The following is a 144179-nucleotide window of genomic DNA, read 5'->3' on the forward strand; positions in this document are numbered from 1 at the left end:
GTCAGCAGAAATATTCCAGTTACCTTTGAGAGGCAGACATCAGATGATCAGATGTCTGCTTAGAAAGATCCTCCATGAAATTAAACTGTGTATTGGAGCTTACTAGGAGGAGGAAGTTTTCCCATCACTATTTGAGATTCAGCTGAAAGGAATTTCTTGTGTTTGTTCAAGATGGTTCATATTTTTGCCATGTTTTTTTAACATGTTCTTTTAAACCAATTTGGTTACAGCTTGGTACCACGTGCTGACTTCAGTTTCCTGACGATACAAAAGACATACTGTAGAAGCCAGGACCTAAATGTGCCCCGACAGTCAAAAGGCACACTGTGCTCTGAAAATGTGCAAAGACAAAGTAACACAAAGTCTACAGGGAGGGCAGGCAATGTGTGTGCATAAAAGAAATAAGACATTTGTAAATGGTCAAGATCTTTAGTAAAGAAAGGAAAAATATATTTTTTAAACATTCTGGGTTTCTTTCACTTGCTGTTTTATTCCAGTTGTTTGCAGCACCATGAGCTATACAATCCTATATCTTGTTACCTGGATATCAACCTGAAAGCATACCAAGAAGATAAAACATTTTCCTTTTTAAGTTTTGGGGAGACACTCTTGCTTTGTGTGTTGTTGTTTTTTCTGTAGGTTTAACACTTCTATGAGTAATTGAGTCTTACTGAAATTCCGGCAAGACTGGATATTCTTTGTTCAGGGCGAAGAAAGAAACGCAGGTGCCAATTTCGGCCGAATTATTTTTTTAAAGAAAATGTATAGGTTGTTATTCCAGTTCTTTATGTAAAAGAATCAGACACTTCCTTGGAGCTAGGCACAATTTTGTGTGCATAAAAATAAAACTATAAAACTTAACACATTTTGCCCTTTACGGAAACTAGACAATTTTGAGTGCTCTTTAGGATAAGTGATCTTTCTGTAACACAGCCACCGGACCTTAGCTACTTTGTGGTTTCTGCGGATGTTTTTTCTTAATTTGTACTGTAAATTGACAAATGCTAAAAGACCTTTTCTTTAGAGCTTCCACGGGATACTGTTATTTCATGTTTTAGACAACAAACTGTCTAAACCAGAGTTACATTATGCAGCGTTTACGGTCTTTAAATAGGTGCTTGGTCTAGGAAAAAATATCATTAGCCAATAATTGAAGAGCGTGCAACTATCAACCGCTGTCAGAGCCATAAACACTTCAATGAAAACCTACATTACAAAGACCGGGAGGGGGAGGGGGCCGGCTGTGCGTAGTGAGTAAACAGTAGGTACTTTCGCAACGAATGGTGTAATTTTTAAAAATACTCGAATACTCCTGTAGTGACCTGAGAGGCTGATAGCGTTTTAACGTCTGTATGATTTTTCCTGGTGAAGGATACAGTGCTAAACTCTGAATATCCAATTTCAAGACAATAGCCCCTTTTTTAATACATATCAGGCTAACACAACTAATATAATCACTTTCCTGTAAGGAATAATTTTAACAGTCGCAAGAACAGAGAAGAAAGGTGGGGGGGGGAGGAGGCCGCGTTTTTCAACCGTCACAGCCTCGCTGGTTCACTCAGCGAACAGATCCTTGCGAGTGAACGTTTTTACAGGAACAAAAAATAAAACGAAAAATAAACACCAAAAAAAAAAACCCCGACAACAACACAAGTTACTGTAATCTTCTTCGGCAGTTGTCGGGGTTTTTTTTTTTAATCCCCCGAAAAATAAAAACGCAAAGCCCGATGACGCTCCCTGCGTGTGTCAGCCAATCCACAGGGCGATGGCGAGGGGGGTGTTCGTTTCTCCTACCCAGCAGGCTCGTCTGCTGTAGAGGAAGTTGTGCTCGGTTACATTAAAGAGGAGGGCAGCCCATGTTGGGGAGAATAACAGAGCGAGCAGAGGCAGGGAGAAGGACGGACGTAACAGGCAGGCTCACATACACACACCCATAGCACAAAATGGCAGGGAGGCGAAGATCTGGCAGGGACAGGAGCAGACATGACCCCCCAAACCGGTAGACCCAGCGGGGCGAAAATCACCGCAGAGCACAGAGGGAGCCGGGAGAAAATGTTTCAGCCGAGTTAGGGTAAGGAATTTAAAAAAATAACCGGCGGTTTGGGCGCAACCAGACGAGCGTTCAGAGATGTGACAATATGGTGGAAAACAGAGATGGTGCCACGGTCTAGGGTAAAAATGGCTATGGTGGGGCTCCAGCCAAGACCAGGAAAGCAGGAATTAAAGGCGTCTTTTTCGGGGTGTAACGGCACTTTTTTGAGTGCCGAATGACGGGGAAGAAAAGGCAGTGAGTTTTTTTTCGAAGCTCCGAAACCTGGAAGACCTCTAGTCTGTCGTTGAGAATGGAAATTGTGCAGTTTTTAGGACCTACGCATTTTTAATGTGCTTTGTCCTTGAGACAACAAAATGTCCTTGTCAGGCGTGAATTTCGAAAAACAAAGCATAAAACGTTCCGAATCGAAGCCAAAAAGCTTGGTTTGCACGAACTTTTAGTGATCTTTGAGTTAGAGTTATAATCATTGTGGTTTGTAGGAATTTTTTTTCTTGTTAACATTTTCTCCATATATTATGTGTTAAAACTGTCCTTTCTTTTTTAAAAAAACGCAGTTCGATTTACATACAGGAGTAGTCGTTCTATGAAATGTGTCCAGAAAACATTGCTTTTAAAAGGGTCTCCAAGGTTTTATTTTATTAAATATTGGAAGTTGCAAATTTGGATTTTTTAAATATCTGTAATAAATATCTGTAAAATCTCTTACTTAGGAGTTATGTTTTAGTATTCTCGTCTTAGTTATGAGATTTGGACGACACGTTTTCTGTCAAGTCATGTATGTTTAAAGTACATTTATTTCTTATTTAAGTGAGAAATTGTGGGTGTTGGCTTTTAACTCTTGATGGCACAGTGTGGTGTATTTACTGTATATAGAAAAAAACTGCTAAGTTCGTCCGATGTCAAATTTGGTTTTACAAAAAAAGGTGATAGAGAAGGGTACACATGGTAATAAACTTAAATTAGATTATCACGAAGTTTGCTGCGTACTTTAAAATCTTATTATGACAAAATTAAATGCTTTTGTTATCGAATAGCCAATTTAGGCTGCCATTATTAAACTGTAAAGTAGAAGTCAAAAGTGCTTTATGAAATATGATTTTAAGCTACTTGATGGAATTTGCTATTTTTTCTGCAGTTTAGTATTTGGAATTTCAAAAACACTCTTTGCTTAGTACATGGGGAATTCCTTCAATAAGCACTATTAAGACTAAAAATATGTTTTGAAAGGATCGTCGTGTTTCATAGGCAGACACTATTTTGACTATATGTCGTTTCAGCCAACTATAAGGAGTTAAAACTTGTTTGGATTTAAAACCCAAGGTACAGTTATAGCCTCTGGGCAGGTTAGGTTCTAAAGCAGTCTTGTGCTCCTCCAGTTTCTCTCCAGTTAATGTTTGTGAGAATATGCCCAATTATATTTAAAGCAGCAGTGCCTAAATACAAATAGAATAGTTATAGCCTAGGTTTCCCATAGTTTACACCTTTTAAGGACCCATGTGTTCAATGGATGACCCAGCGTTTTTTTTAATGTATTTCCATTTTAATATTGATAATTTGGCATAGGGTTAAAAAATGTTGGTACAGAAACTAGAGTCTCATCTATGGGCCCCCTACTGCTAATGTAAAATACACAATTGTTTTTCTGTAGACAGTTTTAATATTTTGTTATTGAATCTTGTCTCAAAGCATCCAGGGTATCACTTTGTTCCCATTTTCCTTTTTGTTTTTGCCAAATTTCATTTCCAGAGCTGTGGGGGTACCTGCAGTGTAAGTTTGGGGTGTTGGTCTCGGATATTAATCCCAAGGTGGAAACCAACCTGTTTGGGGAATCTTGTTCTGCCTACTGGAGCTGCTTGCTAATATAAAATGTAGCTGAACCATAAAGGGGGATGTTGCTAGGCGTTTCTTATTTGTTGGTGGAGGTTTCTCCAAATGAGTTGAATGGCTCCTCTTTTTTATAACCTTGCTTGTGATTATTTGTCAGTGGGGAAAATTCAACCTTTGGTGATCATTTAATATCTCCCTTTTTAAAATGTGCTGTAGTAGGTAAGACACCAGGTTAATTTGTGAAATTTGTGTTGGGACAGATGCAGAAACAGATTCTTCAGTATTTTGCTGGGTGTGCATCGTCATGTGTCACAAGCGTGACGTGTAATACAATCATTTTTTTTTTCTAGGTTGAAGCTGATCTTCATGGACGAGACTGAACCAGATGAAGATGATGGTTGTGATGTAGGTAAGCTTATACATCTGAAACTACATTGTTTTCAATCTTGCTAATGGCAAGAGACATTTTGGTATTTGTTTCCCCGTCTTTAGTAAATTAGACCTGCTCATACCTTGAAAGGACTACATTTGTTTTAACATGGAGTTACCAGTAGGATGTGCTGTAAAGCATTTTTAGTCTTGTTTTTAATGGTTTCCTACAGTTGATTGAAATGTCCTTCACAATTTTAGAATTTTAATGGGATTGCTTCTGAATGTTTCTTTACTTTTTCAGGACCATCAGCTGAGGCACACCAGATCTCATGTTATGAAGGAACATAAAAATAATGTCCATAATGTAAGTATTCTGTCTCTAAGGAATATATAGGATGATACAAATTCATTCTTACTTAGTCCATAACATCACTTAGAGGTACACATGTATACATAAACAAGCTTATGCTTTACATCACCGGAAGTAATTTTTTTTTGTCATTATAAGAGTGAATGCAAGTCATTTAAGGGGATCAGTTACTTTAGCCAGTACTCCAACTCTGAATTTTCTCTATGACAGAAAAATCACAATAAGGTGTTCTGGAGAGACAGATCTTTTCCTACGTAAGCCTTAATTTCTATTTTAAGCGGCTCTGATTCTGTAGGAGGAGAAAAATTTAAATATTTGAAGGGGGTATAGATTTTAATTTGTACTTTTTCTTAAAGCAATTCACATTTTCAGAACACGGAATGTTTATTATATGATATCTAGCAAGGAATTTACTTAATTGGTTGAGATGCATTTCTAACAGTAACAAATAGACATGTTTGTGATCTGATTAAAAAAAGGCACATACTGGCAAAATAGAAGTGAGCCAGCTGAGATTTTAAATTTCATTGAGGGTACAACACTAACTCTTTTTAGAAATCATTTAAAAATTAGAAAGGATGACTCTTTAAAAAAATCACTGCTGTAAAAGTCATTTAAGCTTTGGTTAAATATGTATACATATACTGTTAAATTTTATCCCATTATACTAGTGAGCTTTTAGCTTGAAATTCTTCTTAATATAAAATCCCAGAATTGTTTCAACTTCTGAATACAGAATTGTTAATTCAGTGTCAAGATCTTTACCACTGCTTTAGGAGCATTCTAATAACCACATCTTGGTAAGACTTAATATGGTGCCTTGTATTTGGTACAAAACATTGAAAAGTTACTTTGAAGACACCAGAATTAAGTCTGAAATCAAGGTAAAAAAAAATATAGTTGATCTTCTCATTGGAAACTATAAACCCAGAATACTATGGCTGATTTACCATAGTTGGGTGGAAGCAGAAGCTCTTTAGGGAACAAAAAGCTACTGTCTGTTGCTGGCTGTGAGATTTACTATGGGGGGAAAATTGGTTTATCTTTTTGTTTAACCTAGGTCTTACCATCAGTTTCAGTACATTTCTGATGATCTGTTCTGCTATGATCTCATTTTCTTCATGACAACATAGAAGCAGTGGACAAAAACATAGGTCTTGGGCCACTATGTGAGGCCAGGAAGACATTTGCGTGCCATGGTGTGGAGACTTGTTAGCTTCAGGAATAAAGCAGAAGGGATGTGGCACCATTCTTACATGAGAAATCAGCTCATGCCTGGTAGATGAAAGTGGAAAAATACTGTCTCAAGTGTCATTCTGGAGTTTCCCACAAATGCTTGATTGGGTTCATATCTCATGACTGAGAAGGCCATAACATTGGTAATATCAATGCCATGCTCATCAAACCATTGGGTGGCCATATGTTGTCCTGGATGATATCCCTTCCAGCAGGAAGTAAATGCTACAACATGGAGTGAAGATGATCTCTTGGTAGCAATTATCATTGACCTTGTCTTCTAAGAGAATAAGTGTACCAAATCATGACAGGAAAATGCACCTCACAACATTATGGAACCACCAGTACCCTTCACTATTGGAACCAAGCACTCATGACTCCGGAGTTCTTTAAGGTTGGAGCCACATGCTCTTGTCCACTTGTAGAGAACAGTGCTAGCCATAATTATAGTTAGCCAGAACTGACCAGCATTTTTCTACATGACTAAGCATACTGAGTTATTTGTTTATCATATAAATCACAGCTATGTGGAGGTCCTTGCTTTCAGTCTACTTGGTGTCCTTCATTTACTCTGGTGTTTCTATTTTGTCCACTCTGTATGCCAAAGGTATCTTGCTTCAGTGCACTTAATCAAGGACATATACGTTTTCAATACAACTGAACATAATAAGGCCATACTGTGCATTTCTGTTTGTAAATGTAAAATGCTTATTATCTCAGACAGAACATAAAATAGAATTTAAGGTGATCTTTCCACATTTCTAATCTTGGAAATTTAAAGACGTTGGTTGTGTTTTTCTGTAAATGTGAACTGAATGCATCGTTCACTCTGAAAGAGCTTCCGCTTTGTCTAAATATTGCAGAGGTATACATTTGAACTTAACAAATATGACAAACATTAGTGACCTGTTCCCTTTTTATTAGCTGTGATAAGACCCAGTAGATCTGACTGCTGCTTTCACTGAGTCAGAGGTTGGGGGAGCTGTTCTGAGTTGGAGATTTAATGAAGCAGCAGTCTGAATATGGAAATATAGGTCATGTGACCAGATTTGGGTGGGACCAAGGGGAACAAATTATCTGAAGACCTTTTTGTAAAATAAGTGGAATAAAATGTTTAGCGTTCCAAATGTGGTTACTTTGTGTATAAGGGAAATGAACTGCAGTATGAATGTACTGCTTTGTTCTCTATTTAGAATTGGCTGAAAATGAAACTTTGTTTTAGAAATTAGAAAGTTTACAACATGTATGGTTAAACTTGTTGAACTGGTCCTTGCCTATTCATCTATGGGACTGAGTAAAGTTTCCCTTTATTAGCCTTAAACATTCTTGTTTAAAATTACATATTAATTAAATCTCTGTATTTACAGAGTTCAGCACTACATCTATGAAGTAATTTCTATCAGAAAACGTGAACATGAGATTCTCAAGACACCCTGGTAAGTTTTTTTTTCTGAAATTTGTGTTAAAGATTATTATGAAAGATAGAATCTCAATTCAGATGCCTGTCATTTCCCTTCAGATGAAATGTACTTTTAAATGATGGGATTTAAATGATGGAAGACATTTATTCTCTATCCACCAACACACCTGCAGTGTAAACCATATTTAAGTGTATCACTCAAGCTTGAAAGACCTCTGAATTTTCAACAAAGGAGTTTTTTAAAAGGATTCATCAGTATAAAGCTTAACATGGAAAGTTATGCATAGTAACTTGGAATGTCTACATATAAGTTAGATTCATAGCAGCATAAATTAATGGTTGTGACTTTTCATGAGCATGATTTTATGGAGTAATTTTGTGATAGCACATGGTGGATAAGCCTGGCATGTGTGCCAGGAGACATGGTGACAGTTTCAAGAGGAGTTCTTAATTGCACGAAGCAAATGCCTTGTGTGTTGCCCGTTTTAGAGGGAGAGTGACCTGGATCTCCTGCATTGTCATTAGTTGCAATTATTGGACTTTTGTCATCCTCTGTGATATGAAGATTGTGTTTGTGACACCCGGTACAAAAAATAAGTACTGATGGTCCTTGAATGCTTCAAGTTGGACAACATTGCCATCACATACAATGAAGATTGGTTTGGGATCATCTTATGTTCTTGCTGGTGTACAGAAGATCTCTCCTTCATTCTTAACAGCATTGAGAATAGAGTTACTTTACAGCAACTGCTCTATGTTACATGGATGTCTGTTATAAGCCATGTAATGATAGATCCTGCACATTATCTATGGTGTTGTACATTGATGCATTCACCAAATGACTTATTGTACAGAACCTGATGGATTCATCATTTGGGAAGTGATGTTCCACCATTGCTGTTTCTTCCCAAGTTGACCCACTGCTCATCTCTGGCATTCCAGGATGGGTTGGAATGGCAGATATACAAATACTGAGGGTCCCTGGACCTCTTAGGTGCTGCATTGTCAGAAGGCTGCTGTGCCAGTACTAAGGTTATGCCTGATTGGCATAACACTAAGGAACATGGAGTGGTATCTCACCATACACTGGTGACTACACATTGAGACATTCAATCACAGAGCTACATGCATGTTTCCCCGTGCCTTTGGCACCCTAAAGATCATATTTATATCCTCGGTACTGACAATGTCAGTGTGACAATAGACATTTGTCTATACACTTAAAAAGTTGAGAAGCAGTTCATTGAACACATTTAGTAAGTTGTCCACGCATAAATAGCATACGGCACAATTTGATATGAACTGTAATGCATAAGTGGACAATATTTAAACAAGAATTTGACTGAACTCTATGATCAATAGGAAAAACAAATCTATTTTTTCAGTATTATTGCTTGTGCAAGTGTCTTAAATTAATTGATTTGACCAGATTAAATATGTATCAATTTCATATTGAGCTATTTTTAACTTGACTAAAGCGTTTTGAGAAGCCACCTTTAAATGTGCTATATAAAACAGTTTATTTTATTATTATAACTTGACCACGAACATGAACACCTCATACTTTTAAGTCATACCTGAGTATTTTGAGGGCTTTCCAATAGTCAGAAAGCCACCCCCACACACACACACTATTTGTTTGACCTCAAGTGAACCCACAACCATCTGCTTTGTAATTGAATTCTTCCATTAGTCAGACTTATTAAATTAATTATTTTGACATTTAGCCTTTGAAGGAAACTCCCATCCTTTAGTTGTGTATCCCACTCTCACCACCACCACTTGACAGTAAAGGTCTTGGCTGAAGAGCTGTACCTTTGCTCTGGTTATTTCTCATCTTGATCAGGTTTCAGGGTTGCTATGCAAGTGTAAGGATTTAAACCTTATATAAAATGGTACAACAGCAACATTTTGTGTATCTATTTCCTTAATCCTTTAAGGAATATTTAACTAAATCTTGTAGATTTAATTAGTCCCATGTCCTCAATACACATGAGGGGTGGGTTATGCAATACTGGGTTAAAAACACTTCTCAAATTCATGTTTACTTCTGAAAACGTAATTCTATAATCTTTGCATTCTACCAATTTGTAGTTTTAGATCTGGACAACTAAAATTCTTTGATTCAAAAATGTAGGTTAGGAAAGCCTAAACCTGCATTCTCTCAATTAGAGGTGTAGTCAATTTAAATGAGACCCAGAAAGATCCATGAAGGAGCTTGATATTGCTTTATAGAGGTGTGTGGAAAATGACAGCATCTTGAATTGAGTTTGAATTGAATTTTTAAAATGTTTTGAGTGATAAACCATGGATTTCAAAGGATTTTAGGATTGCCTTGAGGATTGCTACACTTTTGTGTGCATTTTGCATTTATAAAATGTTTAAAATGTATTAATAATACATGGAACTTGCAGAGAAAAAAAATGCTCTACCTTTACAGGTTTTTTATGCTTTCTACATCTGTACAAATTATGTATTGATATTAAGTGTTGTAGCAGTCCTCAATTAGAGGTTCATCTTGGTTTGAAATAGGTAATTGATTTACATTTTGTGATTACAAAACATACCTTTTTTTGTTGATGCTGGGAAAACTGAGTGGGATTGTGTGTTTTTAGCTTCACTTAGAATGTTAAATTATAACTTAACTAATTGCTTATCTAAAGGTAACATTTTTTGTGACTGTATTGCTAATGTGTCCATTTAGCTTATAATGGTGGAAAAGATTGCTTCACAATTCTTTAGAATTCTGGTTAATTTGGTATTAAGGATTATTCTGTTTTGTAAATCTTAGTCTGTAGCTGGTTATATTCAAAGTGCTTTTCCTGTGGGATAAGTTCAGAAATGGGTACCATTGCCAAGGGTTTGACTCATTGATGGTCCTAGATGACACCCATGATGTATAAAAAATAAAATAAAATTATGATCTACCTAGTTTTGGGGATTTGTTAGTTCTTCACAATACTTGGTTTTGGATTTGAAGAGTGCAGTTGTCTTTCAACTAAGTTGCAAACATTAAAAATTGATATTTTGTAAGTTATGTGGAAAGATTTTCAGGGCTCACATGTTTGTGTTATTTTGTCATAGAATTGACTTAAAGGTCTCTGGAATATTTTAGGATGTTTGCTGCATATCTATTATTAAGTCCTTTTATGTGAAGGGTCTGCAAACACAAATTATATATGAACAGAACTGCTTTCTCACCTTTGGACTTCATACAGTTTTATGTTTTTTGATTTTGTTTTAATGTGGAGACTTCCAAGGTAAGGGTGCTACATTTGTTACTGCCATTTATGCCAGATTGTATAGGCTGTTTACATTTATTTCTTTCTAATTCCATTAAGACCCCATACAACTGAAGAGATTCAAGTGGAGACAGCTGGTTTGTCACCAAGATGGCGCCTCCTTTCTGTGATTTGGGATTACTGTGTCATTTGGGAAGGCTGATTCCTTGAACTAAAATGGACTTTATCCTTTCCTTTGCTTGGACTTTTTTTGAAAGAAAATGGACTTAATTGGAAACCAGTTTGAAAATACTTTGCATATGTTTTACCTTGACCTCAAATGTCTGCCCTGGAATAAATGTGCATGGCTATGATTGTACTACCTCAGATTTTCCCAAATTTGAACTGTGTAATTTTTAAGTTGTCAGTTATATATTTGGAGTGCTTATGGAGTTAAATAAAATTTTCAATTAATACTTGCATTTCTTTTGGCATTTTTTTGTGGTGCTCAGGTTGCTGATTATACATAAATGGGCATGTGTTACTTTTTAAAAGTTCTGTTTTTGCTTTTGATGTGCCTTATTTGAACGTGGTATATCAAGATCTATCCAAGATTGGGATACATTTGTGCGGTCTTTGGTTTAATTGGATATTGCAAAAATGGTGGGTTTTCATGAAGCACAATGGAAATGATCCTTTGGGTTTTCTCCCACCCTCCATGACATCTTGGGGGGTGGGGGGAATGGGTGTTGACTTCTGTTATTTAAAGGGTGTGGAAGACCTGGATGTCCCCAAGCCAGGACCTGGTTTAGAACATGAAACAATTAACTGGTCACCAAGCTGACCCTTGGCTTTGCTCAATTTTATTCTTGAATGGCAACACCCATTATGTACTATACAAAAGCCTTGTGTGCTGAAAGTCTCCATTGACTCATGTAAAATTAACTTTATATATTTAGTTGTGATTTATTAAATCGGATGATTATCATATCCACTCCATTAAGTTATTAAGCACCCTGTGCATTAGTAAGATGATACGAAGTGTGTAGTATTTGCAGAAGAATGCTAAATCCAATGGTGTTGAGTGGTCTGGTTAGAGTGCCATGGGGTCTCAGGGTTGTGAATGGACCCTGAATGTGTCCCCAAGACCCCCTTGGGTGTCTTTGTGTGTTGACCACCTACTGTTGCCCCAGTATTGGTTGGGGGTGTCCTTTTATTCCAAACGGGGATAATGTCCTTCAGAAACCACCCCTATTTAAGGGAATTCCATGCACAAAATATCCAGTTTCCCAAATGGTTAACCAAGCCTTTTTGTTATTATTTTGCTCATTTGAATATGGCTCAAAAAGAATCCATAAAAATTACAAAGCAATCAAATGCAAAGAGTTAAACCAGTTTTGAAGGTGATTATAATGGTGTCCAAGCTCTTTTGTGTTGCTTTTATAAAATGGCTCCAGTTGGCTCATTTCCTGTCTGAACAGGAAGTTATGGCTGCCCCCGAGATTAAAATTTACCCAAATTAGTCTTATTTAAAAAGTACCACTTCTTTTTGCCTTCAAGGCATCTTGGTTTTCAGTGACCAGATGCTGGTGTAGGGTAAAAGTGGTAGTTGTGAGGAAAGACTTGTTTAAATTGGGTGTTTTTTGTATAAAATGAAAGGGGTGGGTCTTTGGTACATCACCTGAGTCCTGGGGTAAATGGAAAGAGCGTCAATCAAAGGCAGAGCTCTCAGAGCTGGGAAGGAGATCTAGATGGCGGCTGAGCCTTGGAGAGGAGAGCGCATTGAGAATCGCCGAGCCTCTCCAACACTTTGTGTAACTTTTAGCAACTTTTAGGCCGCCGCAGGGGCCAGTGGGAGACTTTATTAGCGAATCTAGATCGCTTTCGAGTTGTTACATTTGTGATTTAGCAAAGCTTTTTTGTTTAATTTGTGTGGCTTTATCGAGAGGAGAATTACAGTACACTATGTGCGAGTCGTTGTTTTCCAGCTTAAGCACAGGCAGCCATGACGCACCACCATTTTTAGTGCGCTCTGCCTAGGGTGCTTCTACGCCTCTTTATTTAATTAATTTTCTTTTCCGATAGCATGTAATTCTTATTTTTGTTTAAAAAAAACATCCGTTTAGCGATATATGCTGAAAACTAAATATTTGCGTTTGGGGACCCCAGTTACGGAATAAAGAACTTCATTGACGAGTGGGAAGCAACACTGCAATCTACCTGTCTGTACATGGAATAGGTATGTATAGAATCACGCTTTTCATCTATTATTTTTTGGTTTGTTTTTTAAAATGCATTTTTGAAACGTCTTCCCTTTTGTCTGATGACGCAGTTGTAATACATTGTGTAGACGTGCACGGCTTTTTTGGTTAAAGAAATGGGGGGGTGTTTTATATGGTGCCTAGTTGAGCAGGTGTCGTTTATTTACCTTTTCTTTTAACGTTTTAAAGGTTTTGTAGTTGTTTTTCGATATGCGATATGTTTTTCGAGACAGTGGTGTTCTTTTTCAGTCATGTCGTCGCAGCGTCAAGACTGCTGTCCTGCTGGCGAATGCACGCAAATGGAACTTAACAAGGGATCCTTACCCTTCTTTTAACTTTTGACAGTAAAATACCAGGACACGAGAGCATCAAAAACAAGTGTACAGGATATATAAAATGATGAAGAATAAGAACAGCAAGCGAGAAGACGACGGTTCGACCCAAAGTAATGCATCAAGGTACGATCTTTCATTTTTTTTTCTCCATTTCTTTTGACATCTGCCTTGATTGTTTACGTTGTCAAGCCTGGATGCTCACCTGTGCCAATATATAGTGTTCGGTTTCTGTGATTAATTTAGGTTTTAGATAAATGACCTTGGGATTGTTAAATTGCCACACCCTAATTTTTGCTAGCAATTTCTTAAAGTTAAGACCTGATTTTAGGGCCCATTTAAAGCATCGGGTACCCAAATGTATACTAACCCGATGAAGTCGTGTGGTTTTTTTGAAGCAGATGTGCGATTTCTTTCAGTATTTTTTCCGTTTGTGACAGCACAAAATGACCTTGTCTGTTTTGTCGTTGCTGCATTGCACCATTTTACATACAATGCAGTTTCCCATTTAAAACATTTTATTGGGACTTCATTTGTTTGTGTGTCGTAGAAAATATCCATTTTAGTATTTGATTGGGCTTTTATTTAACGACACGTAATACCGAATACCTAATAGTACTTGTTCATGTGTTTGACTGGCTCGCTTTGAAGCACGTTAAAGCACTGTTGTGTATATTTTTTTGGATGACAGATGGAAGAATAATCTGTATTAGTTTAAATAATTTGGCAATTTACACTTAAATAATCGGTTAATGGTAAAAATATATAGCGTTGAAGATTGTTTGTAATGGACTAAAGTAAAAGTATTAAAAGTAAATAAAATGAATTTAAAACGATGTTTGTTCACATTTTTTATTCTCTTTGCTCTGAGCCATTGTTTCACTTTCAACATGTGCACAGTTGATTGAGATGGTTTTAAAACGTGTGAAACAATGTTGATCTGTCTCTCTCTTTCAAAAACATTGCTTCCCAACCAAGCACTCAGCTCTTATAATTCTGTGACCAAAAAGTACATGATTGCTTATTGTCAAAATGTCGTGAAATGCTGCAACAAAAATATCAACAGTTTACGAATCTTAATGATTTTACTTCATGCAACTAGTCTGATTTTCTCAACCATACCATAATGATTTATAATCAAAATGTTTTGTTTTCTAATTATATATGTGTACTTATGTAAGATTGCATCTACAGTGCACCTATACAGTTCTCCTATATTATGGATACATATAGTAGTTTGTTGTGACATGCTTTGCAAAAGTTGTTCTTGTGAAAGTGCAAGGTAGGTGCGTCTAGGTGTTTTTTCCCCTGATCACAGTATTGTCCCTTCAAGATGTATTTCCACTTGAAAGTTTTGACATTCTGGTATTTATGCTAGGTTACTCGAGGCTTCAGTTCTCAAATCACAAGCAGAGTTTAGTGTAACACCTAGTACTAAATCAGGTTTCATAGCTTTTATTTTCATGTAAATGAAATGCACAACTACTTTACCTGCACACATTTGTCTTTGTAACTATCAAAAGTGATTTTTTGTTTGGCAGGCTTTGTGTAATTTCAACTCATTTAACTTCAATTTAAGAGACCTAAGGAATTCATTGTTTTCTGTTTACTTTGACACTTGTAGTACAATGAAATTAATTCTAAACACATTTCTCACTATCCAGTTATTTTGTTTCATATTGGTGTAGGAGAGAACCCACTTTGAAGTCAGAGATATTTGGTGTTGAATGCATGTTTTTTTTAGAAAATTTAGGCAAAAGTTTTGAAACTACAATTGTTTTGAAGCTGTATTATTCTCCTAACTCAATGATACAAGAACCTCCTCTGCATTCACTGCTTTTAAAAACTACAGTGATCAGCTTGTACAATGTGAACCATGCATCACTGCAAGGTATAGGAATTATTTCTGTCACTTGGTTGCATGTTAATATACAGCTTCTGTGAACATGTTTAGTGAAGTATTTAAAATGCTGGTTTTTAGTATTTGCATTTTTAACAGGCACTACCTTAAGTTTGGAGAAAGCTGAGGTTTCAGAAGTCAAGAAGTCAAGTGAAGGGTTAAGGTTTCATTTTTATATGGTCCAATTCTATTGTGGCAGCCATTTTATAGGTGCTGACTGTTTAAAATAAAATAATGCCAGTTGTTCAATGCTTTTCCAACCACACACAGATCTCCCTTCACATAAGAGGTAAGGATGACCTCCCTCCTGGCAACAACAAACTGTTTTTTTGGTTGCCGGAGAAAGTAAGTGTTCGGTTTTGGTCCAAATGTGCATCTTTTTTCGCAATAGATTGCTGCACGTCCACTTCAAAGTCACAAAATGGCTCTTGCTTTGTGCCGCATAGCTAGGCAGACATGCTGCATTACACAGAGTGTACTTAGAACTACAGGAAGCTTGAACAGGATGTGGTTCAAAGGTCAGAAGTGTATGTTTTGAACAGAGATTGGTTAGCTGTGGGCATAGCAACACAACGGCCTATAGCAAATTCGAATCGCAGGGATGTGCCCACCCTCCTGTTACGTCACTCATCCCATTGTGTGTAGCCTTTCCTGCTTTGTCAGCTAACGCAGCTACCCCTGCTGGTTGAAATGCCTTGCAAGAAATTAGAAATCCTTTGATGTTTTTCTTTTTTTTTATTTTATAATGTTATTATTGTCTTTTAGATTTTTTCCAACAAATGCACTATAAATGAACACAATTTTTAAAACAGCTTAATCTTTAGAGGCAACATTAAAGGCCTTGCTTTTCCTGCTAGTGTTTATTAAAACTATTCACAGACACTAGCACAAATATGTACTAGCGACCCTGGCTTTTATAATAATTTTTTCATTTCTTTTATGTACATTTTTCATGGTTAAGAAACTCAACATTATTTTAAATCCCATTTACCAGTTTTTACTAAATTACTCAATGCGGAGTAGGAAATTGGGTGAACTGTTTAGGCAGTATCATGGTTATAATTTAGGTTTTTTTTATATAAAGAGGTTTTGAACACTTTTAAATTCCTTATGATCTAGTTTAATAAAATTAATATTGAATCCAGAATATGTAATTAAGTTTAGTTAAAATAATTTTAAAAAGTAAATATATTTTGTAAAAATACTGTGACAACTGGTTTGCAAAACCTGTTACACAGCTGGTAATGTTAGATTCCTCAGGAGATATGTCATGTTTAGTCAGCTGTTCCCTGTTTGACCATTTAAGGCCTTGAAAATGGAGAAGCAATTTGGTGGGATTGAGGGGCACTGTTTCAGAAAGGGTAAACAGAATAGCAGTGCCTGTCTTTAGAAACATGCAAATACATCACAGAAACACCACAGCTGTTAAAAAAAGATAAATGTTCTGGTTTTGGAGGGTGCGTTTTATTTAGAAAAGTAGTTTCCTGATGCACTGAAAATGCAAATATCTAAAATCACTACCTATAGTCCTAAATGTCAACAGTGCCCCTTAATGGAAGATATCAGGTGAGTATTGAGAAATTGTATTGCCGCATTTGTGGACGAGGAGAGCAGTGTTTTGAAAATATTTTTTGAAGTAATACAACAAACGACGTGGTGTGTGGAAACATGAACGTCCCTGATTATGTGTGGCAGCAGAACTACGTGCTCACTTCCTGTTTCCAAAAAAAATCCCAAGACGGACACCTGTAGAGTATGGTAGTGCACACTGTGTCACTCCCTGGAAAGAGGCTTTGTACATGCTGCTATTTCTTTGTGAGGAAGAAAGCGTAACAGTGTGCCTTTGCTCTAGATGGTGAGTAATGTGAGGGATGAGGACTTTACCTGACAGTGGTACTTGCTTTTTTGCAGAGACAGTGCACCGTCTGTCCCACATTTGAAACATTATCCTACATTTGTTCTGGTGCCATTCGTTGTTAATAAAGAGCGAAGCCTCAAATCAAGGACTGCTAGAATATATAATAATATATTGAAAATGTATTTAATAATATATTCGCTTCTTTAGCACATCACTTCTCAAACATATGGGGTGGTGGGGTTGTGCGATGGCTCTGTGGCTAAGGATCTGCACCTGTGGCTGGAAGGTTGCCGGTTCGTATCCTGCAGCCGGCAGAGGAATCCTACTCCGTTCGGCGCCTGAGCAAGGCCCTTAACCCTAACTGCTCCAGGAGTGCTGTATAAATGGCTGACTCTGCGCTCTGACCCCAAGCTTCTCTCCCTGTCTGTGTGTCTCATGGAGGGCAAGCTGGGGTATGCGAAAAGACAAATTCCTACTACAAGAAATTGTATATGGCCAATAAAGTGTGATCTTATCTTGTATACCTCTGACAAAGCTGATTGATTTTTGCAGATATAAGGAGACATGACTGTTTCAAGTGGCAGATTAAATGTGATCAGATTTAACATTAAATACCAGACGTAAATGGTCAGCAGTCTGCCTTATAATTGATCCTATCTTAAAACTGAAACTGTTAAGTATCATGGTTAAGCAACTGTTCACCTTTTGGTGATAAATACCATGCAATACATTGCTCTTCACAAAGTTCTTCAGTTAATGGAATTTGTAGCATCTTCTTAAAGCTGACATTATTTAGTAATTTGTAAAACCAGTCTGCCGAAGACCACAAACAGCATTTAGAATGTCAGATGTTTTTTTAATTCTCAACCACAATGAGTAATCAAAAAGAAATGTCTTGTTTTCGACAAGTCATCTTTAAGGAATACTTGCCTGTTGTTTTACCCTTGATAAGGTATTTTTCTGAAATGTTATAGGAACCTGTTTAATCCCTGGAACCACTCTGGAACTCAGTGTTGTTTTGCATGTTAAGTGGATAAATTAACAGGATTTTCCACATGCCTGCTGTTGTTTGTAGCTTAAATGATTACTTTTATATTAATATGTATGTAGTCTTAACTTTTTTCAAGCCTCTATTGTTACTACCACAGCGCATAAGAACAAAAAGGTTTATAAATGACAGGAGGCCTTTCAGTCTATTTGTTTTGTTTGCTCATAGTTAATTGATCCTAGAATCTCACCCAGCTGTGTTTTGAAGAAAGGCATGCTGTTGGCTTGTTCCACTCTCAGTACCCTTTGTGTAAGTGCCTCCTGGTCTCGGTTTATAATGCACCTCCCCTTCCTTTCCCTTCGTGTCCCTGAGTTTGTGCTTTACTGCAGATGGATGTATCTTTTTTTCACAAAGCATCATAGGTCATCACACACATTTGAGGTCAAACCAGTCCTACTGGGTGAATATTTTCCACATTGTGCAAATAAACTACACCTCGAGGGTATATTGTCCACATTGTGCGAATTAACTGTACCTTGGGGGTATGGGTAACCTGCCCATCTCACTTTAAAATGATTTCAAGTAAAGTTAATGTCCATTTTGAGTGAAAAAGTATTGCAGTCTTAGCTCTGCTATGCTCACTAATCATGGATTTGATAGCACAATGTAGATGGGAGAGCTAAATAATTAAGCCATGTTACGGTTGGTGTCTATCAATTTATAGATCATGAACCTGTAACTTGAAGTGCACTTGTAAGACCTCTTTTAGTATTCAGAATGTAAAAACGTTTTTTAGACATTAAATTTAAAAGTGCATTACAGACGTTGCCTGCAGGACATTTTTCTGTGACCTTGTTAGTTTGAATGCCAAGGTTTTGCGATCTTTGCTGTTTATAATATTGGTTCACAAAACAATTCAGGAACTTCAGATAGTCTTTTTTAATATAATAAAAATACCAGGATTTTTCTTAAAAACGGGGACCTGTAGATCTAGTTAATTAGGTTAAACATTTACTATTTGTGTAGTGAATTGATCTCTTGAGAGGTTAACTGGGAAAAATAACGGTTTTCTCTCCTAGGAGTCTTCTACTGCTCCAACAAGACCAGTCAAAAAATAAATTTCAGATCTAAAACATGCCATGAGAAGACATGAATAATTTATTTGACCATTTAATGGAGATAAGCTGATTACTTATTGAGCATAGTTAGATATAATAGTGTCCTGTTTCATTAACTGTGTAAGCAAATTTTAGATTCAATTTCTAAGTATGTAAATTTTACAGACTGCCCTATGATATTAACAGTTCACCAGTTATGCTATTAAGATTGGGTCGCTTGTTTTCACTTTATGAACCTAAAGAAGAATTATATGTTTCATGATTATCCCAGAAGTCATGCACTGTAATACTCCACTGGGACTATTTAGTGGTTGGAGTAAATGGGGTCACTGTAAGAGCTTAATTTTGTAAACTTTTGTAGAACACTTGCTTTTGGAGAAGAAAAAAATGTGTAAAATAGGCTGTTTTTCTTTTGAAAGACTTGCCAGGTCTTCAGAAAGTGTTTAGAAAATATCAACAGTTGTTTGTGAGGTGGATATGGAGGCCAGCATCTGACGTCATCACCCCCATGTGTTGCTCTGTCATTGTTTTTGCTAAAGGTGGAGATGTGCTTTGGCACTGTGGTTTTGTGGATGGTGCAAGGCATTTTAAGATGGTGGAGTAAAGAGGCCTAAAATGGTTGACAAATGTGGCAGATTCCCAAGTATAAGGAAAATCCTGGAAGGCTTTTCGACTCCCAGATGAGCGGTGTTGCTGCCCCCTGTCTGCAGAAAACATAACATATAAACAGGGAGAGACAGTGCTTGTGCATTTTTATTTGTAAAAGTTTCTTAAGAATGATTGGAAATGGAATTAAGGTTTAGGTAGTCTTTTAATATATTCTTAGTTAAAAGACCCGCAATAACGTTATTTTTGGATGGTGAAGATGCTAAATATGTTTGTAGACTTACCCCTTTGTGCACTGACTTTCGATCTGAATGGGCTCAGGCTTGGAAAGGCCTCACAGATAGAGAACCTGTGCTCACATTAAAGATACTGAAGATTTTGAAGCAGTAATTATAGTTAAACTTTTTTTTTCCTGATTTTGGAAACATTTCCTGCTCTCCAACTAAGAATGGAGAAAGTCTCGGCAAATACAGTCAGGTGGTTCCTGCAGATGTGTTGCGCAGTAAGGGCAAGACCCCCTTCAGCAGCAGCTGTCTTTGCCTTCATCCTTTCCCACCACGCTCCCTGTTCCTTCTGATACCCCCTTCCCCTTGCCTCTTTGTCATCTGAGCAATACAAGTGCTTTAAAAATGGAGAATGTCTAAAATGCAGGTCGATTCCAGGAGGATTCACTTTTCTATTTGGGACAGACCACCTCAACAAAGCCCAGCTTGAGTACATCAGCTACTAAAGGCTTTTAAACAAGGCTTTTGAAATAGAGAAGACGCTGGGGACGCATTAGGGTGTCTGCCTGAAGTAAGCAAGCAAGAGTGTGAACATTGTGGACAAATCGTACTGGGGGGAAGAGTACAGTAAAACTATTGTAGTGCTCACATCTAGGTTTTCCGTGCCTTTGTTGATTTTCAGTCATGTGCTTGTGATAAGGATTCCCCAGACTATCAGCCATACTTGCCTCACGCACCAGTGAAGCCAGTGAAAAAAGAATTGAAATGTGATGCACATTTGTGCGATTCTGGTTCTCCTTGCAGGATAAAGAGCTGCCAAAAACACTCAGCGCAGCTTGAAGGCGTATGTTTTTTTTTCACCCCACAAGAAAAGTGTATCCATCTTGCTCATGACAGTTAGAATCGTATGAGGGTTTAACATCACGTTCATTTGACCTTGTAGCAACTCCGCTTCCGAGGAATCGAACCACTCGGCCTCAGAGTCGGGCAGTCAGTCCGAGAGCGAGCGGGGCAGCGAGCGCGGCAGCGACTCCAACAGCAGCTCCGAGTCCGAGAGCCAGTCCGAGTCGGAGAGCGAATCGACGGGATCCAAATCCCAGCAGGCCACCTCCGAGGTCAAGGATAAGCCTGTCAGCAGGAAGGACAGATTAGCCGATGTCAAGAAGGTACCTGGTTATTGTAGCCCTGCTCAAACGCCAGCCGTCCTGTGAGCTGCCAGTTAAAAGCACATGAGCCATCCCGAGCACTTCTGTTCCACACAGAGGCAGTGGGGTGTGTAAACCCCCTCCCCCCACCCCCCCGTTACCTGAACAGAGCTGTTTTAGTGCGGAAAAACACATCTTCAGGAGAGTTTCCAAAACGGTCATTTTGAGTGAGTTGCGTGCTCTGAAAAGAGTGGTCGAGTAGCACATCCCTGCATCTCTTCCAAAATATTTAACGGACAGAATATTGCAAATACTTTGAAGACATTTCAACGTAGAACTTTGTGCTATGTACCCTCCCTCCTTTATAGTACAAAAATCCAAATGAATGTTGGATACAAAAAGTTATCCCTTTTGCCACAAATTTTAATCTTTTTAATTGAAAATGTATAGGATACAAATGGAGAGAATAAATTAGTGGGAGGGCAGCAGGCCATCTTATGGTCTGTTTATGTTTACAGATGTGGGAAGAACATCCAGATGTTTATGGGGTCAGGAGATCGAACCGGAGCAGACAAGAGCCTGCTCGACTTAATTTTGGAGCTGAGGTAAGCTGGGAGAAACTGCACTCAGGGCAGCCAGAAATTAGCCCCATATGACAAAAGAAAAGGCTTAAAAAATGACCCAGGTTATTGTGGCTGTTTGGCTTCTAATTTGTAGCATTAAAGAAGTATTAAACGTGACGCACATATGAAAACATAAACAAATCAGTAATAAAGTTCTACCTTGAAATCCCAGTATGAACTGATTAATTGACACCTAAGGTATGACATTTTGATCATGTTTATAATTGCACATTTCTCACTTGATTTTATTTTTTACCCCATACCTTTTTGTGGTATTCCAAGATATGGTGTTTTGTCGTGCTGGATGGAAGTTAATAAAGGATGAAATACACGCACAGGTTGCAAAAGAAAATGATGCATTCTCTTGTGGTCTTTGAAAGGCATTGCAGTGGGGAAAGACGATGGTCATTAGAGAATATTTGGAGTTCTTTCCAAGTTTGTTCTCGGGAGGTGATAGAGGAAACTGTTTTATTTGTTTTGTTATTGAATAATGTAAGGAACATCTGACATGTTTTGCACACTGACACATTGATAAGAAAGATTACAAATGGGAGGAAGCCATTGGGCTCTTGTGGTAGTAGGAGATTGATCCAAAGATCTCTTCTGACAGCAGCCAGGCACTTGGCTTGAACATTATGGGAGAGGAGCTTGTCCATATTCCTAAACCCATCGGGGAAAAAAGTGCCTTCTGTTTTTTCATTCCTAGTCTATTTGGACCAAATGGTGTGCCTTTTTTATCACCATACAGTATATTTATAATGGATGGATTACAAGAATGCCTGTTTGAAGGTTCAGATGTACAGTATGTGTGTTATTATGCTTGTACCTATTTTTGCAGCTATTTTTGTCCTTAAGAAGGGGTATTTTACAGGTGGCTTTTGTTTGGATTTTTCCAGCTTTTAATGATCGTGCATTTGAAAAAAAATTTGTACGTTTTTTCTTAAATAGTGCATTTTCTGTTTAATGGTTCTGCAGGGTAGCAGTGAATCTGAAAATGAAAGTGGTAAAAGAAAAGGACTGCGGCAGAAGAAGAAAGAGTGAGTATGCTAGGAGTAAAGAACAAGATGTCATAAAAAATCACATATTTGTGAGCACTTTTCAGAAACAGTGCTGGATTAAAACTTGCACCCCTTTTTGAAGTTTTGATTTATGTGATGAATTACAAAAATTCAAAACCACTTTTATTTATTTGCTGGACAGATAGCTGTCCATAAAAGACGTTGTAATGGAAAATTATCCTGTTTTCACTAAACAAGTTTGAAATCATTACAATTATTTGAGAACATGCCAGAGAATTCTTAGTGCTTCTCGTTAGAAGCCGGAGCCTGCTTTTGTTACATTAAAGTACATTCCAAAAGTATCACATTTTTCTTAATCCATCCACCTAGCATACATTAGTAAAATCGACCATCCTTAAACAGGATTTTATAATTGTACTTTGTGAATCCAGTAACATTTCATTTTTTGTTGTTTCCTTTGAAGAATAAATGAGGCCGTTCACAGAGTTGGGATCTTATCAGGTGCCATTAGTTTTAGTTTGATGGATGGTTTGTAGCTGTAAGCCCTTAAAAGAATTCCTGCAGTAATATATTTATATAGAGAGTGGAGCAATATGCATTGTTACTTCATTTTTGTTCTAGAATAAATGTATACGTTGAACTGCCATATCTCACGTCTTGTACACAGCTGATAAAAGTGCAGTATGGAAGATCCATCATTGCAAGTGGGAGAATAGGAGATGCTTTATTATGAAAGAAAGATTGTAGATTCTTCAAAACAAAGTCGAAAGGCTGATTTATGTAGGCACAGGCAACACAGACAGTGCAGAAGAGCTCTCTCCAGCTCTGCCTTTGCCAGAGATGCAGTTCTGTTGTGTGTCTCTGACACCGTCTTGCTCCGAATGTTTGCATGAACTCTCTTGTTAAGGAGGAGGAAGAGATGTCAAGGAAGCAAGTCCAGCAAGTGGTTGAGAGTGATAAATGGAGTAGCTTCCCTCCTCTGATCTGAGTCATTATAAATGCTGGAGTCAAAGAGACAGTGTGGGGCAAGTGATGGTGTCGACCCTGAAATGTCCGCACTGTGCCCTGGAACGGGCAGGTTAGAGTGATCAGGCTTTTTTAAAGGGTGAAACTGTGGTATTTCTTTGTTGAAAGAAATACCTGGAAAGATGATGACTCTAATGACGAAGAAGATGATGATGATGGTGGTGATGATGATGATGAGGAGGAGGAGGAGGAGGTGGATTCCAGCAGTTCAGAGAGTGAGCAGGAAGAGAAAAAAGTTAGATCCAGACGCCCACCAGCCAGAAGGTAAGGGTGTAGCGAGGCCTGGCCTTTAGACAGCTCGGCACATTTCACACTCTGAAGGAGCAAGCGTGAGAGGATGTTTCATTCCTTTCCAAAAACAAGAGCTACTAAGGTGATATAATTCACCCATTGCAAAATAAACAGTAGTCAATAAAGGTCTCAAACATTACCTTGGTTTTTTGCAGTACACCTGATGCTTTGTGAAACACTTTCAGTTAGTATTTATGGTATTAAAATTTGTTGTAAAATGTAACAACAGCGCAGAATCCCAAGGTAAGCAATAAAGTAGTTTTCTCGATTTTTAACATTTGTTAAGACTTTAAATTAATATCATGTAGAAGATTTCTGATTAATCTTTTATCATAAAATATTTGCAGGCTTAACTCTGCAATGGACATTGGTTCAGTATATAAGTACTAAATTACAACTAGAAGAAGCTAAAAGCTGTCTTAAGGCCACTTACTATCAGGCAGGAAGTTTAGAACGTGGTCATAATGTATTGTCTTGCGTGATTTAGAACTCAGAAAATGAGACATTACTGAACCATACAGAATACCTGAAGGGTGGAAATGTTTTTTTGCCTGCCTTTCTTTCTTTAGATCACAGACCAGGACCTCAGCCAAAAAGCAACAGTCCCAGCGGGGCAAGAAACGAAAGAAACAGGAGTCGTCCGATGAAGATGAGGAGGAGGAGGACGACGACACCCCCAAGAGACAAACACGACGGCAGGCAGCCAAAAACGTCAGGTATTTCTGATGAGCTGTTGTGGGGCTTTGTGTCTTCGCAGTCCCAGGTGTGCAGTAGACCCTGAGGGGACGTTATCAAGCTGTGCTATGAGAATTGTTAGAAGGACGTGATGCTTCTCAAGGAGCTTGTGTCACTCGGTCTCCAGTACAGCATCAGGATGTTTCTTCTCACAGCTACAAGGAGGACGAGGATGACTTTGAGACCGACTCCGATGACCTGATTGAAATGGCTGGGGAGGGAGCAGAAGAGCAGCCGGATGACAGCGAGACCATTGAAAAAGTCATGGATGTCAGAACTGGAAAAAAAGGAGGTATTGATACCTGTAACAAACAGCATCCCGGTTATTTTGGAAGGTACTGATGGCTGATAGGCCATTTATGAATGTATGTTGTATTTTTTTTAGAACATACAATTAAGGGTTAGGTGTATGATTTTTTCTGGTAGGTAACCTTGTGAGGATCAGTGGCACGAAATGTAGTGTTTTCTCATAATTAGTAGTGAAACACTTTGAACTCAGGCCCGGTTAAGAGGAAAGATATCTATTTGTAATATTGAATCTATAAACCTGGCCATGATTTCTTTGACATAGGAAGGTAAATTTGATATAAGCAACTGCTTATGTGTTCTAATAGTGTAGATATCATCAAAGTGCAACAACTCAGTAAGATGGTGTTTTTCGCCTGTTAACCCCTTCATGCAGTCACGGGTGCCTCAACGACAGTATATGCTGTGGAGGCGAACGGAGATCCATGTGCAGACTTCGACCCGGAGAAGGATGAGGGCGAAACTCAGTATCTCATTAAGTGGAAAGGCTGGTCCTACATCCACAACACCTGGGAGAGCATAGACTCGCTCACACAGCAGAAAGTTAAGGGCCTGAAGAAACTGGAAAACTTCAAAAAAAAGAATGAAGAAATAAACTATTGGTATGTTGTTATTCTAGGTCTTTGGACCATTTGCACACCATGTGCACACAGAAAAATGAAATGGCTGTGCTGGTCAGAAATTGTGGTTGACAAGTGCAAAGTATAGGCACTACCAGGGTTACATAACAGTTAAAAACACATTTGACTTCATCTGAAAACATGGTAAATTAAACAATTCCAGTTTGCCTAAATGTATATGGTGGCATTTACTTAAGTAGAAACTACTTACAGCCACGCAATGGTTCCTTCGATAACTACCACTGTTTATAATCCTTTGAGTTTTTATTTATAGGGTCTTATTTCATCAATATCTTTTTCAGTTTATTGCAGAATACAGTGTATTCATTATAGGAAAATATGATGTTCATGTTAGATGAGCAGAGGGGCATAGAATAGGGTAGGAGTATAAAATGGTAAACATTGACATGGCTTAAAAGTGAAATGTGGCGTCTGTAAAATTTGACTTGGAAAACAGTCTCCAGAGCCAAACTCTTAGGTAAGAAGAAGACTGTGTTGTGACATGGTGGATATTCTGCTTTAGCAAAAAGTCTATTAGAACGGTTCCCTCCTCTGGTTTAGAAATGGAAATTACATCTCTTTTAGTCCAATACAAATATTGCTCTTGACTTCCAGACAATTCTTCTGACAAATACTAGTTCCTTCTTAACTCTGCGTGCAGATCACATTGGCACATTTCTAAGGTGGAATGTCCCCCGCACAACCTGTACTTATTCGCTCGTACGTCCCATTACATTACTACAGTGACTAGTGAGCAGGAAGGTCTGCATCATGTCACAATTCTCGCAAACCTTTGACAACATATCAACTATGCAGTGCTTTCACAAAGTTCACGGTTTTGTGTTTGATTCTGAATTTGTAAAATTTTGAAATACCTATTATTAATTTAGTTACCGAGATTTAATAACCCATCTGAGAATTGGGTCTGAAATTCCCACTTTAATTGTTTGAAGACTTTAATTTGCAGTTGCTTGTTGTTCTCACTCATTTTGGACCGACAAAACAACGGAGTTGGACATGAGCCCGTACCCCACTCTTCACCCCTATGAAGGCTGACAGCTTGGGAGATTTGCTTTTCATTATTCATACAAACATCCTTAACATAAAACACTGGATGTGTTACCGCAGTACCCTGTTTTTTATTATAAGTGGCTGAGATCTCCCTGATATCCGTTTGTATTATGATTCTTTTTCAGGTTGTCCAAAGCTAGCCCAGAAGATGTGGAGTATTATAACTGCCAGCAGGAGCTGACTACAGACTTGAATAAGCAGTTCCAAATAGTGGAGCGAGTAATCGGTAAGGGGTGGAAGAAGCGTGAAGGGGTCTATAGTCTTAATGTATGGGAACAAGTAATAGGTTTATTCCATGCTGAAAAAAAGAAGAAAGAGAACACAACGTTTCGGCCGTGGAGCCTTCTTCAGGTGTGAGAGAGACAGGGCAGTAGGCAAAGGTAAAGTAGCGGGAGAACAAAGGTTGGGAGGGAGGAGGAGTGAGAGGCGGGAGCAGGGGACAGAAAGAGAGGCCAATCAAGAGGTGTGAAGTCAGAATGGGTGCAGAGAGGTGTGAAATGAAACTTCCAATGAATGGAGAAAATTTAAAAGAACACTAGTCTGTCGTTAAGGGAAGGGAGAAGGTGTGATCCTAGCTGCAGAATAATTTTAGTTTCGGTGGTCTTTCTGATGTATGAGTTTGGAAAACCGTCTTTGAGAACACAGACGGAGAGATTAGAGTGGTCGTGGCCGTCAGAGGTGAAATGAGAAACAATGGGCTTGGAGAGATCTTTAATCTTTACAGCCCTGACGTGTTCTCTGAAACGGTCTCCGAGTCTCCTTCCTGTTTCTCCAATGTAGATGGCTGGGCATTTACTGCAAGAGATACAGTAAACAAGGTTGCTGGAGGTACAAGATGCTGTCTGGGTGATCCGGAATTGTCCTGAGGGGCCTTGAATGAGTGTGGTGGTGGCTGTGTATTTGCAGGTGATACAGCGAGCTCTGTTGCAAGGGAAAGTGCCTGGTGTGGATGGTTGTTGAGGGCGGTCAAGGGAGCTGTGAACAAGGAGGTTACGCAGATTAGGTGGTCGGCGATATGAGATAATAGGGCGATCAGAAAAGAGGGCCCCAATGGAGGGATCATCCTGTAGGATGGAAAAGTTGTGGTTAATGGTCCTGGGGATAGGAAGTGTGTTAGGGTGGTAAGGAAGCACCAGAGGAATGCGGTTGTTACGGCGGGAGTTCCTGATCGGGTTGATGGTCCGGGGGGTGTTTTTGGCTCGGGCAAGGGCCCTGTCAATCACACTGCTGGGGTATCCTCTGTTGATGAAAAATGAGTACATTTCGAGGGCTTGGAGTCTTGGAGTCTATAGTCTTAATGTATGGCACCTAACAGAAGGTCACTAGTTGTGTTGCTTACATGTGAGAACTTCCCATAGTGGGGTGTGTAACAGCAGCGCCCTTTGTGAGTGTTAAGATTTTAGGGTACTGTTTTAAAAACATATCCTTTGTGTCTCGTTTTCTGGGTTAGAAAGGCATGTCAATGGTAGCTCCTGCCAAGCAATCGTCTTAATTTGTTGTTTTTATCAATACACTATAGTTACATATCTGAACTGTCTGTAAAAAGCTTGACATTACAATTCTGTTTCAAGTTTTGAAAAGTACATTAAAACTGTTTTTTAATGCTAGTTAGTAGTCCCTTTCAGAGATGTTACTGCAGTGCATGGCTGTATGTTTTTTTTTTAAAGGTTAAGCTCTATCTTCTTTTCTCTCAAGCAGCAGTGAAGACTGGGAAATCATCACAGTGCCACTCAGATTTCCCATGTAAGCTCTCTTTCAGATCAGTTGACATTTTGATACCCATCTGTTCATGTAAGACTTGAGTAAGACAGACTGTGATTAGAACTGCAGTTAAACACTAACACATGCTCAGTTAAAGATAATGCATGTTGTGAAGTACATTACATCTAGCTTTTTTTTTATTTGTATGAGCTTAACATGCAGAAGTTACATAGTTATATTGACACAGTCAGGTGCCTCAGCCAGCCATGGCTGGCATCATCCAAATCGGTGAAGTTGCCGGGGCACCTGAAGTGAGGGCAGGAGTATAGAATGTGGTCGGCCGTCTATGTCCAGCACATAAGAAGTTTATAATATATCAAGTCCTTATTTAAAGAAAGTAAATCTGTGTGTTGTTGCTTTGCATAATAATGTGAAATACTCTTTCCTAAATGGTGTAAAAGGCTCAAAACAAAGCGGACAGTTACATTTTTTTAGTTCTTAAAAAGGCATAAAACCTTAGGTATTAGAAATACTCTTTGGAAGAACAGTAGCATTTACTGACAGCAGCCATTTGCAGCAAAAAAATTGCACTTCCTTTTCTGAAAGGAAAATTATTTTTTCACAGCCCACAGCCACAAGACCTCCTCCTCCTCCAATGAGCCAGAATACTTGTGCAAATGGATGGGGCTTCCTTATGTGGAGTGTAGCTGGGAAGATGGAGCCCTTATTGGAAAAAAGTTCCAGCATTGTATAGACAGCTTTAACAGCAGGAACAGCTGCAAAACTATCCCTTCTAAAGACTGCAAAGTGAGTGAAAGGTCCTGAATATATAGTTTAAGGTTGGTTGCTTTTCAGACTTGTTATATCCAATCCCAGTCACTGAATTACTAGGGTTGGTGTCATGTCCATAATGGCGTGCTGGTATTCCAGTACACTGGCATCCATTTAAGCTTGAATGCTTAATGACCATTTTTTGCCACATTGTCTAACAATTTCCAATCATAATCTGTGTGCTGCTTAAAGATTAACCCAGGGCAGGGGAGAGACAGAGCAAGACTAGGTACAGACCAAATGAAAACTCTAGAGCCACGTGTGTGTTGCAAATAGCAATCCAGTTGCTTTTGTTGGCAAGGGTTCTCTTCCTTGTGCCAGAGGATGCTAACCATCAAGAAAGGAGTTTTGAATTTTTGATTGGCTGGCCCAAGCCAAAGTGACCTTGTCTTATGTTTTGCTCACCAGATGGAGGAAGCATCATTTGAACTTGCTATATAATATTTTTATCTTCCTTCAACACTACCTTTGCAAAAAATCATCCTTATTATATAACTCCCATGCATAATACCATCTCACTTTATGCAGTTAATACAAAGGGCTTACATTTCTAATCCAGGTGTTGAAACAGAGGCCACGTTTTGTTACGTTGAAGAAGCAGCCATCCTACATCGGAGGAGAGAACCTGGAGCTTAGAGATTACCAGTTAGATGGGTTGAACTGGCTGGCTCACTCGTGGTGCAGGTAAAAAAAAAACAATAAGGCTTAAGTTTGCTTACTATCATGGCTCTTCGGATTGCTTTATAAATGTGAGAGCATTGTCACAGTCGTTCGCTGATACCCTATAAGTTGTCAGTGGGCAGTTCTGGTGTTAAACAGGCTTTATGAAGTAAGGCCTTATGCTGTACATTCCAGGGCACAGAATAAAGAGGGACAGCTGTGTTTGCTTTTCAGTGCCTTGGGTTATGTTGCTTTCACTCTGTATTCTTTTTGTGAAGCATTGTACATTACACTTGTAATCCCTGCCTTGTGTAAAGAAATCTGATAAATGCACACATGATATATTTTGACTGATTTCCTCATTTTTATGTTGTTTTGGAGGCTTTGTTTTAAATGTTTTTTTCACCATTTTCTTTGATTGCTTAGATTCACATCTGGGTAAAAGATAGTCGCGAGTATCAGTAATTGTGTAAGGACACAGTCGTGTGCCTGAGAGGAACTAAAACATTTCTATGCTAATCTGAAAGGGCTCGGACCACGATTTGATTTTTTTCTCTGATTTCCAGGTGCAACAGTGTGATCCTGGCTGATGAGATGGGGCTGGGGAAAACGATTCAGACCATCTCCTTCCTGTCCTACCTGTTCCACCAGCACCAGCTGTATGGTCCCTTCCTGCTGGTGGTGCCTCTGTCCACCCTGACCTCCTGGCAGAGGGAGTTTGACATCTGGGCGCCGGACATGAATGTAGTGGTGTACCTCGGGGACGTCATGAGCAGGAAAACGGTACGACTCTGTCTGGGCTTGTTCTTCCAGTACGCCGGCTGCAGTCTTCTGCTGTTTTCGTTTCCGTTTTAGAACACAACCAATATTTTCTGGCCTCACTGGTGACAGTGTGACTTAGACTTGCAATATCTCAGCCATGCCTAAGAATTTACTGCACCCTTTTGACAGGCGTAAACAGGTAAAAGGTTTCTTTATATATCTCTATAAATCTCTTGATTTTTTTCTATTCAGATCCGTGACTATGAATGGATACACCCGCAGACAAAGAGACTGAGGTTCAATGCACTTTTAACCACATATGAAATTCTACTGAAGGACAAGGTATGTCACGACACCTGGTAGATCGCCACTGAAATCGGCTAAGCGCAGTGCTGCCTGGCACTGTATGTTGTGCTCTTTTCCCACAGCTTTTGGTGAATTCCTGTGTATTTTTACAGCCTGCTTTGATATAGAAGGGACAGTGTAAACCATCCCACAAAACAACTTTAAATTTCCATTGAGAGATTAACTATGTGAAGAAAACAGACCTGGTGGTATTCCTCCGCAGGCTGTGCTGGGTAGCATAAACTGGGCCTTCCTGGGAGTTGATGAAGCCCACAGACTGAAGAATGACGACTCCCTGCTGTACAAAACCTTGATCGACTTCCGGTCCAACCATCGGCTACTCATCACAGGGACGCCCCTGCAGAACTCGTTAAAGGAGCTCTGGTCACTGCTGCACTTTCTCATGCCTGAAAAGTAAGTCTTCATTAGCTGATGGAGCCTGTTGCTCCCCTGTACTGAGTTTGCCAGTGAGAAACCGGAGCCCAGTTCCTTAAATAAGAAATGAAGAGAAGTCTGGGAAGAGGTGAGGTAAAAGCTTAGGATATAATGTCAACTGAAAGCTGGCGTTTTCAGAAATAAAACATCCTATTGAGGCAAAGTGTTTTTCCTGAAGCTCCCTTCAAGGTTACTTTTCTTTGCGTTTCACAAGGATTTAAAGGATTTCAGCTGGAAATGGAAACGCGGTGCTCTGTAACTTAAACGGGCTTCTGTCCTGAAAGAATGGATCGCTCAGAAACTCGGTTAGGAGGTGGGTCGGGATGGCAAGCTCAAGGTTTTCCCCAGCTGATCTTTGCTTATTTTGCTGCCAGGTTTGATTCGTGGGAGGACTTTGAGGATGAACATGGAAAAGGGAGGGATAATGGCTACCAGAGTCTCCACAAAGTCCTGGAGCCTTTCCTCTTGCGCCGGGTCAAGAAGGACGTGGAGAAGTCCTTACCGGCGAAGGTGGAGCAGATCCTGAGGGTGGAGATGTCAGCCCAGCAGAAGCAGTATTACAAGTATGGCTTGCTCTGGCCGAAGAGCGGTTTTCGTGTCTGCCACTGCCCATAATGCTACGTGGAGTTAATGATCTTTTTACCCCCCCCCCCTCCTTTGTGTCATTGGCTTTAACAGGTGGATCCTGACCAGGAATTACAGGGCTCTCTCCAAAGGCGCGAGGGGCAGCACGTCGGGTTTCCTGAACATCGTCATGGAGCTGAAGAAGTGCTGTAACCACTGCTACCTGATCAAGCAGCAGGAAGACGAATATACATCTCAACAGGAACGTCTGCAGGTAGGGTTGTCGCCTTCTTTTTCTCCCCTTAGTGATTCTAGGAGTTTTTAATATCTTGAATAGCCTGTGCCTAAGTTTGGAGCCGGATCGCCCTGACCTCGAGTTTTTTTCTCTCTGCCGCTCAGAGCCTGGTCCGCTGCAGCGGGAAGCTGGTGCTCCTTGACAAGCTCCTGACGAGGCTGCGGGAGAGAGGCAACCGTGTCCTCATCTTCTCCCAGATGGTTCGGATGCTGGACATCTTGGCAGAGTACCTGGCCATCAAGCACTACCCCTTCCAGGTACGAAGAGTTCCTGCCCCCAGGGGGCAGGCGTTGTGAGAGGACGGGGATCAGACACCTTCAGGAAGGGAGGCTTGGGGACACGATGATCAATGAATGCACACGAGAGTTAAAAGTGGTGTGCTTGTTTTGGGTATTTTAGAAATCAATTTCTTTATTGTTAGATATGTCTGGAGCTAGGTCAGGTAGTATCAAGCTTCAAGTTAGGTGGATAAATGTTTTTTGCAGCGTGTTATGGAAATCATTTCCTTTCAGGACTTTGGTGTTTATATATATATAAACTATTTTATTGTCATATAATGTATGTATGTACGTTTCACTTTGTTAGAAGCAGGATATGGATATTTTCAAAGCAGCAGTGGATTTGTCATGTAATTTCTATTAGATCAATTCTTCAGATGTTCCCTGAAGTACCAAAGCTATCACATGTCAGAGTTGGTTGCTGTACAAGCATGCTTGTTGGAGTTAGAGTGATAGTCTCTGTGGTTATTTTTACTCTGAGGTTATTTTTAATAGGAACTGGCTGGGTACTAGAAGACTGCAGCTTGTTATTTCAGAAAATTGAATAACAGGAGTTAGGAACCTGTTGTTGCAAAAGCTTTGAAAATAATTAGCCAATGTAAAAAAAAAGCTTTCAGGGGGTATACGTTAAACGCAAGTTTAGAGATGTATTGTTTTGTGCATTAGCGGGTGATTTAAAAACAGAAAAGCTGCCACAGGTCAAATGTAAGGAAGCAGAGAAGTGAGTGCTAATCCTGGCTTGTTTTGTTTCAGCGCCTAGATGGGTCTATAAAAGGAGAAATCCGAAAACAAGCACTTGATCACTTTAATGCTGAAGGCTCGGAGGTATGTATGCAGTTTGCTGGGGTAGATCTTTCAGCTGTCTAAGAGGGGTTACAGTGACTTGCATTTTATAACTACTCTGGGCAGACAAGACGTGATTTACTAAATGCAAGAAGAAAATCACTGTAAAGTTTAAATATTAAATTTCTTTTCAGGGTGTACATTGCCTTGAATGCTGTAATGCAAGGCTAATGTAACATTCCAGTAGAAATCCTCAGAAGCTAATACAAATTGTGCATTAAATGCAGAGTAGGGTCAACTCGGAAAAACAACGCTTAATATATATGGTTATATAAATTCATGTTGACAATCACATATTTCTAATATTTCTAATTAATAACGTGATACGACATTATTTTAAGAATTAATGTATGCATTTGGTTGCATGAGTACAAAATAAATGTAAACATTTTCATTATTGCATATGTTTTGTGAAAATTCATATGAAACAGAGAGAGAAACCAACATTTTTAGTGCAAGGTATTGCAGATTTTAAAGAGTGAATCCGTAGGGCAGAGTCTCTTGTATTCAGCGCTCAAGAGCATGCCACAGAATAGTTCATTCACTCAGAGGAGCTGCTCTGTCGATAGGAAGAATGCAGTGTTAGGGAAAGTGTGCCATTTGTAATTTAGTTTTGAAAGGTGGGTTGAATCAGTGTCTTGGATAATAAACTTGCGGTATGGAATTAGCAGACATCCCTTTCTTCCACAGGACTTCTGCTTCCTGTTGTCCACTCGAGCTGGGGGCCTGGGCATTAACCTGGCCTCTGCTGACACCGTGGTCATCTTTGACTCTGACTGGAACCCCCAGAACGACCTGCAGGCTCAGGCCCGGGCACACAGGATCGGTCAGAAGAAACAGGTACCGCCTGGCTTCCTTTCCCTTCCGCTTTGACTGGTGATGCCCATTGAACACAGCTGCGTGTGGCTGCTGCAGCCCAGCTTCACCAGGTGCTGTTGCCCCCTGGTCGGTACTGAAGGAGATGTGAATGCTCAGAACTGTATCTATTTCTAGGTAAATATTTATCGGCTGGTAACAAAGGGGACAGTAGAGGAAGACATCATTGAACGAGCCAAGAAAAAGATGGTTTTAGACCATCTGGTCATCCAAAGAATGGACACTACTGGACGCACGGTGTTGGACAACAACTCGGGAAATTCGAAGTAAGAGAAGGATCCATCTGTGTAGTTAATATTCATTGCTATCAAAAGCTTGCCTCCTACTTTTGTAGATAAATGTAATTAGAAATGTGCTAATATTTATGCTTCTTATTGTTTATATGCATTGCATTGGTTGAAAGCATAAATTAATATAAATTAAAGAGTAATTTAATTGCAATAATATCACAGATGATTTAGATACAAGTTATTGCTGTCACATCCCAGTAGTACAATTTGAATTAGCATTGTAATACAAGGAAGAGCAGCAGTTCAGTATTGCGGTTAAAAAACACATTGAATGTGATGAAAATAAGGTAATGGAAATATCCCAGACTTTAACTGTTGGATTCATTAAAACAGTGACTTACTGCCCTGGTTCGGACACATGCTGTAGTATTTGTATTTACTTAATGCTCCAAATTTAATCTCTGATCAGAGATTTTTTTTGTGAACCTGCTTTCGGGTTGTAGAATGTTGTTGTGCTGGGTTAGTAATGAGCGACTTATCAATCCTGTACCATTTGCTGGTTGTCGGACCTCGTACAACAGCCCTGTTTTCAGACTGCACTCACTGCAGTGGTTTGTTATACAGACGCACCTTTCTTTAAGGAAGCACTCCACGTTTAAACAGGCAGCTGAACTTGGACCTCCAATACTTATGCTTGTACTGCACAGCATACTGTAGAACTGCTTGGGTGTCTTATTCTGGGGATGAGCGATGAAACAGCAGTCCCACCTCTGTCTCGGCTGCATTCATTGAACTAATGTGTTCAGACAGGTGTGAGAGCAGTTCAGACAGCTGTAGGAAGCAGCAGGCTAAGAAGCAAGTATGGGGAGAGATCTGGTTGTGTTAGCTAAATGTCTTGGCAGTGGTTAGATCTGGTATCCTTAAAAGGACTGAGGGCATGAAACCAGTTTTAGCAAGGTAAAATCACGTGGATAGAGCAATTAAAAAATATAATTAGTCTGAGTAAGTGAGCTATGCCAAAATGAAAGAGATGGCACAGGACCTTCGTTGAAAACTGTTATCTTAATGGACTTCCTAACTATCAGTTAGAACTGTTTTTATGATCAGAAATTCCAGAAAATCTAAAGGTTTGTCATGTCTGCTTTTTACAGTTCAAATCCATTTAACAAGGAAGAGCTGAATGCCATTTTGAAATTTGGAGCACAGGATCTTTTCAAGGAACCAGAGGGGGAAGAGTCTGAGCCACAGGTGTGTTTGTCACTATATGCTACTACAGCCACCATGCTGAACCACATATGGAGGCTTACTGAAGGCCACACAGGAAATTCGGGTGCCATGTGCCACTATGAGTTTTAACCGATCAGCTAGTATTGAAATGTGTATTATTATTATTATTATTATTATTATTATTATTATTATTATTATTTTAAATTTCTGAACAATTCTTAACAATCTGACTTACAGGAAATGGACATAGAGGAGATCTTGCGCTTGGCTGAGACCAGAGAGAGTGACCAAGCAGTGAATGCCACAGATGAGCTGCTCTCACAGTTTAAGGTATTAAAGAAATAAGGTGGATAAGCTTCTGTGCAGTTGATTTTTCCCAACAAATCATAACCAGGCACGATTCATGGAAATCGGCTACGTAGCTGCGTTATACTATACCGTTTGAGAATGTTAATTTTGCATCAGTGTCTTAAGGCTAAGCTAATTTTCTTTCGAATTTCCAATTAAATCTCAACCACAGTATAAAGCTTAATAAAGATTACAGTGTGGCATATTTTAGAGGTATTATGTCACAATTAAATTTTTCTGCCACCTGAAGAAGACTCAAGAGCTGAAGCATTGTTTCTTCTTTTTTCTTTTCAGCGTGGATTTAGTAGTTGCTAGATTGTATGTGCAAAGCTCTGGTTGTTAAAGCTCTGTTTTTCTTTTTTTTTTACTTGGCCCTGGTCTGCCATCTTTTCATCAGGTGGCCAATTTTTCCACAATGGAAGAGACAGCCCCTGAGCTGGAGGAGAAGCCCTCCACAGACTGGGACGACATCATCCCCGAGGACCAGAGGCGGAAGATGGAGGAGGAGCAGAAGCAGAAGGAAATAGACATGTACATGCTGCCCAGGAGCCGGAGCTCCACTAAGAAGGTGAGCAGGAAGTGCCAGATGCTGCCGCTGCTGACTGTGGTCAGTAGGATTCCACACAGGTGGCATTGCCAGCCGGTGCTTAAGGCTAGGCCCTTACAGTCCTACTGGCTTGGACAGCCAGAGTTTATGGGAGTTTCTGTGGCCTTAAGTGAATAGGGAGTCAAACACTGTAACCCTCGAACCCAGCTGGTTTGCTAGTCCATTGCAGGTTAGCCTTCAGCTGGTGGATTAAAGCAGTCAGTAGTTTGCTGAAGGACACTACAGAAGTGTTATGGGGTCCTGAACCCATAGTCTTTCAGCAATGCCTGTAGAGCCATAACCACTGCTTAGGTACTGTTGGGAGGGTCTTTGTAAATTTTGTACTAAGTATTTTATAAGGTGGACATACAGAACTGGTTTGAACTGGAGTGGAAGAATGCTGGACTCAAGGGCTACTATATAATTATATACTGTGTTATATTGGAACACATGCTATAAGTAACCAGTTGTGTTAAAAGAAGTTATCTCTGGCAAATAGGGAAGGGGAAGATAAGCGTGATGCCAGTCTGATCAGCAGAGATAACCGAAAATTATTTAAGGACTGTTTAATTGCTTTGAGAAAAATGCCCCGGAATCTCTGTGTGTTTCTCTCCCATGCACGTGAAATAGATAGTTCTTTTAACTTCTGAGACACTGACTGTCTTTTAAGGGAAGCGGAAATATTTCTCCAACAGTACCTACCCAACTCCTGCCAGTAGCAGTATTAAATGGAGGCATACACAATAATTTTCTAAATTACAAGTATGTTAATGAAGACGGGCTGTGACAGTTACCTCTAATTTTTTTTAAAGTTTCATGTGACACATAGGACAAGTATGGGTCTTGTCTTCTCAGACTGTTGTTTATCATCACATGACGGTGAGGCTCTTAGTGTGCTTGATTACTTCACCCTGTGTCTGGGATGGAGTTTAAAAGTCGTACATTTATCATCATTAAACTTGCCCACTGCTGTGATTTGTGTTAGGCTCAAGCGAATGACAGCGATTCTGACATCGGTACCAAGCTGAAACAAAGGTCTTCTGGATCAGAAAGCGAAACGGACGACAGCGACGATGACAAACGGCCGAAGAGGAGGGGAAGACCCCGGGCCCGGAAGAACAACGTGGAGGGGTTCACGGACACCGAGATCCGCAGGTGCGAGCCGTGCGCCTCGCTTCTTTCGCACTGCGAAAGGCGGAGTGAAAATCGAGATAGAAGTAAATGAAGATGAAGTGTTTTACTTTTGCTTTTTCTTTGTCAGGTTCATCAAGGCTTACAAGAAATTCGGAGCTCCTCTTGAAAGGCGAGTATGGGAAATGTACAAAGCTATTTTTTGGGGGGTAATTTAACAGCTAGAATGTCATTACGTCTGGCTTTGCTTTGACATTTAGAGTAGTAGGCCCAGTTCAGCATGGAATTCTGTTTTAATTAGCATGTACATTTAAATCCTAATGGGAAATACAATTTTGCCATTATTATATTTTAGCTTTTGTTTGTGTTTAATAAAAGCGATTCTCTTTCTAGACTGGAGGCCATTGCTCGTGATGCTGAGTTGGTGGACAAGTCTATTGCTGACCTGAAGCGTTTGGGGGAGCTTATTCATAACAGCTGTGCAGCAGCTGTACAGGAGCACGAAGAGCAGCTGAAGGAAAACCCTAGCGAGGGTAAGAGCCAGTCTCACTAACGAACCCTTGTCATCAAATCACATCTCGCTTTCCAGGGTTAAAGCAATCTGGAACCTTCTGTGCTCTGCGTTGGCCAGTGTTGTCACACCTTCTATCAAAGTGCTTCACTTAAGGAGGCAGCACTTCCTCTCTGGTAGGCCAGGACTACTCACCTGTAGAGAGCAGTGTGGAATAATGGTCAGGATTCTGGACTCATAACTGATTGTGGGTTCGAATCCCAGGGGAAACACTGCTGCTGTACTTTCGAGCCAATTAAAGAGCAGTTACTAGGTAATTAGCTTTGGAATATACAGTACTGAAGAATATTTTGATCATTTACCAGGCTTTCCTGACTGAAGATATTTTTTTAAATGTACATAACTATCATTCTAGTTTTTTTTAAATTTATTTCTTTGGAACAGATTAACGTCTAAAGATTTTTCATCCTCTTTTGACTTAGCATTATATTTTAACAGCATGTATTTCCATCTTTCCGTAGCTAAAGGCCCAGGGAAGCGGAGGGGTATTACCATTAAAATTTCAGGAGTCCAGGTCAATGCCAAATCCATCATTCAGCACGAGGAGGAGTTTGAGCCATTGCACAAAGCCATACCTGCTGAACCCGAGGAAAGGAAAAAGTAAGACATTCATCTTTCATTTAAGATTAATTCCTTTGTAATCTTTCTGAAGAATCTCTGATGACCTGTTGGTGACCCATAATTTACAGAAAATGTGTTGGTTCATCTTGGCGGTAGGTTTTTTAAACTTCATGGCATTCGAGAAATAATATTGCAATGTTTGATCTTTGCTTTCCCACATCTTTTCCCACTGGTAACTGAATAGAAGTGAATAGAAAATAGGCTTTGGGAGTGTACCTGCAGGATATGAGGCACACAAGGACACAAGAAGAAAACCTTTGAGCCATCTTGTTTGTTTGGTTACTAGTGGTATAATGATCCAGGACTTCCATCAACCTGTTCCTTAAAGAATCACAACCACAGTCTCCTGCTTTCTGTCCATGATGTTTCATTGTCTCCTGTATTTGCATTGCTGCCGGTCTTGATGTGGTTCGATTCAGTGCGTTTGGGGATTTTGATAGCACGGGGATTGTTCCTGCTCTAGGTTTCAGCTGACGTGTCGTGTCAAGGCGTCCCACTTTGATGTGGAGTGGGGTGTGGAGGAGGACACTCAGCTTTTACTGGGCATTTATGAGCACGGCTACAGCAACTGGGATCTCATCAAGACCGACCCAGATCTCAAGCTGTCCAGTAAGGTATGTGAGGCTTTTCATTACAAAATAAATTATTTTTTACTCCATTTCCAATTGGCTAACAAGTAATGGAAGATAATTAAGGGAGTCAAAGGACTCTGTTATGATAGTTAAGCAAGAATTGTGCCAAGGATATCTACTTGATTTTCTTAAATGTCCAGGAGATGTATTGTACATGGATTTTTTTTTTAATATACATTAAGTGTATTACACCTACGTGCTGTCATATTTTTAAGTTCTAGAAAACAGTTTGAATTTCAGATACAGCATAGCAATCAGAATTTCTTTCTGGACTACATTGGCGGCCTTATATTTTTCAGTGATGTTTCTTTTTCAATGTTTAGATTCTTCCAGATGATCCTGAAAAGAAGCCACAAGGAAAGCAGCTGCAGTCAAGGGCCGATTACCTCCTCAAGCTGCTGAAGAAGGAGCTGGAGAACAAGGATGCTTCCAAAGCAGGGGAGGAGGTGAGGAATGACCGGTCTGACCTCCTTCGGTCTTGACGGACGGGGCCGCCCCAGTTCCCTTCCCTGGGAGGCCCCGCGATTCCGACGTCACAGGTTTGGGCCTCGGGTGTCATGGGTTCGAGCCTGGGCCCTGGCACTAGCTGTGGGTTTCTCAAGTGGCAGTGCGCAGCTGGCTCACTGCGGCCGAGAGTAGGGTAGGGACAGCTCTCATTGACATGGGGGGGGCCCTTTGGCCCCCCTGGGCGCTGGTGGTGAGGGCGCAGCGAGCGGCTCGAGCGTGGTGGGTCAGAGGAGTCCGTCTGCGCTTTCCCATTCTTCCCCTTGTGAGGGTGCCGGGTTCGAGTGAAAAACACACGTCGGTGATTCCACCATCAGGAGGCTATAACATAATAATAATGGGTAATTTCCATTAATAAACTTGACATTTTAACTTCCTTCAGGTATACAGTGTGTGAAACAATTTAAAGACTTGTTTAAAATTGTTAGTAAAAGAAGTAGCATTATTTCTGGTATCAATTCCTGCTGAAGAGTAAAAAAAATCCCTAATATCTTGGAAGGATCTACAGCTGAAACAATCTCCGTTTTTTTTTGCTTTTCACCACGAAATTGCCTTCTGCTTTGCTTTGCACCTTGCAGGCTCTAACTTCTTCCACCTTATTTGGAATAATCCTTTTATTTGTCTCATAAACGGAACCAGATGAAAAAAATAGAAAAAGTTATATTTGGAAAGGGTCAAGCTGTCAGACCAGCAGAAATGCCGTAGGTGTTCATGAATACCAGGGGTGTTCAGTACTGGTCCTGGAGGGCCGCTGTGTCTGCACGCTGCCATTCCAGCTCCAAAAGTTACTGATTTAACCGCTTAACTGAGCAATAAAACCTGCTGGGCTATAGTGTTGCTGGGAGTTAGGTCATGTTAATGATGGGTAGCGTTATTAGTGCTGCGTGAACTGGTTTGTTACAGTACTCCTGAGCCTAGATTTTCTGTGTTAATCTCAATAACAGGCCTGACTAGCTGCCGTCGTGGTAAAAGACTCAATAATCGGTTTCTGCCTCAGATGTCACTACCCTGACTGAATGCATCTCACAAGATAAAGTCTGAAGGAGTTTTGTATATATTTTTTATGTGCTTTAGACCAATACAAATTTCAGAAACGGAACTTTTGTATGTACTAAGACTAATGGAAAGTTTTTTTTTTCCCCTCTAGACTGTCACTAACGGCCGCTAACATGCTTTTCCCACCAGGCCAAAGTAAAGAAGAGGAAGCCAAGGGTGAAGAAGGAGAACAAGGCCCCCAAAGATGAGCATGGAAACGAAATCTCCTCACCTCGGCTCTCTGACAACCCGTCTGAGGAGGGGGAGGTCAAGGTGCGTCAGAGCAGACAGTGGTGGGGTTACAGCTCATCGTGGCTCATGGGGACAGTGATAACTTTGGGGACGCACAGTTAGATGGAAGTCTAGAGCTGTACAGCAGAGATGAATAAACAGTGTTGCGCTCTCCTCTGGCCTCTCAGTGGGTCGTGTTTCGGGACCTAAGCTGTACTGTGTGCGTGTAGTGATGTCGTTTTCATTCTGCTAGGATGATGGCACTGAAAAGACCGCTTCAAAGAAGAAGCAGAAGAAGAAAGATAATAAAGAAAACAAAGAAAAACAGGGAACTCCCAAAAAAGAAAAGGATGGGGACAAAGACAAAAAACGCTCAAAGCCGAAAAAAGAAAAGGTAGTTTTTTGGTGATTTTTTCTTGCACGCTGTCAATAGGCACGTATCAAACACAGGCGCATCATCATACTTAATGAAGAATATATTGCTGCCAGCCTTCAGTTATTTTTCAGCCAGCAGTGAATTGTTGTGTGACCTCCCCCCATTTCCTCCATTCAGACCAAGTCAGGAGTGAAAGGGAAGAAGTCTCAGGGGCCTGTGCACATCACTGCGGGCAACGAGCCTGTGCCCATTGGGGAGGAGGATGACGAGCTGGACCAGGAGACCTTCAGCATTGTGAGTACCTCTCCTCTCGGCCAGCATAGTCTCAGTGCTTGGGTGGAGGTTCACAAGACAGCAAGCCACATGGCTAATGCAGAGGATGTCCTGGACAATTCTGCTGCACTAAGACTGTTTCTTACTACTGCAGGGAGAAATGGAGCAGTTTGATCAAATGAGTTAAGAGGCACACTTACAGCAAACAGGCTAAAGGCGATGATGAGAGAAACATGACCAGCCTTGCCCTTTGCAGCTGGATTGTTCTTACCATAGGGTAGCTTCTAGTTCCCTGCCCAGTGTGTTCGTGTTCGGGGTGACTTGCAGTGCAAACCATTTAGGATGCGCTGTGCCTCTGCCTGCCTCTTCGCAGTGTAAGGAGCGAATGCGGCCGGTGAAGAAGGCCCTGAAACAGCTGGACAAGCCTGACGAGGGCCTGTCTGTTCAGGAGCAGCTCCAGCACACGCGCACCTGCCTGCTGAAGATCGGAGACCGCATCACAGAATGCCTTAAAGCTTACACTGACCCAGAGCACGTGAAGACCTGGAGGAGGTGAGGCTCAATCCAGCTGCTATTACAAGCAAAAGGGGTATTTAGAGGATGGAGAACCAGGATACACCATAGAGCCTTGCGTTAGATGGAAAGTGTCCTATTACGGTTTGTAAATTTGTTAGTGAATACTTTTATTGCGCTCCAATACTGTGACTCAAACAGAATGATTAAGGAGCAGTAATGATCCAAATGTAGTGCCATAGACACATCCTGTACTTCAGTAGTTTGGAACTGTGTTTGGCCACCCCTGTTTTATAACGCTGAGGTAATGATGGCTGGTTTTGCTTAGGCATTGGAGTCATATTTTATTTTCCACAGTCCCATGAGTCACAGCACATCGGATTTCATTGTGTAACTTTGAATGATCCGCACTTTTCCCATCCACTGTGGCTCTGTTGCTATTGTGTGCAAATCTTTACTGTTTCACTTCTTGCTCTAATTTGCAGCCTTAACAACCCATTTTAGTGTATTGTTGCAGTGAGTGGATTTTCTTCCACAGTGAGGTCTTTGGTCTAGTTTCTGCTTGCAGATGCACACTTTTGAACTTGTCTGAATCAGTGAGGAGGACTCAGTAGGTCTCTGCATCGCAGGACGTTGTAGGCTCAGTTTCACAGTCTTCACTAATGGGTCTCCTCGATGTGGATTGCAGGAACCTGTGGATTTTTGTGTCTAAGTTCACTGAGTTTGATGCCAGGAAGCTTCACAAGCTCTACAAGATGGCGCAGAAGAAACGATCGCAGGAGGAAGAGGTGAGACGAGATGCAGCCAAATTTGCTAGCCTCTTATTTTTTTGGGTTTCCATCTATTTCTTACGTGCACATCTACGCCTTGAAGTATAGTTAAAATCGATGCGAGGGGAGAAAAGCCACCTGGTCTGACTCTTCTGCCTCTGTTCCTTTCCCGCTCTCTGCTTGCATCAGAAGGAGCAGAAGAAAAAGGAAGACTCCTCGAGCAGTAAAAAGCCCTTCCGGCCGGAGCCCTCTAGCTCCAGCCGGGACTCCATGGGCTCCCAGCCCTCCCAGAAACAGCACCTGGCTCTGTCCCACCCGTCTCTGCAGCCCCCCCTTCACGGGCACCACCGGGACCCCTACAACCCGCCCAGCAAGAGGCACTTCGGAAGCGCAGGTGATTCGCCCGTTCTCACAGGGAAGCCGCAACCTCTGAATTTGAGAGAGGATTGTAGTTTGTTTTTAATCTCAAGCCTGCGGTATGCTTCATTCCAAGAATGATCATCTTTCACCTGAATCCTTCACCAGCTCTCCTTTGTTGAACAGTGGTCATTCTGAATTGTTTACTGGTCCTCGAATTGCAGAGTTACAGGGGCAGCGTAGCAAAGTAGTTAAATCTCTGATCTGGAAACTGGTGGGTTTTGGGTTCTAAATACTCTGCCCCACCTGGCTTTCTGAGCGCGGACCAGCATCGCTGAGTCACTATGACAGACAAGCGTCCTGTCTGGCGAGGGGGGGGTCCGCTCTCAGGGTAAACTCTGGCCCCATGAGCCGATGTAGCCGGGACATCGCCTGCCTCATCTGGAGAAGGGTAACGCACTCTGTTATCCGGAATGGTTGCACGTGACTAGAAATGGCAGGAGCAGGGATTCTCCTCTGGTTCCAAAGCAGCTGGAACACAGGCAGTCAGATCTCGATTTTGTTCAACAGACCGGGGAGACTGGCAGCGAGATCGGAAGTACAGCTACCCGGGAAACAGCAACCCGTCGTGGTCGGGCGACCGGCATCACCCCTACGACCAGCATCGCTACAAGGATCACCACTACGGGGACCGGCGCCCTCACGGGGACCCCTACAGGAGCTCCGGCAGCTACCGCATGGGGGGCTCCCCTCGCAAGCGGCCGTACGAGCAGTATGGCAACGACCGCGACCACAGGGGGCACCGGGACTATTATGACAGGTGAGCGTGCGCTGGAGCGGCCATTTCTAAAAGGCTCCAAAATGGTTTCTTTTTTCCTGTATAATGATAGGAGCTGATCATCAGTAGTCCTTGGTTGCTGCCGTCATTCGTCATTCATTCTCAAGTATTTGTGAAGGATTTTTAAATCTGTGATCCTCCTGTCTCGGGAGTGAAGACCAATCTCACTTAAAAACAGCTGAGCAGAAGGCTTTCCATATTGATATAGTCATGCACGTCTGTACAAAAATGACACCTTTTTGTACATGGAAATGTCAAAAACTGTAAGGTTAGGCAGCTGGGTCTGTTCTGTGTTTGTCGATTTATTCTGCATTTTTCTTGTCTATGTCGTTGTTAAAGCTTTTCATGGTAATGTGTATTACTGAAATGCTCAGGGGCAAAAATTTGTGAAGGACGGCTGTAACTTTTCCAAATTTGTAATCGGTCTTTGTTCTGGTGATTATTTGGGATCTTGGGGGTTCTACCGAGTTGCTTGTGAACTCTCGCAAGGGCAGGTCAGACAGATGGAAAAAGAGTACATTTTGCCCGGTTGTTGCCGCCTTGCAATTCGGAGTCTGAATCTCTCTGGAACTCGCTGATTTCATGTCATGGCAGTGGCTCTGCCAGTGCGAAAGTAGATTCGCTTGGGAAAGGGAGCTGTAACTGCAGGGCTGTTTTGTTGCAGGCATCCTGACCCAAAGCGAAGGCGCTCGGATGAATTTCGACCCCAGAACTACCACCAGGCCGGTGGCCACCCGCAGGACTTCAGAAGGATGCCTGACCACAGGGCTCAGGGCAATCACGGTGCTGGGGTGCCCGACCACTACCGCCCCTTCCACCCTGACAAACCTCCTCACATCACCTCCGCCCTGCTGGACCCCCGCTCCCCTCCGTCCCAGAAATCTCCACACGACTCGCGCTCACCGCCCGAAAGGACCGGAGACCAGAAAAACACCCCCGATTTCAGCTGGAATGCCAGAAAGACATAAAGAGGGCTGCGGGATTGACTAAACTTAAGGAACTGGAACAGCATAACGGAGGGAAAGATACATGCTGCTAAGTTGAATGCCAGTCACGGTTTGACTTTCAAATCAGACTTTCCTTTGCTGTGGAGCGGTCAGCTTCCTTTGCTGACCTGAGAGACAGATACAACCATTGTTCTTTACCAGCAAACACCCCCCCTTAAGTTTTCAACGCTTTCAGATAACAGTAACTGGGTACATGACGGGCACAGACGAAGCTTAAGAGGGGGATGTTTAAACAGCCTGTGCCTGGGTTCAGTCACTGGCTTGTGCTGCTTACTGAGCAGCAGATCAAAAAATCTTACCATGGTCAGGAACATCTTAAAGACGCAAGCTCTGTGTATTTGCTAAGACCAAGAAGGATGGCAAAGTGTGGTTAGGCCCATGGACTGTTCGGGAGATGGTGGATTTGCCTTTATTCGTGGGCTGGGTGCAGAATATGAAAGTGCCTCAAGCTCTTGGCTCTCGACTTTTAGATGGCGTTAGGTTGGACGTCACTGCTGTCTTTCTTATACAGTTAACAGGTTTCCTAGAGCTGTTTTCTTGTGTTTCTTTTCCATACATGTTATGTAAATGATTGGGCTTGGAGGCACCAAATTGTTTGTCCAGCCTTCCAGTATAGGTGTTTGTAATGTTGAGGTCAGCTGAATGGGGAAGGAAAAGATTGGGAACTCGTTACAGTTTGATTTAAGGATGTGTTGAAGAAGTACGTATACTGAATGTATAAGTATGTGTTTTGCTAAAGGCAGATGCAGTGTTTTTCATTTCATACATACTGTTTACGATATGCACCTTATTTATAGACTAGTGAGGAAAAATATTGATCGACAAAAGTTGTAATATGCACTGCCTCTGTCCTTTATTTCAAGAAAAACATTTTTTTTTCATTTTCTTTTTAATTATCTGAGTTACTTTCCATCCTCTGGAAAGTGACTTTTTCCTATGGCTGACCTCAGAACTCTTACGCATTTTCTGCACTTTCTTGTTATTAAGCTACTATTTCTTCATTCTGATCAATTTAGAAATTCAATGTTGTAAGCCCAAGCTTGTTAATGAACGTTAAGTTTAACAAGCATATACTAACTAACCAGTATTTGTGGTTAACGCAGACCAGTTACCAGAAAGTAATAGACACTATAAATCTGAAGAGAACTTGTTTCAAGACCAGTTACAATATTTTTTTAAAAAAAGATCTCACACTATAATGTTTGGTGTATATATTATATATACACACACAAGAATGCATTTATTATAAAATAACAGACAATGCTCTTCTACATTCTACTGATAAGCTGTTTTTATACCCAGTTAATTTCTCAGGTATGTAAAAGATGAGCCATTACGATATCTTTGCATACCGTGGTCAAAAAGAACCAAGGTACTTTGTTCAGTTCCTCTCACACGAGTGAGCACAGTGTTTGTTACATTGGTATGTAACATGGTTGTAATTTAACTATTGAAGGTATTTCTGTAAAGTATCAACTCAAAGCATTAGAATTTAAAATCATCCTCAAAGTGAGGGATATTTTGAGATTTACAGAACATAATCGTAATGCTATTAAAAAAAAAACATTTGATCTTCCAAAAAAAAGTAACAAGATTGCCATTTTGTTTGTGCTGGCTGCATTTTTCAGTATTGAAAATCAAACAACCTGGTCAAAGCTTGGATGAAGCACAGATAGGAAAAGTTGTTCTGAAGTTGAGGTGAAAGGAATAGGCAGTTGCTAACCTTAAGTAAATTGAAGTGCCATATTACATACAGCCCTGACCAGGTTATGTGTTGCGTGTTTGAAGTTGTAGTGTGCTTTTCCAGCTGTGCCTTATATCCTGTGGTATATTGTCTTTAGTGTGTTCTAATCATATAGTCACAATACAGAAATGATACAATATGTATAGTCGTGGTAACATTTTCATTCATATGGAAACATTTTCGACAACGGCTATGTGACAAACGTCAAAGGATTAAGCAAAACCTTGTAGATACCACCTTGTTTCTGCAGTTTTCCAAAGATTTAGGAATGGAGAGTCTTGAACATGAATTCTACAGGATAGCTCTTCCCAGACCTGGTAAAAAACTCTTGCATTTGCACAGAAGAATCAGCATACTACATCTTCTCGGCAGAAGATCATGGGAAAATCCTATTGTAGGAAATGAAAACAAGTCTTTGCCAATAGATCCTTCTTTCTTATTTTTTTCTTTTCCAGAATTACACAGATGTGTATTATTCTTTAAAATATCTTTGAAGAAGATAAAATAATTTATATTTGTGAAAAGGCCACTGTTCAAGTGAGTTTTGCTGTAAATATGTTGTTTATAGTCCTATATGTATTAAATTTTCCTACATTGTAAATCATTGTCCTTTGATTTATTAAAAAGAGTTCTTGGGATTTTGTTTTCTAAAGATGTGTTACTGCAAGCGTGTATTTTTTGCATTTTTGTCAACTGTTTAAAGGCAGCAAATTGTGTTTGTATGATTTTCTAATGAATGTTAATTCACAAACTTTTTTAGTTTCATTAGTACATTTTCTGTTAAATCTCCAAGGCTGCTTATTTTGCCTTACATTTCTGTTTAATGACAGAGGTTTAGATGAAGAAATACCTTGAGGAAAGAACCACTATATATATATTTTTATTTTAACACTATAAAAAGAAAATGTGTTTAAAAGTATTCAGGAAAGTCCTTGGATTGCGAGATGTGCAGTGGATTTGTGGCAGGCAGGACACAGGGTGAACTGGAGGTGTTTTCTGAGTTTCAGGAGGGGATCTGGCTGAACTGTCTTCACCTCTTCCCCTGAAGACACTGGTATACATCACTCCTGTAGATGGAATATAGGGCCCTCCATGGGAATACATGATGTATATCTTGTAATTCAAAGGAAAGTGTTGTCACATTGACCTTAATGCCTACCTGTAATACTTAGACTGTAGTAGCCAGGCTTATAGGTCATCAGTGGCCTGTAGATCAGACAGACTAAGAGAGCTCTGTTCCTTAGGGGGTTAAAAACACTTTAGCTCTTGATCTCTAAATGATGAGAAGTGGATTTTATCGGAGGTTTCCATTCCTGGTTTTGTGGATAGCTATCAAATACAGAAGTGTTTTTAAAAATGTGAAAAACTATCAATGTGATCAGTCATTCATGGTGATGAGGTAGTATAGAGTTCTTTTAGGATCCAAGTCCATGTGCTATTTAGCACTCGAGGGTCATAGTTCTCTTAGCTGAACATGTACCTCATTCATTGGAGTGGCCCGTCTCTGGAAGAGTAGGCCTGGAGGACTGACGGGACTGTTCACGCAAGTTTTTCAAGATCGCTGTGCGCGTCCTTCCCTTCGTCCGCTAGAGGGCACTACAACGCATCATTGATGTTTTCCTTTAAATCATACCAAGCTTTCAGACCATTAATAATAATAATAATAATAATAATTGCTTACACTTATATAGCGTTTTTCTGGACACTCCTCTCAAAGCGCTTTACAGGTAGTGGAGACTCCCCTCCACCACCAGTGTGCAGCCCCACCTGGATGATGCGACGGCAGCCAAAGTGCACCAGTACGCTCCCCACACATCAGCTCTCAGTGGGGAGGAGAGCAGAGTGATAAAGCCAGTTCATAGACGGGGATAATTAGGAGGCCGTAATTGCTAAATGCCATGGGGGAATTAGCCAGGGTAACACCCCCACTTTTCCAGAAACGCCCTGGGATTTTAAATGATCTCATCCAAAGGTCACAAAAGTCACTTTACTGGGATATTAGGTCCCACACAAACAGCAGGGTGAGCGTCCCCTACTGGCCCCACTAGCAGCGGCCTTAGCTTTCCCAGGAGTCTCCCATCCAGGTACTGGCCAGGCTCACACGTGCTGAGCTTCAGTGGGCTGCCGGTCGTGAGTTGTAGGGTGATACAGCTGCTGGTTGCAATGATTTTAACTAGGCATATGTAATATTTTTCTCTTGTAGTTTGACCAATGTGTCAGAGAAAAGCCAGGAAACTGACGTTTTGCCTACAAAGGGCGTTCTTTTCTTCAGTCAGAGGCGCTACATCCGAATTGTTCAAATGTTAAATATTTAAAAGATTCAGGGAAACATACAGACGGGATAGCGACCAATGACCGTGACCGCCTTCGCGAAGCTGGGTGGTAGGCCCAAAAGGATTGTTTTTACAATTTTTAATTAGCTCTGCAGGAAACCATACTTAATGTTTACCAAAGCAAACAAAAGAGCCTAACTTGCTTTGAATTAAGAAGTATATCAGCGCTTAATTATACCGGTAACGGTAACACAGTTATTGTAAAACTAGTGCAATGTCTAAAAATGCACACACGAGGGCAGCATTCGACAACATTTTGATTGTTTCTTCTGCAACGCTGCAACACTTCAAATCAATTTACTTGTTTTCTAGTTCTTATTTTGTAATAGGACTCATTCATAGCAATAATTACATAACTAACCATTGAATAATCTAGCTAAAATGTTAATCCCAAGAATTTCTGATTAAACCCAAAATTTCCTGAAACATATTCCACACTCTTAACAGCCTTAATATGAGCCAGAAATATAAATTCCTGTTTTCTGTATTTTAATTTCTAACCAGAGCTTTAATCCAGGGGTAAACAACCCCATTACCTTAAGTACCATGTGTCTGTAGGTCAGGGAGCTCCAAACTTGGAGAATGCCAATCAAGCAGGGTGTATAGCCACTGAATTGCCAGTTTCTAAGGAATGGACCACTTCTGTTAAACATTGGATTGTTAAATTTAGTGATTTAAACGTCTTTTAGATTTAAAACCTGAGTTTTTAAATGGCTTTAAGGGCTCAAGGGCTTTTAAACCCAGTGAATTTTAGGACTAACTGGATTGTGGCATTTCAGGACCAGGGTTAGAGACCCCTGAGATAGAACTTTATAATACCGGTTTCTTGTTAAAAAACAATCCGTATGTGCATTGCTCTCCTGTGCCTTCAATCTGATGGGCAAATAATTTAATATAAGTTATGGAGTTTCTGAGAAAATGATGAACACAATAACCTGACAATAATGAGTTTCATCATAGGAACTTATATACAGTATATATAACTTATATATATATAAATATTAGTTTTATATGACTTTCTTTAATAAAGGGTATTATTGGATTTTAAATTAAAGGTTCCACTTGACATATTCTAAGGTTACAAATATAGAATTTCTATTTTAATCTTTAAAAATTGAAAATTCAGAACAGCTTCAACTACTGTAAGTTCATCACTAGCAAATTGACAGACATAACACCTTTTTATTGCGTATGAATGAAATAATTCAGTCTCGACACCAATTATTTTTTTTAAATATGGATTAACTGTGTTTGCTTTTATGTTCCCATTTATTTTTTATAAGCATAACTTACACCTAAATATTCACAAGAGTATGCCAAATGTCTCAGAACCTGCATGTATTGTATTGAAAATCAAATGTATTGATTAGAATATGTATCTCAATTTTCAAACAAGAAAAATTGAACAACAGTAGTTCAAAAATTGTGCAGACTGGTTAAAGGAAGCAAGCATTTACAGGATTCTAAATGTGTAAAGTGGTTTTCAGTCTCCTGAAACAAACTAGACAAAGAAAATGTATGCATTATTTTCAAGATAAGTTGTAAATTCACTAAATGCATGTTTTCAGCAATTTGAAGTGATTCGGAATCTCATTTGATCACGCAAATTAGCATTTTCAAAAGCTTTTCTCTATCTCAATTTTATGCATAGGAATTCTTTTACTGTATTCACATAGAGCTTCTATTGCTGTTTAATGTAAAATATCATGAGATGGTGTGTTATGAAAGGAGCTATATACACAATGACAAATCCCCATATTCTATCACTTATCCAATAATGAATACATCGTTTTGCTCGTCATCAGGGATTGGGATCAGGTTGGTTTTTTTCTTGCTCCTCATGCATGTCACGGTTTTCAACTTCTGCCAAGCATTAACCACACTCCTAAAAAATGCCCCATCTCAGCCAGCTTTTATAATCTCTATCTGCTCCACTACAGACTTGCTAATATCTCTCCGTACCTGCGCAAGAATGCGTCAGCTACAGTACACACTATCCGTTCTGGAAACCCAATTCTTCAGATTGAGGATCAAAACTTCAGGACTTGTTAAGTAAAAATCTGACCCCCCTGATCTGCCAATCCTTCAGCCCGGCAGCAATCGGAGGGACCATCTGAGCCCGTCTTAGCGGCTGCAAAGCGCCGTGAAAAGACTTAGGATATCTGGATCTTTCATTTCCACACTTGAGAGGCTGCGCTCCTTCTTAATGTCTACTGGGAGCAGCAGGTGTTGCTTGCCGTGCAGTAATAATTGGAAAGCCAGAATAAGAGAAAAGCTTGGCTGAGATTTTATCATCAGCTGGGAAACGAGTGCGACACGGTTGCTAAGAGACCTGGGGGGTCTGCTGAGAGTATGTTGTTTACTGGTGGAGCGCCCCTCTCGGACTCCAGGGAGGGACCTGTGCGCTGCTTTGTCTGAGAATAACACAAGCGCAGCCTCCGAAAAGAAGGATGCTGACAGCAATCGTAGCCTTTTTCTTTCCAACACCCAAAAACCAAGGCAAAAGCAAAATCCCTTCATATTTTCCCCATAAAATAACTTTTCTGAACTGCAGAAGATAACGGAAAAGTGGCAGCAACTGCTCTAATAAGTACAGTCACATATAGTAGTTGTAAAGTAGGATAAGAGGAGAAACTTTTTCACCAAATTGTTTCTTCGGCATATTCTCTTTGGCTGCTTTTTCAAATCTTTTCAATGGGGCACTCATTTTTCCAAGCTTTAGAGAACACCAGAAATGCTCTCACTGTTCCGACAAACCCCCCAGAAAAGAAAGAAGCATCAAATACAAGAGGCAGGTGTCCAAAAACCAAAGAAACAAAACAAACTTTAATTTTCTCAATAAATAATTTACACTATGTACAGGCGGTGACAAACCGCTTTTGTCCTACAAACAGAGTTTGATCTTTCAGGTATCTTCCCCCCAACAGCCCCTCCCCCCCACCCCCCCTCTGCTTTTCATTGGCTAGATTTCATTCCCTTTCCTTGACATGTCAGGCCCACGGCCTCTATTCACAATCAAGTTCCAATCAAACTACAGCTAAATAAAAGAAAAAAATTAAAGTGCTTTTTTAAAACAATAAAAACAGGAGTATCACAGTATTGTTGGACCAAACATTTCAGTAATATAGCAGAGTTTACTCATTTTTCCCCACTAAGAGATGTTTTATTTTGCTTCACTTTAGTGAAATAAAATTAGAGTTAAGTACCTAGGAAGATTCTGAAACCTCATCTGATATCTAGTTACGATTGACAGTGGTTTAAGAAAATAGTTGTTTTAGAGTCAGAACAAAAATCGGTCACAAATAACTTGTTTTGTTCCTGAAAAAGAAACCAAACACTAATCAATGAGCAGAGAAGAAGTTTCTGGAATTAGGCGTTCCTCATTCGGAAAGTCTAGACCTCGGACTGGACACAGAGGTGTGCTAGGTCTCTCAGTACTGTGATATATCTGTTTCTTTACATCCCCCTTTTTCAAAAATTAAAAAGGTCACATTCACCAAACTCCCCTCCCTCCCTCATAAAGGAAAGTGTTGTAGAATCAAAATTTTAACACAACAGGTAAACACAGTATTTAACAACCAAACAACTTACAGCTTTATGTACAATCACACGTGTTCAACATGGAGAACCATTTATCATATAGACAATATAAATTACATCCAGTAACACAAGATTTAATGATACAATCACCTTTCTTTTCTGTTATTTTAAAAGCAAGGCTGTTGTACAGAGTGTACCAGTTCCCTCCTCCATAGCAATAATGAGGCACCACTCAGACTGCTGTGTGAGGCAGAATTCCCTTACAGAATGTCTGAGGCTAGGAAATAACGTGACTTTAGCTTCAAGCCAGGTAATTAAATGGCTAAATCAATGAATGTCCAATTCCACAAGCAACGGATTACCACTGCAGCCTTTCACACGTGCACTGTATGTAACAGCACAACTGCTGGTAAAGGTGAAATGATATATGATGTTATTCAAAGAGCTGCTAAAGATGTGTGGATTTGGGATTCAGTGCATTGAAAACTCAAAGGATCGTGAGGTGCAATTTGACGCTGCTTAGCAGACAGGCTGAAACAGATCAATGACAAATATGACGAGTGGATCATTATACCAAAAAAAGGAATGCTATTAAAATGCAGATGTTTTGCCTCTGCAAGACTGCTAGCTATAATAACAGAGAAAATGGCAAAATTAGTATAATAATAATAATAATAATAATTGCTTACACTTACATAGCGTTTTTTACACTTATATGCAACCCCACCTGGATGATGCGACGGCAGCCATAGTGCGCCAGAACGCTCACCACACATCAGCTCTCAGTGGGGAGGAGAGCAGAGTAATGAAGCCAATTCATAGATGGGGATTATTAGGAAGCCATGACTGGTAAGGACCAATGGGAAATGAGAACACATTTGGACCTTCTCAAAGCTGACACACTGGATGTTAATTGGGAAGGTGCAGGGGTGTCCTAAAAGTTCAAAGCTGTCCTGAATATAAGTTACAGAGCCACAGGCAAAACAGTATGACTTGTTAGCACGACTGATGATTGAGCAAGTCATACTGCTTTTATTGCAAAAGCATTCTTAAGACGTACACAAATTAAAGCAGTCAGCTCTGTGATGCCTTTTTGAACAGGCCTTATTACTGCTATGGAGGTTTAAACGTAGGCATAACTTCGTGCTTAGATCCCCACATGCCCACCTCCCCTTGGTACAAAGAGACACATATGCTTCATAGCAGCATTAAATCACGATGATAGAACCACTGGAACACAATGCAATGATGCCACAATCGCCACAAGTGTCTGAGCTGCAAGCTGGACAGCAGTGCCCGGGCTCCAGGGGGTGTCATTGTGCTTCTGTACATGGCAGCACAGACAACTGAGAGCAATGAGTGAAGCCAACTGAAGAACACCTAGACCCCTCCCGCATATCCCCCCACCCCAACACTTCCACCCCCACTAATTTTCTTTAGCAGCATCGTTAAGCATTTCTTACAGTCAGGGGCTCTGTTCAGTTCCAGCTGCCTTCGTTAACCACGAAACTCTCCCGAGAAGAGGGCTCAGCTACTTTGAAGCAGGTGGCCCAGGGTGCTGCTCTCCATCAGTGGTCTTAGCTGTGAACGAGCAGGTTGAGAGACAGCTGCATTCAAGTGAGCTCTATAGAGTTGCTGCGTCACTCGGTTTCAGCCCTGATATAATGTCCTCAGGGGTTGTGGGGATGACAGCAGGATGTTTCAGGTTCACAAGAGGAGTAACTCGATTGCCTATTTCAGTCTTTGGCTACAAACTACTTTTGTACTGATATTTTTTTGAGGGCTACCTTGATTTAAAATAAGTTTAAAATCTTTTTTTTTTTTAATGTGCTCTTCCCTGAATTTTTCATCCCATTAAAAAAAGTTTTTTTTTAGATCACATATTAAGTGAGATAATTTGCATCCTTAGACAAGGCCAAGTCATCTTCTTGGAAGCAAAACATTAAGTGCTTTAGCTCCAGTGAACAAAGAACATAATTCTATCCCCCTTTTATTTTTTGTTAAAAACTGTTCTGTACTATGTGCTGATAAAGGTTTAAGTGTAACAGGCAATTGTTTTCTCAGGGTTAATAAATATCAAAGATTGTTTGGAACACAGTATAAGAGTCCTGCTTTTACAGGAAATTCCTATGACATTTTACCCTATCAGTTACATTTTATCACAGAGTGAAGGACTGTAGGCGTATGCATTACAAAACTGTCACAAATCTGAATTCAACTTCTTCTCTTCATACTTTCTAGTTTGTAAAGGGCACTCTCTCCTTCCACAAGCACTCAGTCCTATTTATGACCTAAATGAAGTCTGACACTCATAAAACTAAAAAGCCTGCTGTTTATGTGTAACACCACAGTTGCAGGAGATGTAATGAAGTGAGCTCTCACATCAGGATTGGCAGACAGCAAAACAGGAAGTTCTACTGCTCGGCTGCCAGTGCACTCCTGAGTAAACCACTTGGCAGGCCAACGAAACACTCACTGACCCTGGGCCACCAAACCCCAGCTAAATTAGAACCTCGGGGGCAATTTCTATTTGTTATAAAAACACTTCCCTTTAGCTATTCCTACAAATAATACTGCAACACTTTACGGATATCGGAGAACCGTACAGCGCAGCAAGTTACGACCAATAAATTCCCACTGTGGACAACCCAGCTAGCTCATCTGACCGCTGCTCGGTGGTGGACTTTCTCCTAGAACTCGTGTCTTCAGAGTTCAGAAGCCTGTCACAATGGGAGATCTGACTGCCATTCTTTTGGCTGGAAGTTCGCACGATTCCAACAGTAATTCCCTTTCAAGCTCCGCGAGACCAGAGAGGATTTAAATCCTGCGTTTCTTATGACACGCAAAACAAATTTTTTTTGTTATTTTATCGCCAGTTCATTTCACGCTTCACGTGAGATGATATTCACACCTTGAGGCGCTGAAGGAGTTGTAACCAATGACTCCAGGGATCCTCTCCGTAACTTTTAACGAGACAAGCACCATTATTCCTCGAAATGAACGAATGGATCAAGCGTGGGAGCCTGATGCCAGTTTGATGATCACCTGTCACAATCCATGGATGATGATGGTTAAATGACAATGGTCTGATGGCTACCATGAGTCCAACACACACATCTGCTCGTGTGGTTTTCATCTGTCTCCCCCATGCAACAGATACCACTGAGGAGTGGCTGTCCTGGTCTGCAAGTGGGCCAGGGATGTTTGAAACACAGAATCGTATCTATGGAGTGAGCTGAGGTACGATGGTATGAAAAAGAGTTTCTCGTGGCTGCAATCTGTAACATGCACTGGGTATGACGCCATAAAAAACAACTATAGATGCACTGAGCTGCACTGAATCCACAACAGCAAGGCTAAAAAGTTAAGGAGACAGAGCGATAAAGAACAGGGTTTCCTCACGGCTGAATTACTCTCATTCACCTCTAAGGTCCTGTCAAAGATGTGAAACTTGTCTTTGTTCGAATGGAGCATTTTGACATCCTCAAAGGCGTAGTAGGCTGCCATAGTGAAGTTGACGTCGCCGGTGGTCAGGAGGTCGAAGACGCAGGACTGGAAGTACAGGTCTTCCACCGGGAGCCTCTCCTTGCACTTGGCCGTGGCCGACTGGTACGTGAAGCCCTGCGCTGGCACGGGTGCCCTGCCGCCGCTCCCGCCGCCGGCGGGGCCCTCGGCCGCCCGGGCCCTGAAGGTCCTGAAGTCAATGCGCTGGTTGAGGGGGCAGCCGTGCAGGCAGAGGTACAGGTCCTGATTGTCCTTGTCCTCCACGGAGTTCACCACCTCTTCGGGCATCCGGACGGCAAACGTCAGGTAGCGGCCGACCTGCCGGACCACGATGGTGGTGCCGATGTAGCGCGCCTGGATCTCCACGTGCTGCCCGGGCACCTTGTCCACGATGCGCAGGGTGTTCGCCCCGTGCCGGTCGCCTCCGTTCTTGGAGCCGTCGGCGAACGCGGCGGGCAGCTCGTCCGTCTCGGCGTGATACATCTTCTGATCGACGCACTCCTGGAAGTTCTTGAAGATGATGGTTAGCTATTTCAAAAGAGGAGGGGGAAAAAAAAATCAATGAAGCGCTTGCAAAACAAAGGGAATGTGAGATCAAGCCACTCATCCCCCTTTCCTCCAGTGCCATAAAGAGCCGGATTGACCACTGGATTTATTAATGCCCATCTCACACGGCTTACAAGGGGTTCATTTCCCTGAGAAAGGCAGGGAGGGGAAGGTGCTGAGCTCGTTAAAAGTGGATGAGTTTTTTTTTTATGTGACCAGGACAGTTCTCAAACAGCAGTTGTTTCCTGAATTTAATGAGAGAGGAAAAAGAGCCACACAATTTATCACCGAGAATGATTGCTTGAAACATAAGAAAGAATGCTTAACCTCAGGAGTCACCGGCAGACTAATGAAACAGACCTGCCTAGACTAGCGCCCCACTTCAGTCAGCTTTTATGGCTGTCTAAAAGCGCTACCTCCACAAGTCCTGTAGCTCAACCGAAAGGCTGAAACAAGACAATGCAGCTGGATGTGGGGCGACTCCCCTTGTTAAATCAAGATGCGAGACATCATTTTTGAGTCATCTGCCACACCAAGCGAGAGTGCTTTCCCACTGTCTCTTTTAAGTTAATTTCCTTGCCAGTGCTGTGGGACAAGCACAGCACATTTCCAAGTGGTCTTGAAAAATAAATCAAAGGAAAGTCAGACATCAGGAAGGTGGGAAAATTGACAGGAGCATAAATTAAGCCAATAGCTGTGACAATTTCATCGCAGCACCACTAAAACAAATTTTTCTTGCTATAATTCTTATAGCAAATACTCATCGAGTGGCGACGAGTGAGAATTTCTTGGATAGGATACACCGTTTTGCTAACAGATGTAACTTGTGCTGTGTAGACCCCCTAATGGTATTTAAGTGAGGGTCTAATTTTAGAAACAACTCAATTTTACAGGAGCCAAACCAAGCAAATCCACAAAACAGGGGCCAGTCATGGTAAATCAGACCACAGTTTGCAGAAACAAAGACCATTCATTCAGACATTCAAACCTGCTCGTGAACCAGACTCTACACTGGGACTACAGCCTCGCCAGCATGTGAGAGCAAGTGCTGAGGCCAATTGAATCAGGGTTTGTCAGATTTCTTGTTCTGTAATTTCATTAGTGGGGCTGTGCGCTGTTGTCATAAATGTGACCTCAGGACAGCAGTCTGGCTCTGATCTCTGCGCGGGGCAGGAGGGAGAATGCGGACCTCCTGACTGCTCTGTAATTAACCAGTCAAACATCCTGGACTCAACAGGCTTCCCATCTTGCTTTGCAATTCATACACATGCCTTATATTGTAACTAATACAGACTAAACTTTTATTCTGTTGGGGGGGTGGAGGGGGTGGGATTGAGTTTTGTGAAGGCTTCCCTTTCCTAAGCAGTGTCTGAATCTGATCTGCGAGGGCTCTAAAAAGACACTGAGTGTAAAGGACTGGATTAGGTGGTAACTAGGAATGAAAAGCAAGCTCTGTTTGGGGAGAACATTACAAAAAAACTATATGGGAAATGTTGAAAAACACCATTAACGGCATTCCACACTGCCTTAAAGATCTTATAATTACCAAAGTCGCCAACTGTGTTACATGCTAAAATACCAACACAATGGAAGGCAAAATAAGTGGGACAACATAGTTGAGAGGAGTGCACTTTGTATTTCTACACCAAACATTTTACAAAAAGCTCTTGTGATATAATTTAAAACAATCAAGTTCTGAGAAGTCAGAATAGACTATTAACAGCAGAACAATTACCAAAATGTTGCAGGGTGGCTTCATTTAAACTAAAGTTTCCATACGAGTTCAACATCAGTCTCCACACCATTACCACCTTGACTGCCTCCAACAATGGATGAAAAAACAAGAAGGATGTCTGTTGAAATTAGGATTTATTTTAAACTGTAGCAATTCTGGCATGGCACTTTGAAAGCTCATCATGTCTTCATGTGCCATGGAACCATTCCAAATGTTAAGCTAAAAGCACATGAAAAACACCACCCCAGGCTGGGCATCCTGTGGCGACCAAGGTAATGAAATCAAGTCACGACACTACTAGTGTGGCGAATACTGCGAGTCTGACTGTTTAAAGGGCTGATCTCTCGTTTCTGAGGGAGACATCCAAAAGGCACGCTCCCTCAGTTCCATTCATACAGGTACGTGTGACTTTCAGCATGGGAAAGAGACATTTCTTCACCACCTCTGCTTGCTCCTACAAGTCATTCAAGCTTTGGTTGGTGGTGGGGATCAGGGAATGCCAGCGTTTCAAGTCAAAAAGCCATAAAAATGTAACAATAACAATAGGAGGCTGTCTGTAAACAAGGTTGGCAAGACACAGTTGAAAAACACGGAACAAAAGCGAGATTGGCTGTACTTTACTTTCTAATGTCATGGGACATGGCAGTGTACGGGCTCAACCCTGTTCAGTTAACTGCATCTCATGCCTCACCTTGCTTGTGGCCGTAGCTGAGGAGCCTGGAAGGACAGGCGTGTTAGTGACCTGCACCGACAGGTACTTGTTGTGGATCAGCGGCCATGCCCCCTCCACCTTACAAGTCTGAAAGTCATCGCTGAACGTCCGGAGGTGCGGGTCCCCGAAAAACCCGCAGTGGGTGTAGTTGGGGGGCGCGGCGTGCCGGTGGAAGCTGCGCTCGTAGTGGCAGATCTCGGGGCCGTCGGAGTGCTCCTGGCTGTCGGGCGGGGGGGGCGGGGGGGTACGGGCGCGAGGCGGGGAAGTGGGACCTTCCTTGGAGCAGTTGTGCTGGCTCATGAGGTCCTCGATGCCGTGCTGGGCGGAGTGGTAGGCCAGGTCCCCCCGGCAGGTGCGCGCGGTGCGGCGCACACAGGTGTTGTAGGCTCTCAGCGCCGTGCAGAACTCCTCCTCGGGGCCCGAGCTGGAGGTGGAGGCCCAGAACTCCGAGTTGCACTTCAGGATCTTACACTGCAGGGTCACTGCGAGGAGGAGAGCAGGGAGGCAGCCCCGTTAGCACGGACAAGCACGACCAAGCTCGCAGTCGCATCGCCAAGAGGCTACAGTCATGATTACATCTAAGCTATGACCCCCAACTTTAAAAATTTTAAACCATGCAACACCTAACAGAGGTGCTCTGTTGGTTAGTGGCATCCTCCCATCTACCCTATGGAAATTTTCAGACTGGCAGATGGGTGAAGTCTTGATTTAATTCGAGGTTAGGATTCACTCCTTCATATTTCAGAGTCCCATGACATGCACAACGCAGAAACATTTTTCCTACAGAGCTTAACTAATATTTTTGTTAATGAAGACCTCCAAGATCCAGTTTTATGTACTTTTGATTTCATAACGTTGTGTTCTTTTGAGACTTTTGATTTGACAACGGAGTAAAACATTAATTTTACCAAGCTGAACAATTTAGTCATTCTCGGTTCCAACTGAACAAATGCCAGAATTCTTGTGTTTCTAGAGGACTGGATTGGTCATCAATAGATGAATGCAATTCCAGCCCCCTGACGAGAGCTCAGTTAAAATGTAAGGAACTTGTCCAAAGATCTGAAGTTGAGCGAATGCTGTTTTAATTTAACACAAACCACATACAGGCTAAGCATTAGGAAACACTTATGCATGTTCACATTTTTTCCACAAAAAATTACAAGAACTTAGTAATGTGCATTCTAACATACACAGTTAAACATTTCAGTTCTGCAGCGTTCTGGTTTAATTTAGAAATGTTGTTATGCACTCTGCCTTCGTGTGAATCTGTAAATGTTAACCCCAGAATGGCACTTATTAATAAACAGAAGGACGAAACACTCCAAATCCTGAAAAAAAATCGACTTGATTTACAGTCACACAGCTATTGACCTAGTACAATAAGAATTTGAATTGCTTTCATTATGTAGCATGTAATGCACATTTGGCTGGCTGTGCCTGTATGATTATCTTACTGGGAATGGCATGATTCCAAGCTTAAAAACAAAAGCCAGGATACAGCAATGTTAATGGAATAAAGGGAAAAGTTGTAATCCATTATGGAAATTCTACAAAAGCATTTTCTTGGTTGTTTCTGTTCATTAAAAGACATGAGCGTCTTGAATGTCTTTTTATCAACTATAGAAAACACAAAAACCCTCATCAAGATGATGTGTATTAGATCTCAGATGTTTTTTTTAATGATTGAAAAAAAGACTCTGCCCTTTAAACCAAGTCTTAAATTGAGTTTCCCAGTTAGGATGCAAATTCCCCAAACTGTAAAATCAGTACAGAAAATAAACAACAATGATGACCATTTATTAGAAAGAAACAGATATTGAGACACAGCCCTTTAAAAGGGCTAATCTGGGGAAATCACGCATAATAATAGGCTAGTTATTAAGGACTCCTTTGCATAACAAAGTAAGCCATTACAACTCTTTGAATGCTCTCCAGAGGGTGTGAAGAAAGCAAGAAGAATGCCTCCTGAAAAAGAAGAAAAGTAGCTTGAAAGAATTTGGTTTGGTAGGAAGCATGGGGGGTTAGTCTTTAGGCTCTGAATGAAGACAATGTAATTTACCATTGAGAAGAGACCAACAGAGCAATAAATTACCCCAGTGTAAAGGGATTAGGTCAAATTTCACCAGCCATGCATGGGGGAGAGGAGAAAGCTGAAAGCCCTCTTAAAGAAACAGGATCCCCCTTTCTTTCCTCTGCGGTTTGAGTTCTACCTCCAGGTTCTGAGAGAGAACAGGAGAGCAGCTGTGCCACTCCATAGGTCACACTGGTTATAAGATATCTACCTGCCCACTGCACAGGCTGTAATTAAAGGAAACTTCGTTTTCAACATACATTCTCCAGGACTTAAATTACTTGACCAGAAACAGCAGTTTCTTTTGGGTGGGTAGAGAAAGGGGGAGGATGGGAGACAACATAGTTCCCATTCAACACAAATCGCTCCGAAACAAAGCAGAATTCCTGCTGCTTATTCTTTTTTGTCAACTTAACAAAACTTCCTTCTCTCTTTCTCGTCGTCAAAACTCCTCCAAATACTACTGCCCCTTGGTCACTCTCCTTGGGACACTATGAATGCATGCTGTCTGCTAAAATGCCTTCAAGACCAAAAATGGAATCTGGTCGATCCGATTACAGTGTAGTAGTAAACATTAGATGATGGAAACTCTAATGGACTATGATTTCCTAACTGTACTAAAGTCTGGTACTAAATATGGAAGCCTGGTTAAACCTAAAGGAATTGTGATCTGCCGATTTAAAAATCATACAAATATGCAAAACTCTCTCCCATCTAATCATTGTTGGTGCTTTCCAGTATTTCCTGTAAACAAGACTACTGCATTAAGAAACTACCAATATTGTATTTTACAGCGTGTATTTAATTCAATGAGTGTTTCCCAAGGCCTGATGGGATCACAAGGTAGTTCATGAGCTGCTGTGTCTAAGGTGAGGCAACAGTGGGCTACAGCACCTCCTCCAGGTTCATGATGCTTCAGCAAGGCAATACAGGTGGAAAGCAGTATGGGGCGGTGGCGGTGGCGGAGGATCGCATATCTGTGACAACGGCAACAACGCTCGCACTATCTGCGCAGAAGAAAGGCCTGGCAATCTACTTCCATATCTTGCCATGAAAACTCTATGGAAAGTGACATGGGAACTGCCCATGGGGTCACCACGAGTCAATACTGACTCCACGGCACTCAGCCACCACCACAGGTGGGAAAACTGCAGATCCACTGACGGCAAATCTGAGGAGCAAGCAGGCAGCTCAATCAAAATCAGTCCACCGAGAGCAAGGCAGAGCGTTTTACCACAGCCAGGCTGCAGAGCACGAGCCGCCCATCACACCTGCCAGCGCACATCTGTGCAAGTCCTGGGGTGCCAAGAACACAGGTAAACGACAGCAGGTAAAGCAGCATAGAAATGATCAAACTCATCCTTCACCACTTTCTCAATCAATGGATGAGTGTGGTCAACGTATAGAACTGAGTGCTCTGATCCAGCAGAGGAGAGTCAGCTGCTTCTGTAATGTTGTGTGGCACATTTTTCTGGCATGGTCCGGCTGCAGCCATTCCCTTAGGAAACAAGGTCAATTCTGACCGTACCTTAATGGTACGGATTGACCATCTTCACCCCATGCTGCTGCGTCTCGTTCCTGTTGGGAGGGGAATTTTACAGGGTGACAAAGCCCCCATCCACAGCACATGTGTGGTTTGATGACCCTGACACTGATATTTTTCCCATCTGTCGTGGCCTTCTCCGTCAGCAGATCTGACCCTCATCGAGCATTTATGGGATATTCTGAAATGATGCCTGAGACAGTGTTTTCCGCCCCCCACAAGCCAGACATGAGCCGATTGACTTTCTTGTGGAATAAAGCTGCTGCATCCCTTCTGTAGATCTCCAGAAGCTGGTAGGCTCTGCAGTACAGTGCCCTACAGGCCGTAATGGCTGCAGATGGTGGCCCTACTCTCCCTTAAGTGACTTAATGTCCATGTTCCCATTTTTTATTCACTGCCTGTATGGAATGTAACAAGGGTAACAACCAATTCATTCCATTTACAAACCTTTGTATGGGACACACTGCACATCAGTCGGAAACCATTGTGGAAAGCCAGAGAAAACACCTAAAAACATTGTTACAACAGCCCAGAGCTGTGAAAGAAAAATGCAATGCAATGCTCTACGAGAGATTTGTTCAGATTAAGCTGTTCCCGACAAGCCAGTGTGAGTAGTCTGGATATCCAACTTATTTTGTTGTGGCCACCATACAGATACATAGCTGTACAGACAGCAAGATGTGTCCGATTTGTGTGGACAACTGCACAAATTGATTCACACACTTATAGTAAAAATTGCCCAATTACATTCACCAAACCAGTCTGGGTTTATTTTAACACTAACCTCTGTAAATATTTGTAGGGACAAGTGTAAGGAAACATGCTCTGACAAAAAAAAAAACTCTGCTCCATCAAGACTTTTACTCTTATGCATTTTTTACCCTTTTTTGTCAAAACAAAATAACTTAGCTGAAAGTCATCCATAAAACACTTTTACTATCAAACCTGATATCTGCTTATAAACCATCCGCAAGGCAGAAAACATATTACAATAAAGGTAAGCAAGGTCAACCCTTAACCAGAATCAATCATTAAAAATACAGATGGCAAAAAACAGCCTGTTCAAAAATGTTCAACTTCAGATTAGATAAGCAGATTTTTTTCAAAAGACTTGATTTTTTTATAGCTACAATAATCATATTGATTTTAGGCCCTAATTTGTTTCTGACTTTTAAAGAATTCTATGCAGTCTGCATCAAACAAACCATTCTGAAGAGCCTGGTGACAATTTGGCAGCCTGTTTGTTACAACCTTCAACTTCCTTAAAATGCATTCAAAAACTTAAAACTATGTGTTCTGTGTGGTTTGAGGTTTAAGCTTATAGGGGGACATAAAGAACTTGCCTGTTCATGGGAGGAACTTGCTGAGCTAATCTTTGGGTTAATCCATCAAACACTGACTTTCAACACTGGCATCTGTTTTGTTTGGTATGTCTACACAATGTGCAGAAAAGCCACTCTGTCGTCACTATCACCTTAGCCTACTTTAATTCGCCTACTCTTCTCATTTATACTTCACAAAGGCTTGCAGAAGACAGAGCAGTTCTCTGCCAAACATTTTTTCAACACCTTTGAGTTCATGTAGAATCATGTTCAGGAGTATTTTTCAAGGTCTTGTTCCCCCCCCCCCCGCCTGACAATTAGCATCAGACGTCTCAAAAGACACAGAATGTGATCAACTGTCCTTCCTTGAAAAGTGGAGACTGGCCAAAGAGTCTTTGATGAATTTCACTTTCCTCATCAAAAGGGGTATGGAATAAGAAACAAATGTTCCCTGTAAGTGTTTAAAACTATGAGCAAAACTGATTATTGTGATTCATGCTATTTTAAAATAGCAGTGATACAGCAGCTACTTATCCAAGACAGCCGTAAAAAATCGCCTCCATGGCAGTTCATAAACAGTAGTTTGTAATATGCAATAATTATACATGAACAGGGACATATCTACACTTCACCCCTTATAGGAAAAGGTTTCAACTAACTGTAATGTAACAAGTGCAGGATAGAGCTTTAAATTTTATATGGAGTATGTAATTATTAAAGTTATTTACTCAGTGGTACAGTCGCAGCTCGGCTGTACTGGCCGTATTCAAACGATGCAGGAGTGAAAGGGTGGCGTATAAAGAGCCGAGGGCTGGTCGTTGCTCGTCTTGCCTCTGCAGACGGAGGGAGTCCTGGCGTGATTCTACAGCTCAGAGCGCACCCCGGCTCGCAGCTACAGTCCAAGTCATTTATCACCCAGCAGACTGTCAGCAATCAATTAGTCTTAATCTCAAATAAAAGACAGAAAAGTGACACGTACTTTTCCTCTCATTCTACATTTGAAGATAATTTTAATATATTCATAAGAATGTAACGTCGGGTGGAATACTCAGATTACCCCAGAGGTTTTATTAGTTTATACGCCAATCCTACTCTTTTCACGAAAAAAACTTGAGATTCGACAAACGCAATGAAACGGATATTAGTCTTATTTAGAAAATCATTCGAGTTAACAATGTCAAAAAAATGGATATTTTTATATTTTAATTACGTAGTGTTCAAAAGTTATGAAGATTGGAATATTTGCTCAGAGACATACATTTTCTTCCCAGCACAAGGGAAAATGCACAGCCCATTTTCGCATTACAGAATTACTGCATTAAGACAAAATACAGATAATTAATCAAGCAAAACGAGACATTTTTTAATTCCTAAAAATAAAACACAGTGATCCCAATCAGTGCGTGTATTCGGCACATATGATCGCATTCAGTTCCGAGCGCAAGGACACAACCACAGCTGTCCGACTTCAGCAATTCCGAAACAGATTCGAGGTCTGGACAAACGTCCTAAAACCCCAATCTTAATGCAATCTGGCACTGCAAGAGAAAAAAATCCGACGCGCGTTCCACAAAAAGTTGAGAAAAACAGCGAGAACACCCCCCTCCGCCCCCCAAAGTTTGGAGCTCGCCTCCCCTCCCCCAAACAAAACAGGACTGGTGTGCTCCAGGAATGCGCAGACAGCACTGGGAACTGCACAGCTTCATTGGAAACAGATGACTCCCCTTCTCCCAAATTTCCATCTCTTTTTCTGTTTTGCACAAAAGGGGTGCAAAGACAAAACATGGAAACGAGAGGGGGTTTGGTATTTTTGTACAAAAAAAAAGTTATTTCCCCTCCAAAACATCTTTATTTTAACTTGCGAAACAACTTGCTTGTACAATCACGGTGAGGGGAGAGGGGTCTTATTTCAAAGCTGTCCACGTTCCTCAGCCCCTCAGTTCGCAGGCCCATATATTATTGAAGGCGTTAACCATGTCCCTTCGCACATAACTACTGCAACAAAATCAATAGGGGACCTCAAGTTTTGTTCTCCTACAAAGATTTGTTTTACACTCAATTCGTCTTAAGTATCCATTCGGCCACGTAAGAGAATTTTTAAGAACACGTGACATTTAAAACTATATAAAGTGTAAAGTAAAAATGAAAACATAACAGAACCAATGCTTCTATAACGCATAGGGGGGGGGCGGCTCACATTTTGTTGCACAGCATCCTATCGGCTTTTAACGTGTGGGGACGAGTCGTTTTTGCAGCGCTACAACCTGAAATTCATCTAAATCTTAAAACGCATTAGAAGATCTACAATTTTGTTTTAGAAAGCTCTTTAAAATCCGAAGAACATTAATAAAAAAACGTACTCGTTCAATAAACCAGATAAATGATTAAAAAAAAAACACCTAGCGATGTTGTTTCACAAGTAGGAAATCGCTCTTAGAAATACAAAAATGAGAACGAGGAAATCCCACATGTGCCCAGAACGAAATGCATACTCTTGACAGCAGAACGTTTGCCGCTGCGGCCAGTCAGCATGGTGGCGACGCGCACGAGTCTCTGTGCGCCCAGCGCCTCGGCGGGGTGCTGTGCTGAAGCTCCTAGGAAAGAGGGTTTCCGTTCTTACCTGCGGGGAAGAGGTAAAGAAACACGACGAGGATCTTGCCGACTTCTATCGCCGCAGGTCCTGCCGCTTTCCCCATAACCATCCATCCAGCTCGCGATCGCACCTCTCTCCTCTCCCTGGTCAAGGCAACAAGAGAGGCCAGTATCGAAATTAGCAGCGCGCTTTGATCATCGCTCTTGGCCGCGTAACTCCAAAGCAGAGCAGCAAAACGGCACGGGCGAGGGTTGGACAGCGGCGTGACAGCATCCCTCCGGACCAAAAAGACCAGCAACAGCAACTGAGGATTTTGCAAAACGTGAAAAGGGCTTTTTTTTCCCCCACCCCCGATCCTCTCAGCTCAGTCCGTGATCAGCGGTTCCTGAACCAAACAGGGAAACTGACGATCGATCTCCATCTCCCAACCCATCGGTGTCAAGAAGGTGCAGCCTACCGCCCCGTTCCCACCAATAAGAAGCCGCTGTCTGCGCCCTCAGCCCCTCTCGTTTCAAGTTACACCCCGACCTTGCAGAGACGCAGTTTTCAACGCGCACTTTCCTACAACTCCGAGGCAGAATAGCAAGCAGTTACAGAACACAAGGGTCGACAGATTTTATTTTAAGTATGTCTATCCAAGTGAGATGGGGGGGTATATAGGTGACTGGGTTAAACAGTCAAAGATGCTTTCTGACATGCAATGCTACAGATACGTGGTGATGTGACTTTCGTTTTTCCAAAATGAAACTTCGTTCTTCTTAAAGGAACGAAGCCCAAGACCTTCGGCATCAGCGACTCGTATCTTTTGTAAGCATTGTCCCAAACAGACGCATCGAGACGCTTTATCTCAAACAACTTACATTTTGTTTTTCGAAATTATAGTTGTTTCTCATTGATTTTCCAGATATGACTAAACACCGACTGGCCCTAGCGAGTAGCAGGGACAAGAGGTAACAAGCGAGCGTTAAAACCGGGGTGCAATAGAGCCCAGAAACGTCTAAGCATATATTTCTGAACCTTGGAATTTACCTGAAATCATTGCTTTGACAACGACGTAACAGTGTTGTACAAACTTTAAAATAATTTCTGATAAATACGGATGGTTCAAGCCACAGAAATCAGTGTATTCAGTCTCTCACTGATTGAAGTACCTCAACCTTTTAGCTCGAACTGCACGAGTTGAAACCGTGGTTAATCTCTTCGCGTGTGCACGCGTTTGACAGCTTTCTAAGTGGAAGATTATCTGTTTCTGAGCATTGGGACACATTTTCTATCCCACAATTGACTCTAATAATATAAAGAATATAATTTAGTACTGAAAAACGAGGACAGGTTGGTAAACACGACTAATCGAGAAGCCTGAGAACTAACATTCCCTCCGTAGTTATGCCCTCCACCCTTCCAAAAATGTAATAACACAGAATCACAACTGCATTCATTTATCAAACATGGGAATGCTAATCTGGTGAAAATGAATACACTGCATCGAATCAATAATGCAAACCTACATCGAGGCGGATGACAGAACGCTAGAAAATCCCTTCTATAACTTCCAGTGTGTCGTTCTATTTCTGTAGTCTGTTTTTATCCTCTTCCTGAAACACTCAGTAGCTTAATTCTATAAAGAAAGTCGAAGTCGTTTTAATCTATTTAAATAAAATGAAAGGTTTGAGTTCCTCTGTTTATGAAGGGAATTTACATTTGAATTGAATTCATTGTAGGTCATTTTTCAGCTGGGGAATTGGATAACCTTTCGGGCTCTTCAGGAAGATCAGTCACGAAATCTATACTGTCAGCTCCAGCGCGAGCCAAGTAACACTGAAACACATCCCAACGCAATAAAAAGGAAAGGACAGGCCAGATGACGTTATATTGTGACATGCAACGGATCAGAAAGACGACAACCACAACTGTCCCTCTATATAAAATGGTTTGCGCCCTTTTATACACCAAAACATTTCAGCTGGGCCAACCAGAGAAAAGTAGCTTTTTCAGGATGCGACTGGATGGAAGGGATTTGAACCCTTTGGGTTAGACGTCCGGAGTTAGTGCAAATCTGTACTCCACACTGATACACTACTACTTGAAACGTCGAAAATGACGTTGTTACGGAAAGGTCAATATACAGTACAGTGACAGGTGCATTCTCCATTAACATATACTGTACATATAAGAAGATCTGAAACATTCTGAGACAAATACAGAAGGAAACGTCAGGAAGCATGACTTCTACTTACATTTTCTAGTGAAGATACTTAAACAGTCTTGTTACATAATTCCTGCTTGTTATCTTCCATGTCTGTGCCTTTGTTTTAGCAGGTAGACTGCGACAAATGCTTAAACATCTAAATGAAATAAGCACCATACGGTCGATTAATCAAACATTCGAATCCAAATAACAAAGGTATTTCCTGGAACATAGTAATACACGAACAAGCAAGGGATACTGTTACTGACACTGGCACACTCCTATATCATTTGCGTCTTACTACCATTTTTCTAGAATACTGACACACCTAGAATAAGCAGAAAAAAACTTTTGCCAAGTGCAGCGAACAGTTATTTATGTCATAAGAAAGTAATGACCAAGAAAAATCTTTTAAGAGAATAATATGTAAATAAAGCAGCGTTGAACGTAAACGAAAATAACCATACCAAGTCAACAGATTTTTTTTAAGAAGAAAGAAGTCCATTCACGTATATGTATATCAAATATATTATTTATCATCCAATAAATGAAGATGAAGACATTAAAAAATACAGTTTTCTTCAGCACGTGCGATGAATGTTTGCCGACATAGTTTTTAAATGTATAAGTAATTTGTTAATTACTTTTATTGTTAATTAATTTACTTACATGATTAATTACGCAGCAAAGTAGCACCGGAAAACAATACCGTGCGCAATGCATACATTGGATACACTTTATCTTTAGCGTAAACCACAGATAGAAAGCTATGATAAAAAACATGATTTAAAATAAATATACATTTCTGCAACAGTGCAAAAGAAAATTGCTCAACATTACATGCACGTTACAACAGAACTCGGAAGAGCCCGGACAATTCTCAATCCCCTATTCAAACGAGACAGCCAAAAAACATTCCCACCCAAAGAGATAAACAGGTATCGTTTTTTATAGAGCAATTATGTAATAATCACATTGACAACTCATCCAGGTCCTCTACAGATTTCCACCCAATACCGTGTTGTCATTGATAGTATCGGCATATAGTTCAGTCTGATTGAAGCTGTTAATACCCATGACAGTATCAAGACAGATCCACCCTGCTTTTTTGATGAAACGAATCAGTTCTGGAGAGATACTGTTAAGCGAAGCATCTGTGACAGCTGTATCTTCAGCAGAAGTGACAGGGCGATTGTACCGACCCCATCCAGTGTTCTCTTAAAATAAAACTGTCAGCGCAATTTAAATATTGAGGAATAGCTCTCAAACGAATCAACAACATTACACAAATCTCCGATAATATAATTGATTATAAGGTTCCCCCAATAGGTGGCGCTTTTAGCACCTCTTGGGTGGATAAAATTCTACAGCTGTTTCAGAAAATGCAACCCTACACCATGACAAATCCACATGGCATCCTGTAGCGAAAGCGAGTAGATCTCCCATTAAAATCTCAATTTGGGGAGATTGATTCCACCTCTGAGCAATTGAAATGCAATTACACCCAGAGGCAGCGCTCAGAGCGGCATCACACCAGTTTCTAACTTTCATCTCTCACCTCCAACCGCAAATATTCAGCTGTGTATGGCTTTTGGAAAAAAAGAAACCGCATTTACTTTTTTTGGAAAAATTATCTAAACATCATATAGCGCATCCCCAAGAGCAAAATAATTACATTTCAAAGAAACTCAGCAGCGATTCCAAAGTGCTTAATATCAGTCTGGTTAATGGGTTTTGTGTCAATTGAAGCACTTTACTACAACTATTGCTTTAAATCTTGAAATATAAAATTCATGTTCTTTTCAAAAGCGTATCAAGTAGTCGAGTTTATGTTTTTAAAATAAAAAAGCTGAAAAGACAATACCGTGCATATATTTTACAGTTAAACACGTCACACTTTTCACACATAAATGCAATGCAGACTATTACCATGAAATATTTGCCTTTGGTTACTCTGACAGTCTGTACAATATAGTGTAAGTATATTATTTAATCACACTTTCACTGTAGTCTTATTCAGTTCGTTTGTCTCCGGTATTTTGTTCAAATACTGCACTCTTCCACCCATTAAAATCACACGAACAACTATATTAGTATGTCACACATTCAAATAATTTAGATTACAATGAGCCATGAACACCACAAGACATGCATTAAATACCAATAATTTCAAATATCAATTTTCACGGAAAAGGCGCAAAAAGATTTCAGCAATGAAGTGAGATTGAGGCATCCCCGAAAACACGCAAGACACTAAAAGTAACTGAGCCGAATATCAGATTAAAATGTTTCACAAATGACTCTAGTTTCGCGTTTTCCACACGAAAGGTCACTGTAATATTTGACGGTTATTTTGAATGTCGTTAAATAACAGACATACGCGTGCAGGGGGTTATCTAGTGTCCATCGGTGACATCGACCACTGGCCAGCTGTCTGACTTACCGTTGCGGCTGCATGGAGCTCTTCAGCCGGTTGTGGGACTGAGCTCAGACGCGGAACCGAAGAGAAAACGGTGAGAGCCACCAGTGAAGATCTCCACCAGAAAAGTCAAAATAGGTGTGCTGTAACAATGTACAAACTCCGTTGTTCAGCCGGGTGGAAAATACCGTAACCTTCCCTGCATGGTTTCAGCAGCGCCCGTATATTCCAGCTCAGGGGTGTGAAATGAAGAGATTTCTCTCAAGATCGGTCGCCGATAGCTGTGGAAACAGATCTTGTCAACTCTGATGCTGTAGTTTAGAGACGGGCAAGCGGCAGTTTCTTCGTTGTGGGTCTTTAATGTTTATCTTTGAGCTTTTACAAACCACTGTTATGTTTTTTTTTGTCAAATATAAGAAGTTATTTTTAGCTGTGTAGTTCGCGTTCCCTTTCTCTTCATCTGTAGCTACTGCTGTCGTTCCTTGACGTTGTGGTGTATCACTCTCAGGGCACCAGCGCCGGTTTCTCTAGGGCTGCTGCCGCTGGCTGGTTTCTGCGCCTCGCTGTTGTGGAAATGGTTCGTTAGTGTGAGAAGCACACGAAACGAAACGAGCTGCGCTGTTTGTCGCCTCTAGGACTGTACAGCGATTCATAAACTGCACGACAGCCAGCTTTCACCCCAGCTAGAGAGGGAGGGCAAATATGTACACCTAAAATCTCAGATGCCGACAAAATCATCATCATCCAATTCAATTTGCACGTATAGCCTGAACCCGTTATCATAAATTGATAGTCATTAAATGAAATGCTGTTCTGGAACATATAAATAAGGTTTTCGAGCTCACTTTATTGCTTGGTCAAGATGTGTCCAGAGATCTTTCGGAAAATAAAAACTTTTATTGGTGTTGCTATCGTCGTCGATAACGATAACGTCGTTATTGCAAGAATTAATTCACCCGTTTTTAGCAATTGCTTAGTCCAATACAGGGTCAAGATGACCCAGAAGGTAGCCCGACCGATCACGGCCAGAAGGCAGGCTACAGCCTGGACTGGATGCCAGTCCATCGAAGGGTTTAGACACACGGGGAGCAATCTTGACATGCCGGTTTTTGGGTTGTGGAGGGAGAACATACAAACTGGCTGCACTCGAACCCGGGACAGGGATATCCGGGACAGCGGCATTAACCCCCACCATACTGCCCTGCGAAAATCAAAGTCAAACCGGTTTTAAGCATGTGAATGAGGACTAGACTTTCTTGCAACGTTATTGAACGAGATGAACCGCTCTCGTGAGGAGAAATATCGGGGCTTATTCCCGCCGGCTGCCCAGGGCAGGGAGAAGCCAGTTGCTCCCGGCTGTGTGCGGGGTGGTACGTAGCCAACTGGTCGGTCACAGCTGGTGATCTGTCATTCGTGCTGGGAGCGCTGGAAGCGCCCACCCTCCCAGCTCTCCAAGACAATTTGCTACCTGTCTGTATCAGTCTCCCATTTGTTAGGCTTGCCTTGTTACTCACTGTATGCAAAAGTTAGAACTGAGTGTTATGAATAATTATCGACATTAACCTCGCAAGAATTTGTTTTGTCTTCTGAGTAAAGTTATTTAGAGTTTTTTTTAATTCCTATTAAGATAAACCACGAAGGGGAACACTTAGTCTACAGCGATTTTATATTACGAAGAGATTCCCGTGTCTCTTAAGAGTTATAGCCTTTCAAACTACAGGTGTTTTAAACTGCGAGTTATGATCATGTTCTCGGTCAGCCTATTTTCTCATCTTTCGGTGGTGAAGCACACATAATACATTCGTGTTACAGTGTTACCGGAGAAGAGATTTTTAACGATTGACATATTTTACTGCAGAGATCAGAAAGCCAGGCGTGAAGGCTTGTCGGTGTCTTGTTTAACTGTGGAGCCCTGGGTACTTGAATTTACATGGTTGTGGTCTTTTATCTAATATAGCCCTGAATTGTAGAGCCCACAAATCTTAGCGAATGAGAGTAAGAAAAAAAAAACACGAATCTCTGATTACTGCTCATTTACACAACACAGATGAAGATCCGCCGCATATCCCCACTAGTATTTTGTAGCTCGCTGCCTGCGTTTCACTTGAATAATCCAGATTACAGCTCTACAAATTAGAAAGAAATGGTGCGATGCAGGTGTTTCATCTGCTATAGGAAAACCCATTCATGTGTGACTAAACCACTAGATTCCAGTATCCTTCAGAGGAAGATTTGGAACTCAATTCCAATCCTGCCAGCAAAGCCAGCCTGCTTTTAGAATACGAAGCAGGAGCAAAGCGCCTTTAAAACAACCCGGGTCGCCGTGGAAACGGAAAAAAAGGCAAGTTAACAAAATAAAACATGAACAGTAACAGACAGTAAAAAAATATAGTTTTCAGACCTAGCTTGTAAACATCCACGCGCTCAGAATCTCTGAATGATAAAAGGAGATAGGGGCTGCACTACAAAATGATCTATCCCAAGTCGTGCGGTAGGCATGCTTAAAGGGAATTCGAATCAGGTGACCTCAAATTATATGAAGGAATATAACTTCACAGCAGTTCTTGCCGTTTCAATAGGGTAAGACCATTGATGGCACTGCAAGCCAGGAAAAGGTCTTTGAAGTCAACTGAAAATCACAGGCCACCAGTGCAGCAAAGCCAGGATGGTTGTTATGCACTCACATGAGGTAATTCTGGATATAAAATAAGCTTTTTAGTTTTCTTCATATTGAAGGTTGTGTGGCACTTCCAGATATTATAGATATAGATATTATGATATTAAGATAACACCTACTACACATAGAAATCCTAAACATACATTTCAGGGACTAGCATTATTTTACAGCAGAACAGTCAAACAAATGTGTTAAAATAAGTCAACAACTATGTTACTCAAAAACACAATATTCTTTCATGCATTATGGATGGCAGGTTTATTTTGCTGTTTACCTTTTCTATTTTATGTTAAGCTTAAATCAAGCCAATGTGTTTTTGCCTTTCTTAAAAGATTTTGACTTGACAAGGAGAAAACATTTTGACCAGCATTGTTTGCATTAAATGCTATTGATCTATGAACTTTTTTATTGTACAAGTAGAATGAAACTATTATGTGGTACAATTGATTTTTATCTCTCTGTAACATTTAGTCAATCTCACTTTTATTATTGTAACCAAAATCAATACCTTTATTTTCTTTACTAAGTCTCCTGTCTTGATTGCAACGATACAAATGCCATAAAATTATGTTTAAGTCGAATCCACCTCATTTGTGCTGTATAATGACAAGTGTAGACTGGTATAATGACCAGTCCATCACAGGGCACACACACACAATCACAACCTGGACAGGACACCAGTTCATCACAGGGCACACACACACACAAACACGCCCTGGACAGGACACCAGTCCATCACAGGGCACACACACACACACACACACACACACACACAACACACCCGGGACAGGACACCAGTTCATCACAGGGCACACACACACACAAACACACCCTGGACAGGACACCAGTCCATCACAGGGCACACACACACACAAACACACCCTGGACAGGACACCAGTCCATCAAAGGGCACACACACAAACACACCCTGGACAGGACACCAGTCCATCACAGGGCACACACACACACAAACACACCCTGGACAGGACACCAGTCCATCACAGGGCACACACAGACACAAACACGCACACACTCTGCACAGTTTTCCCAGAAGTTATTTAACCAACCCATATGCCTTTCAACAGTGCAAGAAAATTGGAGCACCAGAAGGAAACTCACACAAACATGGGTAGAACATGCAAACTCCACACAGATAGCAACCCAGGAATTGAAACCAGCATCCTAGCACTGCAAAGGCAGCAATGCTAACCACTGTGCCACCCTATACATAATGTATTATATATACATATGTTTAATATAACTGCAATACATTTTCTGTATCTTCACTCATGTAAGAACTACAGCTCTCTGGATAAATCTTGCAGTCATTCCTGCATTTGGACTTGTGATTTCTCTTGGAACGTCTGCTTGTATAGTGACCAGGAAGCAGCTGCTAGGCTGACCTACGCAAAAGAACACTGACAGCCATAACCTGGCCAGGAAAATTCTGAACAGGTTATTAATACAAGCAGTACTGGCTGTGCATATGTTGCGGGCCATTTGCATGCTCTGTGAACATGATTATCCAAGCACACAATTGGTTGTGTTCCAAAACCCAAATAGCACCCTTCGATTCCATCTACACGCCGAAAAGTAGTGAATAGGAAATGCCCCCTCATCGCTCGTTCCCCAGATTTCACTATTTCAGTTTGACTCTTGACTGTTTGAAGAGAGCGACACATAAGGTTAGAAGCAGACACTTGTTCTGCCCTGAATTCAAGGTTTGATTCTGTACAAAATTCCACACATGGAATGCATGGATATTATGAATTTGTGCTGAATTTCTCCAGTCATATTCTATGCATCACTCACACCTCAAAATGAACAGCAATGGGAGAACGGTAAAGATATGAACTTAAAATAAAAAATCAAGGGGAGAGACTGAAGAACCAGCCCCCACTGCCCCAGTGTCAGAGCAGAAGAACTACCCGTAATGACCCTCGGGGATATTAATTTTCACAATTTTACCATGGAGTTTTCATATATTTACAAGAGTGGTACCATAGTTGTTTTGGGTTCCAAACCTTCACTGTGCATTACTAAACCAAACCATGACAACACCACAATATACCACTCTCATTGTTTCTAAGGAGTGTTTGTTCTAATGTGTCAAAGTATCCCATGGTCTAGTTGAGAAAGACACAGTGAAGATCTGCCAAATCCTTAGGAAGCCACAGTGTAACTATGGCAAATTTACCAAGGTAAACTTTCATGGACAAGTACAACTTACTGGTTGTCCTGCTTGTTGAATTGCTGCTCTAAAAATCTCAGTCCCTGATTATTTTTAATCTTTTTCCATCTAGTGAAAAGTGAAACATAAGCAAAGATTTTCATATCTTTGTGTACAATTTATGATGTACTACCTGCAAGACTGCCATGGTTCCCTATGGTAATTCATTTTATTATCACTTTAAATTGCTTTGTGTTAACTCTGGGTGCTCATTCCTACCTGTGTTGCTGCTGAAGGAAACTGTACAGTAACACACTTGTGCAAGAGCTCCTTCACACCCTGGTGTGAAGAAAAAATGGCTAAAAAGTGCAGCATTCTGTGTCTCAGATTCAAACACAGCTGAGAGTACGCAAGCACTGGGGTAAACAAGCAGGGTCTTCAGATGTTAGCAGAAGGCCAGTTGACACAGGAGAAATAAGCCCTGAGCTCTGCAGACCTACCTCTCTCTTAGTAGGGGTGTGATATTCTGTGTGTGTGTTGGGGTGGGGGGGTTGGTGCAGCCGCAACATCAAAGAGACAGATAATGAGGGTCTACTGAATTGATCAAAACAGTGGCTCATAGCAAATAGCAAGGGGTGTTCTCTTCAATAAAGTGTGGACTTTTTCAATGACAGGCTCTGAAAGCCCATTGCATCTCCGCCAAGTGAAATGCAAGTCCCTTTGATTTAGTTATGCTTTTAAAATGATAGAAGACAATGTGAAGTGGCCTCTGGTTTATATTTTATACAGTTTATATTTCTAACTTCTTCTGCATTGCACACACTCGAGGTTTAATACTGAAGCTCTGAAACAATGTTCCATGGCCTGAATCAAACATTACCTGAAAGAAAAGTTTGCCTCTTAAAGCTGATCCACTGAGATCTTAGAAATCATCTTGTCTGATATTCTGCCTTCTACAATATAAATGCTGCTATGACTCAAAAAGATTCATAGTAATCCTGCAAATCTTTAAAAATAAATAATTACATGTGATTTAATTTAAACCCTCAGCAATTGATTAATCCTAAAACTGATTGGGACGAGCAGATCTTTCGATAGGTTTTTGACAGGGGTTTCATGAATGTTGGTACTCTGCTGCCCTTGTATCAATGAAAATAACTGAATATCTTTAAAAGAAAATCCTGGCACCCTCACAGCTGCTTATTCTATACAGTGCACTCACTGACTCTTAAGGGATTAAAACCACTGGATCGATTTTGAGGAATGCTAAATTGTTAAAGCAATTAAATTAATACTTTGCTTACTAAAGAGTAAAATAAAACAATCCACAACCCATTTAGAAACAGTTAGTATGGGAAACACTCTCCCATTTCTAAACTGTGGTTAGAGAAGGACTAATTAAATGTGGTCTACAAGTTTTAGTAAGGTATTTGTGGTGATATGGGGTGAATTTGTGTTAAAGCGATACATATTGAATACTGCTCACAGTACAAGATCTGGAACAGATCAAAGGCACAATAGAATATTATTAAAACTATCAATTAATGTATCCTTAATCTTCTCCAAGGAACTGTTGGAAGCACCATAATAATCACAACTATGCTTTATTGATGAGTGAGGTAGGAAACCAATGTAACAATTAAGAAGTGACACACACTGTGCACCCAAGAGAGGCTTTGGGATTTTAATTACACAATGAAACATACAATCTTGACAATATAGAGTACAGAATGGTCAGTTTATCCAAGTCATTAAAGTGATATTAAGTTTAGAAATGTGTCAGTTAACTATATCTCCTCAAAGTGACTTCTAAAAATGCAATGGCCTAATAATATTGCTCTGCATCATTTTCTAACTACAGTGCCAAAAGCTTTGTTGGATCAGAGGAACCCTTAATTCGAGCCTGCAGCAGAAGGCCAAACATGCACTGTAATGCTTAATAGCTAGCAGTGCAGACCTCTCTTCATCTGAGGTCTCATTGTGTCAAAATCAGACACAATCAACCAGAGCCATGTAACCATTATTACTACAATGGAAAGAAAAATCAATAAGGCTCCTTCTGATCCCAGTGATTTCCTTTAATTTGTCATCGCCCCTGAATACAGGAAAAAGAGAATCTCATTATGTTTCTTTTAATCCACTACTTTGATTGTGACAGCCCTGTGAACTTATCAGTTGCAGCGTGTCAATAGCAGAAATCCGAGGTGAAAACGGGCCAAGGTGTGTGTAACATCCAGAGCATTGATGGGGAATGAGGAGTGATCCGTGGAATAATAATTATTAAAATGGATCCTAAAACTGGAACATTAGAATTTTAACCCCCTGCATTGGGGACCTGTTAATGCAGATTTGGTGAAAGATTTATATACAAAGACATAAGAAATACTACTTGTCACATCTAACAGTGTATTTTGATTCCTTATTTCATGTATCTGACACTGATATTTCACTGTGTGATAAGTTTACATTTTCTTGTGCATCAATTCATTTGAGATACAGGATTATGCAACTCCAGTGCTTTTCATGGAAATACTGTAAGTGTTCCCAACCTGTATCCTAGATAGCTAAGACTGAATTCCAGAATAGACATCCAACGAACTTTGATGAGAAAACAGTGTAGAGTAGGAGAGTTTAAAAATATTTATTGCAGGAGAAATTAGTGAATAACTTTGTTGGAAATTGAGGCTTCCAATACCTTTGTCTGCGATGTAGTTAAAAAGGGCAGACATGACTACCATGGTCATAAAAACTGGGGAATATGAAAATGAATTTCGACAGCTGCATTGCAGTATCCTTGATTTGTTCACACCTATTAAGATCACATGGAGCACTGGATAAAATAGCTCTAGTGTTCAAAGACGCATTATCTTATCTTCTTTGCATTAAGTGCAATGTAGCAGATAAGGCATAGGGCTGGACAACTTTTCTGTTTTTCTCTTTCCAGACAGCTTGGACCTTATCAGCACTTGTCTGCATGTATGAATTAAACTATAATAGGGCTTATAAACTAGATCCCAGCACTTTAAATATCCTTGTCTCCACTTTATCTTTGGCACATTATACCAGTTTATTATTCCTCTATCAGACAACGCCAATATATGAATGAAAATCAAATTTGCTCTTTGGTGTCACCTTGGCTATGATGGAAAACAGTAGCCTGATCTAATTGACAAAAATTGACTGTGCTGTAAAACTCACTTGTTTTTTTAAAGGACCATTAATATGCACCATTAGCTGCAGTGGTAAATTGAATCAGCACCTTTAAAGGTTTATCAATTCAGACACCTTGCAGGACAAGTCTGGAGCTCATTTTCACCCCTGCTCAGGGTTAATGGAAACAGGATATGGGCACTGTCAACTGTAAACAACGGCTGTCATCAAAAGAGTCAGAGGTCAGTAACAAGGACGCGGTCTGATTTTTTTGCATTGCTTTTCTTTTACACAAATGTCTGGAATGTTAATCTGTTAGGTTAAAAAGAGATAAAACTGTCAAGACATTCCAAGAGAATGGCAGTAAAAAACTGTAATAATAATGCAAATATAATAACTTTTTACTAATGAAGGACAAGCATGCTGTCCATCTAGTTTGTTTGTTTTTTAGTAGCTTATTAAGCTGAGGAACCCTTCCATCCATTTCTTGAAAGAAGCCAGGGTATGATCTTTGACAGTGTGGCTGGGCAGTTGTTCCAGACTCCCACAACCCTTTGTGTAAAGAAGCGACTCCTATTCTCAGCTTTAACTGCAGTTCTAATTAATTTCCGGTTGTGTTCACTGGCAGTGCCTTTGAGGGTTCTGAATTACATGAACCGAACAGGTCTTCATCAATAGGTATTTCAGGCGGGCTTTAGGAGTGTTACTGATTCAAGATTTAGAATGGGAAATTGCCAGTGAGACCAGAAGGAACAAAGATTGGTAACAAATCATTCCATGTAGGCTTTGAATGAAAGGAGTGAGAGTATTTCTAAGAAGGCTCATCTACGATACTGCACTGGAGAAAGTCAGCTGCACATCACTTTTGATTGTTTTTTTTTAAATTAATTTTGCCTGTTTTTGTAAAACAATTTCTCTCTTACTTAAAATATTTAACTAGAAAACCCCCAGACACACAGACTTAATGAATAATACATTAGCCCCTATCTATAACAGCAGTTTCTCAGTGATTACAGCTACACATATGAAAATGCAGCCAGAAATTAGGGTTGTAATTATTTTTGGCCTATCCATGCCTCTATAAATACAGCTCTTACTAATTACTTGCTTACCTTCATGCAATAATTCTAAGCAGTGTGGTGTGAGATACCCCGATGGTTTCAATGGGAACAGAAGAGAATTTAAACAGAAGATAGGAAGATGAACACATAGCTGCCCCAAACCCTCAAGTTTCCTACATTTACTGTTTACAAGGTTTCTATGTTATCAAATGTGCTTATTATTCTAAAGATGTTAATTTATTTGAATGCACTAGTAGACATCACATCATACTTATGAAAATGTTTACTCTTAAGCCTTGAATATGTCTTAGAACAGAAGAGAGATGAGACCTTGAATGGCTAAGTTCCCCCTTTTCTGTATTTCAATTCCTCAGTAAAATCTGCAGCTTTTAGTGAAGTGTTTTAGTGATAACACAGATCCATTTTTTTTTGTTTAGTGGGAATTTATCCCATAAATGTTGGCATTCATTTTCACTTCACTTTATGCTGCAAATATTACTAGCTGTAATAAACTTAAGCAGTTTACTTTGATTTATTATTAAATTGTTTGCTACATAAAATATTAATAACTTAGATGTAATATGGGTGACAGTGGGCCTAGGAATTACTTTTCTGTAAGAGTATTTATATAACCATGACAATGTTTTGGAGCTGATTTTCAGTTATACGGTGATATACAGTGTGAGGTTGTAAATCACTTATTTATTCATTTTTTCTTCAACAGAGTTTAATAATACCAGGCATACCTGAGGGCTCTGACAGCTCCAGCTTAAATTACGCAGTTAATGACTGTGTGATAATTGTATGCAAAAAATAAAATACGCTCTGTTAAAATGAAAATGAAACATGGGGATTCACAAGCAAGTCTCTTTAATGCGCATAAAGATAAATGTACCTTCAGTGCTGTTGTGTTTGTTTTTGGAAACAGCTTCCATAGATGAGGTGTGTGTGGTGAAACAGGCACAAACCTCATCAGGAATGCATTTTGACCCCACTGAATCTGAAAGAAAACTACACTTGGGTAGCCAAACAAACCTTCACAGTCCATTAATTACTTTCAGAGCTTATTTACCATGTACTTTGAAATTTTCCTCCGTTAAAGCCACACCATAAATCCAATCTGAGAAGCCTAGGTGGTTTATTATGGAAAAAAGTCATTTTTTTTTGCCATCATTGCTAGTGAAAATGCTCACTTCTCACAATCGCCTCAATCCAGCAATAAAATCTACAGTGTCCCAGCTCATATTCAGGGGAGAGGAGGGGATGGTTACCTTGAGGTTCTGGCAATCCACTATCTCGCCACTGTGAGCAAATACTTACTTTGAATCCCCTAACCAGGCCTAAAGAAGAAAAGAGTATCAGATAACATCAATACAATCTTTCTTTGAAATCTGCTCATCACTTAGATTTTACCATCTCTTAATGAAGATGTGGATTAATAAAGTGCTAGTACCAAAAATAGGAGAAACTGAACTGCAAGCTTATTTTAAGCTTTGTTGTTAGAGTGTAAGCCTGTTTTTTCCTAATCTTTTCATTCTGTATTGTAGATTTATCCAGAGAAATGCATACTCTCCTAATATATAAATCCACCCATCCGTTTTCTAACTGCTTCTTGCAATTCAGGGTTTAAGGAGAGCCAAGCCCATCCCAGCAAGCTTCGGGCAAAAGGAGGGATAGACCCCAGATGGGACGTCAGTCCATCACAGGGCACACACACTCATACATAAACACTCACACCGGGGTCAGATTTCCTAGGAACTAGTTAACCCATCAGGAACAGGTAAAGGTTTATTCCATGCTGAAAGGAAAACGGAATAAGACACAACATTTCGGCTGTGGAACCTTCTTCATGCAGCTACCTACTTGAACTTCAACCCATCAGTATGTTTTTGGACTGCTGGAGGAAACCAGAGCACAAGGAGGAAATCCATTCTAATACCAAGGAGAATTTATGCCATCACAGTTAAGTATAGAATAAAAAATATAATTTCAATTAAGCAAAAGTAAGACTCTACAGTAAGTAAGCAAGGGCTACAGTCTTACTAAGGTCTTTAGGATAATGTTAAGCTAGACAATTTGGTACTTTCCATAAGAGCATGAGAACCTTTAAGTCCACTCTAAGTTTCACTGGGAGCCAGTACAACATACTCAGGACAGGGGTTAAGTGCTGTTGCAGAGCAGTTTTAGTTGCAAAACCACAGATCCTGAGACATACTGGTTCAGTATCTTATAAAATGTCCCAGACGTGTATTTCAGAGTTGTATGAGCAGAACGAGGGTATGAAATGAGCAGTGATACACAGGTGGAAGAAAGATACTCTTGTGACATTCCTAACATTTGATTCCAATGACAACACAAGGATAAAAGTAACACCAAGGTTTCTAACTTCCAGTTTGCGCCCATGAGGTTACCTTAGCCTCGTCACAGTCATCACAATCAGAGGCTGAGATTAATTCTCAAGGTAATATTTTTGTCTGATAAAAAAAACTATTTTGCAAATACTTTGACCTGAAAACTTCTGGCCATATTGGTAAAATAAATAAGAGATTTATATTTTGCTACTTAAAGTACAAAATTGTTTTCATTTTTTGTCAAATCCTTCAAATAAATAACCTATCTTTTATGCTTTATTACTTTTATGCATTTCTAGAAGAACATCCCTTAATGCATTTTGGACTGAATGGCATTGTAATTGTGGTTTGTGCTCCTTCGTTACTGATATCTTGACACTATGTCTTCAGTGAAAGCAAAAGTTATTGTAGCTGCAAACCAATTATTTGTGCCTTACCATAATTTCATTTGTCTTGTCCTCTGCAGATAAGGCTGTGCTTTGAGACTGCAGGTCAGTCTTACTGAGATAAAAATTGCAGCCTGTCTTAATATTTTATTAGAGATTGCTATGGAGATATTTCAAGAAATACTGCAGCATTTACTGTAGGTAATTAAAGTTTCAGCAGTCACAGGAAACCGATTTTCTGTCACTTCAGAAATGTTTTTAAACAGCTTTCTTTCTAAAAAAATATTTTATTTTCTATAACTCCTCTCTCACTCTATAAACAGTCAGAAGTAATTTCCATTCCCATGTAAGGTATATACAATGCTGTGTTATCATTGTGGAATATTGGCAAGAAACAAATGCACAATACATGTGCTTATTAATAAATGAATAAATATTATCCACTCTCTGAGGAAATGTTTATTAAATAGTCCATGATTATTGGATGTATCTTGCTTTTGATTGCTCTCGACTAAGTTGTGGGAGAATAACATAAATATTTTGAAATTTGTATTTATTGTTGTGCATGACTGGTGTGAAAATGTGGAGTTCATGACATCAAGTTAGAGCTCTGTTTATACTGCACAAGGTTGTCAGGTGGAGGTGTAATTCTAGCTTTAAAATCCATGAATAGGGGCATTTGCCTGATGTAATGTGTAACTTGAAAAAGTCAGCAGGTTCGGTCGAAGCTCACTGTCACTCACCATGTAATTGACTTAAAGTTCAGATGGGGAAGTGTGTAGTCATACAGGATATAAACCCTCACAAAATACTCCTGGACATTACTCAGACTCCATACGGATGTGATAACTTGGGATTCCTTTTGCAGTTTATGATTCCTAAGGATTGTGTCTAACTGTAAATCCATTAAAACCATACACTTTACACCTGTAGCACACTGTGCAGAAAAATTGCTGCATTAAAATGCTTTGCCAGAAAAAAAGAAGCGATACATCACAGAGCACAGTCTAATGAGTGTTCCCACAGACGCCACTTATTAAAAGTAAATGGCTTACAGATATTCCCAGTCCTCCTAAGTGGAACGAGACCTTTCCTCTAGCAAAATTACTCATTTATTGATCATTTCCAGTAAAATTACAAGGCAATTGTTATAGCTATGCAGTTACAATAGCACTCTTTTAATAAGACTACACCCTACAGACCTCAGTACAAATCTATACTGTAGACATAGCATACAGATATTTTTCAGTTCTTTTCATTTAATAGCAGCTCCCACATTATTTATAAATACATTGTAACAAGTATTATTTGTTTGCAAGTACTGCATTTTGTCATGTAACTTCATTTTAATATGACATAAAAAAACAGATCATTCAGAGCCTTTTTGACTTTTTGAAGTACAGTAGATAATTGAAAGGATGAGGAAAACAATAAATTGTAAACTCTCCCCTGCCTGCCCACCTTTTTGGAACTTGAGATCACAAGTCCTGTCAGTGATTCTGTGTTCATCACTCCAAGTGGGAAGAAGCTGAGGAAAAAAGGAGACGTTGGATAAGCGGATAAGCGTGTAGAGATCTGTAAACAGTGTCAGTTACACCATGTGTCCTTACTTTGTTTTTATCCAGGTATGACTGAGCAAGCTGCTGAAAGACTTGGGAGACAGCCCTGTAGGCAGGAAGCAGTGTTTTCTGTGGCAGGTCACCCCTGCCTTCCGTGCCAGGTCACGCAATGTTGTTTTTTTTTTTAAAAAAAAGCTCCTTGTTAGAGCGAGATGAAGGAAGAATGAGCCGAGACTTGTGCATGCTTTTGAGGACGACTGCAGCATATCATGTTACGCTGAAATGAAAATACGAAACGAACTGTGCAGCAAAAGGGATGTCTGTCTTCGGCAACGTGAAAAGAAGCTTGACATAAATATGAATGGGGATTCAGAAAGATTTTGGCTCAAGGGCCTAAATGACTTTAATAACAAGAGTGAAGAAGAGAGACTTCTTGTAGTTCTTTGAAAATGGCGTGCATGCCGTCTTGTGCAGTACACTCTCAGGACCAGCTGCCTGCTTGTGCACTTGTCTCTTCACAGTGCCAGTTTATGATCCTGCCCATGCCAGATGTCACTCCTTTTTTTAAAACATGGATAGGATCCATCATGTTGCCAGCTGACGGTTTATGATCCTCCCTCAGGGTGGGAGGACAGCGAAGGAGCAGATTTGGAGGGGAAACTCCTGTGTAGGTTTAGTTCACCAGAGGGAGGGGACGCTGAACACTTTGGAAGAAGAAGGATCCTGGAGTCTTCTTTTTGGTTCAGGGGCTCCACACCACAAAAAAAAAAAAATAAAATGATGTTTTAAACAAATTGTGCTTTCAACAAAAGGATGTGATAATTGAACAGATAGGATTGCTTATTGCAGACTACAAGAATTTTCCTTTATTAGTTGTTGTCAGATGTTAATCAGCTAGACCCTCTGAAGTGTCCCTCACAAAAAGGGAATGAGGGCTGCACACGTGCTTATGAACTGATCAGAGCCTTTTGCATTTTACTGATCTACAGGACACTTAGTTTCACAGGCAGAAGAGATGTGTCTCTTGCCCTCAGCAGAGTCCAAGGCACGTGCCAGGTGCCCAGTGTCCCTGCTGTGTGTCTGGTGGCACACCTGAATGCCCTGACCAACACCAGCCCTTCGCGCCTCAACAGCACAAGGAAACCATCACTTGCACATATCACAGTTAGAACTGGCTACATATATAAGCCAGACTCCAACTAACAATGTCTGGATTATAGGGCTCAACCTGTAAGAAGGAACATAACAGATTTAGAAATAAGCATTGACATTTCATAAGTGTGATAAATAAGCTGTCCCCGTTTGCCAATAAGTACCTCTTCTACTTTTATTGAACGCTCATTCATCCTGGCATTGTAGTTGTACGTAAATCTGCAGACATCTGAATTGCTTCTTCCCAAAAGCGCTTGCCTGCCTTCAGTAAAGTCACTGAAAGCAGAACGCTTTTGGTTCAAAGCTGTTGAAAAAGGAGGGTGAAATCCAGTGCAGGTCTAAGTGCCAAAATAATAGCTGTGACTCACAATTGCCTGAAACCTCCAGAGCCACCCCACCACCTGTCTGAATGTGCAGTCTAGCCTTCTGCACTGTAAAATAATGAAACACTTTGTATATGCACGAATTCAGGAGCCCCTCCTCCTCCCTCACGCGAAATGTATAGAAAGACTCTATGTTCCCTCAAGAATCTATTTCCATTAACAGTCTTTTTGATTTTATCATGACAGATTCTGCATTTTAACTATCCCCGGTTTATGGATTGCTGCTAAAAGCATAAAATCTGTGGAAGAGAAAGGGTCTCTTGGTCAGTTTGTATTTGGATGCGTTCTGCAGATGTGTCCATGCTTATGTTCCTCTATGTGTGGGCAGAGGAGGTTGTTTATATGCTTAAAGGTTGAGGGGGAGGAACTTATCCAGAAACAGAATTCCACAACTCTTACACGGTGGAAGTTTATATTTCAACACTCTTCTAGTGTGAGGCAAACACTTTATATCCTTTGCAAATGGCTGAAACTCACAAGTTCTTTTGCTCATAAGTTCTTTCTAGATTCTCTGCTGAATGTGTAGTCCATTCAAATACCATTACCTGGTCAGTGAAGAGACGTGTTGTTAGCAAGACTGTAGTGTTACTGCAATGGCAATAACTCACTAGCTCAAATGTAGCATTAAACTAGTTATCTAGAAGCAAGTTTTTTTGGTATTGCCAGTGCAATGTTGAATTGTATTAATGAACGCTAGGGCTAGTGAATACTCAGCTCCGTGTGAAATGGATCACTGTGGTAGCTGAGATCCAGAAGTGTCCTCAAAGCTAGTTTTACCTGTGCATCAACTTACGCCACGTAAAACAATTCTTTGCGAGGTAGCAAAATTCAATTAAACCACGGCCATCTCTGCGTTGTGCACTCTAAAAGTCCACAAATGCTCTTTTTTAGTGAAAAACCAGTCAGAGATACTGTCCACAGCTTGAAATAGTCAATATAACCTGATTATACGTCCAATATTAAAAAACATGGAAAGAATCAATACAGTTATTGTTAAAAAACAGTTATACAGTAAGTTATTTTTTCAGAACTCTTACAGTAGCTTATACATGTATATCCAGTCGCAGTTCTCAGTGCCTTTTTTCCAGTAAGGTGATCTGTAGCAGTATTCCAGCTCCATTAAAATCAAGTATTATATTATTTTAACATCATGCTGCCTTGTCTGAAATGCTGCATTTTTCACTGGATCCTACCTTTACCCCATTTGGCAGGATAGCAGTTGCCTCCTACACCTCCCATGTGAGAAGGAATGTCCTGACACATCACTGGCAGGTCACGTGGTTGAAAGCTCGCTGTGTGTAGACTTTTCACAAAGATACTGTAGGCAGAGTGAGACAGGCGAGAGAAAGAGAGGGCTGGCCACGAAACAAACAATCCAGAACTATCCAGCACTACAGCAAACTATTGATTTCACCAGTGTGTATGTTCAGCTGCGTTTGTAGTGCATTGGCACTGCTGCCAATATCCGTGAGTAAGAAGCTAGGAAAATATATCATGAGATTTCAGCAGGCCAACCGTGGAAATTTCAATTCACAGAGAAATGGTAGATAAAACCTCAACTGATTACCGAGAGGCAGTACATTTCTATACACGTAAGTTCGAGGAATGTTCTAAACAGACCGTACATGGTGAAATAAAAATAAAACATTGTGCTACAGAAAAGGTTCAGCAAGTGTTTCTTAACCTCCTTTAGTGCAGCATTTTCTGGTCTTTAAAAACGATGACACACATTATCTCCCAGCTGAATACAAACTCTAAATAGCAAGTTTACTCAAATATAACTATGAATAAGTGCTACATCAATTATCTTAGCTGGTTTTGTTTCTTTTTATTTACATTTAGCCCAGAAGATTCAGAAGGCTTAGAAATAGATGCAAAGTTACCCGAAATGTCTACGTCAGGGCCACCAGTGAAGAAAGCGGAAATTAAGCGGATGCACATTTAGGACAAAATCCAGGAAAGTCTTATTTACACAAGATGCTGTGGGTGTCCAGAAAGAGCTTCCGATTCATGTTGTCGAAGCTGATTCCATCGAAGCCTCCAAACTAAAACCCCAAAACTGGTAGATTGGGATCTTTAGACCAATATGCACCTGGAAACAAACTGAGCTGTATGACCTGCTCATGTCCGCAAACTCCATCCTTTACCTTTATTTTTAAAATCCCAGTAACACATATCTATATATCTTAGTGTTCAGTAGAATGTCTTTAGAAACTTGAACATTCTAGCAGACCAGCAAACCACCACTGTCCTGAAGGCAACAATGTGCTTTCATGGTGCAGCCATGATTGTCCGAGCCATGAGACATGCTGCTGTCTGAGGATGCTGAATTAAGGTGTGGGCTATGTTCTTAGCATTAAAGTATTATTCATATCCCAGTTATTCCGTGTGCTGATGAGGCCTCACTTGCTCTGTGAAGTACAGTACTATGTGTCCTTTTACTCCCATTTCATGCATTGGCTTGTCATGTTTTCAACAAGACATTGAATAAGTAAACTTTCCCCAATGCATGTGTAATGAGAAAATATTAACTGCTGAAAGTTTTAGGGAGTCTTCTATTCTTGTATTAGCAGTAAATATTTCCAGCTATCCTGCACAGACTTGCTTCTCCCTGTTTATTTCAGGATGGCTTTCTGTCTGCAGGTTCCCAGAACTGTGATGAGTCCTGAAGCCTGATTGTTCCTTGAAAAAATACACACACACACACCCACCCACCCCCTATCCACCTCCCACATTTCTATTCATTTACAAAGTCCCCTGTTTTGCACCTGCAAATCCTTTGGACACAATGCGGCCCAGCTAACAAAGCACCAAAGCCCCAGTTTCAGTAAGGCAACTGTCAGCTAGTGCACCGGCTACACAATAGCTCTGAAAAAAGAAAAGAGAAACATTCTTTCTAGGCAAAAGAATAGCACCACAAAAGCAAACAGCTCTACAGAGCAGGAGGAGAGAGAGAGAGGAGAGCAGGCAGGCCCTGTTGATTGCAAAACATTGAACCATTTCATTTTCTTAGCTTCTTTTGGCAATCAGAAAAAAACCCCTGTTAAGTTAAGCTTGGTACAGTCTTTTCTTTTAAGCTTTGACATTCAGGCAATATTTAACAGCAACATTTTCATGGTTTGTTTCTGTTCCTTATCAGTTAAGTATCATGGCTTTAAAGCAATTATTAAACCCAAAGGTCTGCATTATTGTTTTTATCTCATTGTTCTTCATGTGTACCTCAAAACATGCCATATGAAAAGAAAAGCTTGGGTAGTCCTTTCTTAAAATGTTGGTATATGCAGTAACCCTGTTAAGTAAAGTATAATGTCAAAGTTGGGCTGTAGTCAGTGTAAAGGTTTTCTGAGTTGCAGTACAGTGTAAAAATAGGTATTATCCTCTTCATTGGCATCTAAAGCGTTTATTCTTCACTTTGATGCACATATCACAGTAAACAGGAGATCTAGCCAATTGGCAATGCAGAAGCAACAGTCTGTGATCATAAATGAAGTATTTCTTCTTGTATTCATGGCAACAGCCATTCAAACTTTACGGCATTAGGAAGGCAGAGACAAGAACTGATTTTTGCACGTACATACATTTTTTGTTCTGGAATGCAGTGTTCATCAGACAGGTGATTTTAATTCTCAAAGACAAGAGCAGTTGTTCTGCAGAGGTGTAAGAGTGTTCAATGTCTCCTGGGACATATGTTGTGTTCTGCACGTGTCCCAGTTCGACTGCCCAACAGCATGTTCAGCTGAGCTTGTGTGTCAAACCTGGGAAATGACTCATTCTAACTGCCCCCCTACCCCCTGTGCCTTAAATCAAAAAGAGCCCAGAAGCTGGTAAGAAGTTCCATGTGGGACAATTAACTCCTTACTGTTAGCTGTGAACTGAGGCAACCTGTACTGAAGGAGACCTGGAATGAATGAGCCCACTAATCCGATTCTGCCCTCATCCCACCTGCTCTGCATCATGTCTTGACTGCCTACCACATATTATCCCTGGCTTTAGCTCTTGTACTTGGGAGGAGGCTCAGGCTAATCCTTGACTGCTTAAATACAATGTTGCATCATTCATTCTGCTTTTCAGAATTGATCCACTCTAACAATATCTTACTGGAGTTATTTTTTCTGCGTATAAGACTGCTATGCACAACCATAATATCTGCCCCTTTGAATACAGCCATGCTGCAAAACAGGCGACTCCAGGCAAACGTGACAGGTGGGAAATAACCTGTGCTGGGGTGTGAACAGGGCAGGGGAGTCACTAGTGGGTAGAGGATAGGGCACGCTGCACTGTCCTTTTTGCTCAAACCTGTTCCTGTACAAATACCGCCCTATTGCCAAGTGAAACTCCCTGGGTTACTTCTGTTTGGCTTGCATTATCGACCCATACCAAATCAGCTGAAAAAAAGCCTTGCGTGTTTTCCACTTTTTTATGAAAGCACAAACAATTATTGCAACACTGTGCCCAAGGTGGTGACACATAACTCTCTCAGTGCCTCATGCAGTGAGTTACTGATGAGATGGCAGCTCTGACAACTTAAGACTAGCTCATTAATTTAAGGAACAACCACTTAACACTTAATATGTACAGGCCATCTTCCGTAAGCCCTCAAGTCTGGAACAGACTGATAACATTGATAGAAAGGTTGCATTAAGAAGTAGAAAATATTCTATTTTTACATGATTGTGTATGGCAGCAGTGCTGTGAGTCACAGGTAATGGGTAAGTAACTTTTAACCCTTTCCACTGACTGTACATACTGTAAGCTGACTTAAGCTTTTTGTGCAATAATGTACATAACAAGCATCCCACCCTGTCCCATCCTGAATGGTCCTAAAGCTCAACCATCGCTAGGAGTGGCTCAGTGTTAGTGTAGATCAGCTGTAGCTTTGAAGTACATGCAAACCTTCCTCACAATGGCACATGTGGAAATGAGCTGAAAATTTTGAATCCCTTGAGATACAGGATACAGACCAAAGCCCATATAAGAAATGAGAAATAGTAGGCACTTTACCCCTTTTTAAAAAGGAATTTGATTCGTTTTGTAATCTCTAAAATATGCTCTACAAATTTCATGGACAATACTGCAAAATACAGGAGTTCAATGAGCCAAAGGGGTTGGTGTCCAGCAAGATCGTCTGAGAGTACTGTACCTGACACAGGATGTAAGGGGTGCACACTAAAGATTGAAATGTAATCTACTTTGGTGTCTTAAAGCAAATACAACGATCTTTGTTATTGACTGTAAGAGTGAATATAAGATCAAGCAACATTTTAAGTTTATTTATAATGAAGTTTGTGTTACAATATATGAACTGAGAGCCCATAAAACACAGCTCCAATTCACCAGAAGATTATAATGACAAGGAGATCACAATTACATCTTGTCTAAAATCGCCTAAGGCCGAGAGATTTAGTTAATCATAATGTGCCATAAATTGCACTAAAAAAACGCTAACATTTAAGTGCACATTGAAAAACTGGAAACAATAATCACAATTTACCCTTTTTCTACAACCCTTAAAATATCTGTTCTACTAATCCTGAACATAAAGCCTCCTGGAGAACATCTTTGTAAAATATCAGAAACCGAGGCAATTGAAACAGGTCCTGGCAAGCCCACCTTCTGTGCAGCAGCAACATTGTGGCAAAGAAAAAATCTTCAGATAACAAAGAGGAACTTGGAAAAGCATGGTGGTTAGGGTCCTGGTGGTATCTGAGGAAGGGGGTGAGAATCTGGGGCCAGCTAGCAGCTCTGTAGTGAATTTCATAGTGCTGATATTTTTTAATGCAAATTATGCCTTAATTACATGCATACACACAAGTAAGTGTTTTAGAAGGGAAATAACTATCATTCCAAATACGATGCGTTTGGAACACTTATTTCTTTAGCATTTAAATTGCCCACAATTTCTGTCTCTCCTTACTTTCGTTGCATTACAAGCATGCAACCAGAAAGAAAAGGCAAATGTTTGCTTTATTTATGCCACCGACACAAATAATCCAACATTCCATTTATTCCAGGGACATTGTAACTCTATGTGACATAGCTAGTTGTATGCTGTAAGCTTTTAAAAAATAGATCTCCCCCTCCCCACGCACAGGCGTGAACTAGTAAGAGAGACCCAGAAAAATGACCTTAGCATTTCAAATAAAAATTTCTCCGGAGTTGGCTTCATAATGACCTTGTTTACTGCCTACAGCATCGGCAGGAAAAAATATCACTTGCACAAAACCCCCAGCGAAGATAGGGGAAAAAAATGAGAAAGTAAGATCACAGAGGGAGGAGGCTGATGAACTTGAAAGCAAAGCTCCTCAATTTTTTTTCCCTGCCTCTTGTGGTTTCATTCTCTATCTCTGCACCCCTCCAGTGAGTGAGGGAGCCGCAGCGGTGTGTGTGGGCAACAGGGCCTGTGTTTCTGTGTGTGTCTGGGCTCGAGCGCCAGTACAAGGTGCGTGCGTGTGTGGTGGGAGAAAGGAAAGACAGAGAGAGAACCGACTTGGCCCTGTTAAAAGAAGACATCACTCATCGAGCTCAATTTCCCTTCATGTTACAAAAATGTAGTTTCTTTTTCTTCCCTGCAGCCTTGCTGAGGAATGTGTGTGCTGACATGCTTGCACCTGAGGGTGTCCGGTGTTTAAACTTCCTGCAGAACTCATAGCTCTATCAGGGCTGAGTCAGAAATACCTGCCAGTTTATCTCTTCATCACTCCGCCAGAGAAATGGTGGTGGGGTTGTTTGTCATAAATTGGGGGCTTGACATAACTGCAAAATGGCCACATGTACTTTGAAGCTAGCTTAATTATTAACTCATTAAGCAGAGACTTGCTTTTCAGTTTACAAAGCTCAGGGTCACTGAATAAACCTTCTGAAGAAAAGAAGAAAAGAATGGGATGGAATGATGCTGGATAATAAGATCTCAATGTCCTCCGGCACATGATGGGAAGTAATGAGAACATAGTAAGAGAAAAACACAGGCAATCTGAGAGCTCTACATTGATGTGAAAGGCGGCTTCTGCGACCTCGAGTTGTGAAAATACTGTCAATACAGAACATCGTCCTTTAAGCTGCATCAGCTTGGTGTTAATGCATAGCGTATTCAGGTAACAAACAAATTCCTGAGCTAAAATATAAACTTTCGTGTAATTCCTAGGCTGCAAGGTGGTACGTTGGTTGTGCTGGGGCCCTGGGTTCAGTTCTGGACCTGCGGTGCTATCTGTGAGGAGTTTTTATCTTCTTCCCATGTATGCAGGGGTTTCCTCCGGCAGTCTTAAAACATACTGATAGATTAGTTAGCTGTTGAGAAGACTGGCCCAGGTTTGAGTGTGTGTGTGTGCGCCCTGCGATGGACTGGCATCCTGTTGCTTGCTGGGATAGACTCCAGCTCCCCCACAACCCTGAATTCGAAGAAGCTGTTAGAAAATGAATGGAACAATGAAAGTCATTCCAAAAAGTGGAAATACCCTGGTCCATATACCTCTGATTGTCAGTTTTCATAAATTGAATTTTCTTCTAAATGGACTTACTTTAATTGACCCCAGTGTTCTAATTAAGATTGCTAATATTAATTGCCTCAATTAGTGGCCTCCATAATCAATATCACATGAGACGGGCAAGGGATTATACACTTATACTGTTTATATTGAGGCTGTTCTCTGGAGAACAACTCATTCATCAGTATTTCAGAATAAGTACAATGTGCATTGGGAACAGGTAAAGGACACAGGAACAGTCGATCAGTTGCCGAAGCATCAATGTTGTTCTGCAGCACTTCAATGCTAATGGACCCACTTCTATCTTGCACTGTCTCATCATTGTTATGGATGTCCAGAGATGACTGCAGTAATCTGCACTGCACTGCACTCTTCCATGATGAGTTTTTGCTTTCATCTATGGAGGATTCACTATATCGGATGGTGTGTTTCACCAAAATACAGTAATTTTTCACACTGATGCATTTGCAGGTCAGTTTATTAGCCCTGGCTGGCCCACAGTCAGCTACAATCTTATGGCAGCTCTGTCTTTTCTACCAACACTGCACACATTCTTGATAGCAGCCTCCCGTGAGTGTGGTAGCAACTGCACACATTCCATAGAACTCTCCAGTGTGTGCACAGCTTTCCCACCTCACAGCCATGCTACCCTGTCTCTGAAGGAAAAGGGCTAGCCACCACAGCAATGGGCTATTCTTATCACACGCAGATAAGAAAAATATATAAAGCCCAATGAAAGAAGAGGAAATAGGAGCAGGATACACCCTTACAAGTTAACCGCCTCGTACATTTACTCTGATTATGACAGACATTCGCATTTCTGTGGGTGTGTGTGGCCATTCACATATAAGGAACACCTGACAATGAAAACAAACGTGCAATATCCAGGTAACGCAAGCTTATTGGACTAAACACAGAAGGACAACAACTGACTTGTCAATTTCTATTTAACGGACATTGCCTTCATGTGCATTGATTTTATTCCCAGGATTCAATGTGTACTGGAATTACAGTAATCAGCGATATGAGGGATAGAGCTACTGTATACCATCAGGGCCTCAATCAATTCTGAAGAAAATGCAGGCCTTTCATCAGTAAAAGGTTTTAGGATTACTGGCCATCACAGCGAAGAGGACCAGAAAGGGAAATGATTTCTGAAAAAAAAACATGGTTCTGAATGGCATGTTGATCCAACAGTGCAGCTTAGAAACAGTTTTAAAGTTCCAATGTAAATTCTACTCCATGCTCATTTCCCCAAGCCATGACCTAATTTAAATCAAAGTTTTGACCAGCCAGAGAACTAAAAATTACAGACTTGCTGTATAATAACATATTTTTTATTTGCTAGGATTTTTATTTCCTGCTTTCACCCAATGGGAGACCCACCATAAGGTACTGGTTTTATAATTTGAGATTAATGGGCAGTTCGAAAGTTTTGATTTAAACAGGGCCTCTATTTTAATGAAATTAAAGATTTATGGCATTGCATTCTTTCCAGGCTCTGAACCCTTCCCCTGCTAGACTTGCACCTTTCAACTTCTGTAATAACTTGCAGATAAAGTGAAAAGGTTCCTCTAGAGGAGACACATTTTGTAAAGCACTCAGCTGAACTGCCATTGTGCCTGCTGGTGCTTTTTAATTTTTGATTTTGAAGTCACATGGTTCAGCTTCAACAAAAAACTTCCAATATGAAAACTCCCCATCCAAGGTCTGCCATGTTGTTGCTGGGCTACACTATAAACTGAGGGGCCTACTGTAAGAGACTGAAGTTGCACTTGTTGCACTCTGCCTCTGTGATTAGCATGCCCCAATGTAAAGAAACATTCAACAAAACAGAGATCCTGTAAAGTCTTCTCCAGCCCCACGCCTTCAACACAGAACCTGGAACTTTGTTACAATAACAAAAACAAGACCTGGCTTCATATATTAGCTGAAAAGACTAATTTTCACAGCCCCAAACTTGAGATTTGCATGCAAACCCTAGTCCCTTCTCTGAAATGCTCAGACCTCTATGATGAAATAATAGGCTTGTTCTTGTTCTTAATGTTCGTTATGAGAGTGTTATTATTATTACATAGTCTGAGAATGTTAAATCATGGAAGTTTAAAGACACATATAGGTGGAGGTTCCAGAGGTTGCTTATTTCTTTTAAACATTTTTTTCTGGTAAGACCAGCTATGCTACATGCCCGTGCAAATTCTACTAAACTTCTCTGCTGCACATTTCTGAAGGGATTAATGTCAATGAGATCTTAATAAATTCCTGTCATGTCAAATTTACCTCCATTGAAGACTGTCCTCAAAGGAATTTTTTCTATTTAGACAGCTCCAAAAAATGGCTAAATTTACATGCAGAATTCTACTGACAAGCTTTTGAACATGTAGAATTGCAATATTAATACATCAGACCATATCTCCCAAAATTTGACTCTTTTAGTTTTATGTTTGTCAGTGTTGTAATTTTAAAGAGGCCACAGGCCACATTTTAATCTTTATTGTTTTCGTACTTAGATGCTTACAAAGTTAGGATGCTTCCAAGGCTAGATCTGTCAGATCTTGAAAATTCAATTTGAAACGATAGGTTTAGGGAAAGAAGATTGCAAAACAATGATGTTAATTATCTTGAGAACTGTAATTCATATATAGTATGTATATTGACACAGACATTTACTTCTCTGCCAAAATAATGGGAAACTGTACGTTCCATAAGAATTACTCAATTTGTTAAATTCTGTTATTATCCCTTTTAGCACATACGGGATATTCTAGAACAGGAATGATCCATCTTGGCACAGTCCAAATAAGGGGTGTCCAATTCTCGTCTTGGAGGGATGGGGTGTCTGTGTGTTTTCATTCAAACTCAGCTCTTCACAGGCTATGCTAGTTAGTTATGGGCTTAACTGGAGCCCTAACAGGTGAAGTGCTGCTGCTTTAAAGGGACGTTGCAGTCCCAATTTCTCAGACCAGTTAAAGGGCTGATAGGGGTGAATATTTGTATGTATAGTATACATACAGTACCTAGTATGTATACTAATACAGAGTGTGAATGGTTTTCCTTTCCTTTTTCTTCTCACAAACATTGAACAATTAACAAATAGAAAATCAGTGGCAGAGCTGGAAATTTGTTGAATCGCAGGCTTCATTTGGGAAGGACTGGCGTCTCACCCACAGACACACTATATCTCACCATATACTGTATATGTCTCACCATATATCCTGCCTTGTGCCCACTGTCTGCTGGGTTAGGCCCTGGCTCTCTTGTGTTGGTCTAAGCAGACATTGAAAACACTTGGAAAAATACAGGACTACACTTTAATTAAGGCTACACCACGTTAAGAGCTTGAGAAGCTTCTTTATACATTTCTTTTTCTTCCCCTTTTGCCAGAAGCTACTGTATCAGGTAACTCCCAGAGAACCCTGTCTTTCCTGCTTCCTGCTTTCAATTGTCTTGTACAGCCACCATGCAAGAGGCACTAGGAACTGACCACTGCCTGCCCATGATGCACCGTATGACCTTGTGGGCTGAAGCACAGAACCTGAGAGCTGCCTGTCAGGTCTTTCCCATCACTTTCGACAGATGTGAGGAAGAGTGAAGACGATCAATGGGAGTTATTTTTAGGTGCTGGATTTTTTTTCCTCTCTTCAGCACTTGCAGTAAGAATTGTATCGGAGCAGCTCATCTGTCAGGGTATGTGACTACCCCTTCACATTTCTTCCCGTTTTCATGAAGGCATAATGAGCTTTGGGGATATGTAAATGTCTGTGCAAGAAAGGACTAAGTGTAGTGAAAAAAATGACAAAGTTTTATAATTTCTGTTTAAAACTGAAATAGATATACAAAAGAATTAAATTGCCATAGCAGTGAATGACTTTATGCCTGAACAGTGTATTATTAACTATGACTATAATTAGGTTATATTTAAATCAAAGGATTTAGATTTTTTTTACTCCTAATTCGACATTGTATGATCAAATTGGTATCCTAGGCTCCAAAATTTGGTAGCTGTCCTAAATGAGACTGCTGGGTTTTATTGTGTCAATGGCATTGACATCCTTTCAGTTTTTAAAGCCAGTAGCTAAGCAGTCACTCTGCTGTTAGGAAAGCATTTTGATCTGTGCTCTTTAGTGCACTTGCGTGTCCTGAAACAGTTTTTAAGCCTCAGAGAGCCTCGGCGCGGTCATGCTTTCAGCCAGAGATGGCGTGGAAATAACCAAGGGTCTGGGCTACAAAAGGGATAAAGCAGAGAAGGCAGGATACTTTGCATCAGAGCTTTGTATCCTCTACAAGTGCTTTTTGTTGTAATTGACTGAGAAAAAACTCCTCTGCTCTGGAAGGTCCTGAAAAAGGACTACAAACGTCCGGTGAAGATGACAGAGGGACCCCTGAGCCCCTATTCAGCCGAGGGGATTTCACAGGCAGAGTGTTCTCACACTTGCATCTCAAATGAAACCTCCTATGGAGCCCGGCTTCACAGGGGAAGTGGGGGGCTTCAGTCAGGGAGGGAGAGGAAAATGGGAGGGGGCTGGTGTGAGCAGGGGTATGTGGGGCGGGCCTGGAGAAAGAGCACATGCAAAAGAATTTTATAGAGATGCTGATTTCTTATTCACTGGTGCGCCACACTAACGCACACACATTCAGAAATTCTCCAGCAGTTGTTTGCAGCTGAAACAAGGCTCCTGGTGGGAATGCAGTGACCTTTTAACCTGGTGAGAAGCAAAGCTGTTCTCCTTGTGGTCGCTGTGCTTAGACTCCTTCCACAGATGTGTGCACAGCGGCTCTGTGAAGCTGCATTGTTCACCTGTCTCTGGAAGGTCATTCTCCAGCCTTCCTGCGATCTGTGCACTCCAAGACCCTGTTTTCTGCTGCAGTGGAAGGAGTGAACACAACTAAGAGTTCTGCAATATTCAAACAAAACACACAACCAGATCTTTATCTTGGAAAGCCACAGTTAAGGCAAACAACAAGGACAGTCTGCTTTCTGCGCCTAATGTAAATATAGTTATGGTTATGACTCTTATTCCTTCCTTTACAAAGCTCTTTGTGTGGCATATCATGATACAAACACTGAAGCATGAAGACTGGCATGACAAAGGCAAGTCAAGCATGATAGAAAGAAGATGATAAGCACAGCAGCAGAAGGCAATTTGAATACAGCAGTGAAATACAGCATTGACATGCTAAAGCAAAGAAAATGAGCTTTCGGAAGCGATCTGCATAATACCTGTAATGAACGATATTGCACACTTTTTCTGTTACACGCACCTATGCTGTTCCATTAAGCGTTTTAGAAATAGAAAACACCTTTGTTGTGAGTGATACAATTTTGGTCATCTGGAACCTAACTTGACAAAACAGATTTTTTTCTAGTATAGATTTGAGGGTCATTTTGAGTATACAAGTAGGATTTCACTAACTGGCTGTGACTTTGTCAATCTGGTAGAATTTCTCTACCAGATGCCCAATTTGAAGGTAATACATTCAGTCCAAACCCTAGTTATTCCTTCTATCACTCCTTCATTTCCTTTGACTTCTCCGATTATTTTCTTTAATATTAAAAAAAATGCTCTCTGGGGTACGTTATGTTTGATTAAAGACACTTGAAGAAGGATTAGCTAAAATTGGGCTAATTCACTTTTCCGGTAGAGATGGCTAAACACCAGATGTTGAAATCTGGGAAACATCCCTGATGGACAGAAGCCCAGAATGGCCCACCATGTGTCTGAAATATGGAATGATGGGAGTGCGGATAGTGATCGGGGTGGCCTTTAAACGTTGTTATTACTAATGTTTACAAAAATGTTTTTAAACTCTTTACAATTATTATTCCACAATAATGAGTGATGAGTGTCTGGAACCCACTATTCCACTATATTCTTGAGGCTCTTTCCCTGCAGTCCTTCAGGAAAATTCTCGACAAGATCCTCTAAACAACAGTAAGTGTGGGTAAGGTGGACAGAATGACTCTGTCTCATTTGAAAGCTTGCATGCTCAGAAGCTCAGCTGTGCTATCAGTTATTTTTAACCAATGAGCTCTAACTGCCCCAGTAATGTACCACACATATTTTTCTACTTGGTCTTAGATATCAGGTATAGTTATAAGACTAAGTTAAGCTTTCAGATATTAAACAAAATATATTAGTTAAAATGAACTAGCAACCAAATGGGCTAGAAAAGCTAAATCATCTTGTCTGAATTGTAACTGTTCTTACTGTATGTTCTTAGACATTAACTGAATTAGACCTTTTAATCTCAAAACAGAAAAGAGATGTAGACGCATATCATTAACCCCTACATGCTTTAATCAAAGCACCTGAAGCATTTTATTCTGGGTCAACACTGCAGGAGAAAATTAACTCCATGAAGAAAATAAATTGAAGGCAAGGTTTTATCAAAGCTCATGCAGTGCAGCTAGGAGCTGCAAATTTGTAAATAATTCTCCATTTAACAGAGCCTTTCCCCATTGCTTGAACTCAGGGTAGCATCTTAAATGTGATTTACCCATTTGAGCACATTTATCTAACTCAATTCATATGTTCCATTCAATATTTATATTCACCACCTGAATTCCTTATCTGAGCAAGAATGCACTACATACATATAAAACTTTTATAATGCCAAATCTTTTCAAATCTTGGAGTGCTTAATTCAATTTAAAACACCAGGCAAGATGAAAACAGAATACATTTGTTCAATAAGAGCAAAGAGCTCTATACAAATCCATTGCTCTGTCATTTTTTTCTTGTATCTTTCTCTGTGCTGAGTAAATGTCATTTCTCTTTATTAAATTCCCGCAGTTAATAAAACAGTTATTATAAAGCGTGTGAAAGGGTATGATTATTGAGGCTTGTGCGATGAACAATAAAGTTCATTAAATTCCTCTGAAAAAAGGGGTGTTTTGTGAGGAAAATCAAGCAGCAATAAATGATTAAAGCAAGGATGTATTATTGTGTGACAATGCACATCCACAAGTGTTAAAGCTAAACTCTGCATCACATATTTATTAGCTGGGGGAATATGATAGCAGGTTGCTGTAAGGCATTCTCATTCTAGGTGAATCATAACATGACTGTATAAAGGTAATGGAAATAGTAATTCAGCTTTAAGTTAATTTGGTTGGCTCAGATGCATTAACATAAACAAAGTCTGTTCTGGCCCTGAAAGTGCTGCTGAGAAAGATGTGCTTTTTTCACAAGACTTTTCTGAGCCTAGGAGATGCTCCGGTTTCCTTGTCTTTGGTGTCTGTGTGTCTTCCTGATGATGCTCAGGGAGACTCGGAGCACAGATTAAGGTCAAGCCTCTCTCCCTCCCACTCTTTTCAAATTCCTCTGTGTGTCCTTACCCTGACCATATGCTGTCAGAAAGACCTGACTTCCAGCCTTTTCCCTTTTTTTAACGTCTTCTCCTGAAACGGAGCCCTCTTCTCAGAAACTGTGGTCATTTCCTAAGCTTCCAGCTACACAGAAAAAATGCACAAAGAGGGAAGAAACATAAAAACATGGAGACAGAAAAGAGACTGTGCCTTCAGTAAAAGATGTTTTATTTCTGCTCCATGCAGCTGAGCAGGAAAGGAAGTTTCCTGAGTGCGTCTGAATGTATGCAGGAGACAGACAGTGACACAGAGAGAAACCTTTACAGATAGCAGCACACTATATACTAACATAAATCAGAGGCCAATTACAAGAGAGCAGAGACCCCTTTGATCTGTGCACAACATTAAGCTTTCTGCACAGCACCCGGATCTGGAGCACTGGAGCATTGGAAGGGTTGGAGACACAGAGAAATGAGCCCCTATTATCTGAGGCTCCCAGATCAATTTAAAGAAATGAAAGGAATTAAAAGAACTGGGGCCTGAGAGCCAGAGGCTCCTAATGACTGCGATGAATGCCACAGTGCTAGGCAACTGGCAACACCAAACACAAGAGGCGGAAACAGGCTGCACAGAGCTGGGTCTTGGAGAATGAATCTCTAATTGGGCTCTCAGAACTGACAGGCCCTATAAATACCAAGCCTGAGATGTTCAGTGAACAACATCTCATGAATGAATAAATGAGAGCCTGTATTCAAACTGTCTAAAGTGAATGTGGAAATATAAGGAATTTTAGGTTTGATAGAATTATATTTTAACCTCTTTTTATTTAGTGTGACTTTGTATCGATACAGATGGATAGAACAAACACAAAAAACATTTAAATTTGCTTCTGTGCATGCTGGCTTTACCAAGGATGACCTTATGTGAGGCTGCAGCCTTTGTGCTCTGCAAAGAAATAGAAAATGTACTAAAATCTGCCCACGTCCCTCATTCCCTTCCAATGCAAGAGAAAGAAAATAAAAAGAGTTAAGGAAGAGGACTCCACCAACTAAATTCAATCTACATGATTATGTAAAATTCCCTTTGTTTACTTTATGTTTTTCTTTACTTTTTATGTATATTTCATGTGTATCTTATAATAATGTAATGTCTATATTGTCGGCTATCAACAGTTTTTTAAAAATAATGTATGTCTTTTTTTGCAATTGCCTATCCTACATTAAGTAACAGAAGACAGGGGAATTTTCTTTGCTCATACTTATTAAACTTTTGTCAATAGTTTCCAGAAAGTTAATGTCTAGTTACCTGCAAACATCATTCATTACATCAGTGCTGAACCGTCTAAATCAGTACAGTGATACAATTGTAGGGTCTTATTACATACTGTACCATTCAGAAATGTTTCTGTTAAAAAATTATTCTGGAACATCTTCCACATAATGAAAAGCTCTGCAGCTACACTCTGTTGCTTCGCTCCGCAGACTCAACATTCAGTGGGTGAAAAGACAAAAGCTGGGTCCCTTAAAACTAAGGGGCAGCTGCACTACATCAGAAGGCCTTATTGCAACCCCTTTTCTTATGTTTTTTACAACCACCTCAAAGTTCCTAACATGCTTGTGGGAATGGTATCCATTCTGCAAACTATTTTTTTTTACAAAAGTCCAAAGATCAAATACTGTAATCGCCCTTTAGATCTCCTTAGGTGCTCCTCATAGAAGCATCAGTTTGTTTGCATTTGATGTGACTCAACCTGCCTCTATGGGCACGCAAACATTTTAGCATTGTTACTTAGCACGGGTTTCAAAATGTCACGTAAAGCATAGCACCGAAGCTAAGTGCAAAACAAATGTGCTGCTGCTACCGGGTATTATTTGACCAAAAACCACAGTTTTAACTGTCCGAAGTGAGAACGTGCTGTCTTTCAGAAATGTTCTGCTTGTTCTTCACAGAAGCATGCATGTCCCTCTGCTAAAATGGTTAAGTCTCGTCTGCTGAGTCTGAACCGCAGTGACAGGCAGCAACAGATGGGACTTAAGATACCTGTCAGCAGCTGTTAGTCACGCATTTAGGAGGGGAGTAGTGCAGGAGAATGAAGTGTGGGTAGGGGTTGTGAAGAGGGGAAGAACAGCTCATCTTCAGGGCACATCAGCAGAATTGTAAAAGTCGGGTTTCTCTCTTGGTCATTTGGTAGCTAAATTAGCTCTTTTGGCACACCTGCTCCCACCCAAGTGGCTTAACAGCCACACAGAAACAAGGAGTGACAACTTCCCTAATTTTAGATGTAGGCTGGAAACTGGTTGCCAGCAAACACAGTTCACGTCTAATTATACTCCAGAAAAAAACAAGCAGTTTCTAAGCACACTCCTCGACTGAGAGAGTAGCATCAGAGGTATACTGAAAAATCTGTGCAACTGAATTGAAGCATTCCCATAAATCCATTTATTCATCAAGTAAGGTTCCAGTCAGTTTGTATTTTTTGATGTGAGAGAGCTGCAAGTGTTAACAGGAGCTGTTTACTACATAGCATTTTGGCTTCTTAACTTTCAGAAGTAATACATAGTTGAAGGGGTGATATTTAATGTGCATCAAACAGAAAGGGTAGAGATTTACGTCCTGATGATCTGAGGACATGCACATCTTGTATAAAGCACCGTACTACCAGTCTGCATAAAATCAATGATCTACACACAGGAGGTCCCATATTCTGTGTCAGGGCATGTGGACAGTGGAATTCTCACACCGTCAATGGCATAAGCATCCAGTGAGGTTTTAGATCACTTTATTAGCCCTATGCAATTTCTTGCATTAGGAATTCATCTTTTTCCACATACCCCAGCTTGCTCTGCATGAGACACACAGACAGGGAGAGAAGCTTGGGGTCAGAGCACAGAGTCAGCCATTATACAGTGCCCCTGGAGCAGTTGGGGTTAAGGGCCTTGCTCAGGGGCCCAATGGAGTAGGATTCCTCTGCCGGCCAGATCCTTAGCCACAGAGCCACCACACCGCCGGTAAAAAAAAGTTGGAAAAAGAGTTTTACAACTTTTTTTGTAAAAAAGTTATCCCTCACATCTGTAAACAGGCTTCACAAAGGAACTGGATGAATGTAGTGAGACAGAAGGCATGCAATACAGTGCAGTCAGGGCCTCGTCTGATTTAATTTCTCTCCTGCTCGTCAATCTCATACTGGGAGAGCAAAGCTTGATGTGTGGTGAGAGTCCAATTTAGACAGGTGTCGAAGATTCCACTTCCTCAGCTGATGCCCATGCAAAACACCCTTCTGTGTCCTTGTGCAGGATATAGATAGAAGTTAGCACGAACTGTGGGGACTGCGAGTACAATGCACACATGTCTATTATTAGTAGAGCCTGGTATGCCAGAGAACCTATAGCTCTCAGTTCAGATGTGCATTGCAAATGAAGTTCAAACCTCAAAGGCAACTGTTGCCTGCAAATAGTGTCTCCAGGGATGAAATATCTCGAGAGATCTGGTCTATCACTCGGCTGGAATTGTTCATTTCATATTCCATATCCATCTCCAATGTCATAAATTTGGGATTTTCCAGACTGTTTAATTCCTTCTGTTTATACATCAGTACCCAGTTGCTTTGTGCAGTCAGATCACAGACTAACCCAGCTGACAACAGCTGAGTCCATTAAGAACCAGAACTGGGATACAAAGCCGGGCTGTTCTCATGCAGATTATTGAATTAACAGATACATAGACAACTGCACTGTACAGCAATGACTGAACAACACAGAATTCTGCATTTGAGATCTTGGGAAAAGTACAATGTTAGCACTTAGTTTTCTGTATTATGACAATATTCTTTCGAAATTCTCAAAGAAAGTTAAAGTTTTCAGCCAAACTGTTATTATCTTACCACCGTGTTTATAACTTCTTGGTACTGAAATGCATTTTAGCAGCATTCTTCAAATGGGAATTTTTTTTCTCCATTTTGTCTTAAACTACCAGTTAATCCTGTAAAACATATTTACATGGCAGGAAAGAAAATAAGACAATTAAAAAAACCTCTTCCTCAGTGAAGCCAAAGACAATGGTATGGGCTGTATCTGAGCTATCTTTAGGTGCTTGTCAGCAACACACCTGTTCACTTGGGTACTGTCAATCTCCCGAGCTGATAAATGTTGCAGAGGAACGTGGCGAACTCTCAGCTAACCAGAAGGTGCTGTTCTCAGGTGTGAACAGTTGAGCCGGTTCAGTGAGAGGGCAGAATGCAAGCCACTCGGCGCTCACAGCTGCAGGCCCGGAGAGTAGAATCAGCAGAAAGGTGAAACGTCCCATGTGAGCTGACACGATGTCGAGCAGTTACTGCACAGCCTTGGAGACCGAGGCTGGCCCGGACGCCAGCGCCGTGGCACAATGCTTGTGCTCTGTTATTGAGCAGGGCACTTTGGTGAACACACGTGTCAGGATTACGGAACTGGTATTATTTCAGTTCCAAGTTCAGCACATAGCACTTCTTCTCATTTAGGAAACATTCCTAAAGGAAAGAGCAAAAAGTAACCTCAAAAACTCACAGTATCTTATGCAAAATGATCAATGGTCTAATCTGTTATTTGTCAGGATGGATTGCTGTGATGGTTATCAGTTGGCGTTTCATAAGAACAAGCAATAGGTTTATTTCATGCTGAAAAGAGAAGAAAGAAAACACAACATTTCGGCTGTGGAGCTTTCTTTGGGTGTCTCATAAGAATACTAACTAAATTTCTTTCTTTCGAAAATTAACTGTTGTAACAGACTGTACAGCATCAAAAGAATTTGGTTTAGTGCTAAATAGATTTAATTTAATTAAATATAAAAATATAGAATTTCCACTTGGAGATGCACTAATTGTTCTCGAGCAATGATTCTCCCTCAGTAATTTTTCTATCTTGCAGAGGTTTTAGTGCAACGCAAGGAAATAAATTAGTGAAGGAGAAAAAGTCCTCAGCTTTGACCTTTTAGAGCTCTCTGAGCCATAGAACGCATCAATCATATTACTGCGATGAACTCAGATTTGAACTAGCTCAGCAGTGCATGGCTACAAACTAGTTTAAAAATGCAAAAAGGTCAAAGCCTTCCTTTACCATACTTTCTGAGCCGTTGCACAGTTTCAAAATGACCAATTCTGCAGCAAATCTGTTGCAGAGCAGGTTGGTGTTACTGATTAGCATGGATTGAAAGCCTTTTACTGAAGCAAATCTGAAGCGACTCAGAAATGAACTTATAATGCCTAGCTGGATGGAGTTCTCGTCATGCAAACATTGCAGCAGGAGAGAATAACCGAGCATACATGAATTCAGATGGGCTTTCTGTCGCTTTCTCTTTCCATACTTGTTCTCCTCTGTTTTCTAGTTGTGGCCCCCCCACACTCAATATGCCTGTAGCCCAGCCAATCGGAGACAAACAATGTGCCCTCTTGTGTCCTTGAACAGGTTTATGCTGAGAAATCTGTGCTGCAGCTGAAGCCTTCTTTTTCATGAATTTTAACAACTGTTTTTTCCCTGTCTCTCTGTCTGTGTTTTTGCACTACAGGAGATTTTTCTTGTTATTACCTTTTAGAGCTCCAATTACTGAATGTGCTATGGTGAGGCACCAGCTCAGGACTAGAGCGTTGCATAGAATACCAATTTTATTATACACTGATATGCTGCATATATTGCTCCTGTGAGCAAAACTGGGTTCTATGAGCACAGAGGCTAGGCCTCCACAAAACTTTGCAAGTCTTTTTTTGGGATTTTCCGAAACACAATTAAAATTGCCCAGCAAAAGTACTAGAGACAAACAGGGAATATCCTTATTTGGAATAACGGGAAAACAGGAAGAGACCTGTGTATAGAATCCAACAGCTTCTGGACACTCCAAAAAACGAGTGCACCCATCATGCCCCCAATACGCAGTACACACATGGGACCGGAAATGATCTTCATAAGATACCACCAACAGCTCAAATACTCTATGAAGAAAACTGAAGTGTGTCATTTTCAGAGGCAAAAAAAAGTTCACAACCCTTAACCATTCTATTTTTTCAGTTTTTGTGGGAAATGGTGTTCATGATTCCTGCAACTGCTGTTAATTGTACCCTTTACTGTCTTAAAACAAGGTTAAATTCAGACTGGTAGTAAAGCTTGTGTATTTCTTACTGGGCGCTTTAACCAGTAAAAGCAGGGCTCTGGGCGTGGGTGTCACTCTACATTGTATTTAACTTATTTACTACTGTGGAACCAGCAACAGAATCCACAATAATCGTCTTTTTGCTCAAAGTGAAAGAAAGAATAATGGAAAGCAAATATTCAATTATATTAGATGCAAAACAAATCATTACAGGCACACACAAAAATAATATTCGTCATAAAACTGTGCTTAACAAGAGAAGCTCCAGTCCAGCCAGATTGACCATATTAATCCTTGATCCTCAGGAATCCGGGAGTCACATTTTAATCTGGGAGTCAAATATTAGGCAGTTTCTATCAATGTCTGATGCCGAGTGCTTGATTCATGCATTTATAATATCACGCCTTGATTTCTGCAATTTCTTGCTCTATGGACGTGCTAACATTTCTCTGAGTAAGGTGCAGTCTTAGACTTCTCCAAGACTTTAACTCACACCAGATGCTGGCAGCATATTACTCCTACACTTAAAGCACTACATTGGTTGTTTATAAAGCCACTAATTCAATACAAGGTCTTTTTGCTGACCTTTAAGACTTTTAAATAATCTAGCTCCATCATACATTATACATCCCTTCCTTCCACTCTTTGAGAGACAAATTCTTTTACTCTTTTCAATTCTAAAGTTAACACTCTGCTTTTTACTAGGGCCTATGCCTAACTAACTTACAGTTTTATCCTGTATTTTGTTTTCTCTTTTTTCTTTTTTTATCACTTCTACAAATATAGCATCCTTGGGTTTGGAGGTGTGGAAAGGCAATTATAATAATAATATGTCCCCAAATTTTGTCAGTGCTTCTTCAGAAGGATGACGTGTAACAAATACTTTTTTCATTTAATGTTTCATGCAAATCAGACCGAGGCTCCCTATGAGAATCCTGAAACATGGTAACACCTTTCATAACCAGCTTAGTATTTGTGCTTATTACCACTGACTGGCAAGGTAAGTTAAAAAAGCTAAGTGCCACTCAACAGCAGACACAATTTAATTAATGTTATCTAGATCTGAATGTTAGGACTTGGAGACCATGAATTGTACGGCTGATTCAGTTCAGAGCAGCTTCTGCATTTTAAACTCTCTGGTTTGCAGACAGTTTCTCTGCAGCTTGTATTAGTACTTTACCTCTAGACTTCCTCTTCATTTTTTAATAGAGTAAATGCATATTTTACTAGGGTGCATCATTGAGTTTTAACAAAACTATATAACATTTCATATAATTTTCTCTGGATGTATGCCACAAACGCAAAAGGAGGAGTAACATTTCATTGGATGATTTTAAAATAGTAATGTAACATTGTTTCATGAAGTTTGATTGAATTGAGTGCCCCTTTATTGCCCCTAAGGAACTTTGTTTTGCACATCAAAAGCTCATAAAACATAGCATATAGATCAACAATACAATACAACAACAGTACAATACCACAATACAAAACAACATTCAACAATATCAGTCAGAACTCCAAAGCGGATACACAATGATTGAACATTTAAAACGATCGATAACTCAGAACATTACAGGAGATGGAATTGTCAGTATTGTCTCCTGTAGCATTGTGATTGGACAAAGAGATAATTAGTAATGCATTGCAGTGCTTAACTCCATCATGCTCCTGCTCAAACCTGCACCTGTGTTCGTTCTAACATCAATCAAAGATACTATGTCATGCAGCTCTGAATTCTGCAGTGAGTAGTATCTGAAAATTACATTCAGGATTAGCTCATGAAATCCACTTGGCTGCAAATGACAAATCTGATCCTTGATTTTGGGTTTTGTCTTTGCCAGAAGCTCCTTGCTTTTATCAGATGTTAACTGGACATCAGGAAATACCCTTTAAAAACCGGGTGAGTCAAAAGTTTTGTTTTAATCCAAATTATATTCCATTTTAAAAACTGAGAAATTCTATTTGTTCTTGAAGGTTTTTTTCCCCCAACCTTCCATGCAATTTGCTAGGAATGTTTTGGAATTAAGCTGCAATCATTTCAAATTGAGATGGTGCATAATTTGTCTTCCCCGTATTCAACATTTCTCTTTATTTTTCACACCCAAAAGTTTTCTTTTTTTGAAAAAAGGAGATGGCGAGACTTTCACAACTGAAACTTGCAAAACAAAACATGACAGAAAGCATCTGGAAAAACTGTGGCCACCCAACAAAGCAAGGGTAAGTTTTATTAAGATAAGAGTACTAGCTTATTCAGACCAGGCTCTGTGCTGTTTTAAGATAAACAACCCACTGATTACCTCAACAGGAGAGGCCTGACAATGGTGAGGAAATGGGAAAATAGTTCCTAATGTGGTATCAGGCTTCACACACGGATACAATCAGTTGAGTACCAGCAATCCAGAACAGACATTGTATGGAATTCACACCCATTCTGTTTACTCTGTTTAAAGGGGAATGGATTATAAACGGGGAAGCATTTCCTCTGTCTCGCTGAATAAATAAATATCATGTTAAAAAGAACACTCCCCCCACCCGCACTCCCTCCCAAAGCCAAGTGAATCACATACTTCTGCCTTGGGGAGATTTTTCATATCGTAGTGCACAACTCAGGGCCATCACGTCTTTTAAATGTGTGCTGCAACAGAATTGTAGCTCTCACTAAATATTTGAATCATTTTTGAATTCGTCTTCTGCCTTAAAATAATAATGAAGGAGCTGCACACCTTCATGTATTCCGTTTCCCTCTTGTCTCAATGTCTTGGGTAAAAATGCCATGATTAAGGCTTTGTGACCTTCCCACTGCTGGGTCTGTGGTTAATACAGACTAGACCTACATTGCCTGATTCTTCTGTTAGTCCTTACACAGGGCCTGAACATTCAGTACTACAACATATTGATATCAGACTTCATCTGATCTTTATAGTGAAGAGTTTGAAGGGTTTCTTAAAGGGGCCAGAGGAATTAACATTTCAGGATACAAAGTGTTCTATGTGGGGAGCAACTCAGTGCTCTTTTTACACTACCATCTGCATACAAAACTACTGGATACTATATCTTGAACTAAAACATTAGAAATCACTGGGAATTTAATCTGAATTTACACTGCAATCTACAATGATTATTTTTCCTTAGAAAACATATCCTATTGAATTCACCCTTCCCCCCACCTCAGGAGATTCAAGGCTTGCCAGAACCGCCAAAAAATAACCGCATGACAAAATCTCTCCTGCACAGAATTCAAAAGACCCAGAGCAGCTTATCTGTCAATTGCTTTTTGAACACCTGTTGGAAATTGTTTGATTCTCATCCAAAGCATTTGATAGAATGGATCAAGGAAGTCGCAGCTAGTATCCAATTAGTGCCTCACATCTGTGACACACTCCTGTCTCCAATCTCCACCAGCACGGATCGTTTTCTCCTGCACAGCTGCTCCAAGGGATGGATAGAGTTCCAGCTACCCCAGGCTGGGCAGGGCTGCTGGGGGACACTGGAGAGGAGACTCTCCCCCACCCCCACTCAGACTGTTTCTGGGAGTGTGGTGGGACAGAGAGGAGAGAGCAGGACTTGTGACCGTGACGGCCATATGTGTAAAAGGTGTCCCAACTCAACTTCAAACAGTTTTTGCTTTTAATCACAGCTGCAGCTTTGTCTGTCTTGTGTTCAGAAGAAAATGGAATCCAGGAAATAAATGCACAATGTTACATTAATGATGCACAATATGTAATATGGAGTACTACATTTTAAAATAATGAAACATTAAAATGGGTGACCTAAAAATGATTCTGGAAATGTGTTTTTCATGTTTTCCTTAAATCGTGATCTAGAATGCTATACTATCACAAAAAGATTTGTGAGTTATTACCGAGTTGATATTCAATGCTTATTTTTAATGTGCTTTATTTAATGTATAAATTTAATTAAATTATTTATAAATTATACCAGATATATAAACTCTTTCTAGGTTTTGAAATTTGGATTAGCACAGAATAATTCTTGATAATTTGTTCTATCACGAGGGCTTTGGCAGAAAAGAATGTCCAACTCATGTGCTGTGTGCCAGTGAAAATGAACATGGCAGTGGAACAGGGCTTCTGCAGCAGACTTGATAATAAATCTTCATTTTTTCACTTAGTTCAGCAATTTAACATGCAGGGGCTAAAGACTATGCACACAGTGTAGACCACCTTGTAGAGGCACAGAATGCTACAGAACAAATTGGAGAGCAAACATTCACACTGGGTCAGTTAAATTATTCCCTTATCTTCAAAGCCAAGGAGCTAAGGACGCAGAATTCATTTGTCCAACATCTCAAACCATTGATATACAAGACTTTGTGATGGCCAATTGAAAATGTTTTTTAGTTTAGGTAGTGAGAGCTCATCATGAGAGCCATGGTGTGTTTTCTTTCGAGGCTTTGATTTCTTCTTTGCCTATCTTGTTTGCTTTGCTTCTTTAATTTAATTTGGTGTTCTGTAACCGGAGGTGGTAAATTATATTTAAGGCACAGTATGTAGGAAATTTTCAGTTTGTTCTTAATGAAGTGTCCAACACAGAAGTATTCATTCAAAAGTGCTTTGAGAGGATGAACTGTCCAACTCTTGTAGTTTTCATTGAAGATACTGTCAAAGATACAGAGACAGTCTGTGTTCTGCTCTTCTGTTACCTTCCTGTAGTCTGTTACCAATTGTTATAGGGGTAATTTACAAGTTAGTGCATTTAAAATTGCTCTTTGCTATTGTTAAAAAATAATACACAGAAAATCATTAACCATTTCTTAGTTCAACTGTTCATCTGTTGAAAAACATTGCCTTGTGCACAGTATGATTACGGGACTTCTGGCACGACTTTCCTTCAAACAATTAAAATAATGGGGCATTTAGTGCTGTATTCATTCTCTTTAGCTTTGCCATGCTGATAAGCGATCTTTTCAAGTGTGAATAATATGGCGATCCAAGGTGCTGTTCTCTTCTGATTTAATCAAACAAGCTCATTATAAGAGCGCCAGAGGATCAGCAGAACTCTCTCTTCATGCATCATTAAAATACAGTCTGCATCATCTCCCCTGTTCATATATTCATCCCAGCCACATCAGCGGAAACATGCACTGTTCTATTTCCTAGCAGGTAATAACTGTATAATAGGAAGATAAGATCACACAACCCATGCTGTGGTATATTTAGAGAAAACAATGCAGCGTGAGAGAGCAACGTCCATTTAAATCCAACATACTGAGTTTTGTTTTACAAGTTTTAAATAGTTTGATTGCAATAATAACATCTTCCATTCATCTTCCAGTAGGAAGGACCACATTCAGTTAAGTGTGCAGTGTCTCGAACCTTTTCTAAGGAACAAAACCAATTTGGGAACTGCTGGCCCTTTGTTTTACATACTGTAACTTTATCATTAGCGCTGAGCTAAAATCACTTGCTCAAGGGTGCTGTAGCACATTGCTACAGTGCTGTCTCCACCAAGTTAGTATGTATTTCAGCTGTGGCAGTGCTGGCTACAATATAAATGCAATGAGGAAAGAAGGGGAATATAAATGCTTCTTAATAAAGGAAGCAGAGAGGAAAGGGCAAAGGAATTCTAATTCAGAGAGTGGAATGAGAACCCAGGTATTAGAGATCTGTAGACATAACGCGACTAATTATTTCTGCACAAGCACCTCCTTTATGGGGGGGAACAAAAGGCTACATAAAAAATGAAAACCCAGAGCAAAAAAGAGAGGCCTTTAGAAGATGGAAGGGTTTGTAAGCACTACAGAGCACAACAAGAAATGGGAAAAAAGAAGAAAAGGAAAGAAGCAATTATTCCCTAACAATAGAGCATTAATATGTATTTTCTCCAGCCCCTAAACGAGGTCTCACAGGCTTTTGGTCTATTCTGTCATCCGGGATAACGAGGAACTGATTGCACTGCTGTGCCCCACTCCTAGCTCTGTAAAGGAGAGACCACCATGAATAATGCCTGTGCCTTGACCCCTACTGTTTTGAGGATTTTTCATAAGGTGAATGGAAAAGGAGACAGGCAATTAGTTTCTTTTAGTTTTGAACAAGGAGGCTGGAGAAGGCACGCCTGCAAGGCAGCTAGTCTCGTTTGCTGGGAAAGTGTAGGGGCTCTGCGATAACCGACCTCTAGGTCCACCTGTGATTGTTAATAAGTCCTAAGGCTCTGATCCCGGCTCTCAGCTGTGATGCCTCTAATCCTGCAGCTCTGAAAGAGGCAGGAGCAGCAATTACTCGCCTCTCTCACTGGCCTGACCTGAACTAACTGCAACAACCGCCCAGCCTGAGCACACCCCACTCCAAAACAGTACTTGGCGCTCGACGGTTTCAGGGCCTGAATGCTGCACAAGGTCCTGGCTGGAGAGGAGCACTTTTACCATCATTTACGTACTGACAATAGTGCACAAGCACTCCGATAACGTTTTAGAGATGCAAAATATTTTCCAAATATTCGGGACGTACAGAAAATACCTTAACACGTAAAGTGTTGGGGTAAATAGGAAAAAAAGACTTATGTTAAAGATGATTTTTTCTGTATTGAATCCCTTTCATTTTCTTAAGAAAGCAGATTATTATTAATTGTCAATATCTGGCTGATGTTTTTACCCAAACGATGGAATCCATTTACACAACTGGGCATTTTACTGAAGTAATCTGAGTGAACTACCTTTCTCAGGCATACAAGAGCAATACATCACTTATTGTATGAATTCAACCCATAATCTTCCATGTTCAGGTCCAGAGCCCTAACTGGTTGTCCATACAGCCACGCTAAGCTGCCAAGATGTTTTGGTATTATCCTGCTTGGCTTAAGAGAAGACAGCCTGGCTATGTGCAAAGGCGGTCAAAGAAGCCAAAGTTACAGCTGAGCTGGCAGTGGGGCTGCTGGACGTGTGTGGTGCTAACAAATGAGCGAGAATGCTGGGAAAGACAGTTTAAAGTTCCTTATTTATATCCTATAGAGCGGATGATTGGTGGGAGTCGGGATTTTGCTTGCGTCATGGGCTTTTGTTATGAGCTCTATACAAAATATAAACTCTACTTTCATATGATGGGTCTATGTCTGAATAATGTGTTAGATAAAAACATGCAACTCATTATCTATAAGGGACAATGTATTTAATATTATATTGTTTAATACTAAGTTAATGTATTATTGATGCACCTCAAGACGTCCACTTTTGTTTTATTAATTTCTGTTTTCTCATTCTAAATAAACAAGTTAATTTCAGGTCCGATTACAACAGTTGGATTAATACACTATTAAGGGGTTAATATCAAAACCTGGCAACTCTGTTGATCATGAAAATATGGATCCCATTATCTGAGCGACTGAATTTGCAGAGTGCATTTCAGTTTAATGAACACTGACTTGCTCTGGCATATTTTTTCCTGGCTGGGTGACATGGCTAAATGAGCAGTCCCTCTATTACTGCACGGATGGTGTGGAATTATTTATTCAATGTGTTTTATTGTGATATGTGGAAGTAGGTGGAATGAGACAAATGAGCAAATTATTTTCGCCCTTGACTTTTTCAGCGAGGGACACGAATGGATCGTTCAGTATGCCTGCTCACTGTGGGCACCTGTAACAATAATTTACACCTCCGTCTTTCAATCAGCGCTTCTCTCATATGGGAAAGGGATCGCAGGAGTGACATGTCGGCTGAGAAGACGACCGTAGGTAAGAAAGCTTGCAGGATTTCAACTGCATGAGAACAGCCAAAAAGAATCTCATGAAAGAATTTTAGGTAGACCTTCCTTCAGAGGTAGATCAATAAAGGTTGAAGATGAAAGCAATGATGACCAAGACATGGCAAGAACACTGAGATATGCACTGCTCCTATGAAAGAATGGGAGGAGAAAGAGTTTAAAACGCAGAAGACCATTTCGGGGTTGCAAGATAAAGGACTTAACTTAATAAATGTTGTGCTCAGCAGACTAATCATGCTCTTGTGTAGCTGCAGGACTTAACTGACACATGTTTTCTAACAAGCAGGCCACGGAAGAGTGTCACTAAGCTGCCCTTAAACTTCAAGGGCTCGTCAGTCAGCATAGCAGGCAAAGGATCCCTGGGAAGACCAGAGGGCAGTTGACAGCCCACTGCCATCGCTTCTCACCAATGCAATAAGTTTGCCACAGTGCAGCTGCACAGACTGACGAGTCCACGACTGAAGGCTGGACAGATCTGCAGTCTAACTAAAATTAGATGGAAGTTTCAGATGTGCTGAAGACATTTTCTACATCCATCTGAACAGTAGTATACTGTGATGCCGTTTACAGATCCCATATTATGGCAGACATAATAGGCAGAACAGAAGATGGCATCATGGCATTTTGAGTGGACCGTGCAGCTTTTTATTGTGTTTCCAAAAAATACATTTAGACAATGTTTTATTTGACAAACCTGCGAAAGAGCAAGAAAAGCACCATTAAAACTGCTGTGTTACTAACTGGAAGAAATGTACGCATCTAAATTTCTAAGGGATGTAAAGTAATGCTAAGAATTAAACAGTGTCTTGGTCTCTGGCTTTCTTGTTTGTTGTATTCATACATTCCAACACACTTGATGTTTTTCATCAATTGTTTTCCCAATTGTTTTTGTTACTGACTTAATCTGAAACAACAGTTGTGTGCTTCTTGTATCTCGGCTACAAACGCAGCAGCCTCCCATGGGAGAGAAATGAGCTGAACCTGGGCTCTTGCAGGCACCCTCACCAGCTGAGCCCCTAGGGAGGCATCAAAACAAAGTCTAATGCTCTATGCTTAGATGTATTTCATGGGGGCTACCTTATAGTTAACTAGCTATGTATGAAAGAGCTAATTAAAAATTGGCTCTACCCTGGCACAGAACAGGAGTTTGTCCAATTACTTCAATATAGGGGAATAGCTGCCTAAGGAGCACACTGAGACAGCTGTGCCTCCAAGTGATAGTAAACCTACACACTACAATACGTATCTTGTAGGCCAATTCAATGTTTAAATCTGATACAGGATTTACAACACTGGCTGTTCCCGTACCTTTGTTAAAGGATTTTGTGACAGCGTGTAATTTGTTTAACAAATTAACCAAACAATAGAAGATAATATTACTTTTTTGGCAAAGGTTGATACTGCGCAACCTGAGTCTCAAACAGAAGGAAATGGAGTTTTCAAACTTCTGCAATAATTACATATTACATATGAAAGGCTTTTAAAATCTGAATACTATGCTTGAAAATGCTTAAAAGGTTTTGTGAAGCTAATGACTCTTTTTCTTTATACTTTAGTGCTCTAAAATGGTCTCATCAGTTACTTTGATTACTGTACCAAACAAAATTAAAAATACATTTTTAAAATATAAAATGTATAAAATATACTTATCTAAACCCTTCATATGTTGCTTCATACAATCTAAAATATAAATATTAGCATCATAATTCATAAGGTCAGCTACAATTGATTCAATTTATAATAAGGACAAGAACAAGTCCACAATTTTTACACATTTCTAAAAATAAGACATTCTAAGGTGAGAGGCGGCAATTTTGTATGTTTTCTTTATTTTCACATTCCAATTTCTCGGGGAATGACGATGCAGCTGTGGAGGACTGAATATATTGAAGGTGACATCTCCTTAAGACCTCTCTCAAAGAATGGTCAACAGTCAAGGGTCAACGATTTGCTATCAGGCACCTTCAGAGGGTGCAGGTGTGTGGTGAAAGGAGGCCTGCCTGTCTCTTGTGTGCCTTACAGCAGAACAAAGTGTCCTTCACAGAGTTTACAATGCCTATGACAGATGGCCCTTGAGACCTCTGAGCTGGAACAAAAAATTTCACCGGAAGGTCTAACTCAGCTACTGCTTCTTCAATGTGTGTGCTGCTGGCAAAACAGTCCTTTTTAACTTGTTTAAGTAGATTCAACTGATTAATTGGCTTATCCTGAAAAAAACTAATAAAACTTCAAACCAACCTGTGCCCTATACTCAGAATCAAACATCTGTGTTTCCCCAGGACTTTGTTCAGCATGTTCCATGATTCTCGAGGATTAAAGAGCAGTGAGGTCCACTGAGCATCAAAAGAAACTTAACAGTTATAACTGCATCACATTCACGACATTATAATCAGAAAAATATTTTTTAGAAGGTGCACAGACCTTTTATTGAACCAACATGAAACAGGTAAATGCATAATGCTGATCAATATCTGTCATCAACAGTCTTGATCAGCAGGAGGTTTACTATGAAAGTAACAGGCAAGTGCAAGTAGCACATGTGGCCACTGAATGTTTAATGTTTCTTTATTAGCCCTATACAATTTCTTGCATTAGGAATTCATCTTTTCACATACCAAACACAGACAGGGAGAGAAGCTTGGGTTCAGAGCGCAGGGTCAGCCATTGTACAGCGCCCCTGGAGCAGTTGGGGTTAAGGGCCTTGCTCAGGAGTAGGATTCCTCAGCTGGCCACAGGATTTGAACCGGCAACCTTCCAGTCACAGGCGCAGATCCTTAGCCACCGCTCCACCCCAATGACGAAATCAATATATGTTGTATATTTGTGATGCGTACTTGGCACCAGGTTGCGGATGTTGTCTTGTGGGATTCTGTCCCATTCCTCTGTTAGAGCATAAGCAAGCATATGCCTGTTCACTGGAACCTACACATGGTCTCATCCCACCTCACACAGATGTGCAGTGGGGCTTCAGTCTAGTGAGTAGGACATCCATGGCATAACTGTCATTTTGCAAGAAAGCATGTCCTCGAACAGTGGCTTGTGGACAGCATGTCCTGCTGGAATGCGGTCAGATCAGAATGTGCCCCAGGAATGGTAATGAGAGTGGTCCCCGAACTTCAGCATCGTAGTGTCATGCAGGCAGGCTGCCATCAATCTCTACAAGACGGTCTCTGCAGCAACTAGTCACTCCTGCCCAGACCATTCCACTTGGTCTTACCCATCTTGGGGAGGTATTGAGGTTTGTGGTCTCCCATATCATGCTATATTCTTAATGCGGTGTGTTTGACTATAATATTTTTAGTAGGTTAGAAATTTCTGTCTGCGGATATCTGTCCAGATAGTGAGTGACAGTGTGCTGACTTTGTTCTGCTTTTAAACTGGGAATGGTGCAAAGACAATACTTTCTTGATAGGCAGGCTATATACTGTATGAAAAAAAGAAGAAGAAAGAGAACACAACGTTTTGGCCGTGGAACCTTCTTCAGGTGTGTGTGTGTGTGCAGCCTACGCATGCTGACGCAGCTACCCACCTGAACTATATACTGTATACTGCATATATATTTTCCTTTTATTTTCACTGTGCTTGACAGTCAATTAAGTAACTCACCTCTTCCCCTGTGCCCAATAGAGAGGTGAATCCAGCTCTTTCTGCCCCTGTTGGGAATTCGATTCCACTGGCTTGCAGGCTCCAAGCGCACACGGTGTTGCTCCCTACACAGTGGGCAACTCCACCACTTTAAAAAGGTGGTTCTCCTCCACAGCACAGCTCTACGCCATCTAGGTTCCAGAGGGGGTGACGTCCATTCTGTGACGAGCTCAGTGCCTGAGTCCTGCTACTCCTACGCAACCCTCAAAATCACTTGAGCGGGTCAGGGTCAGTCATAAATGAGTAATCAAAATGTTGTCAGAAAAAATATTAATAATTTAATTTATTTAAAACTAATCAATATCCAAACCCGGTTACTTTATTCTTCTATAAACGTAGCTACATTAAGTGAGAAGTTTCTTTCAATGCTCCATATATACAGTAATGCCTATGAAGACAATGCGAAATCGACTCTGAAAAACACCACAAAGTCCTTACAAAACTCAGTTGACCTGTTCAAACAACTGTGGGGAAAAATGCAAACTCTGGAGCAATGGCATTTGGTATGCACACAAATGGCACTGTGGGGAACAGACTCCCCTTGGACAATGCCAGTAAACACCACTGAATGAATGGTGGCAGGTGTGTTGGTGTGTTTATACCTCAGGAGCCTTCTGGCCACCAGTGAAGATGTGAGCTCCCTCTAGTGAATACAGCCCATGGAAATTGGCTTCCTATGCTCCCGTTTGTATCTGAGCCAAATATAATTGTTTCTTTGTACACAGATTTCATGTTACAGTAGACTAGAGGGCCTGAACTGATGGTAGAAATTACGTTTTTCATGTGCCGCAAATAAGCCATACGTGCGCATGACTGGGAAAGACACCCCCATAGTGATATAACTGTGTAGCATCTCTGTGCATGGCTGGGAAGTTCACTGTGGCTGGCCTCGCAATTAGCTGTGGTGCAGGTCGCTAGGGGATGAATGACTGACGACTCCATTAATCTCGCTTCAGTTTCGCCGTCCTGAAAGTGATCGTTAGACACAATAAATCCCGACAGTTTGCAATGACTGGATTTCTAGCTCAGCAAGCCCTCCTTTTCCCTGAGTCACTCCAGCTCTCTCTATCAGTCTTAGTTTACTTTAGCACAGTGTGCAAAGTTTGCTGCGATGGGAATTCAACCGACAGTTTATTGTGCAGGCAGCGTGTGGGAGCTCTGAATTAAGAACTGACTAGCAGCCAACTTACTGCCACTGCTCTTGTTTATTGTGAGACAGAGGTGTCATATATTCTCTCCCTCGTGATATATGTGTGTATACGTTAGCCTGTTAGTATTAAATTAGAGAAGAATATGGCACATGGAGGAAGCCCATCCTGTCTAATGTATTGGGAATAGCTGAGCACATGATATGTACCATGACTCCGAGGGAGAGCAGAACAATAGTAGACCATAATAGTAATAGCCTTTTCCTAAGTGTGCTTTTTGTTGCTGAAAAAATGCTGATGAAAGTGACCTCCGTAAAGTATGAATGTTAGTGCATATTTCTCTGATGCATCGCTGAAGGCAACAGCAGACCTGACTGATAATTCAGATATCCCAAGGACTCAACGCACTGAGCGCACATAGTAGGATATTGAGAAGCATCCAGCCTACTCAGTTCACTTCTATTCAGAGTTCGTGCAGAGCTGTGTCACCTGTGAACATCCAATGAAATCAAAGCCAGAACACGTTTCTGACATTGTAAACCCTAACACTATACGCTGATATACTGTTTATCTTAAATAAATACATATTGCTCAGTCTAATCATAGACTCAATAAAGTAGTGGATAGTAATGTATCATGTACACAATCTCATCTTTTATGAGTTAAAGATAAACAAAATGTTTCAATATTTGTGTTCATAATATTTAAAAATCTGATAGGTTCACAGGCTTGTTTTTCCATCTTTTACATACGTGTTCAGATACAGAGAAAAGACTAGCATTTCTTTTTAACACAAGCAGGACCAGTTTCCATACTCACATTTTTCAGAAAGTAAGTAAATTGGAGCTAGCAAATTAGTACAGCCACCAAAACGTTTCTTTCCTAATTAACACAAATGTAAGTGTTAGGTCTGTGAGCAATCATCCTACTATGCCCTTTAAAACTTTAAAAAACTGTCTATACCCACTTAGCATGTTTATACACAAGCTGTACAGTGTACATAACATAAGTCTTAACAAAGTACAAGTGCTTAGCAGTGTTAGGGTCTGTTTTACCCTTAATTCTACCAGACTCTTTCAATCTGCACATTGAGTTTCCATGTGTAAGGTGATTTAACAAAATCTTATTAAAAGTATCCCGGGGAGGACAAAACGCATTTTCTTTTACGAAGATCAATTTAAGGGACTTTGCAAAGACCCGGGGCTGTGGTGCTCTGTTTCATTAAATTACAAATTATTCCAAACAACTTAATAGCCTGAACAATACCATTCATTAAGTGCATGATCAATGGAGACCAACCCAATTAAAATGAATTAATTTCATGCTCCACTACGTCCCTCTTGGAGTTCACTTTGTTAATGGCTTGAATAGAAACCACTCATTATGTCATAATTATTTCATTACAGCACTCAATCATACACCTTATATGGATTGAACTAGGAGTGCACGATGAGGTGTTGGTAAAGTAATACCAGGCCTACAGTCAAAGCATCCTGTAAGAGGTTCCTTAATTCTAGAGATCTCAAGTTCAGTGTACTGTGATACATCAGGTTATCTGAATATCTGTGAGAGATATTCTCACTGGTAATACAAACTACCCTTCCAGTTTAATTAAAAAGACAAAAATGACCACCACAGCCTGTCATGAACTCTTGGAATCAATTAATAAATAATCAAGCAAACAGACAATATCACCAAATTCACTCCTGGTCCTGAAAGGTCTCTACATTTTCTGATTTTCATTCCACCCAGGATTATTAAAGACTTGATTTGAATTGGTAATTGTTGACTTAATTGGTCTTTATTACCACTGCTCCTTTACTCATTGAGGATTATATAGTAAATTACCTGTGAAATCTGCTACACTGAAGCTCTCCAGTACCAGGTGTGAACATCATTGGCCTATAAACTGTCTGAAACAGCTGCCACATGCAACCAATAACATTCCAGCACTGCACCAGTTGCCACCTCTGGGACTGAGCAGTTCAGAAATTTCTAGAAACCGTCCAGTGCATGGAAACTAGATGAGCATTGTACCTGAGACTTCATGCGTGAAAGTGTCTGCACGCGATTCAGTGTCAAAGTGAAGGCTGCTCACAATTCAGCTGTGCACCCAGAAAGTTGTTCATGTGCTTTTCATGTGTCATAAATTAGTGACTTGGTATGATATCACTCTTGACTAATATTGACCAGTATATTGTTCAATTAAGTAACTAGGATCTTGGTTAGAATAGAAACCGGAAGATCTTTTAGCTGTCCAGGGTAAGGGTTGGATACCCCAGCAACAGGAGCTGTTTTCTACTTCAATTCTGATTGAAACTGATGATGAGATCAGGGACAGAAAACACACAAGCAGTTGATGACTGTGTTCATTCTTACAGCACCTCTGCAGAGACTTGTGTTTAGTTAAGGTGCCCGATCCATTCTACTTCAAAATGAATACATGAATAAACAAATAAGCAAGTAAATAGAATAGCACACTTCAGTGATTACTTAAATAAACAACTCACGAAGATTATCAAGCATTTGTTTAAGGGGCCCCATCATGAGTGAGATGAATTGCATCCATCTGCAAAAGAAGCTACTTTAAAAGCAAAAACTATTTAGATGAACGAGTCCTTGGGAGTTAAATCATAGATTAATAATAATGTGCCTATGTTAGCACCCCCAGCTAGGGAACAGGATATTGTCCTATTGATCCATAGTGTTTTCCAAAGGATTAGTTTCTCTCCTGTGTAGATGACGTCTGTCTAAGACAATGCCTCATTTCCAGTTTTTCTCACTGCTCTCCAAACACCTCATTAACACTAAATGCCACCCTCAGCATTTCTCGAAGGTCCGTACCATGGTGTCCTATTGACGAGGTGCTTAGCCTGTTTCAGCACGGACACACTGAGGATTGTAAGAGCTAATTGCACATACATTATACAGGTTCACGGCACATGAAAAAGGAACAAATAGATGCACACACACAAATAAGTGTATATAAATAATTAGCATGGATTCTATATTTTGATTGTATCATTAATGAGCTCACATCTTGTTAGATTAACTTCAGAATTGAAAACACTAACATGGCTATTTTAACATATCAATGTTTTCTTAATATGGGATTGCCTTGTAAGAGATCTGAGTTCCAGTATTAATAGCATCTCATATTAAAGTTCTTTGCAATAACTGAAAACTATACTAATATACTAAGTATAAAAATATAAAATACATACAGTACTAACAAACCAAATTGGGCAAGACACCAAAGCTATGAGGAAAGATAACTGATAATTAAAAAGAAACAGTGTAGAACAAGAGTGATTCTAAATTTCTTAGTTGCATGGGTAATTTTTGCTGTTCATATAACAGTTGGCTATTTTCAATTTTCCCTATAAAAGCTCACCGAAAGTGCTACAGTCATTAAGGGGTTACAAAGTTAATCTAAGGCAGTACTTGCATTGAATAGCAATTACCAATGAAGTCTCTCAGTGGTGAAGAGCACAAAAATCTGAAAAGAGACACATTTATTAATGCAACCTATTAAAAGCATTGGAGGCTTTTTGAATGCCATTCAAATCCAAACAGTGATAATTGAACCACAGTATTCAATGTGCATGTGGAAAAGGGCAGTGTATTCCTCACCTCCCTTTCTTTTCACCAGCATTTATAATTAAACACACTGCCAAACCAGGCACTGGAATGGATTTCAAACCCTTAGAGGCAGACAAAATCTGCCTTTGAACAGCAGAAAATTAGATCAGTCATTGGATTGCAGAGTACAAACAGACTGCACCATCAAGTTTTGACCAGAATTGTTTATGCAATTTAATGGTTACATCGGTTCATATTTATTTAATGCTTTCTGTTCGTTTTTAACACATTTAATGTTGAACCAGTGGTAAAATGGGACGTCTGCTATCTAATGGTTTTTCCCTGTGCTTAAACCAGCAATAAATAAATTATGTATTAAATTAAATGAAATTGCTTTTGGAGTTTCTAGCAGTCTTTAAAACCCTGTAAGATGCACAAATAAACAGTGTTAAGCATATGCAAGCAGTCTGGGCCATCATTTAAGTAAATCTACTTGAGATACTTTCTGAGCAGATTACATGAATTGGTAAACACAGAGGAACGTTTCTTTAAAGTCTCAGACACAAGGAAGACGTGTATATTGCTTCCCTTCATTTAAACAAATCTGTTTAAAAATTCTCTTTTAAAATTAGATACAGGTAGATGGACAGGTATGACAATAGACATGCAATATACACATTTATAATGCCTTGATCTGAGACAGCACTGCAGTATTGGTAAACCTGTCTGTAGTGTTACATCTGTACAATTTAACCTTTCTTGTTATTGTAATTTATTTCTACTGTGTCAGCTTGTGGTTTCTATTAGTCAAGGCTGTCATGTCTGGTTTGAAATGTTTTTTCCAGTGTGAAAATGATTTCAGCTGTAACATTAAGAAGTTTCTAGCAAATCATGAATCCTTCCTCTCTTCATGTCTCTGCTTCTGCTTCAGGAGGAAGAACTTTGAATGATTTGGTGTAACGGAAGCCGGTCCCGTGAAGCGTAGTTTAGGACCCTATGCAGACAGTATAATCCGGAAGTAAGTGGAGAAAGACAACAGGGAAAAGACGTAAAGGATCAGGACAGGAGGACAGACAGGGGGACGTGACGATGGTGATGTGGTGTTCGGGGGGCATGGTGCAGGCAAACAAGTCCAAACAGTCCAAGGGGGAAATCCGGGGCTCAGTCCAGGGTCCAGGAACCGGGAGAACCATCAGAGACAGATGAGGTTAAAATCCGGAACAGGAGCAAGGAGATAAAAAACATGATAACAAGGCCAGGCGCTCTGAGCCCCGGTCTCGGATGGTCAGGGCACCGTGATGAAGCCTGTGCCATCGGGTCTCTCCTGGACCCACTGGTAGGTGTGCTTCCGGTCGTCCATCTTCCAATGCTGAGCCAGGAATAGAGGGAGTGCCGGGCTTAAATAATGGCAGACTAAACAGGGGGCAGGTGCATGAAATAAACTAAAATATGAAAGGGTCGGAGCACCCTTAAGAGGAAGTATGATGATTGTGACATTTGGTACCTCAAATGTCTTTACAATTAAGGGCTAGATAGGACTGTGTAGTGCATGGAAGTTAGCATTGCTTCCTTGCAGCTGTTGGGTCCTAAATCCTGTTCTGGACTGGGGTGCCTTCTGTGTTTCCGCAATGTTTATCTGGGATTTTCCATCCATTTTCTAACTGGGTACACCCCATCACAGGGAAGACAGACACAGACATGCACTCACTCACGCCAGGGACAATTTTCGCAGAAGCCAATTAACCTACCAGCACGTGTTTGGACTGTGGAGGAAACTCATGAGAACATGAGGGGAACATATCTAGAGACCCAGCGCTGCCAGGCAGAAATGCTAACCACTGCGCCACCTTACAAAGACACGGCAAAGGTCTCTGTTCTTGTGTGTGTGTACCCTGTGATGGACTGGCATCCTGTTCAGAGTGTCATCTCACATTCTATTCTTCTGGGATAGGTTCCAGCTTGATGCAACACTTATTAGGACAAAGATGGTTTCTAATATCTGGTGCATGATTTAGATTCCAAATGCACAAAAAGTTATTATTGCAACTATAAATTATGAATAGTTTAACGTGCAAAACAGATGATAGTTACTGAATATGTCTCAAGTCTATCTCATAAAACAAATAACTGGAATGAACTGAACCCTGAATTGTCTTGCTCAGGGGTCTTCCAGGGGCCTGGAAACCATCCTCTGGGAAGCCTTTCAATCCGTGTCTCATAGTGTAAAAAATCAACACTCACACAACGGTCTGCTCTCACAGCAATTAAGTAAATAATAATAATTGCTAACACGTATATAGCACTTTTCTGGACACTCCACTCAAAGCACTTTACAGGTAATGGGGATCCCCTCCACCACCACCACTAATGGACAGCCCCACCTGGATGATGCGACAGCAGCCATAGTACACACCAGCTCTCAGTGGGGAGGAGAACAGAGTGATGAAGCCAGTTCAGAGATGGGAGTTATTAAGAGGCCATGATTGGCAAGGGCCAATGGGAAATTTGGCCAGTATGCCGGGGTTACACCCCCACTTTTTTCAAGGAACGCCCTGGGATTTTGACCACAGAGAGTCAGGACCTGGGATTTACGTCGCATCTGAAGGACGGCGCCTGTTTACAGTATAGTGTCCCTGTCACTATACTGGGGCATTAGGACCCACATAGACCACAGGATGAGCGCCCCCTTCAGGCGCCACTAACACCTCTTCCAGTAGCAACCTTAGTTTTTCCCAGGAGGTCCCCCCATCCAGGTACTGACCAGGCTCACACCAGCTTAGCTTCAGTGGCCTGCCAGCTGGGAGTTGCATGGTAATATTGTTACTGGTTGTTATAATATGTTATAATGGTTTATCTTGTAAAGTTGTATAAAGATTAGTAATAGCAATTAAAATCTCAGATGGCAGTTCTTAAAAGCACCCAGCCCACTAGAATAGTTGGAAAGAGACCCTGGTCTTGATGACACACAAGCAAGAAATAAACAGCAAATCAACAGAGAACTGCCCCACAAAGGGTTAAACACATTTTCATCCCCATCACCCCCTCCCCACTCTAACACAGGTCTCAGTAGGTGATATGATAGAGGGGGTGGACGCAACTGATACTTCTAAGGTTACAGCAAGGCAGTCCTGCCCCACTGAAAACAGAGCTATGCAGAGTGGGAGAGTGGCCTCAGACAGCTGTCAAGGACAGCTATTGACTTCTCTTCCATGGGGTGAGAGAAGCAGAGAGTGACAGTGAATTCTAAATCAAGAGGAATCAAAGAACCCAAAGACCAACACAATGGCAGCTCCAAGTCCCAAAATGTTCATCTCAAAAAGGCTAATATTTGCTGTATATGTTTCTCCTCCCACCTATGGGACTTCTAACTGTCTCCAAAGTGTTGATTCAGGCATTTTAGTTAATTAAAACAAAGTGCTTACAACTTTTTATTTATCTCAGCACAACAATGTGGAGTGCATGTCTCCATTGAGTGCAACTTAGAGTCTAAATTAATTAAAATTGTATTTCTAATCTGTGATTATCTGAGAACCTGGAAAGCTATTTTAAAGGTATTATATCAACTACATTTGCATACATGTCAACAAATAAAATATACAGATAAAATAATAATTAAAACATTATATCATGGCAATGATACAGTTCATTAGTTACTGTTAAGGTCAGGTACACTAAAACTTGACTATTCCAAATCCTGCTTAAATCTAAGGATGGCCAACTGTACAAGAAACCAAAGGGGCTCTATATCCACCAGCAACATCACATTTCCAGTAATTAATTAGGTAAGGGTTAAGGGTATAAATGATGCCATCAATGTAATAATTGCAAATTGTAACAAAATATGAAATAAAAATTATTATTTTCTTATTTGCAGAATGAATGCAGGGAGATCTACCCTATTACCCTGAGTAATCTACAGTATATAGATAGCCCCTGTAGTTTACGTTATATTCCTTCTTTAACAGTCGTTTTCTTGTATGGCTGCACTGTTGTCTACCTTACATTAAATAGACCAGGCTGGGTTCCCCACCCTACTGCTGGGGAACCCCACACCTGATGGATTTAATTACAGCTGAGCTCTCAGTTCCATTATGAGTCCTCGAGTGAGCTGAAAATAGGATTCATTTGAACTCTTTCATTGTTCTTCAACATGTTGGAGGTTGCCTCTTAACTATTGTGTTTCATAAGTAACTTAAAATTTCCAACTCAGGAGTAGAAAAAGAAAAAAAGTTTGCAAAGGCTCCAATTCAGCAACTTGTCGGTTCAATTATGGAATCAATTAAGGGAAGTGTTTAGCTGGAACGATAAAATGCAGGTGTTCCCAATCCCAGGATCAGGGCTGGGGACCCCTGCACTAGAGGGAGTTAATCTTTAAGACTAGATCTGCATACATTCAACCGGGGATATATTTTTCTTATATAGGAATCATTCTTTGCTTTTCTTCTGTCCAGAACTTGTCATTAAGATTACAGAGCCTCAGAAATGGTGGCCAACAGTTCTCTGATTACCCTGTTTCATTTAGCATGAGGAGGTCGAACGTGAAGGCTCCAACAACATATGAGTGTCAAACTACCGCTGAGCCAGACAAGTGAGAGGGGCTGACAACAACGCTGAATTGCCTCACTTACATCCTTCTGCAGCGTACAACACTGGAAGCACAAACAAGGAGCTCTGCTTCTGCTCTCTGCCATGACACAAATGGCTGAACAAGTGATCTTGTTATCACAAACCGATCTGATGTCTTGTGAGCCCATCTGGAATCTGATCAGTTGGTTACAGAGTGATCTTTCCCATGAATATGACTGAGGATGGAATCTATATTAGTGCAAAAATGCCTTGGGGTTATACTGAGAAAAGAATGGCAAGTCCCAAGAACACTGAAAGAGTGCCTTAGGCAAGAGCAAAATCCAGTCTTTTACATTTAGATATTATATATGTAGCAAAATACTTATTGACAAAGCAAATAAAACACCTTTAATCGATTTCTGCCATCTCTGTGTCTGCTCAGATATCTATTAAAATCTGTCATTGTGAGAAAACTTTTCTGAGGGCCAGGGCTTAAAGACCATGCTGTTTAATTAATATCAGCTGTTGAAAGATTAATTTACTGCGCTTTTGGATGTCTGCAGGCCAAGTGTGGGAGTCGGCCTTTCTCAGACAGTACGCCATCTTGTCCTACCCCAAGCTGCTCGTTTCTGAGGTGCCCCGAAACCCCCAAGTACCGAGTCACCGCATTCACAACGTGTTGAGAAATACTGATTGTGCTTCACTGTTAAGTTTCAAATCGCTTTTAAAATACTTCCTTATTCATTTATCCAGTTTCACAGATAAATAATCTGCTAGAAAAGGATGTTTCACACTCCTGAAGGATATAAATCAAGGCGTTTTCATCCAGTTGTATGTTGATTTCCTGATTTTATTAAAATAAGAAAAATAATGAACCATTGGTGAAACTTTCTATTTACATAGTGCTGAATTAATTTTTTAGCACGAAATCTTACGGGGAGAAAATTACACTATTAAAATGAAATGAGACCCCAGTAAATTGGGAGAAAGCACCTGAGTTGCACTGATAAAATGTGAAATTTCAGATTACACTATATGTTACTTCTAATGTGTATATCCATTGTGCATGAATCATACATTTTTATCAAATGCCTTCTCTGCTCTCAAGCCACTAAAATGCTGCTGTCTGTGTTTAATTATAGAATCTGTGTGAAGCATAACCTGTGATATTTTCTCAGTATTTATCCTTTTGATGTGTTTTTTACAAAATGGAAGTAGTGAGTCATAGCAGGTCACAGGAATTAAGTACAAAATATTAAAGAGGTACACCAGATTTCTTTTGTTAAAATAAATGTCTGTCTCTTCTCTTATTACCTATTAAATTGGCACCTACATTTGTTTCATTTGCATAAGAATAATGTTCCATCCATTAATTAATTGATCTTGGTACATGTTGTTATAGAAGAAAATTAGTCAGAGTACTGTTTTGGAATCTGAATTACTTAAGGCATGTTCACTCTAGATATTTAAATGTAAATTCAATTGCTTAATTTTAGTTTTTGAAAACAAAATGTTCCCAGAATAGAACCTTGTTTGTTAGAAGTGTTATTATTAAACATAACTACAGTAATGTAAGAGCTATATGTATCTCATAATGTTGTTTTGCACTTGATCACATGATCACAATTCAAAATTAAAAAAATAATAATTTCAGCATTTGCAATACTTATGAACATCAGGCAAACTGATACCATTGTTTACACGGGTGAAAACTTTTTCAATTACTAGTATGGTTTTTGGTTCCTGCTTCATGTGAAGGGTTCGAGCTTAGAGTCAAAGGTGCAGAAAAAATACACCAACACAAAATGGAAGAGAGAGGAAGAATAAGAAATAAAATGAATAAAAGACAGCAATTGTATCATAGAATTCCAATGTGGAGAAAAAAAAAACAAGCCTTTCACTATAAAACTACAAAGGGAGCTTCCCCCCAGTTCTGCGTTTGACACTCTCCAGCAAATCAATATTCTCTGACATTTTTAGTACGGCTGCGGCCGGCAGGGGGTGAAAGCAGCAGAGCCGAGACAAAGGAGGCGCTCCTTCAGATCCTGACAGGCCTGGCATGCCCATTAGCTCCTCCAAAGGGCCCCGTCAGGAGGGCAAGGAGAGGGGGAGAGGGGAGAGCGGCCCGAGCCCAGGGACCTGTCACTCAGAGGCTCCACAACCGCCACCATCCTGCGGCTCGTGGAGGAGAGGAATACAGTCCTGAGGCATTGCAGGACAGGCTTCATAATAATAATAATAATAATGTCTAAAATATTTCTTATGTCTATAATGCTGGATGGCCAGGCTTAGCACATTGCGTTAGGCTTGGGACTGAATTATGATGTACAACAGGAAACAAACTTCTTTCCCAACAGTCTTTGCAGATGATAATGCAAGGTCCTAGACCTCTGGACAAGCCAAGACTCCCTGCTACCACATGAATATTTGGTTCAGTCTGCAGGGCCTGAGGAGACCGTCTAAAAGCGGAGACAGCTGAGCTATCTCCTGCTCCCAGAAGCTGCAGAAACATTGCAGAAAGTCAGATTCTTTCTTTTGTTTCTTTTGATTTTCCTAATTCCCCTGTGACTGTATTCAGCCTGCTATGAATCATGAAAACAATGCATCTGTTTGGGGCTGAATAACAGCAAGCAATTCCAGATTTGAATTGTAATAAAAAATACAATTTAACACATAATATGATAATGGAAGGAGACATGGTGGCCCAGTGATTAGCATTGCAGGGGTCCTGCGTTCAATTTTGGACCTGAGGTGCTATCTGCATGGAGTTTGTATATTCTCCCCATATTCACGTGGGTTTCCTCACACAGTTCAAAAACGTACCGGGAGGTTAATTGGCTCCTGGGGAAATTGGCCCTGTGGTGAGTGTGTGCATGTTTGTCTCTGTGTGCGTCCTGTCCAGGGTGCACCCTGCCTTGCAGCCGTTGTTTACTGGGATAGGCTCCAGCTCCCCTGAATTGTTTGACCCCGAATTCGATGAAGCAGTTAGAAAACGTACTGTATGAATGCATGATAAGGGAATGAAGGGAAGCCATACTTCTATGCAAATAGTCAAATAAAGAAGTTAATTTTAAGTCTTTGGTGAATAAACTAACACCGGCATCACACCCTATCAGGTGCTATTCCAATTCGGCTTCTTTAGAGGGAAAAGGCCACTCTTTGTGTGTTAAGGATGCAGGTGGGGGTCGAAGAAACTTCAAAGAATGCAAAGCATTTTGCCTCAGCTCTTCACAAACCACAAACAACCAGCTGTATGGAACTGGTGTGAGTCATCCCACTGCCAGGGGCAGATGGAATGAAGCACCAAGGATTCTGTCATTGAGAAAAGTATTGATTGTTCCCATGGGAGAGATTAATCAGTCTGTTAATCGCGGACAGTCGCCTTTCCGCTTTCTTTTGAACAAATATTTATTGAATTTTGAAAAAAACTAGATCAGAACAAATTATCCCAGATGCACATAAAAATACATAAATTCATAGCAAACAGGGTCTAATCAAACAGATTTTGAAGATAAAATAATGCATCTGTTCCTCCTGTTTTTGTTTTTTGCTCTTGTTTAATGCAATCTGGCTGCACTCCTTTGCATAAGAACAATTTATGAAAACGAATGCAGCTGAGTGTGGTTCAGACTGTACCTCACCCTGAAAAATAGATTTCTCCACCTCAGGAAGGCTCACCACCAAAGGACAAGGGGCCTTTACAGTAATTCAGGATCTGTCACTGAGCTGGAGCAGTCAAGCATGTGTTTGTCTATTCCTGAAGAAGAAGATTAAAAGAAGAGATTAACTCTATTGCTGAAACCAAACTTGCCCTTCAAAAAGGCCTTAAGAAATAATGATTGCCTTAAGGGTCTATATTAATAATTGAAGAGGTGTTCTGTCAAAGCATCCTATCTGTCAGCAAATGTCTTTGCTGTGGCCTATTGGCCCTGTACCGCAAGGCTCTTCGCCTCGGACAGTGGAAGAACAGTGCACCTTCAGGCTACAGATCCTTGGCAGTTAGATGCGATAAGAAATGATCACACTGACCTCTCCCAAAGTTTACAAAAGTTGAGAAGTTGGCTAAGGTGTCTGAAGCTGCAGCGAGCTTGAGAACTGTGATTGTGCAGCAGCCCTGCAGGCGGTCTTACTTTCCCCATTTGTCAGACAGACGGATGACTTTTACCAGAGGGTGATCTCAGGTCTCTTTCCTTTTTTAACATTTTTAATGAAAATTGTCACCACTTCCTGCATTCATGAATAATTGATGCCGCTGCTGATTTCACCTTTAATTTGTTTTATAAATATTAGCGCTGCTTTGGGCTGCATGAAATATTGGTGAGCTGTATGTGCTGGCACTTAAGTTAGATAAGTGTTTCAAATTTATCACCTCATCTTAATTTCCATATTAACCTCACTGTTTTATATTTAATCCTGATTTTGTTACTATCCGGTATATTAACTGTGGAATGTGGAATTGTGGAAAAGCCACTTTCATTGTCAAAGTTTATATTTCCTGAATTCTCTCTTGTATGGCATAAAAATGATTTTACAGTCCTGCTGCCTGAAATGAGTGAAGGATTTTTTATATTTTTATTTGAAAATAGTATTTCAAAAGACATACCTAGCAGCACACTTGCTTCCTTTAGGCTGCCAAGCATTGCTATGTACAAGTGTAGACGGGTGTTTTTTTGGGACTCTGGTGTTACCACATGCTGTACAAACACACGCATTCACGCACTGCCACCGTGACATCCAAGGAATTTTGTTCATTAGTGCGAGTTGTGTCGTTAACTGGCTGCGCAGGTTAGCCCTGCGAAGCAGGAAGAAAAAATCTTTGTGTGCATCTTGCCTTGAGAGGTGCAAGATTTCAACTTGCCAGTGAAATCGAAGAGATAATCGATACGACACGCCAAACAATAGAACACAGCGATTGAAGTTTAATACCCTGACTTGAGAATTCCTAATGCTCCCGTGGCAGAAATCAATTTACACCCTGCTGAAGAAGCTTTCATTTAAAAGCATGACCTAAGGAGTGGCAAATATTTATGTAGTACCCAAATTAAGACATTGCCTGGTGTTTGCTTACATGCTAGAGTTTCGGTTCATTTCAATTGGAAAACAAAACCATAAATATATCATCACTTCATTATTTGAGGCAGCCCAGATGCAGGATAAGTTTGATTGATAGGTAGAAGCTAGGCAGAAAAGCAGACTACAGTACGTGCCAGTATCTGCTTACCTACTCCAGATTAATAACATGATAAGAATCTGATTAAGTTATTAATTCAAACCCCAAATAAGAATGAAGATCTCATGCTTAGGAACTTAATTAGCTGCTGTCCCGAGGGCAACAGAATGGCAAGCTACAACATGGTCCAGAAAACAAGTCAAAAGGCTTTTTTCAAACAGTACAGTGTAACAGGTCTGGAGGTAATTCATTAACCAAGTCTACAAGTGAGCAAATGACAGCAGATTGCACTTCTTCTATTACAAGGTATTGTGTTGCATGTCTCCAGGGGCTGACACAGCTTTAGAAATCTCTTCCCAATATCAGATACATGATAAATATTCTATAGTGCACGAGGATGTAGGTAATAACTATATCTATTTCCATACTGTTTGATGGCTGAGGGGCTCAGCGACAGCACATAATGTAGAACTGTTCTTTTTCAAACCAAAGCAAAGTCTACAACACATGCCCTTGGGATTCAGCCCACGGTCTCCAAAGCCAAAGACGCCAATGTCAGTAACTGATCCCTTCAGTTCCTCATGGTCCACTGGTAATATGTAGAAGCAGACAGTGATCCGAAATCATTATTGTAGAAAGAGCCGTTTAACATCCAAAGCAGACAAAGTTTCACACAACATAAAATCAGCTTGAGCCTTTATCAGTATGGATATAAACTAAAACTTCAGTGCATCGGTGCAGTGTTTTTAATAGCTAAACTAAAAAGCACAAACGCCTATCCTGCATGCATTCCTTAGAAAATGAATTTCTTAAGTCACTAATATGTTCTATCTGGAAAAAAAACAACTGATTTAACTTTTCCAACTGCGCTTGGTTTATGAATCATGGCATGCACTTCTACAGCTACCTTTTGGTTAACTCTTCACTCTGCATGGCCAGGGGTCTTGCTCTGAGCCCAAGGGTTCAATCCAAATCTCACCATACCTAAACACTCAACAAACATCCTGAAATGCATCTAATTCTTGGATGTCATTCCTCACATCTGGCCAAATTGTTATTTTTCAGGTTGATTGATGTACTGGAGATACATGTCCTAAAGTTTTTCAGAAAGTGGTGCTGTACCAAATATTAGGCATTAGATAGAAGAAGAGATGTATCAAAAAGTGTCAAGGAAGTCGAGTTTCAGTCAGCACCTCCAGAAGAAAGATCCACACCCGAGCAGGAGTCAACAAAGATAATACAGAACATTAGCCTACAGTATTTAACATTCTGGACAGTTCTATGCTGTTCCAAAAGGACTCTCAGAATTGTAGGGCAACTCCATGGGGTCAGGCCTATTGTCCCTTCTAAAGATTTACATTTCCTACGCATGCAGAGGCCTAGTTTTTCATTTTCATCTTTTATAGTGACATAGATCTTGTAGAGTGCAACCTTGCATAACAGTCCTAGAGTCAATGGCCCAACCGTCTACCACAAATACCTGGATATTATTTTGGTGTCTGGTACATGGAAGGTTTTGTATCCATTGTGTCCTTCTGCTTTTTTATTTGTGTGAAGTCAAACCATGACAATGTGATCAATACCCACAGATCATTTCCATGATGTCAACTATCACCTTTCTCCCAGCTCTGGGTATCAGAGCACACACAGGCTTGTGGGTGGCTGGTGGGGGGGTGGGGGGGAAGAGGGGATGGGATTGATGTGTGTGTGTGTGATAGTGTGTCAGCGTCTAGCAGGAAGGGCTGGCTATGTATGGAGAAGATGTATGTGCAGAGGAGATGGGCTCCGTGTGTGAAAGAAACACCATGATAACTATCTTCAATGTCATTTTAGTGCTAATCTCAATTGCCTCTGTCTTCCTAAAAGTACTTAACAAACAAACACTTAAGGCAATGTTGATAACGGCAAAGAAAATGTGTACAGGCATCTGTATTAAGTGAGAGTAATGTTCTTGACTTCCAAGCCACATGATATTTCACCTGTATCTTTGTTTGATAAAGTATATATGATGCGAGAGGCTTAATGTCACTATGAAGAACTTGATGATAAAACTTTAGAATGACTAAAGCATAATGTTGTGTGTAGGAACCGTGCAGTCAATTTTAATTCCACAGTTTAGTGAACATTCACAATTAAAGGAGAGGAGATAACAAAATACTCTACATATCATTAATGGAAACAATGGTTCTGCCATTTTAAAGTAACATTCAACCACAAAGATAACGAAATCTAGTAAAACCATGCAAATTTTTAAAGTCAAACAGGATCCTGTAAACTATGACAGATTGTTTGAACTTTCTCCACTTGCTTCTTAGCCTTGTTTGATGAGCGGAATGGCTGTTACCTCACTGCTCTTGCCCAGGATTCAAACTGGTTGACACACAAAGGCGTTGATGAGTTGTTCTAAAGCATGGGGCTCTTCAAAAGGAAAGACAAACACAGCATCATGGCTCTGAAACCTGCTAGTTCGTTGCTGCAATAGCTAAGTGACCAGACAAATAGTGAAGTTACAGCAAACTTAAACTCGTACCTCACCAAGCAAATTCTTACTTTGTTTAAAGGCTGCTGAATGCTGGTAATGAGGCTTAAATTTTCAAGCAAACATGGGTGATGCATAGAACCTGCCAGGGCCTCCAGCCTCAGCTGTAATTTGAACACCCACTTGAATTCATATCACGAGATTATGTAACTCACAGTGGTTCAATCTGCTGACTCCGAGGGGCATCAATTCAGTAATGCGAGACCAGAAGCCTTTGTTTTCCAAAGATCATGCTGTGATGAGACAGCAGCCTCCATTTCCCTGTCTGACCACACAGGAATGGCGATAGAGAGGCTGTTTTTAATAGCTTTTAAATAATAATAACTTTTAATATAAAACAGTTTAAGTTTAAGATGCAATTCAATGTCATCTGCTTCCCAGTGGCAGTGGTTTTAATAAAAGTGACATTTCTTGGCAAAAAAAATAGTCAGTCAAAGAGACGTATGTGATCTTGCTCATTAGTGGGCCACTAGTGTAGCCCATAATATGAAGTATGTACCACATGAAAACACCTGGATCACATAGAATATTGCAATATGTGTTTGTAAATATCAGATCTAACAAAATTCCATGCTTATTTGGAACTATGGTGTTAAGTCATTGCAAAATGCACCAGCAGATGCTATTTTTCCTGAGGTACAGGGGGCAACAAAGCACTCACAGAAATAAATTGAACACAATGCAGCAGAAAGCACAAACATCACAGAGATATGGGAAATTTAATTTACATCAGCTGTGGAGCACCTTGATTTATTTGAGAGAAGATTTAAAAAAATATTATTTCTTTAAATGCAGAGTACTCCCAAACTGATGATATTCCTCCGTACTCTGAATGGCTTATTCTCAGGTTAAATCTGATCAATACAATACAGGAAAAATAATATTTAAAATAATATTTCTTCAAGGAACTGAACCAAAACAGATTATTTTGAATCTGGTATTAATATTTCACTAGATGTGATTCATATCTTGTATTAATACCAAACTAGGTTTACAGCAATATTTGTGGATGATAAAATAAAAGGCAGGCTAAAAAAACATCTTATACCCTTATGGAGGCTCTTAAAATAGCACTCTAAAGGATTTATGGTTTGGAACTTAATTGGGTTGTTTTCTCTTACAGAAACAACAAAAGAAATCTTGCTGTTAATTTTTTAATGAATTGGACCTAAGTTTAAGTTAAAAATGCTGGCACGTAACTGAATATCATGTTGTTAGTATTGTCTTTGTTTGAACTATACAGTGTACATCCAGAATCCATCTCCCGACGTAAGAAGATAGATGAGTTGAATGAGAAACATTTGTCATCTGGTTCGTAAGATAAGGTAATGGGTTTATTCCATGCTGAAAAGAGAAGAAAGAAAACACAACGTTTCAGCTGTGGAGCCTTCTTTGGGTGTAAGCTTGCATTGCTAGATGGAAGAAGCAACAGACAACCTTGCACCAAGTCTGGACACCCATGGGATGTCCTGTCTGCACCTAACAGAAAATAAGGTCCTGTCCAGCCTTATCTAACCCAATGGATTCCTGTCTTGCTCTGTTAAAGGCTGTGAAGCCCTTGATTGTCAATTCCAGTGGACTGGAAGTAAAGACTAGTGAAGTAGAGATAAGGGAGAAAGGATAGCATCAAACAGAAAAAAAGGAATAGAGGGAGAGATCAGACATTGATCTTTCCCCTATGACACAAACATAGGCTTTATGAAACATTTGGGTTAAGGCTCTGCTTCAATACACTTCTTTCACCCTCTTTGCTGCTTCCCCTACCTCAGAGATCACCATACATGCCCAGAACTGTTACATATTGTAGGTGCATTGCTGGTTTATATTTATGTTTACTCAGAACCAATAAATCTTAAGGTTAGATATAAAACCGACAGAATCGGGATTAAGGATTTGACTTCCATTTGCTCCCAGGTAAGTAGTTAGGTAACCATCTATGTTTCAATTCACAAGCAAAGGAAATCACAGGATTGCAAGTGCCGCCTGCATTGAAGTCTGTGACGTGGCCCTTTCGACACTACTGTTTCTGTGTTGGATCCAGTGTGTGAAATCCTGGAAATGACAGTGTCTGCACTTTTCTAATAAGGCATAGTATTTGATCAGCCTCTGTTGTTTAATGTACAGCACTACCAAATTGCAAATTGCTGGTAATGTGCCCCTGGCAGTAAAGTATTATTCACATCATGTAGGTATAGTTAATGCACTAATTAGCATTCCAGCACAGTACTGCTAGATCACCTCACAAGAGGGATTAAAAAAAGAATGACAGGAATTAAAAATAATTTCCACATTCATCATGTGCAAATGATGTGCTCTGTTCTTCGTGGCGCTACTGTATGTCCTTGTAAAAAAAAAGGTTCGCCCTGATTGGCTAGGCAGTTTCTCCCAGGTAGTGCCATGCTGTAATTATTGCGCTGCTCTGTTCAGTGGGCTGGAGGAGAAGAAAGGCTGACCCAGCGCAGAGGGGTTAGAACACAGCAGGAACCCTGAAACCTGTGACAAAGAGCCTCCACTCTCTAATCCTATTAAAATGGATCGCTTACAAAACTGTAAAACAGCGAGTCAATAGTGAAAAGGTCATGTAATCTCATTGCTTCCTCAAAAGAATAATTGCCCTCAAGATGATTAAATGGGTTTATTTTTCGGTCTCTTGATCAGGCTCAGCGCTAAGGGAATGGGACCAGTGAATGAGAGATAAAACACTGAGGGGCTTTGCGAACAGGCATGTTGTTTCTGCAGATTCAGTCCCATCCAATACAGGAAAGACATTTTTTGCCATATCCCTCCGTGTTTTGGGGCTAATTTAATCATAGTTTCCAAATACGATTTTAATTAAACATAGGCTGCTCAGGACCGCAAACGTACTGCATAACTAACATTATTGTCTATTTAATATAACAGGAAAAAAACCTATATGTGCTCAAAGAATCCACATATTCATGCCCGCACAACAAACGATTTGTTTTCCATAGCATATCTGTCCCTTCAGCAACAATATTGATCTCACCTGAGCCACTGTTACCATGGTTACCACGCTGATAACCCCCAGTGATGCGAATGCTTGGTCAGGGAGTCTTGGCTGAAGGAAGCATTGGAGGCAGTAGAGTGTACTCGCTACCAGGGGTTCAATTGCTTGTGCTTGGAATAGCAATTTGGAATGAGCATGTGGATATCCCTTAGCTGTCGGCATCAACAATATAAAAAATGGCAAGCAGTCCCCTGAGCAGCTACATCAGTTTTGTCAAAAGCCACAGTGGTGAGCCCAACATGGGAGGACTCCAGTGGCCACTGCAACAGTAAGGACAGTAAGGACGAAGGTGGACTCTGTTCTAATCTAAATGTTTTGCGAGCAGAAAATCTCAAACCCTGTCAGACAGAAATAGACACTCCAAAGACCAAGACAGCAGTGGAAGGATGAGATTACTAAAATTGCTAAACTAGAAGCAATCAAATGGCCAGCTTTCATTTATATCTCATTTATAATTTTCTTCTATTCATCTGACACCTTTGACAGTCCAGAACTGGAACTCGTAGCTCTCGGGGACACATAAACATGCTTACAGTATACTCATCTTGACATAAATGGTGTGATCTTTCATGCATCTGGAGTTCTTTCATAGAAAACACTGTGTCCTTCAGTGCCATGCCCCTCCCAGTATTTTGAAATGTATTGCCAAAATCATAAAGCTAATATCCTGATTAGATCACATATGATGCATCTTTGTTTCTCTGCATTACGTTGAAGTTAGACAGCTTTCTGTGCATCAGGTTCTGTTTTACATGAAAAGAATCTCATGATGCTGAAATGCCCATTAATTGCTTGAACGTCTTGTCTCTTTGCCTACATTGATTTTCAATCAGGAGTATCTTCACATTAATTCTTAAGAGCTGAGAGGACAGGGCATTCATCAGCTTGTTTTTCTCCTCTTGCCAATTATTTAAGAAATATGTTCCTATTAAGGGGTTTGCAGACCATGGAGCATCAGTTCCCCAACACCGGATGGATAATTATTTAGAAAAGCAGTGAAAAGGAGTTAATGGATGTATGGCAAACCCATCCCAAGAGTGCAATACAGGGTGCAGAAGAGAGATGTTCAAATGTCATACATATTGCTTTGTGCACATTTATTTGAAAATAATCTGTGCACAGACTAAGCTGCAACAGAAGGGACATTTGACTTTTTAACATGCAGCAAGCTGAGATCCTTGGTTACCTCTTTTGATGCTGCCTATCCAGCGCGATTAGCTGCTGTTCCCCCATGAGTTTTGTGTGTAAGCTTCATCGAGCCACTGAAATGAAACGCTCACACTTTTTCTTTTCCCCGCTGTGGGAGACAATCTTAAATGCTGTCTGGCTTTGCTCTGTAACGGACAGGATGGTTGCAGGGATAAAAAAAAAAAACTGGTGAGCTGTCATTCAAGGGCTTCTCTCTCACTGCACGTCTTCTGCATCCAGCTCAACAGTGCCAGCTCGTCTCCTGATGCCAACATCAGAGTGCAAAAAAGAACTGACACTCAAGACTGCTATGGCAAGACCATACGGCATCCTCAAGCAAAGCCAAGAAATTCACACTGACAAAAGCCTGACAGGAACTGAAACAACAGCTACTGTTCACAAAACTCACCAAATTGCTAACTCAGAACTCACGCAAATGAAAAAAATAAAGAACTGCAAAAGGAAAGAAAATCGGTCTTAGCTCTACTGTACAGAGTAGTAGGACATAACAGGCCAACTAAGAAATAACTTCATAATTCTGTTTGGAGCTGCCTTATAACCTACTTCCAATTTTTCCATACTGTAGTATATGTGTATTTTGCAAATGAATCTATGGTTGTGTGCATAGACACACAGTATGTGCTTATGGTAGTTTCTTTATATACTGAGAAACATTTAAAAAGCAACAAATTCTATTGGTTCTAATTCTTGTTTTATAGCTTAATGAAGGCAATTAAATGTATTCCCCTCACTTACAATTCATTTACTGATCTCTGTCAGGTGTCGTTGTTATGATTTTATGCACCTGTATGTGATTTCATGTGATCTGGGTGATTTTTGTGTCTTGTTTTGCGTGTGTTTAATGTTTGGTCTGCTTCTTACTGGGTAAGCTAAAGGCATATTTCTACAGATGTGGACAACAGAGGGACATGGCTCTTTGGGCCAGCCCCCTTTCATGGGGAGCTGCTGCAAGGGCAAAGATGGATGGAGAGAGCTAAAATAAAATACACAAGCGAGCAGCATGATATTTATAAGGAGGTAGGTTGAAGGATGATTTATAAGCAGGAGTTTGAGTGAGATTACTGCTCTTGAACTTTTATTGAAAACTCCATTTGTAGTGTTTTTAATACTTCTCGGTACATGCTTAGGAAAAAATGTTTTCATTTAACACCTGACAGAGAAATAAAGATGTTATTCTGTATTTTTCAAAGGCTGGAGCAGCTCTGGTTTCTTGTTTTAAATTTTAATGATGTGATGATTGCACAGATACCATCTTTTGCTGGCAAAACACAGAACAGATCAATGTTTCCTGATAAGCTCTTGTTTTTATGCTCTGAGTCCTTAAAGTGAGAAGCAAAGGTGAGAACTAATGAGCGTTCTGGCAGCATCTGTGCAAAATGCACTGATTCTCTGTTGCAGTGCTTAGTAACCTTAATGAGGTATGGAAATGGTAGCTAATTTGTAGAAAGGAGGCTGTGTGTATGTGTGTTGGGTATATTATGAGTGTTTTCCCTTACTGGAATTTTAAATTGCAGTGTGGCAATCGAAATAATATACACACGGTACATAAATTAAAGCAAATTGCTGCTGGTTCTCAGATGGGCTAAACAGAATGCTATTGATACCATTGAATGCAGCTTCAGTCTACTTAAAAGAAAAAGAACATAAGAAAAACTCTGCGTATTCCTTCATCAGAAGTCAGAATTTCCATGATGTTGCTATTAAGTAAAGGACGAAGCCCTTGTGATGAAGACTCTGCTTACACTGTTGCTGCCTTCACCAGCTGGTTCCTTTCATTATTGGCCTGTTTGCTAAGAGTCTGGATAATACAAGCCTTGTTCTTTCTAACAGTCACCCATGTAAGAAGCTGGTAAACACTTTAGCACCCCCACAATACTGTTATCTTCCTGGGCTGAAGTGGTCTGACCAACTGCCTCTCTATTTAAACAATTAATGAAAGGGATGAGAGTGAACAAGGGTCTTCTTTATTTAACCACTTCACTACCCAACAATGTTGGCCCCAGATTACGCCCCTATTTCCATTTCAATAATTTGTACTGGCACGGAAATACAAACACATGACATGCTGGGCTCTTACATCAAAACCTTTAAGTTCGCTTTTACTTTTTATAGCATTCAAAAAAGCATATTTTTGTAAAGAAAATGGTGGTCTAAGTCCTTGGAAATACTTTTTTTGGAATTTTAGGACACAACATACTTCTTATACAGTATGAATACAATTGTGTTTAGAATTTTTGAATAAACAAATAATACATAGTAGATAATACATATAGAAATAAAGCAGACAACATCAATTAGAGTAACATTATTTACAAAGGTCACTGCACCCAGACTCCGCTTTCTCCTCAAAACTTCCGTGTGAAAATCAGAATTCAGAAACAATGAAAGATTAGAATAAAATTATTCAAACCCAAACAGGAGTCAATATTAATTTAAACAAAGTAAAGAGACACTGTGTTAAACAGATACATTTTCATCAGAGATATTTTTACTGTTTTAGCTCAATTTGACTAAAACCAGATATTTGCATGATGATGCAAATAATACCTTGTTTAATTCTATGAAATGGAAACGGCACTTGATCAGCAGATCTGTAAAATATTCTGCAGCGGTACACACTTTTAACTGCTTGCTATTATTGAAAGAACTGTTTTCGGATGTTAAGGGCTCTCCAGGCTCACTTTAATTTAGTATACTGCTCTCCATATGAAGCACAGCAGCATTTTGTTCCTGGGCAAACAAATTTGATTTCATAACTCAGGTATCATGAGGCTAAAAAGGCACCAAACATGAACCCTAGCAAAATAGAAATACTGCAGTGTTTTGTAAAACAAATTAAGCTGTGATTTTTCACTTTTTCTAAAGATTAGAAGAATCTCTATTTCGAGAAAGAGGACACTCATTCATGCAGGAGATTTCTTAAGTACAGTCCTAGCACAGAGAAGTGTTGTGGATTATTGTGTGTCATTACAATGAATATACATTCAGTAAACTGAATCGATTTTGCTTACATTGTATATAAAAGGTTTAAGTAAAGCCAGGGTTTGAATCATAATCTTTTTCTTGATTTGCTGTTAAGATCCTTCCGCACACATGATGAATTGCATTAGGGTCTTAACCTGATATACTAAACATATTTTTGCATTCACCAACCTATGAGATAAATATGAAATGGATTTGTCTCTATCCTACAGCTTTAATCTGGAGGGAGGGGGGGGGGTCTACTTCCTCTACCAAGTGTAATGTGTATTACATTTGTGGACATTATTAAACAAACATGAGCCTTAAAAGCGGACTTTTCAACAGCCCCTGTAACTGAGAGTTTGAGATGTAAGAAAAAATAGATTTAATTTTCTACTAGCATTAAGAAGCCCCTGGGGCACAGTTCTGTGGTAGGATCATCTGGTTCCAGATATACCTTTTGTTACAGGCAATTAAAGCACATTGAATTGCACACCAAAAAATGACATCTTTATATACTTTCATTAAGCTCACGGCAGTACCAGGAAATGTGATGTCTTGACAAGCTTGTGATCACGTTGATTGCACAGTGGGCTTGTACAGCTCACTAAATGCAATGCAGATTTAGAGCAAATGTTTCTACAGTGCATAGGATTCAGGGAGACCCTGTTTCGTTGGCGTCACAATTTGATGCCCTCTAAGTGTTTAATGTACAACAGCTGCATAACTGCTCATAATCGGGCTGCAAAGTATTTACAACTGTTGAGTATGGCTGAAAAATAAAAAAATAAAAAATGTGAAAAATAGTTTTCTTCAGCTCTGTGTCCAAAGCTGATTGCAGGGCTGATATTATGCATACACCTGATTAACATTCATAGCAGAGAATTCACACACTGTCGTTTACTTAAATCCTTTGAAATCATAGATTACAGTCAGTTTTATGCAATTTCTTATTAAACCATTGTAGGGAGCAGTATCTACAGTGCTGCAATTAGCAGTCAAAAACTTTCCCTTTTGCTAATGTGTTGGCTCCCCATGGGCAGAACATTTCTGAAAACAATTATTATAAAAATATTACTACAAATATAACCATTCCCACAGAGTTATA

At 40.3% G+C, this 144179-nt stretch overlaps 2 protein-coding genes and 2 long non-coding RNA genes across 8 annotated transcripts; 2 read left to right on the forward strand and 2 right to left on the reverse strand.

The window, feature by feature from the left end:
* Positions 1–1855: 1855 nt before the first annotated feature.
* On the forward strand, positions 1856–10981 carry LOC148831459 (uncharacterized). Its single transcript, XR_016091303.1, has 5 exons — positions 1856–2071; positions 4231–4289; positions 4554–4616; positions 7226–7294; positions 10620–10981. It is a non-coding gene; the product is annotated as an uncharacterized LOC148831459 (long non-coding RNA).
* Positions 10982–12229: 1248 nt separating this feature from the next.
* Positions 12230–47858, forward strand: chd2 (chromodomain helicase DNA binding protein 2). Of its 4 annotated transcripts, XM_088920282.1 has the most exons (39): positions 12230–12738; positions 13106–13218; positions 20730–20952; positions 21450–21536; positions 22530–22591; positions 23708–23863; positions 24460–24606; positions 24781–24917; positions 25308–25533; positions 26748–26848; positions 28321–28365; positions 28949–29130; positions 29714–29838; positions 30381–30597; positions 30829–30918; positions 31145–31335; positions 31731–31919; positions 32035–32194; positions 32320–32472; positions 33247–33318; positions 34027–34176; positions 34330–34478; positions 35594–35690; positions 35907–35999; positions 36415–36585; positions 37589–37758; positions 37865–37906; positions 38128–38267; positions 38767–38905; positions 39390–39540; positions 39882–40004; positions 41248–41370; positions 41582–41722; positions 41882–41998; positions 42351–42529; positions 43179–43278; positions 43450–43654; positions 44188–44437; positions 45120–47858. In XM_088920282.1, the coding sequence occupies exons 2-39, from the start codon at positions 13157–13159 to the stop codon at positions 45421–45423; spliced, it is 5469 nt and encodes a 1822-aa protein (XP_088776408.1). In that variant the 5' UTR covers positions 12230–12738; positions 13106–13156; the 3' UTR covers positions 45424–47858. The 4 variants fall into 4 exon arrangements, with proteins under 4 accessions (XP_088776408.1, XP_088776409.1, XP_088776410.1 ...); XM_088920283.1 differs by lacking the exon at positions 43179–43278 and having other exon boundaries at positions 12231–12738; XM_088920284.1 differs by lacking the exon at positions 21450–21536 and having other exon boundaries at positions 12231–12738.
* A 6992-nt stretch (positions 47859–54850) lies between these two features.
* rgma (repulsive guidance molecule BMP co-receptor a) lies at positions 54851–72363 on the reverse strand. Of its 2 annotated transcripts, none has more exons than XM_088921735.1 (4): positions 71737–72363; positions 67133–67248; positions 59556–60058; positions 54851–57111 (listed from the first exon to the last, which is right to left on the reverse strand). In XM_088921735.1, exons 1-4 carry the CDS (start codon positions 71748–71750, stop codon positions 56395–56397), a joined length of 1350 nt encoding a protein of 449 aa, XP_088777861.1. In that variant the 5' UTR covers positions 71751–72363; the 3' UTR covers positions 54851–56394. The 2 variants fall into 2 exon arrangements, with proteins under 2 accessions (XP_088777861.1, XP_088777863.1); XM_088921737.1 differs by lacking the exon at positions 71737–72363 and adding an exon at positions 69343–70509 and having other exon boundaries at positions 54857–57111.
* A 12240-nt stretch (positions 72364–84603) lies between these two features.
* Positions 84604–85262, reverse strand: LOC148831462 (uncharacterized). The gene is made up of 2 exons (XR_016091296.1): positions 85118–85262; positions 84604–85035 (listed from the first exon to the last, which is right to left on the reverse strand). It is a non-coding gene; the product is annotated as an uncharacterized LOC148831462 (long non-coding RNA).
* Between the last annotated feature and the right edge of the window lie 58917 nt (positions 85263–144179).

Source organism: Atractosteus spatula, chromosome 7 (genome assembly GCF_055471065.1).
Source record: "Atractosteus spatula isolate fAtrSpa1 chromosome 7, fAtrSpa1.hap1, whole genome shotgun sequence".
Lineage (NCBI taxonomy): Eukaryota > Metazoa > Chordata > Actinopteri > Semionotiformes > Lepisosteidae > Atractosteus > Atractosteus spatula.

Excerpts from the sequence above, each read along its gene's own strand:
- chd2 (XM_088920282.1), top strand. The coding sequence starts at position 13,157 with ATGATGAAGAATAAGAACAGCAAGCGAGAAGACGACGGTTCGACCCAA. Across the intron at positions 41,371-41,581 it reads CTGAGGAGGGGGAGGTCAAG|GATGATGGCACTGAAAAGAC; the intron begins GTGCGTCAGAGC and ends TCATTCTGCTAG. Across the intron at positions 43,655-44,187 it reads GAGGCACTTCGGAAGCGCAG|ACCGGGGAGACTGGCAGCGA; the intron begins GTGATTCGCCCG and ends TTTGTTCAACAG.
- rgma (XM_088921735.1), bottom strand. Across the intron at positions 60,059-67,132 it reads TCTTTACCTCTTCCCCGCAG|TGACCCTGCAGTGTAAGATC; the intron begins GTAAGAACGGAA and ends TCCTCCTCGCAG. Across the intron at positions 57,112-59,555 it reads CAGCTACGGCCACAAGCAAG|CTAACCATCATCTTCAAGAA; the intron begins GTGAGGCATGAG and ends CTTTTGAAATAG.